Below are 144,179 nucleotides of genomic sequence, written 5' to 3' on the forward strand. Positions count from 1 at the left end.
AAATTATCAGAGTTGGAGTGCAGAGAATACTAGACTGCATTGCTGACTCACAAAGGGAGAAATTGGTTTATTTACTATTAAGAAATCAACTTATAGTGTTATGAGGTTCTATGTCTCTGTTTACCAGAAATAATATATAACTCTAATGTCTGTTGACTTATTGTGTACACTTTTCTCAGTTATTTGTTCCCCCAAAAAAGCAGTTGGTAGTACTGTTATTGTATGGGAAGGCTTTGTTGCACAACAGCTTTCGCTCACTTTGGTACTGTGAAATGAAATACCAAGCTAAACCACATTACAAGGAAAAAAGAGTAATAATTACTAATAAAACTAAACCATTAAAACAGTTTTCTAAAGCAAGAGAGTTTAATATTAAGAGGAAGTTCTACTTTTGGGTTCTACTTTTGTCAACTGATTTTCAAGCAAAAAAGCACTGCAGACGGCTTTAAACACACCTAACAGAGGTGCTGAACATCATCATCTTAACTAGGCAGTTGAGGCAGTTAACTGAGGCAGTTGAGCTCAAAAGAAATCAGGTGGTACCCTAACAAGGAGTTAACCTATGCTATTTTCCACAGTATGCAGATCCTGGCTCCATACACAGTGATGACAGAAAAGAGCCTCTGAGGCAAAGCACCCAATGCAAGACTTAACTTGCAACATATTGCTTAGGAAAGCAGGAAAGAGGCAAAGTACAGCCCAAAGACACCTTTCTGATATTTGGCAATAAAAAATTGTTGTAATCACCACTGAAAATCTCTGTGAAAGGTGAAGTGTGTGGTAAACAAGGGCCCTGGCTCTTGCTATTGACACCAAGTTGTAAGAGGTGCATAATCAGTGATTTGAATGAAAGAGCATTATTGGACTTAGACTGCTTCCTTCTTATATCCTCTAATGCCTTTCTGTAAGTTACTCATTTGTGTTAGTTCATATATATAAATACCTTTTCTTCAAGTGACTACCATCTTGAGCTTTCAGAAGTCTTGACAATAACTTTGAATCATACCTCATCTGTAAGCAGAGGATGTCTGCTCATTAACATTATGGAATAGCTATCTTCAAGCACTCAAAAAAAATTTTTAAAAACCTCTTAATGGATGTAATAATAGGCTACAATAAATATGCAGAGCTGAATGTTGCAAACAGGTGAATTTGGAAACTTTGAGTCCTGGGAGGTAAGTTTACAAGTCTCTGTGCTAGCATGAGATGAGTAACACCCTAGCTACACAAAGAGCTTGCGATGATTCATTCAGATTTGGTCTTCATAGCTGCTTGAGTTAGGACAAGGGAATTACCCCATTTCCACCCCTACCATTCAATTACTTCCACAGATTCGGGGGTGTTGGAGAATTTTGCTCAGAAATGGCTTACAGAGTTTTGTTCAGACATGCCATAATCATATACAGCTGATGGAAAAGTAAAAGGCAGCTGTGAGGAGCAAATTCTCACAGCCTGTTTCTGTAAACAACAAAAGTTCTCAGGCACGTTTATGTAAACAGCAGAGGTTCTCAGGTTGTTTTTAATAACAAGTAAATATCTTGTCCTTGGCTGCTTTGGGAAAGCAAAAGTTGACAAACATGGAGGCCTTGAGAACTTTCATAACAGGGTGAGAAAATAAATCTTGGATTCAATAACAAACCACAGGTATTGAAAACAAAAGGAGGGGTTAATGTGTAATCTGTGACCTCTGATGAGCTCGGATTTTGCAATATGCATGAGCTTAATTAACACCACTATAAAAGTGTGTAAGTGAGATCAATAAATTGGAGTTCGATGCTGATCAATTAGGATGGGTCGACTTCCTTTGCTTTTTACACAGGGGTTTGTGAAAAACTGCAGTGTAAGAACTCCACTGCCATCTTTTAAATGCCTATTCATACTTTAAAACACTCACTTTAACAATGCTGGTAAAATTTGTTACTTTATGAAGACAGATAGGAGATGACCTTCAGTTATTTAAGTCATGGTGGTAGCTTATATTGGCTATTTGCAGAAAGAAGAATTTCCCCTCCTCAACTCCTGCATATTTTCCCAGCATTTCTGACATGAAACCTGCAGCACAACAGCAACTAATTTTCTTTCTACATATTTCACCATGCAAAACTAAAAAATAATGAAGGCAGAGATCCAGAAAGGTCCTAGGAAAGAACTACCATGTGGACATGCATTCCATTCTCTATCAATATTCACTGTAATCCAGTCAAGAACGATAGGTTTTTGGAAGGGATATTATCATACAACTTCTACAAAATAAATCTTGAAGTCAAGGAAGGTTTGTCTTTGGTAGCAATGACATGTTCTGCTTAAAAATACTGAATAAGTTCTTCCTCCTTCATTCTGGGACAGTATCCATCACATATAAAATTACTTCTTAAAGTATTGCACTATCCCAAATGTGCACTTCAGAGTTTTGGTTATAGATGGAAGGTATTTTAAGAATAATAATGTTGATTTCATAGACTACAGATTTGGCAAAGGTTATTTCAAAATTCAGGGCTTGATCTTTCAGCCAGCTGCTATTGACCCATTGGCTCTAATGAACTGTGTACATAAGGAGAGCAAGGCCAGATCATCTGTGTGCAAAGTTTCAGCATAGACTACAGGAGGGGGATAACTATAATAAGCAATATGAAAGCACAGCGCTAATGACATGAGAGTATTGACATAATGTAACAGAGCCTGCAATCAGCACTCTCCAGTGCAGTTAAAGCTGTAGTTTTCAACTTTGTAATCACGCTGAACAGAGGCCTAAATCAGCACAAAAAAAAAAGTCCAGCAATTTTAGTTCAAATTAGAAGAAGAGACTCAACATGATGAGAAGCATTATTGAGAATATTACTTCAAGGACCTCCTTCTTCCCCATTCTTGTATCTCATTTTTTTGTCAAGGCTTTCACTCAGCAAATACAGCAATTTTTTTTGCTGTAAAGAGAGATGAGTGAAGAGTGCCACTAGGCCTTCCTGACAAGAAAGTTAAACCATGTTTTTTCATCTACACACAGAGATGTGTTACTCATTTGTAATGCTGGGTCATAAGAGGAGCAGAGCCATAGCATATTCTCATCCTTTTACAAAAAGGCTGCAAGCCATCATCAAACCTCTGTGAGGCAGTGGCATTAGTAGCTCTTCCTACAAACAGCTTTCCCCAGTAACTGAGTAGTCCTTGCTGGGCTTCCCTTTCAAATACACTGTTCACACTGCCACCAACTCAGGGCATTGCCCTTGAACATCTGTTCTGTTGTCATTGTCACTTCATAGGGGTGGATTCTGCAGCAGAGTTCTGTGACTGAGCCTGCTTCCAGAAGCTTTGTCTTAGGGATAATCTTAACTCTTCTTACATCTTTTCTCCCCATTTCCAATAGCAAAATCCATTTCCATGGTACAGTCACTCCTTTTGTGGTCAACTCTTATTTTAAAGGAGCACTTGTTTCTGAACCTGTCTCTTATTTATCTGCTTTGACAGGACCTGATAGAACAGAGGAAAGGCTCAAGGACTTATTGTAGTTCTGTGAAATACTCTGATTTTCATGTTGCTGTGCGACTGATTATTATTTAGCTTAGACTGTTATTATTTTACTATTATCTACAGTTGTAAGCCAGTAAATATAGCAATGTTCTTGATCCTCCATGCTATTTCAAAGAACCCAAGTCTTCCCTGTATGAAAGCTCTTTGAACATCACAAGCGCATGACTTCCTAAGGTCTTTTGTACAAAGAAATTAACATTAAAAATATAAGAAATCAAAAAAAAGAAAGAATCAGTCTTGGTTTGCTAATGTGGGCTGCAGTCAGAAACTGAAAAATGCTTCAGCACTTGCAATGCAGTGTTGGACACTTCACATTTGTGACCATCTTCCATTATGGAAATGTTTCCACTAGCTTTTAATAGCAGTTTGTTATTTCTTAACATCTGGATCAGATTTAATAGCAATTACACATGTTGAAAAGAGCTTGGGGTTTGGGGCTTTGAGAGGGCAGGAAAGGTGGCTTTCAGTAGACGAACGAGCCTTGAGTCATTCAAAGGGAATCCCATTCAGGACAAATTATTTACTTTTTCCTTTACCTTACTAAAATGCGTCTCAAAAAACCCCCTGTCCAGCATTTTAGCCGAAGAATTTCAAAACCAGATGGAGCAGGGTTCAAATGCCTAAACCTAAGCATATAGCACTATTTTGGATCCACTGGGATATTCAAACATCAGTGTGGAGCTGTCAGCCATGTCATCAGGAAGACCCATGCCACTCTGGCTGGATTCAAGTATTCCTGAGGGAGTGCTGAAAATTAGTAGCCACATTTGTAACCCTTGACTATAATGGTAGAACAGCAGTTGCACTGACATTGCAACTTACCAGAAGTGATAACAGAGAGTCATCGGACATGTGGACAAGTTGAAACCTGAGGCTTTAAACTAGCAAGAGCAGCAGTAGGTCAAAACCACTGAAAACCAAAATATTAAAGATACAGCAGCCTGAAGGCAGTTGCCTCAGATGGTTGTGTTGGGTGCTGATCTTTACCTACCAGAGAAGCTAAATAGATTATCAAGTCAATTATCAGTAAGAAGAAAATGGAATCCAAAATGCTGTCATGCGCAGGAGACATTTGATTGACTTTTATCATGTGCCAGGTGAAAAACTGTGATTCTGGATCAGATTCTCCCCTTGTATAAAAATATATTTTGTCCCCACTCAATAAATGAAAATACATTCAATTGCATCACAAAAGAAGTCAATCCCTCCATTCTGTACACACGGAAAAGATATTTTAATTCAAATTCTTTATATTCTAAAGTATTTCCATCACTGATTTGATTCTTTGGGGGGCAGCAGGCAAATTTTATTTTGTCCACATATGGTCACAATAATAGTTATGGGGCCATTATTACAGAAAGTAGACATCTGGGGTGGTATTTACTAACTAAATGCAGATTTCTATATTTGAGCTACCCTCTATAGGCTTCCTTCAAAATTGGGAAGAGAGGGGAAAATAAGCATATGTAGCTGTTATTTTTGTTATGCTAAACTAGGTATCTAAAATAGATTAAAAAACCTGCATCTTAGTTAGAAGTGTACATTTCTCTTCACCAGTAACCCAGAACTTAGGGTATCTCAGAAGTAAATGCCAGCACTGCAGATAGCTAGATGAGATTAATTCAGTTCCAAGAATAAAATATGCAGATTATGTTAACAACTCTTAACAGCAATTACCTGTATTATGAGGTATTCTCAGCTGTGGATTAAATGAAAAACAAGCTTAATGTTCCTTTGCTTTCAAGCCCACAATACTCCTGCTACTGCAACCTTCCTTCTAGTGGGAAGTAATGCACCAGTGATGATATACTGCTATTTAATATGACAAGAGTTCACTATCAGTTCTGTAATGCACCTATTAACATATTTTTCAGCATCACACTTCATAATGAATTTCTACATTAAATATTAGGAGAACAGCATCTGTCTTGCATAGAGAATTGGAGCAGAGGTGTTTAAACTGGAATAGACAAAAATGTGCAAGTGTGGAAGCACCACAAAGGATCACGTGGCAGGAGGAGGGCTAGAAGAATGATGGCACTTAGATCAGGAGGTCATCAAGATCCCAGCACATCTCCATGTTTCTTCTCAGGATACCCAAAGACAGTGAAAGAAAAGACAGTGTAAAAATCGTGAGGGGCCACAGGTGGAACAGGATGCAGAGTAATCCCCAGTTTACATGTGGAACAAAAAAGCCATATCCAAAATCATCAACCTAAGCCGAATCCAAAAGACTTGAAGAGAACCTGGCCTATTTCTCTCATCCTCTGTGTAATAGAATTATAGACTGATTACAGTTGGAAAAGACCTCTAAGATCAATGAGTCTAACCAGTAACCCAGCACTGCTGAGTCCACCAATAAACCATGTCTATAAGAACCACATCTACATCTTTTTTTGAATACTTTTAGAGACTGTGACTCCAGCACTTCCCTGGGCAGCCTGTTGCAATGCCTGACCACACTTTCAGTGAAAGAATTTTTCCTAATGTTGAATCTAAACCTCCCCTAGCACAACTTGAGCCCGTTTCTGTTTGTCCTTTTGTCTGTTACCTGAGGGAGTGATATACAACTCTGTCCCTGTGGCACCACTGGGAATCTCAGTCTGCCTGCCTGCACATGGTGCTGCAAGGGAAGACAGAATAATTGAACATACATGATTTGGTGCTCTGTGTGCTTGTGAAAATGTGTGAATTAATGAATGAAATCAGCTCTGTTTCAAAATTTAATCGCTCTTGCCTCTCTAAAATCTCCTGCTGAGATCTCCTACGCTGTTGCTACAATGCTGCAGCATTGTCTCTGACAAAGTACCTCTGCATCTCTGTCAAAAACTAGCTCCTCATCAGCCCAGACCCATTGTTTTCTTTCCTGTCAGTAAATATCCAAGGGCAGGAAATATTTGACATTACTGTAACACTGACGACTTCATGAGTATTACACCAGATTTTTGGAGGCACAGTTAAGAAGAAGTTACAGTCCTGTTCAACTATTAATTTCAGACTAGAAGCATGACTAAACTCACATTATTTCACCTGGCTGACACTAAAGAGAAAAATGTACAGTGACAAACCCTGTCCTCAAAAGCACTGAATTATGGGAGACAGGGTAGTTTACAACTGATTATGCTCCACAGCTTTGTGAATGAACAGGTTGATATCTGGCACTTAACTATAAGAAAGAAAAATTATTGCTTGGGTATATTATTCATTCAAAAGAAAAAGAGCCAAGCCCTTTGCTGGCATAAACTGCCACAGCTCAATATTGATTTCAAACAAGAACTTATTTGCATCAGATGAACATCCAAGCCATATTTTATAATGTGCTCAATTTTGATTAATTATTACAGTCCTAAAAAGAATTTTTCACTCCTCAATTATTTTAACACTATACATAAGAAGAAAACAAAAAGGCCTGCCACTGAATATGCCAATAAATTTTCTTTAGCCATAAGACAATTAATAATTCTTTTCATAATTTGAAGAACATTAGACTTGATGTTCACAGTTGACTTGTCTTGAAAAGTGAGTAGCTACATGTCCTACACTCATTTTGGTGGACTCAACAATGTTGCTTGTGTTCAGTTTTCTGTTTTTCCTTCTACCAAGGAGTTAGGTCATCAGGAACACCTCCTGAACAGAAATCCCCAAATGGACACTTTAAATGTCTGGACAAAACTGGATGTGGTTTTCTATGTAACCAGTGTAAAGGTGCCTGTATGAGCCACCTGAAAAACTCTTCTCCCCATTGTTCAGAACTACAGAAGTATTATTCATGCAGCAGTCTGGGCCTCCATTCTTCTGCCTTTAATTTACATATCATTACAATTCTTCCTTAGAAATAAAAATCCCCACATTATTCTGAGTCCTGTGCTCCCATGTGATACAGACCAGGTTTTTCCCTGATCTGCCAATGATTTTATGGTTCATTCCCTTTCCTTCTGTATTATTAGAGCAGTAACATACTGGATATTTAGGAAAATGGCTATAGGCTGTAAGATGTGTGAGAGACATGGGGAAAGGAAGGGGAACAGAGAGAGAAAAAGCAGGAGTGAAGTAGAAGAAAATTGAGAGGCAGAAGCAGGCAAGAGAGGGAGGAAGTGAGGGAAATGGGCAGCTACCCCATGGCTACAGGAATCAACATGTGATTACATTGAGATATGCTGAGTGAATTCTTGAGGTCAAAGAACAAGTCATGAGGTGATTTCTTCAGTCAGATCTCTGTGGAAGCACTTATGCAAAACAAGCATGTTTATATCTACATTTTTTTCTCTGATAAACATGCCTTATTTGTGTTTATTTAACATGCTTATTTTTTCCAGTGGCTTCATACTAAATACACCAATATCCTTCATCTCATTCAGCCATGATGTAATACCCAATGTGGGTAAATACTTGACCTCTCCTTAATTTAAAGCCCATTTAGAATTATGTCACAAACCTGCCCTGTGCTGTCTAGTGTCATGATCTCCTCTGACTTCATATGCCAAGCAACCTTGGACTAAATTTATACTTATATGTAAAATCTTCTGAAGAATATATCTACAAAAATAATAATTTAAAAAATCCCCATTTTGGTAGTTCAGAACACAAGATTCTGTGAGTAGGCATTCTGAACATTTACAGAAACATGCTATAAAAGGTTATAGCTTATATAAGATATAATCTATATATATAGATTATAAAAGGTTATAAGACTTTAAAGCAGATTGGAAGATTCTTTAATAGGGAGTCTATACACTGTTAAATTTTAAGGTCCTGACCCTTTCACAGTGACAAATCATGATTGATTAAAATGGCCACATAAAAGGCTATTTGCTTCAGCAAACTGCTTATAAAATATACTGTGGTTCCAAAATCAGGCTCTATTGTCAAACATAAACATCTACAGATGTTTATGAACTTGATTCTGCCACCTTGAAGATATGACCAGAAAATATTCTATAGTGTGTATTTTGGGAGCAATTGGCTGATCCCAACTGTTAAAGAAATGAAAATATGTTCTTTCTTGAGGTTGTTCAAATCTAATATAGTAAGAACTATGGAAGGAAGATCAGTAAACACTGATTTACTCCTGTGGGTTGTTAATATTTTCTCATACATCATCATTCTTTTCCATAGGATCAGAGGATCAGAGGGAAATTCAGGTTGGAAGGAACTTTGGGAGGTCTCTAGTTCAATCTTCTGCCCAAAGAAGGGCCACATCTGAGATCACCCTGCATTGTGTCCAGCTTTATCCAGTCTGCTCCTGGAAACCTCCAGACACAGAAGCTGCACAATGCCTCTGTGCAGGTTGTGAATCTGCTGTATCCATGTATTCCCACTGTCCCTTATCCTCCAACCATGCATCACTTCCTTAGCTAAGGCTTTTCTTTTGGTTTGTGTGTTGTCATAGCTATGTTTTAATCCCTAAACTGGATTTATATTGGTGTACTTTACTGCCTGTAGAAAGTCCTGGTGATACTAATAAGATAATGCCCAAGTGCAAAGGCATCCATTCCTGGGGCAGGACTGCAGACTCTCCTATGCAAGCAAAGGAGAACAAATAGCATGTTAAAAAAATATTTCATAGAATTTCAAGTTGTCTTTTAAACAAACACATTTACTGAAGATATCATTTGCTAAGCAAAACTAAATCCAAACACCAAAATCATCAACAACAAAACAATAAAACAAACAAACAAGAAAAACCACAACAAAAACCCCCAACGACAACAAAGTGTAATCAACTCCCTAAAATCCCTTCTGTTAGATATAGTTTAACATCCCTCATTTATGTATATAAAAGAAGCTCAAACAGTAGATATATTTAAAAGTCTAAGTTCAAATCCTGAGAAGCTTTGTATAATGCAGTAATGATCTAACTACAATTATAAGAAATTTTCTATTCAGTATGCTAGCTTATCCACCATATTAAGGACAGAAACAGGCAAATAAATGAAGACAAGATTTGAGACTGTGATGTAAAAATTAGAGAAAACAGGAGTCTAATATATATTGTCAGATAAAAAGAGCCTGAAGAGAGATGATAACACAGTTTAAATACCCTGAAGGAAGCAATATCAAGGAATGTAAAGAGTTATTCACACTGTGTAGTACAGCTAAACCAATTTGTGTTTAACAGGACCTGCAAATTAAAAAAAAAAAAAAAAAACCCTATAAAAAACTATTTCATCAAGACAATATGAACATTTTAGGAGAACAGTACTGCATAATGAGGACTCCAGCAGGGAGACTGCCACATTTTTCAAGTTTCTTAAAACCTTTGCTCCCTTGCTGGGCAGCCAGGTAGGCCCTCTGGCCCAGACAGCGGTCCCCTCTCTCCGTGGGGTGCCCACTCTCCACTCACAAAAATCACCTTGGCCAGCCAGAGAAGGCTGCTTTGAAAGCATGAAGACTGTGAAGCATCTCCATGTGAAGCCTGGCCCACAGGCTCACCATGGTCACTGGTGGAGCCCCACTGCACACCAACCACCAAGCTGCACTGTCCTTAGCATCAGCAGAACAAAAGCCCTGTCATTAAGGGCTTTCATATGAGCCTTATCATATGATGCCTGCACTACACAGTTTCAGGAGTTTCTTATCAGACTACATCTAATCTATTCCTGTCTCCTGCACGCTCATTGCCAACAACTAAAATGGAGAAGGTGTGCTCCTGGAATCCCTCTTCCATCCTGATTTCACCTGGGATGTTTCTAGTTTAGGTGCTCTGAGACCACTCTGAGTGAAAGCAGAGAAAATGTGGATGGTGGGATTTCAATTCAAAAGTCCACTCTTGATCCAAATTTAAATGCTAATGGAGATTAATCCAACCACTCAGAGTTTCCAGGCAATTGCCTTCTTAGCCCTCTTCACCTGGCTGTAGAAAAATCTGGGCTTTATTCTCAGCATAAATCTCTTTTGTTTCTGCATTTTTACTTTTGCATTCCTCACCCTCATGTGCCAGTTTCTGCATCATTTATATTGATGACTATTTTGTCTTTTTCCTACTTTGTCCATGATATATTTATTTTTCTCATTGGAAATGGCAGTCCCTGTAGATCACATTTAAGAAATATGCTTTGTTTTTCCCACACCTTCTCTAAGACCAAGGACCCAAAGGAAGTGGCCCAAAGATTTCCAGAGATTCAAAGGCCAAAAGAGGGAAAACATTGTTTTACAGAGGAAAGGACAGAGGCAATAATCAGCCTACAACAGTAGCACAGAACTTATCTAGGATGACCTACTTCTGGAGAGGCAACAATGCCTCTTCAAATGCTCTACTGCTCTGTTCCACTGCATATCTCCCTTACAGTTCATGATTAAATCAGAGTAATCATACAAGGGAAAGAAAATTCCACATATGTTACAATTAGATTTAAAAAATGCCCTTTCAAAGCTCAGCGTCACAGATCATCTTTGATTTTAAAGACATTTTATTAGTCATGATGACTCCATATAGGCCTGAATCCATTGCAATAATATTGAAGATGACAACATAACCAAAAAATAAGAGAAAATGAAGGCAGGCATTGTATTCATTATTCCTTTATATTGCAATATCTTCTGCAGGATAAATCAAGTGGATTTTACAAGCTGGGTGTTAAAGCACAAATTCATTTTTCATAGCTTTCAAACACATTTTTCTGCATTAAGCAAACAACTGACAAATAAAGGCTAAACTGTGCTTTTGGAGTCAAGCCATCCCTCAAGCAGTTCTACATGAATCACACTGTGTTTATTGGTAGCCTCAGACAAACATGCAGTAGCCCTGACTAATGACAACAAACGTAATAAAATAGCTATGCCTCATTGCTTCTAGAAAAGAGATGTAGCATAACCACATTCCTGCTTGTTCTGATGTTACAGTGACTTTTCTGTCAGTGCCAGACAAGACAGACATCCTTTCTCAAATTATTTGCTAAGGAAGGAGCAGCTGACCAACAGCAAGTAAATTAGGTATGACACAAGTTACCTGAATTTTATTCCTTTTCATGATAAAGACTTCCCACAGGACTCAGACAGGTCATTCTTAATATCTTTCTCTATGTTCCCAAGCATTATGTATGAAAATAATTACTTCAGTGTGTATTAAGAAAATGTTCATTGCATATTACTTGACACTATGGCAAGCAGAGTCAGACGGCCCAAGATCTTGCACATGTGGGATGAGTCTAATTGTTTTGAGAGATGTTATATACAAGCACAATAACACGGTTGTAATAAAAGAGCCTGATTGATTATTGTAATTATCTTCCCAGGAATACATAGAAAAGATTATACCTGAGTAATATTTCATAGTATTTTTCTTCAGAGCCTGAGAAATCACTGGAATGTTGAAACACAAGTGCCAGCATTCCTTTCTCAAGACTGAACAGAGAGGATTTAGAGCGGCAGCACCACCTATCGGTAAATTTGTCACCAAATTACCTAAAAAGCAAATAGAAAATTACCAAAGCAGATCATGAAATGAATTGCAAGTTATAACCTGCAAACTTTATCTTCAACTGTATCATACTTACTGCCAAGATCCATGTAAAACTAGGATCCACATCAACGGGTACCTGCATTATTAGTGCCACAGAACTCTTCTTCCACATGAACCTGTTCTTTTATTATAGGCACTGTTTCCTTGTGCCACAACTCAATTTTTTACCCTGCCTAATTTGTGCAGAGGCTTCAGATAAAAATCGAGGTGGTTCTTCAAAGTGAGTATACACAGGAAAGAATGTTCCTGGAAGAGGCAAAGCCATTGTAAGTGGCAAACAGTTTATCAAGCTGTCGGCAGAGTCAGCTCCGGCTGTGAAATCTGAAAGAGCAACAAATGCAAGGTTAGTGAGTGATTATTACTTGAGGAAGGGTGGTATTCACGTAACTGTGAAAACAGGGAAATCTCACAGTTCTTACTGATGAGATGATTGTTTTTTCCAATGTGGAACAGCAATGCAAATACCTAGAAGATCATAATGAAAATACCCATCTCATCACTCTAGCGTGCAGATAAATATTTTGCTTGCTAATACAGTTTTCTATGGAGATGTTAAACAAGGATTATGGCACCCTGTAATAAAGGCAAAATTACATAGAAAGGAAACTGCTATCAACTGTAGAGATGTGAGCAACAACCTGGGGGGAGAACCCAACAAAAAAACCAAAGCAGACAATTTCGCCAAATAAGCTCAAAATTAGTAAAATCTGTGGTCAGTCTAGTATCACATAATGTCACGCTATTTTCATTGAGAGTGTCGGCCTTTCTAGACCAAGAACCCATCCTCTGGCAGGTGCTGTTGAGCTGAAACCACATTGTGTAGTTTACATATCCCCATCGCCCATACACTTATCTGCCACTAGGTACTACTGCAAGGCACTGTTCCTGTGGAGGTTCTGACCTAAGGCAGACCTGGCCATCACATCACTTGTTCTGCAGCTGAGCATCCTCTCAGAAGAGCTGCTCCAAAGACTCTGTGCTCTTCTACTGCCAGCACAAGTTCAGCATGAAAAGGACGTGCATCCACTGGGATCTAGTCTACAACCACAGAAGTCTGGATACAAAGACCTCCAGCTTCCCTTGCACAACTAATATGGATTTTTTTGTTAAGACCACTAGTAACTAAGTGCCTGCTCGCATATATTTTGAAATAACTTAGTTTTATCATGGATTTAGGCTAAAATAGCTGGTCACATGACTATTTACAGGCTACTTTGGAGAGTTCTGAGACCAGCCCAGCAGCTGAAATGACAAATGCATACCCTGGTTATGCTGGTCCTACTTCTAATTACTCATTCCTGAGAACATGATCAGCCTCAGCAGTTTCAGCACTTAAGTTTCTCCTGGTGGTTATATATGATGCACAGTTTTCCTATTTTTAAAATTTCTTACTGACTGACAGGTCCATTTATTTACAGCTTAATAGACAGGCTGCAGGCTTCACTTACATCATTACAATAGGATAAAGGGAAATACAAGCTGTGTGAAGAACATGTGGCAGTTGGGTGTCCTTATTCCTCACTTGGTCTCAATGGAAAATTTCAAAGGGGTCAACATAGGACACCCTACAGAATGTGAGCTTTTCCTCTTTTTACTGCTATAGGGTTTTAATTTCAGTTCTAGGAAAGTGTCTCTCCAGAAGTTTTGTAGAATTCAGGCTCTTTGCAAGAACTGTGGAGGCAATCGCTCTCCAGATGGAAGCATTACCCACAAATAACTGCACTGACATTTTCTCCTTTGCTCTTTTCCTCTCATGTCACAGACACATTAATAAGTCACTAGGAGCAGGAAATGGAGACCAAGTTGTTTCAGATGACTAATAGAGTTCAGATAACCCAATTAATTTAGTGTCCAACCTAAGGCACCTTAAAAGAACCTCAATTTTTCAGCAGATAGTCATTCAGCATTATATGAAGATAAAATAACATTCAATAATCTCAAAGGAGATGCCAAATACCAATTTAAAGTAAATGGGAACATCTTTGGGTTTCATTAAAGCTTCTCAGACTTTGAGATTAAAAAATCATATATTATTTCTAAAAGATTCACTTGTGCCTATCTAGAAATTACTTTTTTTACCCTGCACATTTGAAATTGCAGTCACTGTGCACTTCAGAACTGTGCTGAACTGAACTCCATATCTGCAAATAATTTCTGAATAATGTGGTCCTTTTTCCCCCATTTTTCAACAAAACAGAAGGATAATGCTTTTTTTAAACAGTACTGACAAAATATCAAAGGTCTCCACTAAAGGCATCTTCTTCTTCATCAGCTCCCTTTGATTTCATGTCACTATTTTTGTTCCACAAAATAAACATTTTGTCTCCTTTTTTCTTGAGATGAAACAGTTAAATACAGACAAAGAACTGGTAAGCATTACAGCAATGATCTCTAAATACAATCTTAGGAAAATTATTACATAAACATTTGAATTTTCATTGGATAAGTTCATTTTGAGTTAACCCTTTCCTAGCTTCTGCCTAAAGAGAAAACAGGGCTGTTGGCAAAACTTGGGTCTTTCAAATGCCCAGCTGTTGAAATGTATTCTACAATCTTACCACAGGCATCTTTATTACATGTTTGCCTAAAAGAGACCTTTCCTACGAATATGCTTTCCCAGCATATGTGCAAAATGGATGTTTGAATTTTGTGACTATCTCAGTATCTTGGCATTTTCTTCACACAGTATATACCCCCTGGTTTTTGCCATGTTTTGTATATCTGTATTCTAATATTTATATATCTATTGATATCCATGCCTACTTATAATTTGTATTTCCTGATATTTTCTCCTGTGTTTTAAACCAGTTCATTTCATATCTTCATCACTGTCATTGTTGAGGCTCCACTACAAATTCTGCACACAGTGTCCCAAACAACTTCATATTTACACTGTAAAAACAGCAAAAGGGGAGAGAAGCACATATGATAAAACAGTCTGTAGTAATCTTCTAGGTGAATGTTTTTCTAAATCAAAACTTCAGTAAGAGGAGACTGCTGCAGTCACTATAAAAAGCCAATTTTTAAAAGACCATCAGGTGCAAAATTGTAAGAGTGGCAGAGCTTGCTCTGGGCTTCCTCCTTTTCTTTTTTTTTTTCCTGCACAGCTCCAGCAGCTCCAGCCTGCTTGCTTATAAACCAGGCAGCTTATAAGTAAGAGACTGATGCTCTTTTGAACTGCTGTTTCAGGTTACAGGTAGCTAGATCAAGCACAGAATGTTTTATTTTTCTGGGTTATTTTATTGCGCTGACTCTTCCCAATGTCACACTAAAGCCTTGCTTCCTCTATTTCCAAACTATCCAGTAAGTTTAAAAAAAAAATTAAAAAAAACCAAAAACCCCAAGAAACCACAAAAATCATAGTTACCATAGAAACTATCTCTTAGGTACAGAACAATTTCTTAAAGAAGTCTGCAGAGGAGTACTGTGTATCATCAGAGCTGTGACACAATGGTTAAGAAAAAATGAGGGACAAGCTGTGCTCCAGAGCCTGAATTTCCCACAAGTTTCTTGCAGTGATGAAGAGCGTCTCTGTTGAAATAGGAATGGCTATGTGCACAGAGCCATTGTGATGGACAAAAGTCCATCACAGAACAATAAAACAGAGTAATAAAAACCTATCCCTTTGCATCTTCAAGTTGTTACACTTGGTAAGAGTATGACTGGGGTGTTGCATCAGTCCCAGCTGATGGATATCACTCTTTGCATTTGTGTTTACATCTGTGAAAGAATGACAGAGTTCCTCTGGATGGAAATAATGTGTTATCTGGGCTTTTCATGGTACTGACATCTTCTAGTCTTGTGATACTATGAGGAAAATAAATCTCTTGTCATTCCAGCCCATAAATGGCTCCCTTTGGCATTAAAAAGTCTGTAAAAGCCATAATTACAATTGCAAAAAAAAACCAGAGACAAAACTCAAGTAACAGATCCTACATGCATTCCCAATGCATGACATCTCAGGCATAAGTGCAGACACTTTTCTACTCAAAGATGCTGCCAAATGAAAAAAAAATGTCAGTGCTATTTGTTCCTGCTACTAAAAAAAATATGTTTTCTGAACTGCATTTCAAAATCATTTTGTATTGAGAATGCCTTCTGGAACACAATCCAGAGCTGTTACAGGAGAATTCTGCTACCACCTTCTGGCTGACAGAAATTCTTAGCACTTATTTAACCAGCACACACTGAGTTCATAATGCGTTTGCTGTTTTTCAGTCTGCACTCTTCACATGTTACTGCCCCATCTTCTTTAATACATAAATAGGAGTTACACACAAAAACTCAAACTGTCATTTTGCAAACCCTTCTGTTTTGTATTTTTCATAACCAAAATTAAACTTCTTGGCATAAAACTAAGTGGGCTTTTTCCACGTCTGATCCCTCTCAAAAAAGTGTTGTGATTCAATCCAATTTATTTCATTATCAATGAACAGAGAAATCCATTGTTAACAATACTATGAAAAATACTTCACACAAAGTGGTCTTGTAAATTGTTTTGCACACTTCTCCCACTGCATGTTCAATTAGTCCCACTAACTTCACAGCATCAGAAACAAATGTAATCAGTATGCCAGATAGCTGTTTTTACTTGAATATACTTGTTTGCAGTAAAATGAATGAAAAAAAAAGAGCATAATCAGATCACAGCCTCCTTAGCTGTTAGACCTTTTCTTCTGTTGCTACAATTTAATCTTAAAACTTCTGTAGCTCCCAAACAAAATCAGCCCTTTTTTTCTTTTGCTCTTCAGTAAGTAGCCAGACATTAGCTCCAGAAAAGCCTGAAGCTGTTAGACTCAAGTTTCAGAATCCTTATGACAAACAAATTTACACTGTGTATTTAGGCATTTAAAATACCCTTCTTTTGAAAACAACATCAGATGTGGGGAACTGTCCAAGAGAGCACCTTGAATGAGTTTGGTAATACTGACCAAGTGAGAGTACTCATGAGGAAAGTGTAGAAGAGCAAAATAAAGATCATTTACCAGAACTAAGGCCAGGTCACTTGTAATGTAAGCCATTTCTGTTGCTGAAACTGGTGCTCAGAACTTCAACCAGATTTCAACCACCTCCAAGGGAAAAGAAGAAAAAAGGACAAAAAGCTGGAGATAGAAACTCAAACACTCCATGAAAATATCCACCAAGTTAAAGTGAACATGTTACTATACTGTAACTTCTAAATATCTGATCAAGAGACTCATAGAACCATTAAGTTGGATGAGGAACCCCAAACATCACCTAGTCCCCTGCCATGGGAAGTGATGCTACCCACTACATAAAGCTGCTCAAAGCCCCATCCAACCTGGCCTCTCTCACACTTCCATTCTCCAAGCAACCTGTTCCAGTGCCTCACCAACCTTACAGAAAAGAGCTCCCTAATACCTAATCTAAACCTGACCTCTTTGCCTTTAAAGCCATTATCCCTTGTCCCATCACTATGTGTCTGTGTATAAAATCCCTCTCCAGCTCTCTTGCAGCCCTGCTTGTGTACTGGAAAGATGCTCTAAGGTCTCCCTGCAGCTTTCTCTTCTCCAGGCTGAACAACCCCAGCTCTTTCAGCCTTTCTTCAAAAGAGAGGTGTTCCAGCCCTCTGGCATCTTCAGGGCTCTCCTCTGGACTTGCTCCAACAGGCAACATCTTTTTTGTGCTGAGGGCCCCAGAGCTGAATACAGCAGGTGAGATCTCATCAGAGTAGAACAGCGGGACAGAATCCTCTTCTTCGCCCTGCTGGCCATGCTGATTTGATTCAGCCCAGGACATGGCTGGCTTTCTGAGCTGTGAGTGCCAGGCTGTGTTGAGCTTCTTAGCCACCAACACACCCCAGTCCTCAGGGCTGCTCTTATTCCACTCTTGGCCCAGCCTAGACCTGTGCTTGGGATTGCCTTGATCCATGTGCAGGACTTTGCACTTGGCCTTGTTGAACTTCATAAGGTTTATGCAGGCTCACCTCTCAAGTCTGCTAAAGTCTCTCTGGATAGCATATTTAGTTTCAGTTCTTCTCCCACCAGTATTCCTGTAATCCATCAACTTTTTGTTTGAACTGCTTTGGGTCACAGCATTAGTGTGCTGTATGTAGCTACACGAATTATCTCACTATTTTCTGTCTTCTAAGGAGTTGAATTCTTTAAATTTCAACATAGCATTTATGTTTAATAATTCACAGATTGTGTAGCATTTCAATCTTGTTTCAGCTGCAGGAAGGATGAAAAAGGTCATTATAATACATGCATTGCTACAAGTTATGACAAAGCAGCACTATGGAGAATGGCTGTACATATTGCATCAAACGGGTTTTACTTTCTGCAGCGAGGTCAAAGGCTTAGAAAAATTTAAATGGGGAAGCATCGACATATTATCCCATATCCTACTGAACTCAGTAATGAAATTTTCAGTCTCCTTAGCAGCACCTGACAGCAGACTTCTGAAAACTGCCTAAAACATTATAGTGTTTTCTAGATATTGCAAGCTCCTAGGTTACTTAGAAAATTACCTTTGAAAATTCTGCCTTAAATGAATTCCAACAATTGCACAGCAAGCCTGTGCTAAAGTCTGATATCAAAGGAGGTGGTGAGCCTTAATGAAGCATCTACTTAAATTCAGGTCGTGCTTTAGCAGCAAGCACTCTGGCGGATTATTAGAAGCGGATGCTGTTTAATCTCTCTTGCCTCCTGGGAAAACCTGGCATTTAAAAAATTACAGAAGGGGGAGAAAAGTGTTCTCTCCCAAAAAGTCAGTTGTTCTGCCTCGCCATGAAACGTGACATTTTAAGATGTTCTGCCCATCAAATCTGAACATATTCGGATGAACAGGACAGTTTCTTGCAAACTCTGCAGGCTTTTGGCTTTTAGCTTTACAAGGATTTACATTTGTATTTTAAATGTCTGCTAAGCTTCCTAAAGAAAGGATTTGTTTAATTATTTCACATTTTTATATTTTCAGATCTGAAACAGAGCTACCTGCCTTGATTTTAAATGAGTCCTTAGAATCCATTTAAATTTCAAGGACTCACCCTCTGTTCCAAGGAAATTGAAGGAGCCCAAAATGCCCTCTGCCTCTGGTTAGAAAAAAAATATTCTGGTGTGATGCAACAGAGCTCTCACCTGAAGCTTAAGTATTGAAAATCTTCTCTCCCTTCTTCAGATTTACTGAAAACTGGTTTAGTTTGGGGCATTTTTGCAATCCCATATTCAGCAGTTCTGCACAAAATCAGGACATTTCCTGATTTGAAGACTCCAGGATGAAACACTCCTCAGTCAACAAACTGGAAAGGAAATCCAATTTACAAAGATTCTGCATTTTGAGAAGTGAGCTGAAACATTCTGTTTCTTTACAGATTCCAGTTCTACAGGAAGCTATGCCATTTCCAATGCATTGGAAATACACCTAAGTCCCATTAAGCGTGGATGAGATGGAATGAATTTTAACTGGCAGAAATTCAAGGTGGCTTTTTTTAGGGAAATCTTTGCACAGAATCTAGCTCAATGAAAAATAAAATTAAAAAAAAAAGGGGGAAGAAAAGGGGGTTGGGGGGATATTAATACCTCTGCTATCACACAAACCTAAAATCTAGAGTGTATATTCCCGTGTTCTGTCTGTTATATATATGTCTGTTCAAGGTAGAACACTGCTCTCAAAATTTTTTAACTGTAACATTTCTGACATGAGAAAAATAGAGCAGATGTATTTAAAATAAAAAGCATGCACCCACAAATCTTTCACTATTTCTCAGATAACACCTAATACAAGATCCAATCACTAAAGGCACCATAAAAGCTTGTCTAACACTCTGGAATCCAACATTTTGGAAGACTTTGAAACTGAAAATAAAGGGTAAAACACAAAAATTATCTACGTATTTTTCATATTTTAAGTTCTACGGAACCAAAATCCAGTGATCATCCATTACACTATTATTCCTTATCACTCTGAATCTCAAATGAAAAGATTCTACACAAAATAAATAGGAATAAATTAAATTTAAGTCTGTCATGCCCACAAGATGATAATCTAAATCTTATTTGAACAAGTTACTTTCCACCTTTCTACCTTTCCAAAACTGTGTTGAAAGCCTCTCATGCCTTCCTATCAAGCACAAAAAAATGCCTTTTTGAAGCTGTGCAGACTTCTGTGAGATGAGGATTACGTACTGTCAATTAGTATTGTTTTGTGCCAAATAGACACGATTTCAAGAGCTTATTACAAACCATTATTTGCTTCTATAATGTTCTGGGAAACAAAACACCTCATTCTATTCAGTGTCACATACAAAGACAATGGATACAGCTTGGTCACTTTCAGAGATCTGACTGTGTGTGTTAAAATTAACAACAAACTGAGTCTTCAGGTGAATTTTCTTTAATGCCATACACTGTAGAATTTTGAATTATGAAGCAAATGCATTCTTTTTTTATTTCTGCCTGGAAGACATAAAGGCAGGTCTCCATATCAGTGAGACAGCAATTAGGTGGGGAATCTATACATGATACTTTTTGGGAACACATGGATTGTATTTTTATTTTCACAAGTCTCCTCTGAGTGTTAGAAGCAAACTCCATTACTAATGTCATAGGAATGCTACTGTTTAATCCAGTAAATACCACACTGCTAAAATAACTCCTCCTGAATTTTTAAAAAATATTCTTTGAACAGAAATCGAAGCTGCCTCTGCAGAAGCATAACTTTTTTGCATTTTTGCAAAATGTTGGCTCCTTCTAAAATGGATGTATGCTTGCACGCTATGGCTGAAATGCAACCATGGTCACAGAAATGTCACAAAACTTATTTTATGGATATAAATCCCATTTTATTTTCATGTGGCACTTTCACTGACAAGGAAACATGAATTGTATGTTTTAAGATCAATTTTTCACCTTATGAAGAATTGATAACGTAATGATGTAATGATGCACGTCCACCCATATGCAACATTTTTGTCCACCTTCTACTTATTTTACAAGGCATCTAACAAAAAAGAAATAATGCTTTTATATAGAAAGAGAAGCATTCTTATGTATCCCCTTTCTTTCCAAACTCTTATTACCACCTGCATTTATACACTAAAAGGCTTCTGGTAAATAGCAAGAGAATGGAGTTTTTTTTTTCTTTAAACTACAAGATGCCTCAGTAGGAAATGCAGATCAGAAAGAAGCACTCGGTATTCAATGGCTCAAACAAATGTGTATCTTTATGTGACACACACATAAAAAGATGTCAGCAGACATCAGGCATCAACTCACAAGTTTGCAGAAGATCAGAGCTACATCAGAAGCAGTCTCCTGATGATCCTTTTGCATCCTGAAACTCCTTTGTAAGAGGCACTTTTTTTGTTCATTCTGTGCAGGCGTGCAGAATTTCTCATAGTCTGTACAAACACCTGGGCAATTCTATTTTAAAAGCTGTGCTGTAGGTGTTTAACTAGGAGGAATCAGTTTGTAATTGCTCACAGTAATGTAGATGTCTGTAGTTATGTATTTAGAACAGCATGTAGTGACAAGAGAAGGAATGGCTTCAAACTGAAAATTTTAGACTCAGTAGTAGGAAAACATTTATTTTGAGGGTGCTGAGGCAGTGGGACAGTGGATGCCTGATCCCTGGCGTTCCAGGCCAGGTTGGATGGAGCTCGGAGCACAGTGGTCTAGTGAAGTGTCCTTCCCTATCGTGGTGGGGTTGGAATTAGATAATCCCTTCCACTGCAAACTATTCTATGATTCTAAATGCAACCTCTATAATGCACACTACACAGAGCATGTGTAAGTTGGCCAGCTGTCAGGAGCCGCCGGGTAAACTTTCAGGGAACTAACAGAACATAAATTAGTGTTTTTCATAATACGCTTCTGACGCTGGCATCTGTGCTTCTGTGCAGATGAGACAGCCTTTTAATACGTACACACAAACATTTATTTCAAATCAAACTCAAAAGCGGCAGTAGTTCTCCGGAGGCCGAGCATTCGCCCACAGCCGCGGCCCCACTCACTGCGGGCCCCAGCGCCCGGCGGTTCCGCAGCCCCGCAGCAGCGCCTGCGCGGCCGCGCGCCCGCTCTCGCCGGCCCCCGAAGCTTCGTGAAGATTCCGGAAGGCTCCGGCCGGCTCTTTCCGCCGCCGGAGCTGCCCCGCCCCCGGGGCTGCTGCCCGGCTTCCTTCCTTCCTCCCCTCTTCCTTCCGCCGTGTTCCAGCGGGCTCTCCCGGGCGGCGGGGCAGGAGGTGCCGTGGTCATGTCGCTGCTCTGCTACAACCGGGGCTGCGGGCAGCGCTTCGACCCCGAGAACAACACGGAGGGTGAGGGCGGCGGAGGGGCCGGGGCGCGGTGCCTCCCTGGCTGCCAACGCGGGGAGCGGGGGCGGCCCCGGGGCTCTGCGGGGCGGTGTGAGCCCGTCCCGGCCGGGCCCGGGCCCCGCGGCGCTGCGGGGCTCTCAGCCGGCCCCGGGTGCGGCTGCCCGGGGACACGCGTGTGGGGCCGGGGCGGGCCCGGCGCTGCACGGCGCTGTCATGTGTGCCAAAGGCGCTCAATGCCAGCGTGGGCTTCTCTGCTGAGGGCCTCTGTGGGTGTTGCATTCATCGCAGTTACCAGCGGGTTTTTGGTTTTTAGTTTGGTTGGCTGGTTGGTTTGGTTTTTGTGGTGGTTTTTTTTTTTTTTTTTTTTTTTTTTTTGGTTTTTTTTTTAGTTTAAGTGTGTGGATTTGCAGCAGGTAATTAAATGTGCCTGAATTGCACACATGTGCCTGTTCTTCCAAGTGCCTTGAGCGCTTGCAGTGCTTCTGTGTTTCCTGAGAATGCTAGTGAAGCATGTTTAAACGTATTTAAACCCCTCTGTCGTTTGGGGTTCCATAATTCCGCAGAGGTGCAGAAGGGTGAGTTGAGTTTTCTTTCAGAAGGCTCGCCCTCACCTGCGTTATAAAGTAACTGTGTTGGTTGAATTTCTAGAATGTTCTCTTTGAAGTAATTTAAGTTTTAGTGACCCCCAGGGCTAGAAGTAGGCTAACATGTTCTAGCTTGTACATTTTTCGTGGTTTAGAACCGTGGCAATAAAGAGTGTTTATTTTTCTGAGCTACGTGGTTTTGCATAGACAGGAGCAACATATTGGGTAGGATTTGCTAATGTTAGTAACAGCAGAAGTGGGCACAGTTATGGAATGCTTACATTTAGGGATCTATTCCACCACCGTCCCCTACACCCCTTTGCCCCAAAAGGCAAACCAGATATTTATTGTTTAAAAAAGAAATCCTATTAGGACTTTGTGACTTGTGCTCCTTATAAAAGTAGCACTTCTTTACAGTTTGTGATCAAGCTGTAGTAAACTAGGTCAGGTTGGCATGGCCATATGCTAGCTCTGTGGTGCTTGGGTTGGGGAAACAATTTCATGGCATGCAGTTTGTTTCAGTAAGTGGCTGGAACGTGTAGTGGAATCACTGTGCCCTAGACTAAGCGTTTCTGAAGGCAAATGCAATTATTTACAGATCTCTGCAGACAACCAAGTTTTGCATATGGGTGACCCCTGCAAATATCTACTTTGATATTTTAATGAAAGGACTAATAAAGTGCTTTAAGGATGCAGCAGTAAGGTGATAGTGTGTGCATGGTAGGATCAGTTTGACTATGAAATTGACATAAAAAAAGCTCCAAACAAACAAAAACCTGATAAATTATAGTACTTGTGTCTCCAGAAATTATCTGAGGGTTAGAGAAAATGGCTTGGAAATACTTTGGTCTTCCTGGTAAAGGGAAGATGTTAACAGCAGTGGAGAGGTAACTTGTTTGTTTGTTTGGTTTTTTTTTCAGTGAAAATGTAGAATAGCAACCAAAAGCTGCAGCAATCTGATCTCCTACAAATCAGAACTAGGATAAGCTTTTATCTGCTTGTATCCTAATTTTCTGTTGGGCTCGGTGTGAGCACAGACAGGCTGATGCTTTACTGTGCTCTGGCAGGCTCAGTGGTCAGAGTGCTCAGTGGTCAGAACCCGCTGGCTCTGCTGAGGCTCTGCAGCGCTCCTTGTCCTGGCACCTTCTCTCCTGGAGCACGCAGGGCCCTCGGGAGGCAGCAGCCGAGCAGGCTGTCATTGGCTCCACCTGGTACCTGCTGCAGGGCAGCTCCAGGGAGTGAGGAGAATGGATTGCGCTTGGCCAGATGGACCACCAGCACTTGTCTGTGTCTGCCTTGAGCTGGAGCATAGCCGCCCGTGAGTTAGTTGATTTTGTGATGGTTCTGGTCTCTAAAACGGTAGCTGTTATTAGCAGCATCTCTCTAGTGAATAATTAGAAATATTCATTTAAGTCTTCTGACTCAGAAATAATCTTTACTACAAAACAGAGTTTATTTTTACTCTCACGGTACTTACAATGACATACTTTTGGAAAAGAATAACCTCTGCTTTTATTTGATTTAACAATGAAGTCCTGGTCATTATGCAAAATAACCACCTTTTTCCTTTTTGATTTTCCTGTGAAGTTTGCCAGTGTTAGCTTTTCATGCTGAAACTGAAGGAATTGGTAGAGGTTTATGGATATATTTGTAAGTCTTGCTGGAGGACTAATGTCCTAAAATGTGTGCATTTTGAGTTTAGATGGGAACTGATATCCCTCAGACTGTATAAGTGTTTTAAACACAGGCACTGAATATAAAATCAAAGGAAATTGTACAAAATTAGGTTTCTTTAAAAATCTACATATTTATAAAAAAGATAAAACCATTTGGATTGGGTTTTTTCCTATTAAATATCTGTAGGCAGATTGCTAATGGAGTTATTTATCACTTTTTTCTTTTGCTTCCTATTATGTGCTTTGTAACTGTTTGTGTCACTTTTAAGTGTTTCTAATTTTGCTTTAAGGCTAAAAGATAGTGCTTAGTCAAGTCAGTAAAATACTGTCCATGCAGTAACTGTCAGTGAGAAGTTATATAATCACAGCAGTTTTATTACATGTTAAAGGAATACAAGTAAAAGAGAACAGCTGTGTAATGTTGATAAACATTTGTGAATACAAACACTTTCATTAATGGAGATTGTACATTATACCCATAAAAACAGTGTAGTGTTTGTACAGAATCTATTAGTAATAAATAGTATTGATACATCAAAATTGCCTGCATGTGGAAGACTAACCCTTGGGTTCAAATCCTTAGGTGGCTTAGGATTCTACAAACATTGAAAGAAAACAAAGTAGTTACTGTTCAAATCATGAACTCATGATTTGTATCAAGAGACTTTTTTAACAGAATACTTCTCGACAAAGCTGTGATCAGGTTCAAAAAGATGTATTTGAAGCCATAAATCAGTGTTTTCTGTCTGTCAGGTAGCCATAGGGTCACCTTCTTACTTCTGCAAAATTACCAGTAAGGCCTGATTACTGATGGAGGCAGGGATGATCCATAGAGAGTTTCCTTGTTCCTCATGGAAGTAGTAGTTTGTCTTAGATACCTGCTTTCTAGTTTGTGTTGTGTAATCCTTAAGAAGAAAGAAGACCTCATTATTTATGTTTATTATATGCACTCAGATTGCTTTTTTGGGGGAATCTGGATTTTTCTGAGTAATGATGTGCCCTCAGGGAAGTGGGACAGCTCATGGCATACATTAATTGTGAATGTGGCATTTTTGCTGGGTTTGTAATCATATGAATAAATATTCTTGGTGTGCCTCAATGATTAATAATAATCATTGTCTTCTAGGTTCATGCACATACCATCCAGGTGTGCCTGTTTTTCATGATGCTCTCAAAGTAAGTATGCATCTGTCCTTTTAAGTATTTTCTGTTATCTGCTTGGTTTTTTATCTTTTTAATTTCATATCTTTCAGTGTTGAGAAACTGATGTTCAGCCTATCATGAACAACCCCATGAAATTAGAAAAGCCCAGTTACTAATTCCTGAAAAAGAAATTTAAAACTCCACTCATATGGTCTAAATGCCATGCAAGTCTAGATGACTGTTTCCTGTTGATTAACTGACTTTAGGTCTCTCAGCAGTGTAATTAGGTCCTCTAAATAGGACTGTGGAGCCATTGAGAGGTTTCATACTCTTTAAATTAATTAACCTGCTTGGAATTCAGAGCAGCTGCTTGTGGTGTAATGTGGCCAGAGCACTAATGTGTATGTGACATTTGTCTGCTGTAAAACACAGTCATGTTCATTAATCAGCCAAATGAGAATGTTGGTTGAATTGGGACTGGTCACCCCTGCCTCTTATGCAACTGTCCAGGATTCTTGGGCTCCATCTTCAGTGAAGAATTAAATGTACCTGTGATGGGTCTCCAGTGCTTAGCCCAACTGCACAGCCCATCCTTGGTTTTGTGCTAAACTGTTTTCCCTCTTCAAGGATCTACTCGATGCATACAAAGTGCTTACAGGGGATCATTTCAGACATAACTGCTGAAACAGTGCTGGAAATCATTCTAATAATTTGTGTGTAGTCAAAATTCTGGTGTCCAAAAATGGAGCCTGCCTCTTTATTAATACTGATGTAGCCTAAGTGGCTTTTCTTAGAGCACTAAACTGCTGTTTAGATGAGCTTTGAGGGAGTGAGTGGGTTGTTTTTTTTCTTAGTACTTAGGAACTACTTCTGCTGGAAGTGCATCTCCTCTCAACAGTGTGGTGTCTTTTGGCCTTGTGAAGGCTTCTGCGTTTGTGCTGGGCAGTGTGTTTGCTCTGAGCTGTTGCTTATACTGCACTACCTGACTCTGGAATCAACCATCATGTTTCACTGGCAAATTGGGGCAAACACTCTTAGATCAAATAATGTACAGTTGCTTAGACAATGATAAATTTTTTGTACAAAATTACAGCTGTACTCAGAGCACAGTACAAAAATCTTCTACATAATTATGAAGAAAGAAATTATTCAGTTAGCTAAAAAATTTATGTTTACTCCCTTTTTCTCTTACATACTCACTGTTTACAAACAAGTACCACTTTCCTCCTTCTCCTTATCCTGCCTCTTGCCTCTTAATTAAAAATTTATCATTATTGCAAGTGTGCAGTTTTCTTCATGCTATGAGTTCTAGATAATCTAGGTGGGCAGGATGAACCTTTTGTCTCCTCAATTGTGGAAATAGTTTATATTTTGAGGGTATTTTAGAACCACCTACCTAAAACCCATTGTGTTGCACCACTTAAGCTTTCAAAGCAGTGGTGCATTAGTCAATCTGTTGCCTCTAATAAGCTTCTTTGAGTTCTAAGATATATTATTCACAGTGGCAAGGCAATTTGCTCTAAAGTTGAATTTCTGGTTTATATAATAAAAAGTGATCTTGATTGATGTAGTTGGATAGCTGTGCAATGCACATATCCAACTCTGTTGGTGGAAGATAAGAAATTGAAATATCTGAGTGGTGCTCAAGGAAAAAAACAAATCCCTCTCATTTTTGGAAGAGGGCCTTGAGCATTGAGCCACAGGTGAGCCTGGTCTCAGGTGTAGTCTTTGTTTGTTTTGCTTACATGTTACTTAATCAGATGAAGTAACATTTCTGTTCTCAGTTGCACAGAGTTGGCACCTAACTTGTCATGGAAGTATTGCCTCACATTTACTGAACTTTTTGATTAAGGCAGCACCAGCAAACTATAAGACTTCTCTGACTTTTAAAAATGCAGATGATACTATTGTCCACAGTAGGGAAGAAAACAGTTGCTAATTTTGATATGCCACATCTTTTAAAGAAAAATAATAAATATTTTGCATTTTTAAAGCTGTTGTTAAGTTCTGTGGTCATGCCTATGTTGTTTCTCTTCCAAAATGTTTGTAGGGCTGGTCATGTTGTAAGAGGAGAACAACAGACTTTTCTGACTTCTTAAGCATTGTGGTATGTACTCATGATTCTTTACAATTTCTATACTTGTCAAGTGAGAGTGATTAATATTAAATGGTGCATGTGCTTACATGTTTTAAATTAGCCTAATTCTGTTGAAACTGTCTAAATTCTTATATGCTCTATTTTTTTTCATATAATGCTGAAGTCAAAGCTCATTTTCAAGCTTTGTTAAAATGATCAAAATAGGTTTGGATAGAACTGCTTGCTAATTAAGAAGAATGGTCAGCATCTATTGCCTCTTTCTTGACTACAGAAAGTATGTGTTTTTCTTTTAACTTATATGGAAAATGAGAATATTTTCCACTTTAGTGGTAGGGTTTCCTTTGCAGCCAGTGTTAAGAGTGGGCTACAGGAAAAGATGGAGCTGAAGAAATGAGTCAAGAAGACTTGTTGCAGTTTTTGTTGATTTGTAATGTATGTGCACTAAACTGCATTTGTATATAAATTAAAACATATGCTTTCCACAATAGGGCTGTACAAAGGGTTTCCATAACAGTGAGAAACCTCCTGAGCCTGTTAAACCAGAAGTCAAAACTACCTCTGAGCGAAAGGAGCTAGCTGAACTGAAACCCAAATTTCAAGAACACATAATTCAGGCACCAAAACCATTGGAAACAATTAAGAGACCAAGGTACGGTATATGCAACTTAAGGTTTTCCGAATTTGTAGTCAGTTGGTCAAGTTAAAGCTTGCTTGGTTATTCAGTGTTGTACATTTCATGAATTCTAGAAATTCTAAAATTAACCTTAGAAGACCTTGGTTTTGGTAGAAGTGATTTTGTTATCCTGAGCTTCAAAATATGAGAAAAGAATTCTGGTTATGAAAAAGAAGTGCTTGATCTTTCAACACAATAAGTGAAAATTGAAGTCTATAACCTCATAGCTTAAAATGCCACTAGAAACTGTGTTAAGTGTTTTAAACAGTAATGAAAATAATTTTGGGATGCTTCTATTTAGATTCCTTAGTATCTCTGATTTATTTTTATTTTTGTAGAATATTTAGGATTTACAGTTGACTGCCTTCTAAGTTTCTAGTCTGTTTTTTCATGAACAGTACAGATTGGCATTTACAACTGTAGTTTGTTTGTTGAAGGGAGGTTTGAAAGGAATAGCCTTGTAGGAAGATTAAAAGTTACTACTTTGTCTTCTATAAATTCTTTCTCATGAAGTTGACACTAATACATGGATTTTTTTAGCCCAGATGAGCCAATGACAAATTTGCAGCTGAAAGTGTCAGCTTCCTTGAAACAAGCTCTCGATAAACTGAAACTGTCATCAGAAAATGAAGGGAGAAAAGGTAAGGAGACAGGGAGATTAAGTAGGTGTGTGATGCTAAGTGTCACAAAAATAAATGAAATGCTGATCTTGTCATTTCTGAAGTGATAGTTTCCTTAATAATCTGAAATACCTTCCAGTCCAGGAAATGATGGTTGAAGTTCAGATGTGGGTAACATGGAGACTTGGTTGTCAGGAGCAGTTCATTGTCATTAGCATTATTTGAACTGTGTCTTTTCTAAGATTTTGTTTAGAATGTCTGTAATGGGAACATCCATTTCTGAATATGTGACTGACAGAGTTACCAAGAAATGAGCTTTACTTCCTATTATTGCAGAGACAGTATCATATAAAGCCTTCATAAATTGGTGGAATTCCTTGGAAGACTAGTCGGTTCTCCCTTGTCTGTTTTTCCTCTTTCTTCTTCCCACATTTTATTTGGGATTTGGTTCCAGAACCACACTGCTCCTTAAGTAACTTTATAATTTCAGCCTACGCTTGTGGCTATTTTATGCTCTTTTGTTCTTGTGCCAAGCTAATTTAGCTCTTCTTTCTCCATGGCATCCAAATTATTTCCTTGTGTGCATTTATAGACAGCAGTTGAAGCCTTTTACATTCTTGGTTTTACAAAACTGAACTAGGTGAATGATTGTTCACTTCCCCTGTGATTGTAATGATCCTCTTCATCTTTTTTTATTTACCCCACTTAAAATGTGTAAAGATACAGAGCCTAGAATTTGATGCATAGGTAACACAGCTTTTGGAATGTTTCTCTCTACCTCTCTAGCAGATTTCACTGTCAGGCAAAAAAATAGAATCTTGAAGAGGAAGGTTTTTCTATTCTCCTCCTCAGCTCATTTTAGTTGTTAATAAAGCAAAGTGTTCAGTCGATTACATAATTCATTTGCTATTTTCTGTAATAATCTGTTTACAGAGGAAGATAGTGATGAAATCAAGATTGGGACGGCATGTAAAAATGCTGGCTGTTCAAAAGTAAGTGGTTTAGTTGTACTCTAAATGCAGCTGCTCAGCTATTAAGTGAGCAGTTTTGGGTTTTTATGTGCTACAAGTTAATTTGGAAAAGGCACAAAGTCCATTGGGTTTAACTTATGCATATTTGATAACATGCTTTAGTATGAACAAATGTGAGTTGTTCGCAGAAAGTTGAAGATTTTTTTTCCTAAGCCTGTCATGAACTTCTAATTAGTAAGCTTCTCAAATCCATGGTACTGAGGTGTTTCAACTTAACATATTAAATATAGTGTTGGTGAGAGGTGGCTTACTGATAACACTTGAGTTGCTCTTGATAATGTGTATAGATCAGAAGTATCTACAGATCTTAACAGTTAATGCTTCCTTCAAGAAGAATTAAAAAGTCAGTGTTTTAACACATCTAGTACCAAAATTAGTCATTATATTATGTAGTCATTTTAAGTGAAAATTACACTGACAGGCTTGTTTTGTACAAAACGGGACAGTAAAATTTAAATAGCTATTTTACCTGGCAGATTTTGCATTATCTAATGAAGCTCTGGCGGGAGGAGAACTTTGGCAGTCTTTGTGTTGGGAAGAACTGACCTGATATTCAGTGGCTAAGTTGTATATTGTTTATTTTTACTTTCTGTAGAGAATCCATGTGTTTTGTGAATGACAGATTTAATTTATTTTCAAGTTAAGTTCTTGTTTTCTCTGAATACTCAGAGTATTCTAAAGACAAAAATCTCTATGAGGATCTGCAGTAACCTTTATGAGCATAGGTGGTGTCACCATTGATGTATGCCATTGAACTAACATAAAGTACAGCTTCTTAGCAGTGCCAGAGAACCTTCTGTGAAGGAAGGTTGAACACTCACTTTGAAAAGCTAGAACAAGCCATTAAATCTAGAGTATTTACCCAAAAGCTTTGTCGTACTTTGGTCATTATTTCTGGGTTTTGTTGTGTTTTAATTTATTCCTTGCTCCAAATCCGTAGCAGTAATACTCTTTAAATGCTTTGTCCCACCAGACATACGAAGGACCGCACAGCACAGAAGAAGTATGTATATACCATTCTGGTGTACCTATTTTCCATGAAGGGTTAGTATTCAGCTAACTTCCATTTTTGTACCTCTGTTCTGTGAAGGGTTAGTATTCAGTTAACTTCAGGTCTTTATAACTAGTTTATTGTGTATTCTTACTTTCTTTGTAAATGTTGCCTTGATTTATTCTCTATTCCCTCTTCTATCAAAAATGACAATGCTTGAAAAGAGTATATGGAAGTAACAGTAATCCTGCATAAAAGAGCTTAAATGTTCACTGTAAACAGTGTCCTAAATATTGTTTGTTAATTACTTTGCAAACTTTCAAGGATGAAGTATTGGAGCTGTTGTAAAAGAAAAACTTCTGACTTCAATACATTTCTAGCTCAAGAAGGCTGCACAAGAGGAACACACATGTGGACTAAAAAGGATGCAGTAAGTAGCATTAAGATTGCATTCTGTAACTGGCTATTCTGAATTTTGAATACTGAAATGTAGTTTGTAGCTTGATTGAGTTATTATTGTAGCTGACCTATTACAGATCACCACCTTTGACATAATGTGGAAGCTACATAATGTACATAGCAGGAAAACTGAGAAATGGAGTGTGAAGTAGTGTGGGGTACAGGAGTAACTGATTCTTTAAGAATATTGTATTTGGTCACACGATGGATACAGGTGAACAAAAAGTTCTTGTTATGAATGTGTTGTCTGTTGCTGAGGCAAAAAGGGTTTGACACTGCAAACATCATGAATATTTAACAAAAGAAAAGAAAAATAAGTTATAAAAAGTGTAGTTTCATGACTTCATTCCAGAGCGATTACTTCATAAATCCTTTACTTCTTTTAAATCTTATAATTGCTGCTTGCTTTGAATATTTATATTTTTGTTCAAGAACTATTTGCAAGTGCAAAAAGTAGGGATTAAAAAACAGTTGAAGTGGTGAGTCTAAAGCAGGAGAGTGTAGAAAAAGACTAAAGAGTTTATCCACATTTAAAGAAACCATGAGAATATTAATTGTATGTATATTGAGATAATCGGCTTCTATCCAGCAAGGGGTTTTTTTACCTTAGCTTTTTGCTTTTATTTTGAGGGTTTTTTTCACAGTTTACTTGCTTCTTCTGCATTGGAGAACAGAGAGTAATACTTTTTTTTTGCAGGACTATGAAGCATTGTTGGAGTCACAGCATTCTTTCTCTGTGTTCAGTTCCTTTTTATAACCTGCTGGCTAACTGTAGTCTTGGAAAGGAAGTTGATCCACCAAGTACAACATTTTTTTTTGTTGTAGTTTGTTTGAGAGGGAAATACTGAAATTCTTAGTAAAAAGAATTGGAAGTGGAGTCTTGAGTCTTCTGTGAAGATGAAATACAGTCCTTTATTAGCTGTGCTAATTAGCTATTAAAAAAAGTCCTGGGCATTTCTGCTGTTAAGCTTGTAAAAACATATTCAAATGTAATTCTAAGTCTTTTTTTCTTCCTGTACTTTTTTCCTTATATAGGGTACTAAAGTAGTTCCATGCAGGCATGATTGGCACCAAACTGGAGGAGAAGTGACTGTTTCTGTATATGCTAAAAACTCTGTCCCTGATCTGAGCTACGTGGAAGCTAATAGCACAATGGTGAGCCTCTACCTTAAGTTCAGCAACTTGAACCTAGGAAAATCTGCTCAGTTTTATTTACAAGGCAGAGATAGCATAAGACTCTTTTTTGAGTAACTGCTTTTTCTTGGCATTTGTGTTTGTTCAAGTATGTATAGCTTTTTTCTCCCTTCTGTTTGGACATCTGCACTTTAATGTGTGGGGCTTTTTTAAAGCTGCAATAAAGTATGCAAAAAAAAAATCTTTGATTTGACTTCCATAATTAAAACTCAAGCATGATGGGTTTGCATCACCATATGTATAAATAATTATAGAGTCATCATTTACTTGTATTTGACTTAATGTAATTTGATACCATTCTTCATTGTATGCTGTTTCACAGCTACTAATATTAAACAGCTGTTTAAATGCCTCTCTTATTTCTTAATCTAAAATTATAAGATACCAGTGGTCACTGTTGATTGCAACTGTATCATAATCTATTAAAATAGATACTCATCTCTATTTCAGAGGGATAATTTTATCACTTTGGGCATTGTAGGATCCAAGTCCTAAAGTCCTATTCTGTTTAAACATGCTCGGGGTGTCAGATGTTTTATTAACATGATAAACTTCTCTATTTTTTTTTTTTGTTTTTTTCCTGTTAAGGTAAATATCCATATTGTATTTGAAGGAGAAAAGGAGTTTCACCGTACTGTGAAGTTATGGGGAGTAAGTATAAAAATATGTTTTCTATTAAAAAGAAACAAACAAAAAATCTAACAAAAAACCCCAAAAGGAAACCGAAGCATAAGTCATTAGCTTTTTCTCTTTCAAAATGGTGTGGTTTTCCTCATTACTCTGTTTTTTGAAATAATTTCTGTTGCATGACATTGAGTAATTACATTTAAATCTGAATAAAATGACCCTGGAGATAAAGTGTGACATCATAATGGGCATTGCTTTGTACAGAAGGTGGCCTTCCAAGGTCCTTTCTGATCCAGCACCATGGTAGTGGTATTGCAGAAAACCCTTGGTTATGTATGTTAGCCAATGTATGTTAGATATGCATCGGCATATGTTTATGCCATAAGCATTCCATAGCTTGGGAATGGGAAACAGTCTTGATTTTTCAAGATACTAGAGGGTTCTTCATTTACCTAACCATCTACTGAAATTTAGTGATGAGGTACTCCCTAACTTAAATCCCCAGTATCTGTTAAATTAAAGCATGAAACACCTTTACTGTTCTAGGTGATCGATGTAAAGAGGAGTTACGTGAACATGACCGCTACAAAGATTGAGCTCACCATGAGAAAAGCAGAGCCCCTGCTATGGGCAAGTCTGGAGTTACCAGTCTCCAACACACAACCAAAACAGGAGAGTTCGGATCAATAACAATTCCAAGAGACAAGTTATTTTCCATAATGAAGTGGTGACTTGCTACTGTAATCAAATATTTAACTTTTATATAGATTTTTTTTTTAATGCTAGTTCATCTGTTCCCTTCTAGAAAGAAATTTGACGCACAGCAAATGGGGGTGTAAACTTGAAAGGGTAACAGTTATTTCTGCTCTTGCTCCCATGGGTATGTTTATGCTAGATGTGATGTCTCCATGGGAATTTGGAGTAAAACAGCTATTGCCCTTTGCTTGCAGCCTTCCCTTCCATGCACTGACTATCCCAGTAGATGTGCTCTCTGTTCGCAGTGAGTGTCTTTGTTTTTCAGCTGTTCTGTTTAGTCTGAATGCATTTGGTAGCCTGTGTTAAATTCAACACTGTTATGAAGCTTACAGTAATGCAGACACAAAAATCTGAGACTGAACTGATTGGCATGTAATTCTACATCTAGAGTAAAAGGTTACATAAACAGAAATAGGAAGTTGTACACTTGTAGACTTTCGTGTTCTGAAACGAAGTTTTCTTTCAGTACCTGTTGGCTTATGTAGGAATGAAATGAATGGTGTTATTCCAAGGATTTCAGTACTGCTGACTCCTGCTGTCTTTCATGTATCAAAGCAGATCAGGTTTAAATTTTAAAAAAGGTGGCAAGAAGGGATTATTTTTACTCTTTTACATTTGCTATTTCAATAGTTAAATATAAAAGCAAATGGACAGTGAAATGGCTGTATAACTTAGCATTTCAGCTGTGAAGAGTATGCAAACAGCAAACTATTGTAAAATTACCAAAGTGCTGTATATATTCGGCAGCCTTTAGAATGTATAGTCTGTCCTATTTTACAGCATTGAAAATCTCAAGATTCTTCTCAAAGTAGATGGATATGTGTAGTAGGAGAAGCCAGGACACGCTGTAGGTGTCTTGGTAAAACAATTTCCAAATAGATATGTGTATCTCGTGACTCTGAGGATGGTCATCTAAGAACTGCAGTTCTATACAGGGCAAAACTTAGGAAAACAACATGCTTTACAATCTGTCTCATATTGTAATTGTACCTTTGACTCAACACTTCAGAAGAATACTGTATCTTTTGAGCAGACTGTAATTAGAAATCAAGACCTTAGTTTTGTTTTCAGTTCATCAGTAAAGGTGTGTGGCTGAAAACAGGATAGCTGTAAAGATGTGATTTTTTTTTGATTTTTTTTTTTAATTCAGGCAGCAACATACTCAGTAACATTACTTTCTATTTCTGGTTGGAATAGTTTCTTAAATTTGGCTTGCAGCTGAAATAAAGATGTTTTCCTATTAAAGTAATAAATAATGCACACCGTTTATTGTGCCTAATCCTGTATACGTAAACAAGAGGGTTTGTGGATTGTTAAATGCGTGGATGCTCATCTATCAGCCTTGGCAGACCTGGAATAGTGTCAGGAGAAACACAAGGTGTAGTAAAGGCATTCTGAAGTGAAATGCAGATTTCTGAGAATCTTGCTGTTTTCCAGTAGGTATGATTTGACTCAGATTTCTGTCTCTAACAGTACTTGAAATCCTACTTCATGCTTAAAGTAGTAGGAAATACATTACCAAAGAAACCATCCCTGAACACCAAGAAGGTAACACTGGTGATACAAATATATATGTACACATGCGTAAAATTGTTTTGGTGCTTTTCTCTACCTTAATCTCAAGATCCTTTGTCTTCAACTACTTAGTTTGAGCATGGCTGTATGCTCCTTTGGGCCCTTTTAAAAAATTTCAGCTCTAAGTTCTGCTGTATAGATTCTGTTAACCTCTAATAATGCCTTTTTTTCCTCTTTTTTTTTAAAATCTGAAAATGTCAGGTACTGCAAAGTGATGGGGTACAAGCTTATAAAATACGTGCCTGCCAGGTGGTCCTCTGAAAATTGAACAGATGTTCCTTGATGTGTTCTGAACCAACAAGTAGAGTACTTATTAGTTAGTGTGACACTGAGAACATCAGTGGATGAAAAATTCTAGATAGCTGTAGCTACTAGCATGCCATCTGTGTTGGTGGGTGCAGAAATCTGAACTTGGACAGCAAAATTAGTAGTGCTTAAATGCCAGGATAAAGTTCTTGTTTAACAAGCAAGTTCAAATGTGTCTATGCATATGGATATATAAATATCCTAAATATGTTAAAAAATATGGAAAACATATTTTCTCTTAATTTGCATCCTCATGTGCATTAGGTTTATGTAATGTAAAACCTATTTTAAAGAACTACATGGAAAATGGAGTTCCTTGGGAAAACAATTTCTGTTTTTCAGTAAGTTGTATTCTGCCTTAGTGCACTAACAAATAGAGAGAAATGTGGATGAATGGGCCGTCTCATGTGAATGCTGCAGACTTTGGGATCCTTTAACTACTTGTTACACTCTTCCAAACTATGTTCTGCTGGTAGCTTAGTCACCTTGGCCATAAGTGGGAGAAAGCTCCTGTGAACACAGTCCCCAGTTTTGCTTTTGCTTTTTTTTCCTCCTGTTCTTCTCTTATTGTTCATACTTTCAGAACAAAGCTAAAGATACTTCAGGTGTTCTAAAATGACTCCCCCCCCCAATCAGTGGCAAAACAACCACTTTTAAAGCTTACCTGTTAAAAAAGCAAGCAAACAAATTAAAGAACCCATGAAAACCCCACCAGCTTTGGTCAGGCAAGAAAGTATAGATAGTACAATAACAGCATAGTTTCTGTGCCGTGGGATGCTTTTCAAAATAAAAGTATAAAACCCTTCAGATGGCCTTGACTGCCATAAGCTGTCTGTTTAACTGCAGCAATTCTTAGCAGATTTTATAACCGTATGTCTGCATCTATCCTGAAACTCCAAGAGCTGTATCACTCACTGTATTTGAGCAGTTGCTCACAACAGGCTTCAACACACCAAGGGTTGTTCCTGGTGTTTCATGCAATGACATCCTGACATGCATAGTGGTAGCAAACACTTTGATGGAATATTGGCTTGGCTGTAACTTTTATTAGTAAGTATGGAGAGAAGGGAGGCCAACTGTGGTGTACTAAACCAATCATGATGGCTACTTTCCCAAAAGCAAGATCTGTCAAGGAAGCAAAGTGATATGTGATCACAGGCATTCACCTGTCTAATAATATGACACTATATTGCAAACCAGTATGAGCAGGAGTATTCAGTGTTGAATTCATCCTTTTTTCATGCTCTCAGATCTTGTGCTGTACTTATCAAAATAAGTTGATACAGTCTGACTATATTTTTATAAATGAGTGTTTAAGAGCTGTAGTGTGTTTCAGTATGGGTTTATGTGTTACACATGTAGACAAGCATGTCACGTGAGTTAGAGCTGGCTGTCCAGGTGCATATAAAACTTCACCTTCATGATCCCTTTATAATACAAAAAATTGCATGGGTATACAAGTTTATGACAGAAATCTTAATATTTTCCCTCATGTATAAGCCCATTTTCCTATCTAACAGATTTCACACCTAACATTACATCTCAGGTAAAAAGTGATAGAGGATGAGAGGAAAGGGCCTCAAGTTGCACCAGGGGAGGTTTAGATTGTTAGGAAAAACAGTTTTTATGGAAGGGGTTGTCAGGGATTAGAACAAGCTGCCCAGGGGAGAGTGCAGTCACCGTGCCTGGAGGTGTTTAAAAAAAATACGGCACTTGAGGACATGGGTTAATGGTGAACATGGTGGTGGTGCTGCCTTGGTGGCTGGTGACCTTAGAGGCTTTTCCAGTCTTAACAATTCTGTGTTCTTGTATCTGTAAGAACATTTCTTGGAGGAATTGGAATTTATGTGAAATATTAATACATTGCTAAGCACAGGGCTGATCAGCTATATTGACTCTAAGGTGCTGATACAACTTGACAGAATAATCTTCCATTGGATGGTATATTCTGGATTGTGTACATTATCAAGTCACCATTTCAGTAGTTTAGGAATTAGTTTTACTAGGAATTTTGCCTTCAGAAAAAAATATACCTATTCTACATAATGATGCATTTTTGGCTTGCATTCTTTAAACATGGCATGAGTATTGATTAAATACTATATCTGTTAATGATTGGTCTTTCCCAATTTGCTTCTAAATTTTTTTTACTTCTGTTCAGGAAGGAGATCCTTTTTTAAGTAATGAGTTACGTGTCTGGAACACTGTTTAAGGGTGGTAATCATTTTGGCATTATAAGAGTCTTGAATTACAGTTGAAGAGGAGATGACTTTTCGCATGGCTGTTTGATTCTGCACATTCACAAAACGTACACACAGAAATTAATCTCGTGTCTTCATGCTCTAGTTTTTTTCTAAATGTATCCAATAAAATTCTTATTACGTGCTGGTTGCATTTGAGGTTTGTGTTTGACTCCTTTTGTTATGGGTGTGAACTTCCCTGTTAGTTTGCAGCATGGTTGTTGAAGTAAAATGTCGGTGGACATTTTCCACATGTAGGTCTATATAGGAGTGAAACTGCATCGCCAAGGGGTTTTTCCCACCTGTTGTTCATTTCTTTGCTTGTTGCTTTCTAAAGCTACAGCCCAGTCAGGATATGAGTTTTGCAGAAATCTGAGTGTAGTTGCTGAGATGGAGGCCTATCACATTCACAGAAATAGTTCAGTCCAAGACTTTTGAGCTGTCACAAACTTAACGGAACAGAAGTGGAATAATTCCAGATACAGTGGCTGTTTCTAAAGTTGCTGATGGTACTGTTGCTTTAATTTTTTTTCTGGTTTCTTAGAAGAAGAAGATAACTTTCCAAGACCTCTGGCATTCACTCAGTGTAGAAAAAGGTTCACCTCTTGAAGCCTGATATCTTCTATGGTAATAAATACTTGGGCTTCTCCCAAAGTTTGTGTAGATGTTTTGACCAGAGGGTAACCAATGTATTGTCACAGACATTACAAACTAATCCACAGTCAAATGAGTGTTAATCAGAAAATGAAGCATCCTTTTGAATAAAATATTTTTGTTACCTGCTAGAAACAAGTATTTGAAGAATTAGTTAATTGTTAAATTTTAAAGCTGCATTGCAACAAAATTCATTTAAAGCTACCTAGAGGCAGATCTTTTACATTACAATGATCTGTGAAATATTTTTAGTCCAGAAACCTTGTTCTCAGAAATGTGATTTAAACCTATGATAAATACTGATACTGCAATATTATTGCTGAATTCCATGATTGGGAAAAAAACTAACCTAATATACTTCTAGGCTAATGTGCTTAAAGTAATTTGTTCCTCCTTAATTGGAAATCAGGCTTGTGTATAACAAGGCAGAGTTGATGCAGTGTGCTTCTATACCCCAAGGGACTTAATTTAGGGTTTTTTTTAAGGGAATGCCTTGTAATCAGGTTATATCATTATGTATATAAACAACCCAAATTTTAAACGTTCTGCTCATAGTGAAAGCAGTTAACATTTGGAGTGTCAACTCACGTTCAAAACCTACAGTAAAGAGGTAGTTTAAGTTCTTTAACTGCAGCTTTGTGAACTGGAAGCTTGTTGGCTCTTCTGTTACCAGAGTTTTACTTTACTGGATAACTTAAGTGGGATGCTTGTGCTTTCCATGAGCAATTAACAGCTGTAAAGAGAAGGTTGGTAAGATGAATGGAGGACAGTGAAATGTAGTTGAAAATAAGCTTTTAAGAAAAAGATTGTCACATGTTTGTTGTTGAAAATAATTCAGAGAAGATGTGCTAAGGGTGATGCAAATGAAAACTCCCAACAGCTGAACTTAACAGTGTTTTATACTTTTCTCACATACCTTTGTAAGGGTTTACCTCCTTGCTGTGTGAGCACACAGTCAGTGCTTGTTTTGCTCAATAACAAGCTCAACATGTGCATTTATAATTAAACAGCTGTATTGACTCACATTGCCTGAGTACAGTTGGGAGTTGTACAGTGAAAAGTGGCCAAAAGTTCAGTGTGGTTTAGTGATAATACCCAAATGCTGAGCACATAATTCTTAAGCTAAACCATGTGTAATTTTAATGAGTTTTTGCTTTTCACAATTGCATTATATAATGCACATATGTTTTACCTTAAACTGCCCCATAAGGGTATTTCAGTAAGCATAACTATTCAGGAGTGTATTGCAACCTGTGGCATTGTACGTCCTCCCTTTTACTCCATGCATTGCAGGTGTTCTTCACTGAAGTTTGAAGTATAGTTTTGTGCAGACTGAGCAGTAACTGTTAGAGAGCTGACAGATTTTGCTAGAGGTTCTCCATATTCTGGTAATTGTGTTTTAGTACAAAACAGTGTAATGCTGCCTGAGAGGCAAGTGCCAAGTCCTGCAGTCGCATTCTGAATCCTATACAAGTATCTGGTCCTCAGGCAGGTTGTCTTTCATCAGAATGCAGATGACAAGAATGGTGTTTGCAAAACCAAAATCCTGTCTGGCTGAATTGGGTGAGCAGAGGTGGTTTGAAAATACAGAAAGAAAAGCTGGGTTAATTTCATCCATTTCTCAGGTTACCAGGACTGGACACTTAAGTGTGCATATGACTATGGATAAATAGCTGTGCTTAATGATTTTTCTTCAGAAAACTTGGGACCCTGCCCCACGTAGTACCCAGATGCCCATCTCTGCTGACAGTCCAATGAACACAGGATTCCTGTGGCTGGTAGTGTGGCAGAAGCTTCGTTCCAGCTCTGCAGGGTCCCAGAACCTGCCAGGCTTGCTTTGTCTAATCTTTTAACCTGCCTGCAGCTTTGTTCTGGCTTGTTTGGCTGTTAAAACTTTTCCCATGTCCGGGTGGCTCTTGCCTTACTTGGTTTAGCTTGTTTCTCATTCTGTAGTTGCTTGTTATAGACATTATTTTTTACATAACTACTAAAACTAAAGCAGGTTTACTATGTAGAGCAACCTACTGCTGACTCTAGTGCCCTGTTGCAGAGGGATGCATGCAGGGACCTTGAAAACTGAGGCATGGGATGTGGTGTAGAGGACTACTGATATGGGATGATTGGAGAAGGGGCATTGCTGGATAACAGAGATCCCAGGAAGAGAAACAGCTCATAAATATTATAACTTCTTTTCCATTGAAAGGTTTGTACTATAATTTCTTCTTTTTTTTTCTTTAATAGTAGAGACTAATCATTCTTCAATCACACAGTTAAGATTTTGAGCATTCCAACAATGAACCTGTCTTTAGTTACAAAGTGTATTTCTTTTCTGCCTGTAATAAGACTGGCAGGGTGCTTATATGTGACTCCTCTGCCGTGGCAGTGGACAGCACTATCACTGCTGTCAGTACCCACACTCCTGTAAGGGTAGTGCCAGGATAATATGGTGTGTGCTGCAGACTGAAGAGAGTTTTAGTGCAGGCAGGTGGTGTCTAGGCATGCAGGTTCTGGTGGAGAGTATGGAAATATGGCTTAGGAGACAGAGCTGAGAAAACAAAAGCAATGCTTCAGTAGGGGGGTGGTGGTTGCAGAAATATCTGAAGGGATGAGCAACCTCAGATCTAAATCTTTCAGTGCTCAGTGTTCACAGCTGGCCATGTTTCCTCTGTCTGGACTCCTGCTTCTTAGGGTTACATAAGGGTGCATTGTCACAACCGTCACTGTGTCCAGCAACTGTGACTTGGGTTTCCTTCTAAAAGTACAGCCAAGTTTGGAAGTAGTGTGGATGGCAGCATCAGGAACATGTCAGCTGCACTGTCAGCAGGCTAGCAAAGCACATCTGGGGAAGGTGCCATGTAAACTTAGCAAGTCTATTCTTATCCGATCCCTGCTGTGAAATGCTTTTCTATTATTGCCTCTCCTGTTCTTTCCCTTAATGAAAGGTTGGAACATGTTTGGAGTTTAATTGAACCAGGTCCAGCCCCTCCTGCATGAGGTGCCTAACAAAGCACTCTTATCCTCCTCCTAGATTCCCCGAGCTGAAGATGTTTAAGGGTGCAGCATCCATCAGGAGAAGCACTGTTGATGCTGACAGAAGCATCCTTGACCTTATAGATTCTAACTGGCACAAGTCTCAGTGGTGTAATGGGAACAATCATTTACCTTAACAAAGACTGCTTGCTAAATTCAGCTCCTGCTGGTTTCTCTAAGGACACTTTATATGAGCAGGTGGTAGTCTTTGAGGAACAGAACACTTTGGTTCTGCTCTGAAGAGCAGAAGCAAGATTTCTGTATTTCATTTAATTAGTGTTGTCTTCTCTGCTCTGCCACAGGGAAGTTCCTGATGTTCATCATCAGTCAGCTTTTTCAGTAGCACTATTAACTGTACACTGAAATCCTATGAATAAAACTAGGGGAATTTAGAGAGGAAAAAACAGGTCATGCATGTCCAATTTCTACCAGCTGCCGAGAGGGGTCCCCAGGTGAGTCTGAAGCACCTAGGGTTACAGATTTCTTTCCAAAGTCAAGGCAAAGGTATTTCAACCGTAAGAGAATCTCAATCATCGCATCAAAGGTTTGGGTTGAAAGGGATCTTTAAAGGCTATCCAGTCCAATCCCATTGCCATTTTCAGCTAGATCAGGTTAGTCAGAGCTCTGATCCTGGATGTTTCCAGGGATGGGGTGTCTACCATCAATCTGGGCAACTTGTTCTGGTGTTTCCTCACCTGCATTGTAAAAATCCTACTTGTATCCAATCTAAATTGACCCTTCTCTAGTTCAAAACTATTACCTTATGTACTAACACAACAGGTCCTACTAAAAAGTTTATTTCCAAGCTGAAATAAACTTCCAGGCACTGTCCCTTTGGAACTGATTTTCTAAAGAGGCAATTGATAACCCAGATATCCAAGTGGTACTTGATCCATCCAAGATTAATTTTGCCAGATTGTTTCGCAGCTCCATTCTACTAGGATGAAGGGTCAGTTTCTCCCCTTTGTAGGATTCACTGATTGTTTCAGCCAGGCTGAGTGAAGTAACTGGGCAACTGGAATTGGGGAAGGACAGTGTTACTCATCTGTAAAGATTATTATGAAAAATTCTCTTCCCATACTTTAAAATTATGGGAAGGCAGAGCTACACTTTGCACTGGGGAAGAGCAACAAGATAAGAGTCTTGTTTGCTTATCTATAAAACTTAAGATTCTACTCATTGAGGAAGGAAAGACAATTGGAGGTCTGAGTAACTGATCCTTAAAATACCAACAATAAGGGATTTTGTGGAATTTAGTTAGTATAAGCAATTTATAAGTGGTTTGGTTTCCTTATTTACAAGGGTTTGGATATCACTGCCTCAGTAGAACTTTATAGACAGGAATGGAAATAGATTTAATATATTTTGTGTACTTCTCAGGATGTAGCTGGTCATGATGAATCTCACATTCACAGAGTTATCAATTAAGTTGACAAGAGGAACAAAGCAATCAATGCCAGCTGTGCATTCAGCCTGCTGTGAGCTGTAATTTATTCTTACAGCTTCAAACTGCACAGGGAAGCAAGGAGAGATTGTATGCTCTTTTGCAGCAGCAAGGTAATAGTACAGAACCTCTAAGGCTATCTGCCACTGAAAAAGTTGTGTTTACTGGTGAAACATTTGTTCACTGGTTTATACATTTCTGTAAATGAAGGAAGAAGAAAATCTCAACAAATATTTCTTACAATGTGGAAGCTCCTTGTTTGCCTTATACTCTGATGATCCTTCAGCAGCAACCACTGACAGATCCCAAGTTGGCTGCTGCTCATGAGGAAGAGGTACTAAAGGCTTTTTTCCACCATCCAGATATCCTGACCCTCCCTTAGTGGCACATTCAGAAATGCCCGCTGCAGTTAATGTAAAGTTATGATGGAGCAGGAAGGGCACACGATTCAGAGAAAGGGAAGAAAAACCCAGTGCAGTTATGTACCAGTCACATCTTTGCAAGATATTCCTAAGCAGTAAGTTCAGCTACAGATGAGATGAAAAGTGTGAGTGTCCCCAGTTAGGTAAAAGTAAAGAAAACAACAAAAATGTATCCACTGTTCATAGGATCATAGAATGCTTGAGGTTGGAAGGGACCCTAAAGATCCTCTAGTTCCAGCCATGAGCAGGGATGCCTTCCACTAGACCTCAGGTTGCTCAGAGCTCCTTCCAGCCTGGTCTTGAACACCTCCAGGGATGGGGCATCAACTTCTTTGAGCAACCTGAAGAATTTCTTCTACTCTAAACCCACCTTCTTCCAGTTTGAAGCCATCCCCTCCTTGTCCTATCACTACACACATGTAAATAATCCCTCTTCAGCCTTCTTTAGCTACTCAAAGGCTGTGAATAATGTCTTTCCAGAGCCTGCTCTTTCCAGATGGCTGAACAACCGTAGCCATCTCAGTCTTGTGCTCATGAGAGATTCTCCAGCCCTTTGATCATCTTCACAGCCTCCTCTGGACTTGCTCCAATAGTCCCACATGGCTGTTATGTTGGGGCCTGAGGGCTGGAAGCAGCACTCCAGGTGGAGCCTTGCCAGAGCAGAGGAAAAGAATCACCTGTTCTGTGCCCCAGCATCAGCTACTCCTGTCTCTTATGTGCGTGCTAGCAAAGTCAGTTTTGCACTCCATTTCCCAACAGAATGGACTGTAGAAGTGTAATTTCCTCCTCATGTGCCTAAGGTTTGATCTGCAAAAAGCAACTGAGCTACTAGTAAGGTATGAGAACAACATCCACAAGCACACAATCCTTCATCCTTCGTGGAGGTGTACTGGAGGCAATGCCAGTGACACCCTCTCTTCTTGCTGGCATATATCCCCCAAAACAGCTTCCCACAAATTATTTCTGGTTCCCGTGTTTGAATTCAAGGCATCTGAGATGAGAACATTAACCCTGTCCTGCTTTTCTAACTCTCTCCTTTTTAAGGCCACATCTGTTCTATTCCCCATAAAACTAAGATTTTATTCCTACAACGTGGTGCAATTTATGGTAGTGAGAAAAAGTGTAGTATATTTTACATAAGAGATGAAACTGGCTAATGTCAGTTTCTACAAGCTGGAATATGATTCAGTAAAATTCTAGCAATTTTATTAGTTTTAAAGCAAGTAGATGAGAATTATGCCTAAAGGGCAAATGAAGCAAGAAATTTAAGTTTTTTCTCTTTTTATACAAACTAAACAGTTTTGTACAACTGGCCTTCTCAAGCATTTCAGTTCCTCTTTGAATGTCAAATCAGCTCCTACTGGGAAATGTCGTTCAGGTCTTACTTGAAGACAGAATTATCTCAAGCTCCATGCTGATAGTAAGTGTCCTCCAGCTCCTTCAGATGAAAAAATATGAAAGAGATTGCCTGGGAGAAAATAGGAACAAAAGCTGCCATGGGTTCAGAACTAGAGAAGGTGCCAAGAAGAGCAGGGAGAGAGATTTGCACTTTTTCAAAGGAGGGAGATGCATGGAGACTATCAGAGGGATGAATGTGCACTCCACTGAAAGTGTGCTTTTGGGTTTCTGCGCACAAGCAGCTGTTTTCCTTGATTATCAAGAATGGCCAGTACTGCTTTGGCAACCAGTAGGAGAGTCACTTATTTTTTTCAAGGAAAAGAAAGCAAATCAGTGTAAAGAGCATTCACCAGTCCTGCAAAATAGATTCTGAAAGGCAGAGATGCCTTTGGTGTCTTCTGTTATAAAAGTAGTTATCAGAACAAGAAAAATGTACAGGGTGAGTATTGCATTTTTTCCATCAAAATGTGTGATGTTGATCACTGCTGTGGACAAAATTTGCATGTAGGTTGGCAAATAATTGTTTTCATAACTATACATCCAAAACATTGGGTCCTCAAAGCTGGAAGATCCTGCTTCCCCCCCTTCCCACATCCAAATTTGCTTCCACCCAGGGTTGTTCACGAAGCTGCCGTTCTGTCAGTAGTAGAGATGCAGCAATTCCTTGCTCAGGAGCTCTCTGGCACACAGAGCTGTGCTCGCCTGCCATGTGGTTTGGGAGGCTGGAGACTCAGGCAGTCAGGGACACTGGGACACTGCAGCAGCCCGACAACTCTGTGTGCCCCACTCTGCTGTGGGAGTTTTCAAAGCCCTCATCCTATGCTACTTCCTTCACTGTGTCTGCTGCTGCCTGCACAGTGAATGCTGCAATGGAAATCTGCCTCTTCACTTCTTCCCAGGCTTCACGTTGATCAGCTTTGCTTTCGATATCAAACATGGCATCATAGATTCCTGGGAAGGATTCTCCTGCATATTTGTTGTGGCTGCTTGGAGCAAAGATAACGTGTCTGTGGGAAAAGAAGAAAAAGGCAATTATCCTGCATAAAAGAAACTATTAATAGGGTGTGGGTTCATTGTATGTGTACTATATAAACAGCTATGAATCCCAGGAAGATCAGAATTCACTAAACACATAGGAAATTGATCTTTCAAAGGACAGGAACAATCCCAAGTTTAAAATCTGTTGGAAAGGGCACAGATTTAGGTTAGGTGACCTTCTCCTTGGGAAGAGATGACGCATTTGTCTAATTAGGAACAAAATCATGTTACGCTTTTTGAAAATGGGAGCTCAACAAACCTGTCTAAGTAATTTGCCAGTCGAGAACAGGGAGTAAAACTAGTTACAGGTGTATTGTGAGAAATGGAGTAGAAACCTCAAAAACAGCTAAGTAGCTGCATGATGGTCAGCAGATTACTTACCTGGGAAAGGAATTTAAAAGGAGGGAGAAAAAAAATCTGTGGGCAAATTCTTGAGAAAAGCATGAATTTTTGAGAAGAGATGTGATCATAATGAATCAGAATTGCACAAAATATCAATCTTATTTTTTCATATAGTTTTTTTTTTCCTAAATAATGAATAGCTGTAGATCTGCATTTAAATTTATTATAACTATGAAGTATCGAAGCACATTTACACCATGCGAAAAAGTCCTCCCAAATGAAAAGAAACATTAAAATTTCATTAATAAATGCAAGCAAGTAAGAACTAATAATAAAAACAAAACTCATACAGCTCCAAATGATACCCAACACCCAACAGAAAATTTCTAGAAAGAAATTACTTCATTCTTCTCGAAGTGTTAATGACAGTTTATCCTAGGAGGATGGAAGTGTGATTCCAGTTCTACCTGCCTGAAAGACTTCTGGCATGGCATGAAAGCCATCCATCAGTGAGTCAGACATATCCAGTTGTTAGGAAAAGGGGGATACTGAAAGCAAAGTGAGGTACTTAACCCCCTGACACTGAAAGCTGGCATCTTGACAGTTATTCCTAACAAAAGCCCTGGGTTTCTAGAAAGGATATAGTAGTTAGTGGTGTAACCTTTTGGAGCACCTACAGAAGCAGCCAAAACTGGGACAGATGGGGCTGTGCAGCACAGCTCACATGCCTTTATCCTGTGCTGAAGGGTCCCTCTCTCTCCAAACCCTCCAAGCTCTCCTTTCTTGGCTTCTCTCTTCAACTGACCCTCATTACACATCTGTTCTCATTTACTCTACCCTCTTTTCACTTTATTTTTCAATACAGTTCATTCATTCTTCACTCAATCCTCACTTTGCGGACAATCACATGAGCAAGTTGTAACAGCAGTAGTACTGCACACCTACAAGTAAAAGTCAGAGTACAATGCTGTTGTGGTTTAACCACAGCTAATAAAAAGAACCAAATGAGGAATTTGGCTCCACAAGACTGGTGTAGCCAAGGAGTTCTCCTTAAGGATTATAAAAAAAGCCCACTACTTGCTGAATTGTACTTAAAGCAATGTGTTGAACTGTAATTGCTGTGAGACCCATACAGCAATTCAACTGACCGGTCAGCTGCAAAAATAGGGTGCCTTAGACAGCAGGTCAAGAAACTTTCAGCCTCACCTGTAAAACTTCCTTCCTGGCAAGCCCAGAGGATCAGTGAAAGCTCTTTCTACCAACATCAGCTGATCATTCATGATGCGCACTGCAATCGAACTGCAGGAGAGGGAGACAGAGAAACATCACACATCAGGGAAACATGATCTCCCATTTTCATTTAAAACACTTTCCTTCTCTTTCTTTTTTTTTTTGACAGAAAAAGAAAAAAAGACAAGCGTGGTTTACAGTTTACAAAAAAATATGAGGTTTTGCAAATGGAGATTCTAAATCCATGTTATATTAATGAATTGATATTTCTGTGTTAGAAAACAGCATTTTACACTATGCAAAAATAAAATGGGAATCTTTCTGAGAGTGTCAGATACTTGTTTATTATTAAATGGCACTGGAAAGATGGGACTTAAAAGAATGGAGAAGACTAAGATTTACACAGATGAAGATAGCTAAAGTTTAGTGTCTACCCATAAACCAAATGTCCATAGTCCTGTTCCAGTCTATACAGTAACATAGTAGGGATGGGATTCAGCTGCCTAAACACAACTGGTATCATATGTGGCTTGCAGTGACTGCACTCAGAGGGCATAGGAGTCCTGCAAGGGGCCTTAGGCTGTCAAACATCATATGGATATCTCAGATATTCTGAGTCATCATCCTCTGTCTTTGAAGTGTGCTGAAAGGAAAAATTTTGGCATTGTTTCATCATATTGCAAAAGTCCCACACCTTCTTAGTGATTTCTCAAGGACAGCTCCTTGCAGCACTGACTCCTTCTTCTCAACACAGACAACGAAATACAGCTCTCTTCACAGCACAACCAAAAAACTCCAACTCTCTCCTCACCCAGCTAACCCACTCTTTTGTAGCACTCTTCTTCTTATCAGACACAGCCGTGGCCTATTAAGGGCAGGCCTGTTCCTAATCTTTGGTGATTAGCACAGCTGCAACTCCTCAGGGGTGAGACTATCTTCTGCACTATTCTCTTACATTCTATCCCTGCAAATGGCATCACCTACAACACTCATGTATAGTCTAAACAGATCTCAGTCCAACTCTAACTTTCATTGCTACCTGCCTTTCCACGTATTACAGTAATTTTAATGACAACCTGATACTAGTAATAAGCTCTACAGCTCATACTATCAATCACAGCAAACATTCCTGTATCTGCTAATTCATCTTAAAAGATACTTCCTGTCTCAGGGCTCAGAGCTCTGTTCTACACTCATCAGAGAGAATCTTTCTGTAGCAGAAGAAATAAAGAACTGCCACTCTGGCTCCCTAAGGCAAACCAGGACATAAATATATTCATATATACATATATGTAAATAATTTTTTTTTCTGACTTACTCCTTCTTGTCAACTTGTTCAAGTCTCCTGTGAAATTCAGAAGCAGCCTTTGAGAAGTTCACCACAGCAGAAATAAGAGGATCTAGAAATGGAAGGACTACGTGAACAACTTCATAGTATTCACTAAGCCAAATATAACTTTCAGTTGCCCAGTGGGAGAAGAACTATATTTGTCTTGCTGATATAATAGCACTAATTTTGTAATTTCTACATAATTGATTACTTTCCCTAGTGCAGACTTTAAAGAGCTGCACTACTAGCAAATACCTTTTGCAATGAGAGCAGCAGTAAAGCAGAGTGCTTGGGAAAGCTTTCACAACCATACATCTTCCCTTTGCCCTGCAAGCAAAAAACTGGCTGTCGTTGCAAACTGAGAGCTCTGCAGTTTCCTGTTAAACAAATGCACTGCTGTGTTCAGGTATAAAAAGCCTGACTTCCATCAGAAACCCCAGCTGTTCCAGAAGGCTGTGGAAGAACAGCAGGATGTTGCTGAGGAGAACGATGTGCCATTCACAGCACAACAGGAGAGTGTGATTCGTGCTCTGGGCAGTGTGAGGTGAGGCACAGCTGCCGTGGCACACAGGGACAGGCACAGCAGGTTACAAGTGCTGTGCTGGCTGCACGCTGGAATTGCAGCACAGGAGGTGCCTGTGCCAGGTTCCCCCGTGCTGTCCCCAGCAGTGCCACTCAGCCCCCAGGGGGTTGCCTGACTGTGTGCGGGCAGGTGGGCAGGAATGGCTGCTGCTTTTCCCTGCCCAGTACATCCAACACATGCGGAACAACTTAGAGAAGCAGCAGGCCTTCCTTTTAATGGCAGTAGCAGCTGTGATGTGGATGGCTCTATTTAATACAGACCTGGAAAAAGTATTGATTTATGCAAGTTATCAGAATAAATCACAGGTGGAGGTTATGACACCAAATTCTGGCCCCATCAACAATCAACTCAACTAGAAAGGAAGACAGTTTAAAACTTGTAAATTTTGCCCACAAGTTTCAGAAGACTTTGGCTAAACCAGAGTATCCTCTCTTCAACTGTGCAGGAAGATGGGACATAGGATTAGATCATCCCCTAAATCCAGTCCTCTGCTGGCCAACTATTATCCCTTCACTGTTTATAGCTTTATCATCCAATTTCACGTGACAGGCTTTCTGTTCCCAGGGCTGCTATTGAAAGCTGTTCCTCAGACTCATTTGCTCTATTTCTAGCAAACTTATTTGTTCACCACAAGCCTACACTCGCTTCATTTTTGTCTTACTGCTGTTGTTTAGTTGGTGCAATTGGAGGCACAGATTTTATGTATGCGAGCTGTTTACAGACTGCAGCCCAGAGGGACGTGTCACCTTGTGAGGGTGAGAATTCACACTTGTCCACAACCCTGTGGCAAGAGCTCTCAGTTTGCCAGGGGCAGAGTCCTGCCCTGCTGACATCATGGCCATATCACAACAACAGATTATATTTCAGAAGCAGTAGGAGGGGATTTAAGAGAGAGAGAAAAAAAAAAAGACCATCTGAAAAATAATGTAAGAAACTTGGTGTTCATGTTCACTAGCTCTTCAGTGTTGTCAATGTTGGTTATTTTAGAAAACATCACATTTCTTTATTCCCCGCTTGAAAACATTATTTTCTGATAGCATATGACTACATGCACAAATTTTATGAAAAAAACATTCCAGCCTTCATTGTTGCAGATGAACAGCTAAAATGTGAATCCAAATGCAAATAAGAACCTTAATCTATTATTTTAAAGGGCAATTATATGATTTAGCTAGGCTTAATCAACAATTTTCTGACATTCAGTGCTGACAATAAGCAATTTTATGAAAATGCTGAGTGAAACAAACTTTAATTTTCACAGTATTGTAAAACCTACCTATGTTATTTAATGTACTCTGGTGCAATACAATAAATAAAAAATTAGAAAATTTAGCTTCATTCAAGAAATAATTTAAAATTCATCAGGCATCAGAGAAGAACCATGAAAATAATGATGAGACTGAAAAACATGCCTTGTAAAAAATAGTCAAAATAACAGATTTATAAAGTTATTAAGGAGAGGTCTCAGTGTTATTTGGGTGAAAAAAAAGCTAAAAGTAGAAGATTGCTTCTAAATTCTGGGAACGAGAATAGATGTATTGGTCAGGAGGTAGTTTGTGTAACTTTTAATCTGAAAATAGATAAAAAACAATGAAAATAAATTATTTTGCAGATATTTTGATAGATGTACTACTACCACAAAAAAAAGGAAAATATTTGATCTTACAAGACATGCTGCAGTGAACATTAGAATATATTGAAGTAACTCTTGGTGTTTTACAGAATCTCAGACCAGATGATCCATCGAACAAGATGCTTCCTCTGTCTCAAGAGGCCTTTTTACAAAAAATGGTGTCTTCTCAAAACAGTCAACAATTTTTCACCTAAACCATTAATGACATTTCAAGCATAATTTTTAATTTCCCCCAAATGTGGGTTCAATTTGAGTTTCTTACAATGTTTCACATGCCTCAAATGAGGACTGCATCTTCAAAAGGTGATTTGTGTCTCTAAATCATGGGTTCATCAGATAGCAAGTGAATTAGGACTGACTGAAATATCTCCTTGGTGCAGAACCACAAGGAGAGATCAAGGCAAGAAGGAAAAAAGAAGGAAAAAAAGAGGAGACTGAAAATGACTGTGGAAGCTATCCCAGCCTGGGATCCTGAGCAGTGTGCTGCTTTAGACCTGTTTTATGGGCTCCAGAACCATGTGCTCAGGTGCTCAGCAAACAGATGTATTCATGCAGGAGAGCTGGAAAGGTGCTCCTGTGGCTTAAAAATGGCAGCCAGGCACTGAGGGAGATGGTGGAGCTCCCCGGGGTCAGATGAAGTTTTGGATGAAGAGGAATGGACACCTATGTCCCTCAATTTCAAGCAGTTGCCATAAACACTTGACTTCTTTTTTAAGCAAGGAATTGAGGACCAGGCTGAGATACCTCTTTGTCCTACATTTGAGGTCCTTGACTGCCTGTCAGCTCTGTAATAAGGCCTGTAATTAATAATATGCATGAAAATTCTTATAACCCTTAGTAATTGACCAGCAGTGAACCCACCACACCCTCTTATCAAGACAATAATGAGCTAAACCTGTGTTGTGTTTAGGAAAAAAAAAAAAAAAAATTGAGGCTCTTTACCGTGAGGACAAATTTCAAACAGGAAAGAAAGGAATAAATTTGCAGAGCTATGACAGATGTAACATGTCCCTGCACGATTCTAATTAATGCCCAGACCTGTGGCTGTTACTCACCAAATGATACTTTGTAAAGTTTCAGCTGTTCCTCATGCTTCTTGGCTAATTTATAAATTCTGTTGCTGTATCCTTTTAACGCTTCTCCATAGTCTCTAGAGTCAAATGGAATGGCCTGGGAATCTGCCAGTTCATAAACCAGTTTTCCTCGTAACTGGGCAATTGTTAGCTGTTTCTTGAAGGTGGGGTCATAAAATTTTTCCACTAGCTCAAATGTCTCATACACAGTGTGATAAACAGGATAATTGCTGAATTTGTCTGCTTTCTGGAAAAGAGCAAGCAAATTTGTCAATGCCCTGTATTCTGACTGGAGTTAAAAGATGTATTGATCCCTTTATGACTCTGATGCTTTGTTTGGTTTCCAAATAAAAAAAAGCTATCTGTTACAAAACAGAATTTAATATCCTTCATTTGTGTGTGTTTGTATTAAAAAATTAAACCAATCTGATTTCACGGATTGTTGCACAGGATTAAGTGAGCAGGCTTCCTTCTCTCTACCCACACAGACCTGCCTTCAGTTCCACTGCATGGAGGATGCCTTCTCCAAGAATGAAAACAGTTTGGAGTTTGGATAGCAAAAGTCTTCAATCACAGCCCCTTTTTACCTTCTGTAGCTGTTTCTGAACACAGCTATGGCAGATTTGTATATTAAGGGGACTATTAATAGCATGGTGGAACAAACTGTCCACCTTCAATCAGACTCTATAAATACCTCTCTGTGAACTTGACATCCTATAGAATATACACGCCGCTGTAACATGTTTTATTCTCCAAACATTTAGGTCTCTTGCTCAATTAAGAATCATCACTGTATACAAACCAGTCAAAGATGCTTTGAAGCTTTTTTATTAATTATGAATAAATGCTTTTAACAGGATGACTGCTCAGCACTATCAAACTTGTTCACACAGTCTGTCGGACTTACCCTGTTCTTGGTGTAACGAGCTCTGCCTGATGCAATTCCCAGTCGCTGGAAGTAAGCTTCAAAATCACTGCCTGACCCCAGTTTATTTATTCTGCAAGCAGAAAAGACAACATCTTAGTAAGGGCACTTGCTGAACAGTGTGGTAGTAATTTATGCAAAATGCAGATTTTTCAGAGAAATTGAGGTCAGTTCTTCTGAAGGGCACATCAGGGACACTAGCAAAATCAAAGGCTAGATGAATGGCAAGCTTAATCACTTAACTGATTTTATTCCAGCACTCTGATTCAGTATCCAATATTGCTAGGAAGATCTTTTAATTGCAGCAATCCTAACTATGGCAGCGCTGACATTAAAAATACAAACAATTTATGCGCAGGAGCCATAAAACTGTATCAGCCACGTCCCTGCCGTCTTAAAACATCAATCATCTATTTCCAAACTAATACGAATCGGGCAGCAGTATGTGTAAAGACAGATGTGTTTGTGTGCTTGGCACATTCCGCAGCAGAACCCGAGGCCGATAAATAATTCCCGCTGGAATTTCGGCATTCCCGCACTCGGCACCCGCGGGCCGCCGCTGCCATCTGATGGGGAGCTGCGGCGTGGCAGGGGCGAGCAGGCGGCACAAGGCAGACACAGCACCCCAAGCATTTTCAGATATTTACATTTGAAGTTAAGTTTCAGGTCTATGTGTCTGGCCGGATGAATAATTAGTATTCATCAGCCAAAAAAAAAAAAAAAAAGAAAAAAAAAAGTTTCCTCTGTTTCCAGCTGAAGTTAGTGTACATAAGGAATGATGTGCATCAACTAAGAAAGATCAAATGTGGCTGCTTTTTCAAAAGGAAGAAATCTCAGTGGGTCTAATGAATCCAGAAACTCATCTTAGCAGAGCCAGAAACACGCAGAAGATTTTTGTCACATCACAAAAGGGGGCAGATCTGTCTGCCTTATGTCAGTAACGCCACACTGGGAATAAGATTGAGCCTTTCTCAGTCACAGGTGGAAAGAGTGTTTTGGAGTTGCAACACCTTGAAATATGAAATGCTACCACACTCATATATAGATTTGTAATGTAATACATTTACATTCATTGAATAAACAAGAAATAATTATCTCAAGATTCTTAATTACTGCTTTTTAATTACTGCTCTAGTCAGCTTCTTTCAACTGTTAGCTTATCCTAACAATTTTGATTTTATCTTATCTAGTAGGTGACTAAACTATGTTTTGAACCCTTTCCCCACCCTGCTTTTTTTTGAATGCTTTTTAAATTGCTTTTCTACTAATATAAAGGACTTTAGTAAGTGTGAGGCTTCATTTCATCACAGGAATAATGTCACTATCATTAAATAAAAATAATACTATTTTATTTTACTATTAAAAATATTATTGCTAGAGGGTCACCTTGCACTAAAAGGTTTTTTATTGCTGCCATAAATAGCACATCTCAAAAAATTCTAGTGAGTAGCCATGCCATGATATGATTAAAATATTGGGGTATTAAACCCCGAAACATATTAACTTACCTGGGAAAGTTATTATTTTCAGATGAGGGATCTTTCTCCAGCCAGCTCTCATAAAGAGATTTATTTTCATAACCCTCATCAGGGCTTAAAATCTGGAGAGGGAAATATGATAATCTCATTGGAAATACCTCTAACTCGATTCATTATCAAAGGAGATCTTTGCAGCTCCCAGCTTCATTCTTAACCAGCAGGGCTGCTGCTTGCAGGGAAGTGAATATTGACATTTGTTACTGACATTTATGCATTCCCAAACAAGGAAAGCATCTCACAGGCACTTGGAACCAACCACAGACAGTAGGAAAGAACAGGTTAAAAGGATGTGACCTGGAGCTCATCTACTACAGGGGAAATGTGCATGGACACACACAACAGCAAATGTAATCCTGTGGGACTCCTCAGTATACTGGAACCTGTTTTCCTTTCAGCAGGCATGGGGAGATGAAAATCACAACCTGTTGGTGCTGAGGTTTCCCCTGCACAGCAGCAATATTCTCTCAACAAGGCTAAACCTAAAATTCGACTGCTTGTTCTGCAGGAAAGGTACAAAATAATTATAGCAGTTCCAAGGGAACTCAACCAAGCCTGGAGAATCATTGTGCAAGACACTGTATGTACAAATGTAGGTCTCACACCTGCACCTCAAAGAAACGCCCAAAAACTCTGTAACCAGGATGGAAAAGGTAAGTATTAGTGTTGTCATCATGCTGCCAGCAGAACTATGAAAGGGTATAAAATAAGTTGACAAAAGCTCTTAGAAAATCTGTGGCACAGTAGAAATAAGTCAAGACTCCAACCCTGGTCTCCACCTACACTTAAACAACCTTTAATAGACATGGTCCTTTAAGTGTAAGATTGGCTATTATGTGCAGAGGATTGGAATTTTTTTTTCCAAAATACAAAGCATAAATGTTCATGGACACTTACATGGTCCCACCATGTTGTTGAGACTTAAATTCGACCTTGAAAAACATTCAGACTCCAAACTGAAATTTCATAGAGTTCTGACCTCTGAGATTCTGTCAGCAGCTAGCAGGAAAATAACAACTTTGTGAAATAACTGCTTGGCTGCTGTCATTTTCTGGGTACTCTGGTCAAGTCCTAGGGCTAAAGTGAAAACTGCACATTAATAAGAGCAAGCTGAACTCTGACATGTGGGAGGAAAAACACTCTATGCTCTGGCAAAGATATTATTCTAACAGCTTTGGTCATGTAAAAACATCAGTCAGCTTTTTCATAAAACACTGAGAGCACAGTAAAACATATTTGCCCTGACTTAGATCCCAATCTAGGATCAGCATAAGCTTCCTGCTAACTCAAGAGAAGATGAAGAGTTCTCGAAGTGTAAATGCAAAAGAAGCAGCGATAATCACAGGAGGACTGGAGTTGAACTATTGCAGACACTATTTGGTGGTGACCAAATGTCTAAACCCTGGCAGTAAAGCAGGGCCCAGAAGACAGTCAACAGCTCAATGTCCCATCTGTAGCTGGATCACAATTAAATGCAGAACTCCCTGAAAGAAAACACTTCATGTGTACACTAGACTTATTTCTGGTGAGGACTGGCCCACTAAAAACCAAGAAGAGCAAAGAGATCTTTGGATGTTGGATAACTGGATGTTGGACCTTAATATGAACAGAAATAACTTTCCTTTGGACAGGCACAATCAGGCTTAAAGGTTTTCTATTGTTAACATCATACTTCTACTGTTAAAAGCTAAAATAACAGTGAATGTGGCATTTATTTTTACAAGTCAGTCTGAAGTACTTTGCATGGTACTTTAATGGAAGTTTTCTACTCAAACCGGCAATAGCTGAATAGTTGACTTAAGATCAGATCTAGGTGCTAATTTTAGCATTGAGCACTTTTTTGTAACTTTGTTTATCTTTTACGGTGAAATGTCTTCCTGAGTTAGTGGCTTAGTGCAGACAGAAAGTAAATTATTTTATCAAGGGCCCTGCAGCACTAAGGACACGACAATTTTTTTAGACAAAAGAGAATGCTCTTCAGTGTGCCAAGTGTCAGAGCTAATATTTGAACAGCACAGCTTCTTCCCTCTGCAAGGATGAAAGATTAAGACAGAATTGACAGGAAAATAAAACATAGAAAAGAAAAGAAAATCATGGGAATAGCACAGATAAACTTTCCCAGATCTAAACCATGGCATTTCAGGTGGTAGAAGTGTGCAGTGTTTGAAAATAACTTGGGATGAATGCATCTAGCACAATGGGAGATTGGTAGCTGAAGTCCCCCTACTAAGTGCCATTGCAGGGCAGATTTTAACACTGGACCAAGTGACCTGAGCCCCCATAAGATTAGGGGGGGAATAGTTTGAGTTCAGTACATACAAAGGTAGGCAACCACATTTGGTCAAACAAATCTCATCCTAAAGGCACCAATTTCTACCCAATGCCTTTACAGGGAGCCTGTGTTGCTGTTGTTCTGTCTTTTGTTAGCTGAGATGAATCCACATCTGAGGGTCATGGCAATAGCTCAGAAGTCTAATCTGGTTAACTCATATGGAAAATAAAGTTCCATGCTTTAATGAATCACAACCTTTCAGCATTATGATAACATATCCTGGAGGTGAAAGTAAAGGAGTCATGGTTAGACCACTTGAAACAAAGCAAATCCACACATCAGACCTGCTAAAACACCTTCTTAATCCTTCAATATTTATCACATATTTCAGAGGCTGAGTGAGATATGGAGGAGATTCAGGGGAACAGACAGAGAGAAAATGGTCGCCAGTCAATGTCAAAATATTTCCCTTCAATGTTTATAAATTTAGAGAATTGATCTTGCTCAAGCATTTTGCTTTTATTATTTTTTTTTACTGTATATTGCAAATAAGATTCCACTTATGTCAGTGACACATTTCCATCCTTCTAAGAATACTGAGGAACTGTGTGTACTGCTGATGGGATATTTTGCTATTGATTTTGGTGGAATCTTCTAGCACAGCAATAAAAAGAGTCTGGTATTATTCAATAGCCCAATTTTATCAAATAAACTTAGAGTCTTACTTATTGTTAAAAAGGCAGAAAAGTAGATTGATTCTATACCTCTTTTGTCAGATTATACACCAGTTTGTAGAGAAGAGGGGTACAGTCAACTCTTAATGTGTAGTTACCTGAAAATAAAACAAAAACATGGAAATTTTCCCTTCATGTACTAGTGGCTTTATCTTCTTAATGGATTAAACCCTGCAGTCCTTTCTTAGAAAAACTTTTTGACTACGGCAAAAATTTCGATCTTGCCTCAGATATATACAGCAATAAATTTAATGGTCTCACTTTGTAAGCTACTGCCACTACAAGGCAATAAAGTATTGGTTATAGTACATCCACAGTAATGTAATTAAACCTTCCCACAGCTCTGAAGTAGGCCTAATTATCCCTCATTAGCTACAATCCCTTGTCACTCATACACTTCTTAAAGCTTTTGTTGAACAGAAGGCAGACAGTGAGATGATGGAAAAAATACCAGATAATGTTAATGATGTTTCCAAGGAGAGTCTGTATGTGAAAACTGGAAATTCAAGCCACAAAAGTGCTTAAAGCAATGACTTGCTTTGCTTCTTTTCATTGCTACAGGACAATAAATAGAAATAATTCACTGTCCAAAAAGTGGTATAAGAAGTGTTGAGGAGAATACATGATGATAAACAAAATAATTTTCAGAGCAGATGAATGCTGAGTCCCCAGGGGATTTCACTGCTCAGGTGAGAGATGTCCAAGGTATTTAAGCCAGTGCACTGAACATGGTGTTCTTTTCCTTATTACACACTTCTTTTCCAGTTGTTTTGCTTTCGCATTTCCTTTAATGCATAAAGCAAGAGACATGTTTGAATAATCAAGATTCAGAAGAAAATTGTTAAGGCAGCAGCATGTTGGCTGCAAACCAACTAAAAAATATGCGTTACAATCCATGGTGAGAATATGAAGAAGTTGTAAACTATTATTTCATTTGTGAGATTTCCTAGGTGTGAAATTCTGCTCTACTTTTAACACAGCATCTAGGCAGCATAAATGAAGGAACAGCTCTAACCCTCCTTATTTCCCAGCTCCAACTGAGCATTTAGAAACTGGGTTTGGCTTTTCTTTCTTTCCAATCCTCTTGTGATAGACAAAATTTTTAGATGACAGGAATAAAAAAATAAAAAGAGTTCCCAAATATGCCTGTAGGTATCAATTTTATTCACACACAGGAAGCCCAAATAAGTTGGATTTGACATGGGAAGAGTAATGCCCTAAGTAACAGAGGTTACGATTCAGAGCAGCTTCACAGGACCCTTCTGACTATTATTTCAGCACAGAAAACAGTAAAAAAGGTCTTTCTGCAATAAAGTCCAGCACAATTTCAGAAGGACTTCATAATATAGATCATAGTGTTGGACCCTCTCAAAAAAACAAAGGCCAGTTTCTAAGAGCATTCCTAAATGGCATATTCTTCTCATAATCTGAAGGACACAGTAAATTGGATAATGGTGGATAAGGTTTTTTTGTGAAACACTTTTCAGGGTCTATTTTTTAAAAAAGTCCTGCTGTAATAAATACATACTCCCTGCTCCTGGCAATCAACAAAGGTGAGTGCACTGGCTCAAAGCACCAAAGCATCTCCCACCCCCACAAAGTGTAAGCCTGAGGTCTTACCATCATGATAATTTATTGTCTCAAAATATTATAATTCCAGAGGGAAAGGAGCTGGAGCTGTGACCAGAACAAGGAGCAGACTGTCATATATTCAAACTGCAATTGTAAATTAAAGTTAATGCAGCTAAGAGACAGTTTACTATACAGAATGCTCAGTTCATTAGCACAGAATAATAAACTCCTCCAGAGGAGATATTCTGGACTCAGACACGTGGACTGCAGCTCATGGATGGCACTACTTGCAAAAGAAAGCAATGTGAAAACTTAAATTGTCCTCTCTCTCCTCTTAACTCCATATTTGCTACACTTACTCTGTACACCACAATAGTTATCTCATGCAGTAAATAATTGACAGAGAACTAATAAAAATTACAGCTGTAAAGGCAGGTAAAGTTTAAAAGAAAAGACCCACCTTCTATAGAAGAATCTGCGTTGATGTAAGCGACTGCCCGTTCCTGAAGGACTTTGGCATTTTCCTAGGGTTGTAAATGTACAATTCTTACTTCCAATTAGTGGCACTTAGTCAAGAGCAGGTCAAGTGCATTGTTTTTTAGAGCATTACCATTAAGATCTCAGTCAGGATAATTACTACTGTGTACCTTACTAATTATATTGTTTGAGGATGGGTAAATGTTCTGGGCATATGAAATTCATTACTCCTTTCTGGGACTAAATTTGTTGTGGAAAACATCCATAAAGTGTAGGTGCTGCCTGCTGCATCACACAAGAGCAAAATGGAGCAGAAAAAATTACTGGAGAGAATTGTAGCACAGTAAAATTAGGTTATTACATGCATTTCAGCTCTGCACTTCCGGACTTTCTGAACATGCAACATGTGACTGTGAGCTCAGCCAGAATTCCTCCATGCTTTTCATCCCATCATTTTCCATATGTGCTCCAGCACTGAACTCAATTTTAACACTGATAAACCAAGAACTCCTGACACATCTACAATCTTCCTTTTCAAAAGGGAAAGTCAAAGCACTGAAATTTTCTTCTTAAATGCAGTTGACTGACTATTTTGAGTTCACTAAGCATTGCTTTCATACTAAATATATGCTGACATCTTGTTTATTTTTTTTCAAACTGGTAATTATATTTGAAATTGATATTCTAATTAGCAAGTGGTATTTCATGAGATTTTGGCTTTGTGACAAGATATTTTAATTAGGTTAGCAATTGTTACTTGAGTAATTCAATTTATAACCCAACTAATAATTCGTAAGTCACATGAACTAAAAATTTAATTGGTAATTACTAAATACATAATGTAAAAAAAAAACCAAAAAAGAAAAACAAGGAGAGGAGATCCTGAAAAGAACGTGATGGGAGGGAGCAAGACCGTGCTTGCCTACATGGGGCCTTGCATATACTCAAAATCATATTTGCAGTATAAATAAATATCTTTCTTTATGAGCTATGGAGATCATCTGTGTATGAAAAGAGTGTTGCCACAGCTGAATTCTTTCTGTTACACAGAAGATGGTGAACATCATGGGTTAATTTTCCTCGAGATTTAATACGTGACAGATCTGGCAGCTGCAGAGAAGAGGAATGTAAGCTGTGAGGAATGTCTCTAGAGAAACTGAATCTAATTTAGGTCTAAAAAAGTAGTAATGCACACCACCAAGATGAAGTAAGGAAAAATAAAATTAAAAGACACGTTCAAATACAAACTGTGCCTACAGTTTTCTAACCTTTTACAGCTGCCATTTCATGAAATAATTAATGATAGACTACTAGATGCCAAATTATTACACAAAACCCATTACAGAACAGGAGTAGCAATATTTAACAAATAGAACATAAGAAAACTCCCTAATTTATTAATGACTTGTTCAAGAGAAATTGGTTTCTTAAACATCATTGTTTCATATTCCTCATAATGAAAATAATTGTGTGGCTTTTTTTCTTGACAGCACCTATATGTATGCAAAGGTACACAGAAAAAGAAATCACAAATAAAGTTTTACATACAGATATTTTTGCCACCAGTGGAGTTCAGGTGGGATGAAAATTTAATGCAAACTATTTAACTATTTAAAATATCTCAGTAAATTATTTAAAATAATTTAAATTACTTTTTCCTCATGTTTCATAAATCAGCAGTAAGATGAAGACATTGTTAAAGCTGGAAGCCAAACAGTTTATGAGTGAAAAAAATAGTGCAAATCTGAAGGAACAGAAATCTCAGCTTTGTTAACAGAAGAGTGATGGAATCCCCTTGGTGTTTGGAAGCATATTTCTGGGTTTGTTATCTCCTCTGACATGTGCCATTTTGCTATGTAATTTTGTGATTTGCTGAAATACATGCCAATAATCTAAACTAAAAGATTTTTTATTTTATAGATTCTGAAAGCTCTATCCACACAGCTAAATATTAACTTGTAAATAAAATTCTAATAGAAGAATAAGACAACACATTTCTGTTAAACTATTCAGTACTAATAAATTGACATAGTTCAGCAGAAATGTGTTTTATTAGGCAGTTTTCTTCCTGCTCTATTTCTAATTTGGATTTTACAGACAAAGCAATGAAAACTCTTGTAAGACCTATATTTCTTATTGGGGTTGAACAAATCTAATAAGAACTGAATATGCCCAATAGGAAAAGGAATATATAAGTATTCAGAACCTCACTTCTGAATTTCCCAACATTCCTCCCTCAGGCAGGAAAAGGAAGATAAAAATAGCATGTCCAATAGGAAAAGGAAGATAGAAATACCCATAACCTCATTTCTGAATTTGCCAACATTCTTGTTTCAGGCAGGTATATAGTCAGAGATCCTCCTGCAGAATTAATTGGCTGTCCTGCCCCTGAGAATCTACAATGCTGGAATTCACATGAATTTTGACTCTATTCACTCATAAATTATCTATTCTTTCATTTGCACAGTAGGACTGATTTTTGTACCAAAGGCTTGGCATGCTTACACATCAGAAGTTCAGGATCTGGACTTGAATTTATAGAAACTAAGGAATTTCTCAAATAGAAAGTTAGACCAATCTGGATTAAATAAAATGCTATAATTCTGTTAAATTATGAGACAGATTTCCACATAGAGACCACTGTAGGATATTAGCTTTGAATCAAAGTAGATTTTTGAATCTTAGAAGAGTTAGTGCACTTATGTTGTAAGAAGCTAGGTAGGTAGGTAATTTATATAAATACATGAGTGCCTCACAACACCTGAAGGAGCCTGTTGTACTCCAATTTTAGCACAGAGTTTTGATTGCAGTTCAGGAATAGATCCTGGGCACTGCAGTCACCTGCAACACACTTTCAAGTTCTGCTTTACTTTACACAGGTTTTTTTATTTACCTCAGCCCACTCTGTGGAACCCAATAATCCAAATTCTTCTGCATCCCAGCTAGCAAAAATAATAGTTCGCCTAGGTCTCCAACCTGCAATTACATTATTAAAGTTGAAAGTTCAACTTATACTTTAAAAGTCTACTGACCACAGTTAATTGCAATTACTTTAAAAACAGCACTTAACTGATATAACAGTAAAAAAATCCTCTCTAAAATCCTTAGAGGAACATATTACTGCAGAGGCATTTCTTCTTAATGCAATATTTTCAATCTGCACAGCTAAGAAGGTACCATTACACTCATGAGGGGATAAATTCAGCCAACTACCACGCAATGCCACATATGTATCTCCTCAATGAATCTACAACTTTCATAACGAGAGATAAAACTTTCTGTAGAGGTGAAAAGTTAAATCAATACAACAGCTTATGGAAGCACTGATCCTCAAAGCTGCTGTTTTCCATATCCATCATTTTACATCTGCAGTAAGTTACCTTCCATCTTCATTTTACCAAAACTCCGTACAATTTCTTGCAGAACTGCAGCACCAGTGGTTGGATCAATACCACCAAACACCCAAGAGTCTCTATGACCACCTAAAATAATATATCTGTCTGGAAACAAACACACAGTATCAATTAATAATTAAAAATGCACTAGGATTATCTGTGATTTCCTTTGATTGCATCTTTACTTGTATGAAATCAAATATGAAGTTCAATACCAGTGCTACAAGTTTATTTCTTAAGGGAATCTGCAATCATTCACTTATTCTACTAAGGTCTGCAACTAAAGACAATAAATATTTAATAAATATTTTTCCATCTAAAAGTCTTTGTTCTGTATGACCTGCTACAATAGTATAATGTATCAATATATATTATATAAATAGTATCAATAGTATAATGTTAATGTTCCAAATCATCACTAGGTTTCTGTAATTTGAATTATGTTAATTTTTGCAAAGGCAAAATGTATGACTGATGTAAGGTGAAGCCTACTGTAAAGTGACAGGCATTATAAAAAAACATTCTCTGATGTCTATCACTGTATTTTATAGGGAATGCTATTCTTGGGAATGCCAATGACAAATAGTATGATGGGAAAGACAGAAAAACTACCAAGAATTTCTCAAGACTCTGTATTGTATGGTTATCTAAAACACTTTAATTTTCCTACAACACAAGTACAATAGAAATACAAAACAAGTACAACACAAATACAAAAGAAAGAAGGAAAAAAAATTATCAAGAAACTGATGCTCACCTGGTTCCAGAGCTCCTCTGAGGATGCCAATGACATTGTAAATTCGTGTGATTTTGTTGCTTGTATGAACATGCATTCTGACTTTTCTGAAATGAAAGGGAGTGTGTAGTAACCATTTCTGATTAATAAGACAATAAAAAGCCAATGCCAATAACACATAAACCAGAGAGTTTGTGCTTCTGTCCTGCTTTGAGTTTTCAGCACTGATCCAATGTGTGTTCAGCACTGTCATGCTGTCTCAGAGACCCATTTTTTATTTCAGTTAAGCCTACTGCTGATGCCTTAGAAAAAAGCCTATGTGCTGGGCTAGTCTATACATTTGCAAAGATTTATAGAATTTATAGAACTTTTTTTAATGGGAACCAATCAGATAATTGTGTACTAAATGAATAAACTGAAAAACATGCACAGTAATAAAAAAAAAATCTACATTTTGACCAAAATTATAATTGCGGATGTGCAGATGTTTATAGAGAATAAACCTTGGTTTCCTAGCTTAGGCCTTACAATAATCCAGAACTTGGAAGAAAAAAAGATTAGGAATATTCATCCAGGAATAAACTGAAATCTGTGTTTAGGACAGTGGATCTAAGTGATTAAGATTTGTCAGTCACAGAATCACAGAATGGTTTGGGTTGGCAGGAACCTTAAAGGTCATCCAGTTCCGACCTCCCTGTCATGGGCAGGGAATCCTCCATTAGAGGCAGAAAACCTTCTGCTAGAAGCACAGATTTTTCTTCCCTGTCCCTCACCAGTAAAATCCACTTATGAAATCTTATAACAAGCAAGGGAATCCAGGTATTCAGAGAGATAAAACTAACACGTGTTCGGCCCCCTTAAGCTGTGGAAGAAACAAAGCACCAAACAATGGGGGGTTGTGTGCCTGGCAAAAACCTCAGGAGATCCACATTTGAAGTTATCTTTTCAGCAGCAAATCTGCATAGCTGTCAAAATCAAAACCCACTTCAGGACAGCCACTGGATCTTTGCCCAGAAAGTAACAGACACCAGGGCCTTGAACGTGCATGTATGTGCACACTTCCCATGTGCAAGTGACTTTCTACCTAGAATCAAAAGGTTCATTTTGATATGGAACTGCTCTGAGAAAGATGTGTAGAATTAATTCATATTTACAACAAAAATGTTACTCTATCAAGTAGGAAGATATTAAAAATTCTACTCAAAAATGCAAGTTTTGTGGATGAATCATACTGTTTTCTCACTGTTGCTCTTCTAGATACTCCAAACAGCACTGTAATTATGTCAAATATGCTTTCTTATATATAAAGTAGTTATTGATAAAGTAGTTATTCCTACTTTATTCATTTTCAGCTAGTTAGTGTTAAAGCAGAGCAGAAAAGAATAATGATAAATGAAGTCTTTATAAAATTATATATATATATTCAGACATACTCTTGTTATCCAGGAGACAGAGTAGTGATAATGATATACCATTTTTACACACTGTTCATTGGGGTCCACTAACAGTCCTACTGAATAATACCTTCTGTAAACTGAAACTATATTTATGTGGGAAAGTCAGAGAAAAGTGAGCTTTAGCTTTATTGCAATTTATTGACAAATGTCATTGTCATGTGGCTTGATCTGCTAATTTATTATCTTTTTGTAATGGAATTTATTTTCAAATTCTAATAATTATCTCCAAATATTCCCTAGCAGAAGGAAGTATCTCCTGAGTATCCCTAGATGTGTTGATTCAGAGCCTTTTCCTCAGAAAGATTTTTTTTTTTTTTTGCAAAATTGTATGAAAAGGAAAGTATTAAAACAGACCTTGCAGAAGAGTTGCCTGTGAATCCTGGCCCTATATTATAAGGCACATTGAGACTTCCCTTCCAGCTGCTGTCTGGAGCTGCAGGTCCTCCCATTGCACTATGAAGTGAAAACCAAGACAAATGCAGTTGACCATTAGGATGAAACCCTAAATTCTCTTAATAATTATTGCAGCAAAACCTAGGTGGTTTTACAAAATTCTTAAAAGCATTATTGCAAAAACAGAATGCTTCGAATTTTCCACATTTTCTGGAATAACTACATTACTACTACATTAATTACTACATTATTACTTCTGAACTACTTCAATTACTACAAAAGAGTAGCAAATGCAAGTAACAACATAGACTTTGCCATCTTAATAAGAAAAATTTGTCTGCACATTTGTCAACCCTGACTTCTGGAGAGGAGGGCTGATCTGTACTCACCGCAGTAACACTTCTGCATCATGATATCCAATAGGATGAACTGGGATTTTAGGAATCCCTACACCTTCATTAACCTTGTACCTGAAAGTGTACTCTGAGAAAACAGAACAAAATGTAAAGTTTATGGCATTCTTAGCAACTTTAACCAAACTGGAAACACTTTTGAGCAGAGCAGCCACCAGCGTGCATGATTCTTTTTAATTCTTACATCATTTCTCACATACTGCTTCTAGAAAACCAAACTGTAATGAGAGAACCATCTGCACAGCCGTGCAAAAGACGTCCCCATGCTTGATGCAAGGCTAGATTTGCCGTCCAACCATGTTATAACACTTCCTCCAAGCTGGCATGTGAGGTGAAAATGGCACCTGTGCAGCTGCTTGACAAGCTGCAGAGGACACACACAGATGCATTTACCTGGGTCGAAGACCGCCAGTGTCTCTCTGAGTCTGCTGGGCCTGGCACACACAACCTCTCCTGGTTTAGACTGTCCTGTGTCCCCAGCAGGGGCCACACAAGCCCATGAGCTTTCCAGAAGCATCCCTGTACAGCCATCCCACCACCTGTACAGCACCCAGCACTGGCAGGCATCTTAGTCCAGATCAAGTTTAGGATGCCAACTAGGACAAGAGAAGCACATGGTGCCAACTTTTGAAAGACTCCAGACTGCTCTTATTTTTGCTACAGGAAATTTTATTCCCCTTAAAAAGGATTTTAAACTGTTTTTTCCTGGAACTTATCATTAGCAAGGAAACATACCTCCAAGTAAAGCTATTAGTCCTCTTTGATGGCAAAGTATAACCTAAAGTGGTCCTCTTGAGAAATACAGGTATTTTAAAATGGCTATAAATTCTCAGTCATTTTCTGCTGCTTCACAGTCTGTAAACTTACACATCCTGCTTTTCTAAGTGTCACAAGGGTGGGACCATATAAAGAGTTTCCTAGAAACTTTATTCCGCTGCCTAACTGAAAGCAGTCAGAATGACAGAGACAGAACTTAGTGTGCAATAGAAAATTAACTATTGTCAATAAGAATTTCAAGCAGCTCTCTTCTGTGCATCTGTACTGAAAATTAATTAACTTATAGTGCCACACTTTCAGCAGCAGTTTATGAAGTACTCGATGGTCCAGGCTACAGAACCTGCACTCACCTTTTGCAGGATAACCTGGAGTCAGAGGATCCCCTGCTCCATTCAGGTTTAATACATTCCCACGCTGGACTCCTCCACCTGGCAGGTTCCATCCATTTGGATAAGGATCTACTCCAGGTGCACAGTAGTCAGCAGGGTCAGAGTAAAGTATGATCCCTTGGGCTCCTGCTAATATGGCATTTTTAACCTGTGAAATTATCTGGCTTTAAGATGCAGCTTTTTTTTTTAATGCAGTAGTAAGTCTGAACATTGAGATTTGCTTCCATGCAGGCATGTTTTAAGAAGACAAATATGTGAAAGAGTTGAAAATTACCCCAGATTTAGCAGAAGAATCAAGCATAGTGAAACACAGTATGTTCATTATTTGTGTCAAACCTTTTTTCATTGCTCAAGGCTATGAAATGAAGAACAGAACATAAAAATGAGGCACAAAACCTGACTACCATCCCCACTGCCCCACTATCACCAGTTTTGCCAGATTTCTTGTCTAAAATCAGGAGAGATAGTTACTCAGTTTCTGTGCATCAGACTCCTTGTCAAATTGCTATTATTTCAAAGTACTGCAGTTCTATGGATGGCATTTATCAACAGACTTGGCTCTACAAACTACTCAGTTCCCTGAATTATTCTCTTGCAAGAACTGCCTGGGGAGTTTGCAGTCATCTCTGTCTCAGGACTTTAATACATTCATCTGGTTTTATTGTTTTGGAAGTCTTTCGTAGACTGCAGTCACAATGGATACATTGCAGGCTTCCTTCTGCTTGTATGTTCCAATGAACAGCCCTTATTAATTCCCTCAAGCTCTACCATCAACAGTGTCTGACCCACAGAAGAAAAATTAAAACTCAACCCTTACTTTGTTTCCTCTGAAGATCTTCCCATATCTGGCAATGACAATCTTTCCTGTACAGTTAATTCCCATTTCACGTTCCAGCTTAAAAAAATCTTCTGTACGGCCATAATTCACATACACCAGATCTGCCTGGGCAGAAAAGAAAAGCAGTGTCGTGGCCACTGGTCAGTCAACAAACAAAATACTCATTATCAGAAATAAAGTTTCATTCACTATCTATGACAGAGAATTTTTAACTATTTTTACATTTCTAAAACTGAGACCCAGTGCCCATAAAAACAATAGCCAAAGATCCACAATATTCCATAGGAAGCTTTGGCTCAAAATTCTGATTGGCTATTATCCTGCACTTAACAGGCCTAAAAACAGGCTGGAAAATAAACCAGAGTACTTTGGTAAACTGACAAACTTCTCTGACTGTGACTAAGCAGTGATATGACTTACATACTCAAACACTCACTATTATAAAATTTCATTCATTCATGCAATGCAATGTTGTCCCTGGCCTGTTCCATAATGAATTAGCAGATTAAGTGAGGACCTTTTGTGGCCTTTGAAGGCATTAATTTAATCTAACATGTCTTTCAACTTGATATAAATATTCTAGTGTTATTCTACTAAAGGCTACTTCTACCTGTGCCTTAAGCAAGTCCTCTACATATGACTGAATAATATGGAACAATCTAAGATGTATCCAAAATTTTCCATCAAGATAAAAATTTTTCACTTATTATGTGATTCAGAGTTTGAACAATTTGAGAAAGCTCAACCTTTGTATAATATGATGTCTATCTGTGCCTAAGTGTTCTTTAATTAAGACAAATGGTAATTAAAACTACTGCAACAAATTTTTGAGAAGTTGGAGCAATCTGTCCCAGAAAGTGTTTCAAAAAATAGGTAATAGTACCATTACATAATTTCTTTCCTTACCTCTGGCACTCCCTGTGCTGAAAAAGCATTATATGGTGGTAGTATATCAGTAACGTTCTCATACCCCTGTGGAGGTGGTTCAAACAATGATGTATTGAAAACCTATAAAATAAAATAACAGTAGTTTTTGGTCAAACATTCTAGGCACAAATTCACACATTAAAAAAACATTAATCATAGTTATAACTAAAGTCAGAAGACAGTTATTCAGTTTCTGTGCATCAGGCTCCTTGTCAAATAATTACTATTTCAAAATATTGCAGTCCTACGGATGAAAAGTATAAAAAGCCTTGGCTTTTGCCAAGTTAGTTAGCTTTGTCAGCAGTTTAAATTATAGTTTCCATGAATTGATAGCAAAAAATACAGTTCTAACTAGTACACATAAGTTCAAACAAAGACACAGGTAGGGATCCAGAGGTGAAACTTTGTAACAGAATGCAGATATGAATACAAAGAGACAGATCACGTGTCAGAAGATGCTCATCTGTCACTCCCTGAACTTAAGGAAAGAAGTAGCTTAAAATTGCCAAGTGGTGGTGACAGAAAAAGACATCTGGTTCATCCATGCCATCCCAGGCGTCTCGTTGTGGTTTCTCCTACCTGCATTATTATTATCTTTATCTCTTATCTAGTGATGCTCCAGTTAAACTCCAGTGCTGCCTTTCATCACTATGCATTGTAACACTCATGTTGCTTTAAGGTGCACATCCACCTTCTGTCACCTTGTGAGACTACAGCTGAGACACTGTCACAGGGTTTCTGGAAGAACTTCTTCATTCTTTCACCTCTAAGCTTGCGTCGTCCCTGAGCACGCATTCCTTACTTTCTCCCCTGGCTCTTCATCCTTATTTATGTGCTATGATGCTTCTCTAGCAATCCCACCTCCTCTCCTTGCTCAGGATCCTTGTCAGAATTTACATCTACTTCTTCATTTCCCCAGGTTTTCCAAAGAGAGAAGATGTCTCTAGGCTGACTAGTTCATTAGTACTTCCAACACTAACTTAGGAGACACCATAGGAAGCCAGTGAGATCAGGTTCAGAGCAAGGGAAACAAGGCAATATTGCATAAAATTGATAGTATCTCCACAATTCCTTACCTCAGCATGTAGTGGGAGCAAATATTGTACAGATGTTCAAGCGGGGTTTGGATAGGTACTTGGAAGAGAGATGTAATGAGGGTCACTGACTGGATAAATACTTGGAAAAGGTCTAATGAGGATTTTTCAAGAGACTAATTTCAGCACATTCAGAGAAGCCCTGAGCTGAAAACAGCTAGACACTGGAAGAACTGCATGCCTGAAATACATTTCTTTGTTCTTAAACATCCCTGTGCATCCACTTAAAGCTGTTTATGGAAACAGGATATTAGCCTAGATGTATCCTCAAGCTAGACCCTTCTAACACCTTATGGTCTACAGGTGTTAGCTGCAGCTTCTCCACACATCCTCACTCTTCCATGTGAGGCACTGAGATCTCAGGCCCTTTGCTGTGTTTTCTGCATAGCCTGGAAAACCATTTCTAAATATGCACTCCCTTTGCACTGGATTATTTTTTAATAATATAAAGCACATGCTGAGCTGAGTATGTGAGAATGAAGAGGATGACACTTTTTTAACACGAAATCACTGGAGGATTTTTAGGTTTTACATTAACAAAGTTTTGTCATTGAAAAGATCACCTCATTCCCTTGCTCATCAATTAGTGAAATGTAGTTTGGCTGCTCTTCATTTGGGTATGAAAGAAGCACATCATAATTAACAAGTTCTGCCGAATCCAATCCAAATTCCTTCCACTGGCCTTGAATTTTTTTGGCAAGAAGAAGATTCTGTTCAGTTCCTGCGAGGTGAGGCAACTTGGTAAATGAACTAGAACAAAAGAGAAAACCACTGGTAAGCAGCAAAGGCAGAGATACATAAAAGTGAAATAGGATCAGTGTTTATAAAGCTAATCTTCAAGACACATTGCATGGACACTAAGGTCTTAAAGTGTGAGCTGTAAAACATGACTGCTTATCAGAATCTGCATCAGAACATGTAAAAAATATACTCAGAGCAGAGGATCTTTCCTGAGGGCTTAAGGTAAGTCAACTGAATTTCTTCTTTGCATAACAGGAATAGCCACATCTATACAAAAGCAATGAAAATCAATGCCAAAGATTCAGCAAAAGAATATTAGCAGTATGCAAAAAGCAGGAATAAATATAGGAAAGCTATGTATTCAGAAAGAAGCCTTCCAGATAATTCTGGTATCTGATCCTGGATTTGTACCATTGTCACAGTGTGTCCTAATGTTCTAAGAAGTTTAACCTGAAAATCATTACATTAAATTATCTGCACAGATTTGATATTTTTTCTTAATCAAAAGCCTGAATAACAAAACCCTCTTAACAATATTTACTTCCATACCAGATACAACACACAAGGTTGATAAACAGTCACAAACAAACAGAATCCATCCCTCTGGGCTGCCCTACAGCAATCTGTGTACAATTTGTTTGGCCCAGTGAACAAGTAAGGAATGGTGAAAGCTCATCAGTCAGCCAGGTACTCTGCATCAGCTTCCAATTCCCAACAGGCTACTTATCAATGGCTGCCCCACAGATGGCAGATACCAGCAATTACCATTAATTAGTGATAGCAAATACCATGATTAATATCCCTTCAGCCTGTCACTTCAGACTGTTTTCAACCCTTGTTCTGCAGTGTGCACTCCCTCAGCTTCAAAAGAATAATGTCCAAAGCCTTGTTAAAGTCAAGGTTGTTACAGCCACTATAATGTCTCCCCTCATGCACGTAGCCTGTCATTTCCTTACAGGAGGCAACATGCTGACCATACAAACAAATAGTAAATAAATGCTGACTCCTCCAAACTATATTTCTGTCCTTCGTGTGTTTGAAAACAGATTCCAGAAGGATGTTTTGTCACCCCTCCAGACCTGAAGCTGACCAGCTGAGAGTCCTCCAGGTTGTCCTTATTAAAAGAGGGGCACAACACCAGCCTTTTTCAGCCACCTGGGGCCTCTTGCAATCATCAGAATTTCTCATCTACAGCAACATTGCAATCATAACATGAAGGTCTTTCACATGAGTCCCCCCTGGCCCCAGGATTGGAATGCATCCAGATTCTCTAAGTAGACAACAACCTTTTGCTCTCTGCTGTTGTCAGTCCCTCTCTTTAAACTGTGAAGGTATGCACCAAAGTCTGGCAGCAACCTTTGCCAAACCCCGTTGCTTGTTTGCCTCTTGCACTTTAATTCCCACTAGTATTCTAAGTACTTTTAATTCTTTAAATATACTAAATATATGCCGTCAGGAAAAACACGTGCGATTTTTTTCCAAATTTTCCCTTCTAAACAGTTTAATCCTTTCCAGAGCTCTGATAAAATACTAAGACCAAAACGTCTGCATTTTCTGAGTCTCATAGTTTTTTTTCCCCAGGTGATAAAAGCAGATGTAGTAGTCTGAAAAAAGAAGAATATAGATCAAAATTCTCAAGTTCACATTTTCTTATGTCTTTGACAAAGTTTTTGGGTAGTATATTAATACAATTTCTCTGCATTTCCTGATTTTTATTTGAATTCAAGCAAAAAAAAAAAAAATCCCCAACCAGCATGAAGCATTTGGCCCATCACCAAAGCAAGCAGACAAATGAGAAACCATTAATATCCAAGAGACATTGGCCTAATTACAGAGCTATGCCATGCTATGTTGCCTAAATTCTTACTCAAACATAATTTTCAGGAACTCTCCAATCTACAGAAGGTAATGAATACAAAATAAGATTAAGCCTGTAGATTAAAAAGTTTATTGATGTTAGGTAAGAAACCTTTTGGGTTTAGAATAAATATATAGACATCAAATTTGTCAGTAATCCTCTGATGTTCTTGATGCAGCTGCTGACTTACATGCTGAACACAAACATTTTACTAGCCAGAGTATTTATTTATTTTTTCATGTGAATATATTAGTTCCTCTATAGAAAATATAAACATATCAAATAATGTGGGATTTTTAAATTTTTGTGGAATGAAGAAAAAAAAAGGGTATTTTTATATCCCCAGTACTTTAGATGTTTTTAAAGAACTGCATGGATGCACTACAATGCAAAAAAGTATATTTTCTAACATCATGCAAGCTTTAACCAACCATACATGCAACTGACCATGGACATAGCGCTTTATCTGAGAAAGAGAAGACATGGTATAATGGGATGTCAGAGCTCCCAATTAACAGCACATTATCCAGTATGGCCACACTAAAGGAATTATAAATTGTAAGTATACATGCAACTCAGTGCCATGCAAATTTGTAGCATTGGTTTTTAATAGATTAATTTTCTACTTAGACTAGCTACTCAAACTGAAAGTTTAAAGAGACACTGAGCAGATGATCAGTCAGATGAAATTCATGTCAGTCACTGTATCCCAAACAGAGTAAAATCATCTCAGTCTGAAAGAAAGCAGTTATCTGAGGTTAGGGATTCAGATATTTGTGAAGAAAAAAAAAATTCATTCATTAAATCATGATGAAGGGAAATCATGAAGACTGGTAAGCACTGGCAGTAATGCAGCTGAGGGAAGCACACTTGACTGCACAACCACTTCAAAAACAGAACTTCAAAAATGGGGAGGGGGGAAACAGGAGAGTTGTAAGACATTTTGTATAAACTAAACAATTCTAAAGCATCTTAAAAGATCTGCTTTCAGAGGCCCTTCCTCGGAGCTGATGTTATCACTTTTTTGGTGGTTTTGACTGATAAAATTGTTCAAAAAACAATGCACAAGGCTTACCGAAGAAATTTCTTGATGTTCTCTGCTTTCATTTCAGCCACAAGTTTCTGTCTCACGTTTTGATGCACATCTGAGGAGTTGGGGTTTTTCTCCGTCAGTTTTGTAAACCATCCTGAAACACATTTGAAAAGTTTCCCACTTAGCAAGAATTTCCTCACATGTTTGAGCACAGGTGCAACCTGTGGTATTAATCAGTTAAAACAACAAGGACGAACAGGGCTTAGAGCACCCTCTGCCAGTGTCTGAGGGATTAAGCAGAAAAGTAAAATATATTTCATTGACTGAAATGCCTAAAAGTGACATAATGAAAAGAGCAAAGCCTAAATCCCTGGTAAATCCCCTTTTCAAGGTAGACTCATCTCTCATTAATTTTAAAATATAGTTGAAATTCTCAATTAACTGTTTGTAGTGTGAGGTTCGAACTCCTGATACTCATGATGAAATTACTTTATTTAGTTTATGCATGTATTTTGAAATAGATGTGTAAGTACATTTAAAGTGAAGGTCTAGGACACAACAGCCACCCTGCCAGCATTGTAATAGTTACAGACTTGGGTTATTCTATTTAATAATTGAAAGAATAAAGTTAACTGTCACCCAAGCCAGTTTTAAAATGTTTATTCAGTAGCCATAAACAGTAGTAGGAGAGGTATATAAATGTATGAGTTTTTCTTAAGAAAAAAAACAACAACAACAAAAAAATCGTTTTATTATTGTAGCTAGACAACCCCAAAGTGGAAACATTTTCATAAGGAAGATAAATACATGTGCTGTCACATGCACAGTATATGTGAACTGTTACACTTAAATACAATTGTAGTAATGCTCTGAGCTGAACAGGGATGCTTGATCAGACTAACAGTCCATGTTTCCCAGTATCCTGTTTTGGAGCTGGGCCAAAAGATGATGTTCAGGGAAATGTATAAACATTGCAGAAGTGGCAGAAATTAGCAGCTCAGGGATCTCCAAAATTAAAATAATATTTTATATATTTAAGAGCCCTCATGGATTTTTCTTTCATGCTTTAGAGTTAGGTTTGTGTTACAACACAAATTTAAAAAGGACATTCAATTTTAATTTGAAATCAAATGCTGCAAGTGACTTCAGAGAATAATCTCTAGTAAAGTTCATTGTGCATAATGAAAACTTCAGTAACCTGGCTGTCAGTCAAACTCCTCCTCTACATTCTACCCTTAATTTCTAAAATAGCAACAGAATAGGAGCATTTAAAATATCTTCAGTAAAAAACAGGAAACTAAAACAAAATAAATCTGGGAGATTTTGCAATCGCTGAAGTCTCAAACTCTTGTACTAATTTTTTCTCTTTGAATGCCTGGCTGCCTCTTTTGGGAAGCTGTCAGCTCACCAGGGCTTGTCCTGAGCTGAAGCACAGAGTTGTTCTGTTCCTCACTCCCTGAAAACTGAAACTGCTGGACAGAAAAGCTTAGAAAAGCAATGGGACAAATACTTTATCACGCCTCTGAAGAGCAGCATAAGCTCCCTGCCGGTGCGTTAATCGCACCAGGGGTTGCACACACAAGTGTGCGCAGGGGAGGGGAGCTGGGGCTCAGCCCTGGCTCTCTGCACTCACCTGTAAGAAAGCCCAGCAGCAAACAGCCCAGCAGCGCAGGGCACAGGAGCCACACACGGAGGGAAGCCTTGCTCCGGCTCCCGGCCATGCGACACACTGCCCGGCACTTGGCAGGCTCTGGGGGTGGCAGGCAGCTGCCTTCCTCCTCCTCTTCCTCCTCCTCCTCCTCTTCCTCCTCCTCCTCCTCTTCCTCCTCCTCCCACCCGCAGCCCCAGGGCTGTCCCTGCCTTCTTTGCTTCTCTGTTCTCGTGCTGCCTAAGGAGCCTTAATCCCTGGGTGATGGCGATGAAATGGTTTTCCAAGTGCAATTAAACTCTTCCATTTCTTAGTCTCACCCCACCAGACAGCCCCTGTGCAGCTGGGTGTGTATCTCTGTGACAAATATGTATCCCGGCTGTGCGCCAAGCAATGTAGTATTTAAGATCCTAATTTCTACTATTTATCAGGACTTTATGGTTTTGAAAGTTCCTGATTTAGGCTTGTTCATAACCTGTTCCAGTGGAAGTGGCCAAGAGATGAAATTAGGGGAAAATTTATTTCCTCTTTACCAACAAAACGCTGAGTTGCTTCCCTTTTTAATCCATGGTAACATTAATCCTTAGCAAGGAGTGTATACTTAGAGCAGCTGAGGATATAATTTAGATTGGCCCGACATAATTCAATTTGCAACTAGGAAAAGTTGCAAAATTATTTCCTATATTCTTTAGCTACTTGCACTTAAGATTACAAGGTTCCTAAAATCAAGTTTTCCTCATCTAATTTAGTCAAATCCATCCGTATCTCATGGGGAAGAAAACAACTGCAGCCCAGGGAATAGTCAAAAGATATGTTCACAGAATCATCACATTTTGCATAAACTTACTCTGGCCTTGCATCACTCCCTGCTGCCGAGTTCCTTCATGGCTACGTGGAAGCTAAGACTGATCTTTCTGGAGCTGAGGACCTGCCCATTTGAGACCAGTTGTATGGCTGAAGGCAGGAAAGCTTTTTTGGGAGCCTGGGCATGCTCCAGATTCCTACCACACACTCCCAAAGCCCAAAGTACTGTTTGTGAAGGAAATGTCAGTACTCTGAGTACCAAAACTTTCCTAAATACATTATGATGAGCTGAAAATATTCAGAAAAAGCAGGAAAGACCGGTTAATGTCCCAATTACTTAAACTAGGGCTTTTCAGAGGAAAATTACTCCACACCAGTCACAGCCACTGTCTTAAGCACAGGGCTGGATGTCTTCAAATCATAAGCAGGTCCAGTCCTGTGATTTTTTTTCCTGTCATTTCCCAACTGCTCATAAACCATCACAAATTCTGAACAGCAATGACATTTCACACCAGCATCTGAATTGACATATACAAACCAGATGGAACTCCACCTACAGAACTCACAAAGAACGAGCATATTGATGTATTATTAGCATTTATATAGCACCACAGGTGTAGGACTGGCACATAATAGACAGTAAAGTGACAAGGGCTTTTGGAGATTGCTATCAAAATTAGACCTCACATGATAATAACATCAGTGGAGGAAGAAGGCAAGAATAGCAACAGTGAGAATGTATGAAATGCATTTATTTCTATGTGAACGTCTTTTTAAAGTGACAAGGGCATTAGCAATGCTGAGGTTGAACAACAAGCAGCAGCTAAATGGCTTCTACCACTTAAAATACAGCCCTATTGCTATTAGTTATTAGTTGTGACATGTTCTTACATGCCATGGATTAGCCACAGGTGGAGTATATTATGTTACAACTAAATGCAAGCATAACATCCAGTGTAAATCTGCCTTCAATCACATGCCCTCCTCAATAAGACTGAGGCAGGAAATAAGATTAAAAAGCTCATGGGTTGAAATGAACACAAATCACTTGCTGATTAACATCATTAGCAAAACACATTCCACTCAGGGAAAAGAAATTTATTACAAATTAAAAGAGACTTGGCTAGTGAAAAACAAAGCCAAAAATTAAGACACCTCCCACATTGCAACCATCTCACTCTTACTTGTTACTGATCATCTCATTTCATACCCAAGGAGAGACCCTAGAGCTCTTGAGATGATCAGCAGCCCAAAATACTCATCTTCCTTTGAGTCCTTTCCTGGCAATATCAAAGCCACATTCATCGCCCTGTTATTTCACATGGGGCTTCTCCAGCTAGAACTAAGATATTACCAGTGTGAGATACCTCTACAAGTGCATTGCTGATAATAGCTGATTTGAAAACACCCACTTCAGTGTAAGTTTAATCAAAAGTTTGAGGCTAAAAGGAGATAAGACCAACCCAAAGAAGTCAGAGAAATTATGCAAAACAAACTGTGAAAAGATTACAAGGTAAAAGAACTCATTTTCTTAGTGCAGGTGAGGAAAAGGGTCCAAACCATAAACTGAACACACAGTACTTCTTTTAATTAGTATCACTTTTAGAATTATCATGAAAATTATTAGTTACTGCATATGCCTCATGCTGAGTTCAGGAGTAATGAGAATTGCTCATTCTGACAGTGAAAACAAGAGTGAGGTTCAGCTGAAGCTAGGACCACTTGCAGGTAGCTACACAGACTCTACTCACTAAAAACACATAAATCCCTGGTAAACACAAAAGCTCAAAAATATTTGGCAAGTACACATATGCCAAATGCAAAACTAGCATGCATTTGTGTATTGAATGCATAATTCTGCTATTCAGCCAATTAGTAAAGCCAGTCATGGTACATGAAACACAGAACGAATGCCAGGGCTTGTAAACTGTAGGTTGTAGCTGCTCAGTAACTGGGCTCTAAAGGTTAATATCTGCAGCAACAAAGATACACTGCTGTTGTTTTGTTTGACCTACTGCCTGGCTAAAGGTTGAACTTGTGGCTTGAGAGATCGAGGGACCCTGATCTGTGGGAAAGACAGCTCTAGCAGGAAAAATGGCAACAGGGGAATGCTCACTGAAACTTCACATCAGTAGTTTCCTTCTGACTCTGCCAGTTGCACAGTCCCCTGAACTCTCTCACGGCCTCTGCAGTCTTTCTATCAGATTACAACGGTAGTAGATGTTGATTCTTTGAGTCTGAGTCTTTCTTATCTGGAGCTTCAGGGGACCATTATCAGATTCTAAATAAAAGCTTACATTTCTGGCAGCTGACAAGTGCAGCTTGCAAACTTTGACCCTTTCTTCCACAAGAGAATGTACCCAGTGAGGCTGAGAGTGTAAAGGATTGTGCACTGAACACAAGGACTGTGCACTTCACCTTAAGGCCATTCCTCCTTGTCCTGTTGCACATGTCCTTATAAAAAGTCCCCCTCCAGCCTTCTTTAGGTGCTTTAGGTACTGGAAAGTGCTGTGAAGTCTCCACGGAGCTTTCTTTTCTCCAGGCTGAACAGCCCCAGCTCTCTCAGCCTGTCTCCACAGCAGAGGTGCTCCAGGCCTGGATTTAATGGTCCTTCTCTAGATTCCTTGCAGAGGCCTGCCTTCCTTACACTGGGGCCCTGAGCTGGACACAGCACTGCAGGTGGGGCAGACCAGAATCCCCTCCCTCAAGCTGATGGCCACACTTCTCTTGGCGAAGCCCAGGATGCAGCTGGCTTTCTGGACCACAAGTGCACTTTGCCAGGTCACGATGAGCTTCTCATGCACAAACACCTCCAAGTCTTTCTCCTTAGGGCTAGTTTCCATCTATTCTCTGCCCAGCCTGGATTTGTGCTTGCAATTTCCCTGACCCAGGGGCAGCACCTGGCACTCAGCCCTGTTGAACTTCATGAGGTTCACAGAAGCCTGTGTCTCCAGCTTCTAGTCATTAGGAGAGAGAAAATTTCTTTTCCTGTATCCTGTTCCCTGCAGTGATTAGGGAACAGGCAACAGGTTTTTTTTTAATGGACGTTGCTGTAGTTAAAGAGTGTAACTACTTCTGTCCTTTGTGTGATCCGGGGCCAGGACATTGTGTATTATTTGCTAACTATTTCTAAAAAGGGCTGTAATTAAACTTAAATGAAATAATGCTATGGCCAGAGATTAAAAAATTATGTGTTCTGGACTGAAAGAAAAAGTTGCTGAAGCAGCATACAGGTCACATAGGGAAAGATCTCCACAATTTTGGAGTTTGGCATTTCAGTTCATCCTCCTCTGCAATAGAAAAATACTGTTACTGCATCCACCTGCTCAACAGGAGCTGTTTATTCCTGCTCCTCTCTGCATGGTGGATTTGGCTTATCAGTGTCCTGACTGTTGCAGACAAAATCGTCTAGGGTAAGATAACTAAACTAACCTGGCTAATTTTTTTCAGAGGTGGATTATAGACAGTCATAACGAATTCTCCACTGGTAAAAGTGGGGGAGTGGAGCAGCCAGAAGTGAAAAAACAGAGTCAGCAATGTTTCCCATCAGTGCTGATTTGTGGGAAGACATCTCCATCATTTTATTCCAATCAGTTTCATAAAAAATGTGAAAATAACTGGGCAATAACTATGGATATAAGTGCATTTCCCATTATCTGATAAACTAGATTATTTTATCAGAAAGACCAACAGTTAAGCAAAATAATGACTTAATTACAGCAATTTGTCTAAAAGGTTTTAATGTGAAGTGCAGAAATATTTAGGATTAAATGAAGCCTCATGGAAAAGAAATCAATATGCCATAGTACTGAAAACCATCAGATCACAGGCCAGTAGTTTTAGACATGGTAGAGGTCTCAGCTAATATGACACATGAAATCACACAAAGTATTAGCTGTATAAGAGGTTAGTAAAAGTCCAGTGGCAAAGGGATCTGATTTTCTGAGTCTTCTCTGTCTGATCTTGGTCGTCTCGTGGTCCGTCATAAGAGTAAGCAGCACATCACCATCAGATATACAGATGCTACAAAAATGGAAATGATTTGGTATCCTTTTAAACTAAGGACATGATGAGTTTTCTTTGATTCTGTCTTCATATTAAAAACACCTCTATAGAGACAAGGCATAGCAAGGGTAGATTTTGGTTAAAAGAATAACAATAGGGTCTTCATCTTAAAAGACATTTTGTGAGATGACTACATGTCTGACAAGATGTACTGCCTTGTTTTTATTCAAGTAACTAAAATCTTCTTGCTTAAATTTATTTGCAAACAGCTGCAAGGTTCAGCATGTGAGGAAAAGAATGTCATGGATGAGTATTCTGGGCTGGCTGCCCAAAACTTCTTATGATTATTATAGATCCTGCACATGGTATGTGACAGCTTTCCCATCTCCATGTCCATCTCAATCTTTGTGGAAAAGGAGAGCTGAGAGGTCTGTCTTGAGGTATAATTATGCAATCCCAGAGTAAGTAACAAAAAGGCAACAACAACATTAGTAACTGATAGAAACATGAAATGAATTCTGTTTTCCTGAAGAACTATGGAGATCACTATAATAATCAAGCTAGAAAAATTCAAAACTCCGAAAATAAATTGAGTGGTTAGCAATTCTTACAATACAAAGCCGGGAGAAAACCTGAAACATTATCAGTCTCAATTCAGAAGACATCTAAATCCTGACCTCTCAGAATGGAGGACATTATCTTGTTAACATTACTAAATGTATTCAACTTGGTTATATTATTTGCAAAGACCCAGTTTTTTTGATTTTTTGTTCTTTATCATAATCGTCCTAGTGTTTTCAAGTGCTCAATTTTTCAGACTTCTGCAAACTGTCATGTTTAGTCTTCGCTGATGACTGTATTGTTCATATTTATGCTACTTCCTTCAGTGTGTCTGCTGCTGCCTGCACAGTGAATGCTGCAATGGAAATCTGCCTCTTCACTTCTTCCCAGGCTTCACGTTGATCAGCTTTGCTTTCAATATCAAACATGGCATCATAGATTCCTGGGAAGGATTCTCCTGCATATTTGTTGTGGCTGCTTGGAGCAAAGATAACATGTCTGTAGGGAAGTTGAGGGAAAAAATAACTATTATGCATTAGGAAAATAAAATATACTTTTAATGTTTTATAAATCAGCTGTAATCACTTGACACTGAAATGTAAATAAATAGGAATATTGCAGCAATAGTAGCTAAAGTCCATGAAGCAAGAAAATAACATAAGCTACAATATAAAACTAGACCAGACTTGATTCACTGCCTCTTAAGTAAGATTTACTTCTTTACCTGGATGAGAGGACCACTGAATTCCTTCCCTGCTGTTTCAGTACTGCCCTCCACACTACATTTGCCTGCATGGCTGTGCTCTTAAAATCGATCAAATTGTAGGTTCTTCACACTATTTCACTTTCCACTAACAGGAACAGCTTCCTGAATTTCCTACAATTAAAATTATTTAAAATTACTCCAGGGCTAAACTTTTACATCTGTTTAGAAGCCAAATCAAACCAAGAGAAATTATCTGAATAGGCCTCCAACAAGAATCTTAGGCTTCCAACAAGAATCTTCCTCATTCTGTATAGTGTATCACACTGAAGTTTTCCCCAATGTCGTTTCTCCTTTTAATCTTATTCTTCCTGTCCCAAGTACTTTTGCTGCGTTGAATAAAATCATTATAACTCCATTTAGAGACTTGTAAATCTTAAAGGAATTTTCATAGGTACTCCATGAGGAAAGTGAAAAGTAAGCCTTTCTCACCTATAGAATGGCCTGCCAGGTAATCCAAGAGGGTCGATGAAAGCCCTTTCTAGAAACATGAGCTGATCATTTAGTGATCTGACAGCAAGCAGACTAAAGAAAAAGCAAAAAAGGGAATATGTTAAATATGTTAGCAGTGTATTTGACCTACTTTTAAACCAGCATACACATCTGGATTTATAAAGGACAGTAAATCTGGGATGTTGAAGTTTAAGTGTAGGCCACAAAAGATAGCCCACGCTATCAGCTAACCTGCATAACAGAATTATGCTGATCTGTGCTGTGACAGAGTCTGGTTCATAACTGGAAAGTCTCTTAAAGCTGTTTTTAAAGTCCAAATGATAACATCAAAATACAGTGTTTCAGGTGCTTTCTCTCACATTTTCTCTCATTCCTGTATTTCCTTTTCATGAGGATGCTTAGACCATTTTCTTCTTTTGTACAAAGGTTTTCTAAGGACCCTCTTTTCCAGAAAGCCAACAAATTATTTCGATAAAATTGCATTTGTTTTTATGTAAAATCACAACATATCAGAAAAAAGAACCCTGTGATGTTAAAATCCTCTTTTAAGCCTTCTGAGAATTTCTGATGGTAGATTTTAAATTCCCTAGAGCAGAGACCATCTGTGTCTGTGTGCTTTTAATAGCCCTGCACATACTATTGATGCTTAATAAATAAAAGAACTGTGATGAGGTTATATAGAATATATGAGGGGTTGGTGGTTTACATCCAAAGTAACTTGTAGACCTTCAAAGGCAATTCACCAATAAAAATGTTAAAATTTATATCACAGTAAAACTGGAGTAACTCTACTACCATTAAGGAATTTTTTTCAATTTTACAGTTTTGTAAACAGAAACTGAAACTGGTTAGTTGAGATAAAGCATAGATTTGGGCCATCCATCAATAAAGCCATTTTGAAAATGTCAGATACATGTCATATGTCATAAATGTCATCTTTTGCATAAGAGATTACTGTTAGCTCCTTTATCTGAAAGTTGCTGCCATTAAAAAGATGGCTTTTATTCTCAGTTAGTGTTCCATAAGGGTAAGCATATGGCTAAATTAGATTCTTCCCAAGAAATGGAACATACATATATGTATATACAAAAGGAAGTCTGGCTTGTCATTCTGGGCATGGCCTAAAAAGAATAAATTAAGAATTAAGTCAAGTGCAACCAAGGCCTTTTGGCATAGGTGGTGCATAGAATTTCTTGAAAGTTCATCATAAAGCACGCCACAATACATCTTGTTTATTCATTTTTTTCCATTAAGTGGCAGCAAATGAAGACTAAGTCCTCTTGAGCTCAGAGCACTACATGGAGAACATGACAGGAAGAAAAAAAGAGCTGAACTTACTTATTGAAATCTATTTGTTGCAGTCTATCATGAAAGCTAGCAGCAACTTCTGTAAAATTCTTCACAGCTGAAAACAGAGCATCTGGATGGAGCAGGAACAAATTATTTAACTTCATATTCTGCAGATGTCATTTACCAAATCAAATTCTTCAATTAAAGCTTTATCTTCCACTGTGATCATGATCCTGAATTATTATAAGTCTCACTGAAGGAAGATGACCCCATATTCCTACATTAAAAAGTAAGTAATTCTGTGTGCAAACCTCTCTTAGACACAATAGCTGTAAGTATTGTTGTGAATATTGTTTAGTATTTTCTGCTTGAAGAATGTACAGAAATATCAAAAACTGGATCATGGAACCAGAATCAGACTGTTCAGGTAGGTCTGAGATTTTATAAATCCCAGCAACCTGCATTTTACTGTTATGTCCCTCCACACAGAGTTTTGAGAAAGACTGACAATGTCTCTGTGTGTATCATGTGTACCTGATACTGGCCATTAGAAGCCAAATCCTAAACTGAATATTCTATAATGTTGCTAATTAAAAAAAGTTTCTGAGGCACAGCATTATCCAACACAATAACCTGCAAAACCATGTGATTTTTTTTTTAAGGAAACAAGACAATGGTACATTGTTGTCAATACTGGCGAATCATACATAGGTCAAAGCAATGCAACTGTAAGTCTTAGCTCTATTTGGAAGTGGCATAGTCCCCACACAGGCATGCTAGGGACAAAATAGTCCCATTTCAAATAAAGGAGGGTATTGCTCTTGTTTTATTTACTGTTCATACAGCACAAGGTAGATACCAGCTCATGACTAAGACATCCATTAATCTAAGGCACTGTTAGCATTAACAGAGGAGGAATGTGAAGAAAGACTGTACGTACCAAAGGATACACTGTATGTTGCCAGCTCCTCTTCATGATTCCTTGACAAATTATAGATGATGCGAGCATAGTTGCTCACAGCTGATGCATAATCTCTACAGTCAAAGGGAAGCACAACAGAGTTGGCCAATTCGAACACCAGCCCTCCCCGTACCTGAGCTACTGTCAGATGATTCTTGAAAGTGGGATCATAAAACTGTTCCACAATTTCATAGGTTTCATAGACACTGTGGTAAACTGGATAGCTGCTGTATTTTTCCACATTCTGAAACAAAGGAAATCAATCCAAAACAAAAGCATTATTCAGCAATGTCTATTTCAGTGTGGCTTGGTAAAGTTAAAGTGTTCAGGTCATGCTAATCCTATGCAGCCACTATAAACAGTCTAAGGAGAAGAACTGGTCAGCAGCAGCTCTCTTAGAGAGAGCCATTAACCTATGCTGAGATGAATGGTCATTTGGAGAAATCTCTCTCCACTGACCATGTACACAGCCCAAAGAAGGTACCTAAGCACAGACACATGACTTTCAGTTGGTGAAATCCAGGTGAGACTGGACTTCTACTCTTGCTTGGATACAATAATCATTTGTTTGTGTCCATGGATATTCCTTCCTTTTCAGAGGAAATGACCACATTGAATAGTTTGCTCCTTGAACATTTCTCAGTTCATCTTCTCTCACAGTATACTCCAGAGCCCAATCCATATTTTCAATAAAACACAAACCATTTTGAATTCAAAGCTTCATAAAGTGTTAAAAATAATTGGAAAGTCACCATAAGCTACTCAGAAGCCCTCATCAGCCATAGGTAATTTTGAGCACATCCATTTACCCTGAGCAAAAGTCCTTTTGTCTAAGTGACAAGTTGATCATTCTTATTTATTATGTATTTGTTTTGAGGGAGCACATAGAGCTGTAGGAATTAGACACCACTCTGACAGATTGAACTGTCCTATTCTAAAAAGCTGGAAGTCTAAATGGCTCCTTTATACATGATGTTATTCAGGCACTTACAAGGAAGACCAAACTACAAAGACACAGACTTACCCAATTTTTACTGTAACGTGCTCTGCCTGAAGCAATGCCAAGACGTTGAAAAAATGCTTCAAAGTCATTGCCAGAACCCAGTTTATTTATTCTTTAAACAAGAAAGAGGGAAATGCCTTGAGTGACAATACTTAAGGTATAATTTTAGTTTGCTTCCAAGTATATCATGGCAGGTATTTATTTATTCAGCAGTCAGTCACTACACACCACATAGCCTTTCCCCAGTGTGCTCTTTGTCAACATACCATGAACTGCCTCTGACGCCTGAATTACCTGCACCTCATAAATTCCATTCTCTGAGGATCAAAGTCACCCTTTTTAGGGTGAGAGATATCCAGTTCTCAAGAGGAGAATGTACCTCACTGTCTTTTCATCACTGACTAGAACCAGGGACCTTCCTCCTTCCAATGAACTTCCACTACCTCAAGCTCTCAACTCAGAGAAGAAATCACAGCAGTACATGAAGCATGGCTTCATGAAATAAAATCAGTTTTTGAGATCCTGTAGAAATCTCCTGGTAGGACAATGTTGTAAAATCCTGCCTGGTGTGCTCTGCAGCCACCCAAACTCAGAGGCTTCAGAAGACTGAAAAAAATCCAAGGGAAAGCTGTTGAGTTAACATCTTGTGTAATTGCCACTGGCTTGTGCATACTATCCTTATTTGCCTAAACCTCTATAAGCTAAAAGAACATGTTTTATATATTGCTTATCTACAAAGACAGTTTCACAAACCTCTTGTACAGTAGTGTATCAGCTGCAATCATTAAAATTCTGAAATTTATATCAGCTGAGAATCACACCATTTCTCTTCAGGACTCAGCTTTTCATGAGTATTTCTTTAAAACCCACTCTCTACAAGTTTGTGTTTGTGATGTAATGTTTGGTATGTAATTAATTTTCTTTTGTCACTGACCTGGGGACCTCTTTATATTCACTTGATGGATTTTTTTTATACCAGCTCTCATAAAGAGATTTTCCTTCAAATCCCTTATCAGGACTTGGTATCTAGAAAAAAGACAAAGGGTTCAATTTTAAATGTTTAAATGTTACCAAACAAAAAGTCAATAACCTGTCATCACACCAAGCCTATGGCTTAGGGTTATGAGTGAGTCATCTTAAGTCCCTTAACCTTTTTGCATTTCCATTTTAACACTTCAAATGCATAGCATTTTCCAGAATAATAGTTTATTTGCAAGAAAGTAGGTAAATTTAGACGGGAGAAAAAACAAAGAAAGCAAAACACTTCAAGCCAATATTTAAATTATGATATTTCTTTATGAAATTTTCAGCCATTTAATTTAAATATTCAAAAGATAAATCCCTCACAAAACCAAAATATTTCGCTTTACTCTGGCAGAAAATTTAAATTTCTTCTTAGTTTAATTTAAAACTGTTTCTACCTTCTTTCAGTTCACAAAAAATATGTTTATGGATGCAAAAGAAACCTTAGAAGGCAAAAGTGAACAGTACCTGGTGCTTATGAGATCATAGCTGCTAGAGAGTAATACAAATTGCAATAATTCTAAAGTTCATTTCTACTACTGACTTATTTGCAGGTAACTGAGGAGCTTAAATACTCTGGATGTTTCTTCATCTTTCCTTTATATTGGTGGACTGCTGAGGTTTTATTATTTTGAATCCATTAAAGATTATCAATATATATTCTATTATTAATCTAACTATCTTCTATCTAAGAATTACTCCACAATAGGAATCAAATTAAAACTAATTCCTGTGAAGGAAATTGCCCATAGAACAGAACCATCAGCATGAAAACTTTTTACCACAGATTAACTACAGATGGGATCACATGGGACATGCTTCCTCATCAGCATTCTCTTCAGACATCAGCTACCAACAAGCTGTGGTTACATGCATTCATCAGCCTTTGCTTCTCAACTTGAGGAATAGTTACACAAGCATTTTTACTGGTATTAAGGTCAAGATTTTAATGATGGCTCTTGGTGTGCAAACTGAGACTCTGCTGACCTGGTTTTATGACATTTATGAACACCTTCATTTAGCAAAAGTTACCATGGGAACTGCAGGTGATCAACCCTTTCTGAATTTGGGACAGAAGTCTCTTTATCTGGGTAGCCACTTTTAACAGAGCTACATTTTATTTGCTGTCTTTTAATTGCCAGAAAATTATTATACTGATTTACTACTTTTCCTTTACTTTTGCACCAGTCTAATGCCAGCTTCCAAGAGATAATAAATTATCAAATGACTGAATACGTAAAGTAGATAAAGGCAGATAAAGTAAATTCACAGAATATACACAGTAGTTGAATATACATCACATCAGCATCTAAAATACATACAAAAACTAATTAAATGTTCACTGATTGATACAGTTAACAGAAAAAAAATGCAGAAATAAAATGCCAGGCTCTAAAACCACCTCCCAAAGCAAGGAACATCTTACATTCAAGATGGTGTGGCTATTTCCTGAGAAAGGTCCCTATCTCTCAGTTTTGTGTGCCACACAAATGTGTGACAGCATCATGGTCAGAGACAAAGAATAACTAACAGGGTACACAGAAGCTGAGCACATTGACCAAACCTGTCACATCACACAAAAACAACATGGTAGCCACCCTAATTTCTACCCCTGCCTAGAGGGATCAGTCTCCTACTACCATGGGCATTCTAGAAGTTGATCTGTGAGCATATGCTCAAGCATATGCTTGTTTCTGTCCTCTGGTTCACAGCATGATTTTATGCTTTTGTTCTTAGAAGGAATACTTTCACAGGAGGAGTGGAAAAAAAACCCCTAATTCCAAATAGTTAGTAATTTAATGGTATGAGCTTGGAAACTCCTTATCTATCCTAGGAAAAACTCCAGTTCCTTAGCTATTGACCTACAAGGGGTACTGCAATCAGAAAAGATCTGACACCATGTTTTTACAGACAGAGCCCCATCAAGTAAGTGAGCACTGAACATACCAGCTAAAAATTTCAAGTGATATTACCTTTTTAGTCAGACTATAAACCAGGCTGTACATCAGTGGTGTGCAATCCACTCGCAGTGTGTAGTTTCCTGAAAAAACATGACAAACTATTTGAAGAAGGAAGTTCCCTCAGCTGAAATTTCATGCTGTTATTTATTAGGAAGGAGACTAGGGAGCTACACTCTTTATGAGGAGCAAGCTGAGAAGAGTTTTCTTATGATCCTCCAGGTGCACTGTATTGGTTAGGTTGAATTAGAGCCCAGCTCTTGAAGCAAGTCTTAAAAGCTTCTCTTATGTCCCCATGATTAATATGCACATTATAAGAGAAGAAGCTGACTCTAAAGAGTTGCCATGGAATGCAGAGCACAACACTTCTTGTCTCTCTTATGACCTCCCAAACAGTGGGTCACTACTGTAAAGGACTTTTTCCCTGAAAAAACATTAATATCTGAAGGATACTTTATGATTCTAAGCCACAGTTTCTCCCCATATTTGTTTTTGAATTAATACAACAAAAATTATCACATTGAAGGTCTCATGGATCATCAAGACAAAATCCCTCCCAGTCATACCACCACTATTCCTGCAAAACACAAGTCATATCCATATACCTTCAACAGAAGAATCTGCATTGATATAAGCCACTCCCCGTGCTTGCAATACTTTGGCATTTTCCTACAAGAAAGAAAATTAAAAAAGGAAGAAAATGCTGATAAACTTTTTGTCCCTCAGAACTATCTTCCCATTCACAAAAGAAGCAGCTGTTTCATAGAAGGGTATCATAAAGTGCAAGGAGCTAGAGATTCTTGGTAGTTCAAAAGGAAATTCAAGGGAGAGAGAGATTGTGTGTGTAAGGAAGAGAGCGGGGGCGGGGGAAGAAGTTCTTTCTAGTGCAGATTTCTCAAAGAGCAGCCACCATGCAAATCTCTTTTTGAACACTCTTGGTTTACCTCAGCCCACTCTGTTGATCCTAACAAGCCAAATTCCTCTGCATCCCAGCTTGCAAATATCACTGTTCTCCTTGGTCTCCATCCTAAAATGAAAGACAATGAAAATTTATTACAAAAATAAAAGCTGCTTGTTACATGACTAATGTGAAAACATATGGCATTTTTGGAGGGGGCTGATCTTTTACCATGATCTGTGGGGAAAGAGATATCCATAAGGAACTTTAACACCAATTTCAGTAACCTTATCTAATAATGATTTGCTATTGTAGCAATCTGTCCTCTACTTCAATATCGGGCCAAATAATGTATTTCGTCTCTCACCTTTAAATGCAAGAAAATTTTCTAGAATCTAAAACTCTGATTAAGGAAATAAATTTGCTGTGCACAAAGTCTTGAAAGAAAGCTTTTCTAATCCTCTTGCTCTGTTCAGTCTAGTATACATTGTATATCAGTGTCTACTCTGAGAGAAAAGAGACATATTTTCATATCTATTACAGAACTTCTTTGACCTGTCTTTCCAATGATTTCAAAACTTAAGCAATTCCCCGTAACTTTGACAAATCACCTTCAAAAGAAAAATCTTTCACTTGAAGTGCTCCATTCAATTTAAATGCATGCTAAATAGAACAGGATCTATTGCCCTGATGCTGTACCTCAGCTCAAAGTTTTCTGTGAAGCTACTGGAACCTTTTCATGTTTTGCTCCTTTTTTTTTTTAACTTAATTTTTCCCCATTTGCATTCCAGAGACAGCTTCCCCTGATATTTCCCTGATATTACTGGGAAGAAATGGAAATAAAACTAAATGTCAATAGGTTTTATGTGTAATAGCAGGCAAAGAACACTTCTCTAGCACGGTATTTATGTCACAGCTTCTCTCCATGGGATGTCAGACAGGGAGACAGCATTTGCTCTGACAGCAACAGAAACCTGGTGCAGCTGACATTTGTTCCTATTCTAATGCAAGCAGGCATGAGGTATTTTTAACCATTACCTCCTACTATGCTTGCACAGCTCATTCTCAGCATTACACGGACATCCTTCACTTATTCTTGAATATGCCTCCAGGCCACAGTCAAGTGCTGAGAGGGCTCTCAGTGTGGCCCTGAAGAAGCCTTTATGAGTTCACCACTGTGTCAGTATTATAACACCACTGACATATCCAGTCTGACCAACCCCAAATACAGAATAGTCAATTGTACCTAAATGTAGTGTTTATTTCACCATCCCCCATTTGTTTTGTTTCCCTCTAGGTGTACTTTCTCTTGAGCAGAAGTACTTCACATACACCAAGGTGTTTATTCAACAACAGCGTGTTTATTCAGAACATCAGTCTTGAATAAACTTCTTGAATCAACACCTCTTGCATCAGAGATACAGGTTTTTCATTTCAAGCATATGTTTAAATCTCACTGAAATCAATGGGCACTGCTGAGAGCAGCTACTTTGATGTGCCTTATTCTTTTATTACATTACCTTCATTTTTCAGTTTTCCAAAGCTCCTCACAATCTCGTGAACCACAGCTGCCCCACTCTGAGGATCAATGCCACCAAATACCCATGAGTCACGGTGGCCTCCCAGGATGACATATCTGTCTAGAGAAATTAATTTTGGAGGTTTACTTAGGAATATTTTTTTCCTGACATAGAGACATTAACTTGAAGTAATTTCTAATTTTCCATGTACATATCAAGCAACAGAGATTAATAGTTTATAATACAAATGATAGAAAGGAAAAAAGTGTTTTAAATTTCTGAAGACATTTTTCTGTATTTTCAGTCAGTGTGGAAGAATTTGTCAAACCCAGTAACTGGATCCACAAGACTTAAAACTTCAAACTCCATGTTATTAGTTTTATTACTGAATATACTACAGGTTTCCTCTAAAGATAGAAGCGTTTTTCCATACTTCACAATAGTGTGCTTCATGGTGAAGATGCTATAGTTTTATCTGTAGAGCACAGAAATTCACAACATTGTGAATTCATGTGCTGAATGCAGTATTTCTCTGGATATATATAACCAATCACAAAAAGGTCTGTCTAAATCATGACAGAGATATGATTGCTGAGATAAAATTCAGACTAGGTCTCTGTGCTACTATAACATGGCTAACAGTTGTGTTTTAGGCATAAGGAAAGTGCTGCAGTCAGAAGATAAATGATGTTATCATCATTCTAGGAAGAGACTGTAAGATAGACAAAAAGTCAATAATGGCGGATATAGTGTCTTCCAACGGAACGCAAAATCCATTCCCATGTTTCTTAGGGGAGAATATCCGCTTCAAAATATTCTTTCAATTGCAAAGTTATTTGCCTGAAGACAAATATTTCCATCCTGGTTATGACTCCCCCTTGAAAATCAGCATTTACAGTGAAAGTGCTGACATACCCTGAACCATATGAAAGCTAGTGCAAACACCATTTCAAAGATAATGCAATACACTATTTCAGAGAAAAGTATATTCCTCATCTCCCCCTTGTAACCATCAAGTACATGCAGAGGTCACTGCTCTCTCAGATTGTGCTGAAGACAATGATTTTACCTGGTTCCACTGTGCCTCTGATGGTACCAATCACATTGTAAATCCTTCTTACTTCATTGTTGCTATGAATGTGCATTTTCACCTTTCTAGTGTATTAGGAAGAAAACACAAAGAGAAAATCCACCAGATTAGATAAACAAACATCTTGACATCTTTCAAAAGTGTACAATATAAATGACAAAGAAAGCATTTTGATCAAATTTATCTCCTATTAAACCAAAGTAAATCTGAAAATATTACCTTGTATTTTTTTCTGGATTTATACTTGCACAAATGAGACCAGCATTTAGCCCTTGACAGCTATATAATATTGATGATGTCAATAATATTTATACAGATAATGGGATCAGAACGCCAAAGACCAAATTTAAAAACTAGCTAGCAGTGAGGTTTTTTTTAATTTGAAATATTGAAAAAAAATGGAAAGCATCTAATGTTCAAAAGGTAAATAGTTCAAATGTTCCGCAGTTTGTTACAAATCAGAACTGACTCCATGTCACAGTTTAATCCCAGCCAGCAGCCACACCCCACACAGCCACTCACCCACTCCCCCACTAGCACTGAGAGCATCTATAGGGTAAAAGGTAGAAAACTCATGGGCTGAGATAAAGAAAATTTTATACACAAAGCAAAATCCATGGAAACAAGCAAAGCAAAATTGTTCAACCATCTCCAAAAGAGCACAGCCCTATCACAAGTAATGGTGACTTAGGAAAACAAACACCATCACTCCAGATGTCTCCCCTTTCCTTCTTCATCCCTCCCTTTATGTACTGAGCATGATGCCAGATGGTCTGGAGTATCCCTTTGCTCAGCTGGGATCACCTGTCCTGGCTGTGCCTCCTCCCAGCCTCCCATGTACCCCCCACTCTCTCACCAGTGTGGCAGCATGAAAAGCAGAAAAGGCCTTGGCTCTGTGTGAGCCCTGGTCGGCAATAACAAAAACATCTCTATATTAACAACCCTGTGTTCATGAGAAATGAAAAACAGCCTCATACCAGCCGCTGTGAAGAAAATGAACTCTACCCTAGCCAAAACAAGAACATTCCAGCACAGTCCATATTACTGCAGCATCTCAGGCAGCAGAAAACAAGACAACCTGAGTTGCATCAAGAGATTTTTTGTCTACAACATCAAGAGTTGTTTATCTGTACCACAGCTGAAGGTGCAACAACTCAGCCCCACGTTAAACAGTTCATATGAAGTCAATACATTGTACTCTGACAACATTAAAACACATAGACTTAAGTCCTAAACTGTAATTACTAATTCAGCTATAAACAATCTGAAGCAATAAAATTTACTGATATGAGAGATTAGGCTCCTCTTTTTCTGGAAAAGCTGAGTAGAAAAACTGCTTATAAGAAGCAGTTAATTACTGCTTTATATAAGTAAAAAGCTAAGACCAGAAGCTGGACTCACATGAACTTAAAAGGAAACAAAAGTACTCAGCGAAAAGAAAAAAAAAAAAAAAAAAAAAAAAAAAAAAAAAAAAAAAAAACCTCCAAAAAAAACCCCAAAACCTCTCATCAAAGACTAGATGCTTTTCAAATGAAACTGGTTCAGGACTAGCTAGAAACTAAAGCAAGGTAGTCATATCCATCCAATCAAGACATAATGTACTAATGCTTTGCACTGAGCACATTTCAGCCATGGAAACAGCCAAAATCAAAGGAATGATATAAATAAACCCAGCTACTCTATCTTTGGTCAAACTTTATTGCTCTACCTGCTTTTTCCCCTGATCCCAAGAACACTCTCCTTAGGAAACAAAACTGACCTTGAAGAATGATCTTCTGTAAATCCAGGACCAACGTTGTAAGATACATTCAAATTTCCTTTCCAGCTACTGTGAGGTGGTGCAGGTCCTCCCATATTACTGTTATGGAAAAAAAAAATCGTTATCAGTTACAGAGCTCTTACAACAGCACCAAACAAATGAGGACCCAGAAACCACACTATGCTAGGTGCCATATGCATGTAAGCCAGTGTTGGTCATTGTTTTAGACAATCTATACTACAAGCTTTGGCAGGAGAATAATCTGGAGTTTTAGCTACAGCTACACGAATACTAGTAAATTAATACAGAACAATAATCCTCCGCATAGACATCAGCTTGGAATGGTCTACAGCTATCCTGGAAGGAAGTGTTGGCCAAAAGGCTTTGCATATAAACTGCCTCTTGTAAACAGTCCCTGGAACATTCTCATACCTTGAACTGCATTTGCATTTGAATTAGCAAAAGGCAACTTGGGCCGTTCCTTAATTTAACAGCACAGGCACTAGTTTTATGGTGCGTGTCCCTGCACACTACTTAATCTTATAGCATAGGCAGTTGATGCATGTCAAAGATGGCTAAAGTAGAGAAATATGATCAGTCCAAGTCACCCATTCTTGTTCCATTGTCAGAAGTGTCATGCTTCTCCTCTTAACACAACTGGAAATGCAGTAATTCAGTGGATTACAATCACCCAGACTGATTCCCTTGAAGGACTTTTATTTTTGACATGAACTTCTGAGATACAAAGCAAGTATGCTGAATGTTCTGGTTCTTGGGAAGCAAAATATATTTCTTGTAAATGAAAGCATGTCTTTTACTGTAAATACATACTTCAGTCCACAGAACAACTTCAACATGTGTTCGGGCACTGAGTAAATTGTAAATCATATAAAAATATGATAGCAGGAATAACAAGATGCTATGACTTCTCAAGACAAAAGTGAAAACAAGGACCCAGTATTTTTAAAGGATTTAGGTTTTATTCATAATTATTAAAACCAAGTTCTAGTATTATTTAATACTTAATGAACAGAAATATCTGGCTACATCAAATTTATACATAGTCATCTGCTCTATCACTACTAGTTGGCAGTGGATAAAAGAGTTTTTTTATCTATATTTTTATCATTATGAACAGTAATTCTGATAATAGAGATAACTATAAAGTTTAAAAGAAAAGAAAACTTGGAGACATATTAGTCCATATTACAAATGACCATTTCCAGACAACTCTGCACATACCTCATATGTAAAAACAGATACCGCACTTACCTCCTACCGAGGTCCTAATAAGAAACAAACATATTAATTCAACAGCTACAGGAGAAGCAGAGTGCAAAAGTCATTTTACTCTCTTTTCAAATGCTCTCATAACTTCCAAAAAACAGTCTGCTAAAAATACCTCATGTCTCCCATGCACTTACCGCAGTAATGATTCTGCATCATGATAGCCAATAGGATGAACTGGAATTTTTGGGAGACCTACACCACTGCTTTTGTCTAATCGGTGCATGTATTCTGAAAGCAAAAGACAAATACAGATATTTTCATATTTACAAGTCTCAGAAGGAAGCTGTACAATTCTTAGCACAGTCTTAACACTGGAGTCAGGAATAATCATTTCACTTTCCCAGAAGCTGAGCTGACATATTCCCAGTAATTTCATTCTTTGTGCTTTACCAACATACTTTCAGAGACACTAATCAAGGTTCCCCCCATAGTGTCTGCAGGCATGCATATGAAGATGGCTGGAAATTTTAAAATTATTTGTTCTTTTTTTAACTTTTTTTTGAGTTGAAATACTTTTACATAGAAATATTTCTCTTCATGGGAAAGAAGTTCAGACTAAGCTATACATGAAGAACAACAGCAAAGAAGGAGCCCACAGTGTCATGCTTGGAACATTCAGCTGGGAACTAAAAAACTTTGCCAGTTGATAAAGAGATGCAGATAAAAGCTTATACACTGGGCTACTAAATATTCTGGATTGCTGTTTATGTGTACAAATCAAAATCTAGGTTTTGTTCTGACAAAGCTCAAATACAAATAATTTTTTTTTTTTTGCAAATCTTAATCTTCATGGACAAAAGCATATACACAATAGTTTCCTCCTTAATACAATATTCACGGGAACCCTTTGTGATTGAGGGAGCCAAGGATTCATCTGTGTGATCACTGACTCTAGGCATGAGGAACCACAAATTTTCTTCCTGGTCTGCTCTGCCATGCTGCTGTTTTGAACATGTATCGCCTTCCAGCTCAAGTTCTGCTGCCTAGAGACAACACTGCCTATCACTTAAGGACTACCTTTCTTGAGGTGATTGCCTCTCTCAGATATGCTGGCCCAAGTGCTGGCATAAATAGTTCTTAATGAGTTTCCATCAAAATGATCTGGTTTAGTGCTAAATGAAACAGGCACAACTCAAGCAGCTGAAGAAGCATAAGGTGAAGGTGATTAATACACATCAGTACTCTAGGGCTCCCCTAATATCCTCTCACTTTCTCTCATGCGCCATTTACAGAAGTGGCCTACTGCAGTGAAACCCAAAGCTGCCTTTTAGCAACAAAGACTAAGAAAGGAAGTGTGCTGTTATAAGGGAGAAAACATCCTCTGCCCTTTCTTGGTACCAGACCCTCAGAGAATGCCTTTTCTAGAGTCACTCACCTTTTGCAGGATAACCTGGAGTCAGAGGATCCCCTGCTCCATTCAGGTTTAATACATTCCCACGCTGGGCTCCTCCACCTGGAAGGTCCCAGCCGTTTGGATAAGGATCTACTCCAGGTGCACAGTAGTCAGCAGGGTCAGAGTACAGAATAATTCCCTTGGCACCTGCCAATTCAGCATTCTTCACCTGCAAAGCACATCTCCAGTCCCTATCCAGTCCTTTATAGCTTGACTCCAGAGTTCAAGGGGCAAAACAAAGTATAAATTACAGCGATTTTTCCTCAGGATCTTTTACAGTGCTTGGGATAAGTCAAGGGCCCATAACTGTCTCCTAATTTTCTGAAACATATATACACAGATATCAGGTTTCATATGAAAGTAAAAAGTTTGCTCTTGCTTGGACTTTTTGTTAGCAGATACCACCAGTAACATGGAAAACATTCTCCACATTACTGCTACATAACCTGAGTTTGCATTCTGTCATCCAGATCAGAACAATCAGCTGACCATTGAAATATACACAGCATGAACAGAAAAAACTGTATCACATTAATGCAACAGTATCTTTCAGGTAGTCCTGTATTTACCTTATTTACCTAAATGATCTCTGAATGGATATCAGGGTCTGGTCCATACAGAAAAATTATAATTGGAGAGCTTGAAACTGCCTTTGGCTGTGAACAACACTAACTCCAGGGAGCCTACATTTTAGGCTCATTACGGCAGAAGGACTGACCCGCATGCTGTTTTAAAAGTGTTCTTGTGTGACTTTATTATTGCATAATATATATCATTCTGACATCCCAATCTGGTTTGCTACTAGATATGACAGTGATGGATAGTGACAGAGTGACAACTAATCCTCAACAGTTTCAAATTTGGGCATTTTAACTCAGAAATATCATAGCTTTTTTTTTTTTTTTTTTTTTTTTTTTTTTTTTTTTTTTTTTTTTTTTTTTTTAGGAAATACAGTACTTCCCTTCATCTTCTACCCTATTTTTGCACACCATTAGGAAGTTTAAAAAGTTTCAGTACATTTCTCCAGATTTTATATAGGCTACCAAATTCTTCACAATATAAGCAGTCATTAGAAATAATATTGCAAGACTGAGCATATCCTTTTGTGTAAATGAGGGGAGGGCATATAATTTCCAAACCACAGGAAAACTGCCTCTCTAGATATTAGTAACTCTAAGATATTTGTGTTTCATTCTAAGGAAAGATTCACAGACAGTAATATTTTCTTCAATTTTTAAGTTTTTTCCATTCAGATAGTATCTTGAGGAGTGGTAAACAATTTAGTGAAAATATTATCTGACCCAGAATATGAGTTTTATACCACTTCTCACTGGTGAAAATTATATGTATGTAAACCAGTGAGTTATCTATTTAAAAGCTTCACACAAGAAGCTTTTAAATTTTAACTTTTAAACAAGCTTTAAAACTTTAAAGTTTTAAAGCTTTTAATTTTAATTTTACTTTTAATTTTAACTTTTAAACAAGCTTTTAAACAAGATTAATCAACAGCATATAATAAAAACTGGCATCCAGTGAATTCAGTACTTGACACCCTTAGGTAACTGACAAATACAAATTATAGTCCTGCTCAAATTAGGGTCAAAATAGTTGTTGAAAAAGAACCAAACGGTCTTACATCTTTTCTAAGAAAATAACTTGAGTGTATGCCTGAAGTATGTACAGGATTATGTCCTTTCCTGTTATGTTGTGGAAGCCTGTGAAAACTAGTTTAAAAATAAATTTATATGATAGATATGGCAGAGACATTGAATAACCAAATACAGAATTTAAAATAACTTACATATAGAGATATACTCTTTCTGGTATACAGAAACCATTAAAAAGAAACACAATATATACATAGTAAAGAACAACTGATCCAACAGGGAAGAACAATCTAGTTCAGAACGGGAGTGCATGACATTCTATTAGTGATATTTTGGAAAAAATTTTAAAATATGGAACATTTTCCAACTGATTTACTTTTATCCTAGAAATATTAAAGAATCATCTTTGAACACAGGTCTATGGAAACTCTGTTACTCTAAAATCTCCAGAACACCTCGGGGAAGTGTTTCAGTCTCTTGAAAACACTGAAGGGCAGAAGAGTTGGAGTAACACTGAGAAGGGCAGCAATGCTTTTATTCACAGGGATTACCTTGTTTCCTCTGAAGATCTTCCCATATCTGGCAATAACAATCTTTCCTGTGCAGTTAATTCCCATGTCACGTTGTAACGTAAAGAAGTCCTCGGTGCGGCCATAATTCACATACACCAACTCACCCTGAGAGAGAGGCAGGATTTGAAACAATAATGTCCAAGAGCATGCTGAAAGGAGTGCGTGATCTTCTAAGATAATAATGGCTTTCAACATAGAATTCTTGACCATCAAGAACCCAGAAGAGCTTTGGCCCTACTGAGTATGCCCACTGAGGAGCTTTATACATGCTTCCTTCCTGTGCTGTTCGCAGTACAGATGCAAACAGTTCACTGGAGAATGTTATTGCTAAAAGCACTAGATAAGTACCTGGAGGTCTTGTCAAACTCTTATGTTATAAGGTGAAAATAAGCATCAGATTTTGAAATTACAGTCTTGTCTTTAGGTATTGTTTTCATTGGAAACCAAGTTTTATATTTAATTGAAATAAAACAATTTCCTAAAGAAGGAAGAAGCTTTTTAAACTTTTCATCATTTCTCACATCTCATCAAACCAAACAAAGCAGTGATGTTGTTCTACCTTTCTGGGGTGATATGCTATGATAAAAGGTCAAAATCCATTAATTTTATCTTATACTATGTTCCAAAATTCCCACTGCAATTCTTGGAACACTCAAAGCTCTTATGTCCTAGGGTGCAGATTATCTGCCTGGTTCTCCAGCTTTCTTTGAGTGTCTGAGGCAAATACACACAGTATTCCTTTTGTTTTCTGGATTTGAACAGCTTATTAACAAACATCATGAAGTACATGACTGATATAATACTGAGCTGTGTGAGTAGAAGCATTAGTATCTTTCTAGATGGAACTTTAAAGCAGAGCCTGGACCAGGGTTCTGTCAACCTAAATTATTCTACATATAGAAAGGAAAGATATTGAGAACAACACCAAGAAATTCTAATCTTACAAACTATTAATTGAAACCCTAATGATCACAGAACAGAAAACTCCTGCTACACAGGCCAGCTTTATCAAAGAAAGCCCATCAGCTGATACCATCTGTATAACAAGACAGGAAGGGTTAGTGTTAAATTCAGATCACAGCAACACCTTTATCACCAGCTAGAAATGTCAGTAAAAGCTTTTCAAGCATAGTCAACACTGAGCAGCTATACCTGTCAGTGTGAGCCTTGGACAAGCAGCATTTTGAAAAGTGATTTTGTTCATTTGGCCGGGTAAATGTAACAGTCTATTTGTTCACCAAGATGGGAAACAACGGCGCATTGCTACAGAAATGTCTGGGGGGTTTACAGCAGCAACTGATATTAAAGATTTATTACTACAGTTTTTAAGGTAAAGAAAAAAAAGATCCAGCTCAGACTCAAACTAGAGGAAAATATTAAACATATATATGACTGCTCAATTTGAACGCTGCTCCGTCACAATAATCCCAAGAACACTGGAGCTAGGTCACCTTTCCTACTAGTGATAACGTGAGTTTTGAACTAAAGCCTAAGGAAGTTCAAATTATTCTGTATTGCTCTCTGATATTCTCTGCTATGGTACAGTACACTGTGGTATTCCATCTTATCCATTTCTATTATTTCTATCTCTGTCTCTGCTTCTTTTCCTACCTCTATTTCTTTTACTATGTAGCATTCTACTATCTTACCTCAGGCACTCCTTGGGCTGAAAAGGCATTGTAGGGTGGCACCACATCTGCAACAGCCTCATATCCTGGAGGAGGAGGCTCAGACAATGATGTGTTGAAAACCTAATAGGAAAAGAAAAAAGGAATAAGGTAAACAAGGCAATGTGAAAAAGGAATACTTTCTATTCACAAGAACATTTCACAAGCATTTGCAATCTAGAAGACTCTGGTTTTAGAATTCTACCTAAGAAGTGGCCAAAATTTTAGCAGGCATTGGGCATCCTTTTCAGTAGGCATGCTCAAGGTGTGAATTTAAAAATCCCATCTCCACTCTTCACAGAGAATCCTGCATAAATGAATACAGGGTTCCCTGAAGTGGTCTGGGTACAGCAGATAAGAACAGGTTAGATCACAGTGGTAAAAATGCTTGCATTCTGTTCATCCCTGAGGCTTCTATGTGCTATCACAAAGAGAATGAACACATTCCCTTTGTGATAGCACATCTTGAGACCTAAATTCTAATCTTCTAGAAACTGAATTTAGCTGAATCATTGGTACTGTATAATGAATCAATGCAAAGAATGGTGCTGACCAGGATTTCTTTCCTCTTTTTAAATAATACAGTAATTTTCAAACAATTGACTAACATCAAGTAATTTTCTTACCTAATTGTTTTTTAATCCATATGTCAGGATGCTGTATGAATCAGGGGAAATATTAGTATTCCTAACACATGAAATTCACTTATTATGAAACAAAGATGCAAAATATAAAAGCAAACTGGAATCCCTGATTTTCATGGGCTTTGTACCAGGCCCAGTACCATTAAGTGAACAGAGGACAGTTTTCCCTCACAGCCTTCCCAGGTGTATGAAAGTGATTTTGTTCCCTGGTTGGAAAAACTGGTTGTTCATGTACCTCATTGCCATGCTCATCGATTATTGAGATGTAGTTGGGCTTAGTGTCGTTGGGGTAAGAGAGTAAGACATCATAATGAACCAACTGAACTGAATCCAAACCAAATTTCTTCCACTCAGCTTGGATTTGCTGTGCCAGATGCATATTTTCCTTTGTTCCTGCTAGGTGAGGAAGCCGTGTAAAATTGCTAGAGAAAAGGGAGAAATAAGCAGGGTCAGGCACTGAAGGTCATAATCAGAACTCCTCTTAGCCTAGCTGGAAATCAACCTCATAGGGATAATCAGATATACTCAGGCTAAATTAGGACCAAGACTTCTCTGCATCTATGTATTGTTATGTTGTACACATAACTGAGATTAAGGGTTTCAGGCTGTCCTGATTTAGCACAGCTTGCAGCATGGTTTAGCAAGAATGGTGTGATGACACCAGCTATGGGGTCTTGTCCTTTCTTTACTCCTTGTCTTCTAAGCTATAGTAGGTCATGCACTCCTATGCACAGTAAGACCTTATCATTGTGAAGGTAAAAGAACTGAGTACAATTATTTTTCTGTATTCAATTTAGAAACATGCATAATTTCTCTGGTCCTTACTTGTAATTAACTAGATGTTCTCCTTGAATCACACAATTTTAATTAATTTCGGCATGAATACTGGTTTATCTGAAAGTTCACTCCTAGAGTGTCTTGCTGGCAAGTAAAAGAGAGTGAGTTTTGAGTACTGTTTAAACAAGGAACAGAAAAACTCAACAATTTGTGACTTAAAAGTCATGCCAGCATGAATAACAAACAGTGAAAGAGAGCATAAATGATGAACAGCCCATTGTCTGGAAAAAAAAAAAAATTGTCCAGTCCTGACCATTGTGAAAGCCCAGTTGTGAAGCCAGCTGAAAAAACCCTCAATTGAATGAGGCTGTTATCATGATGTCCTCATTCTATCATATGACCATGCCATTAACATGCCAAAGAAACATGTGTGGCACCAGCTAATGTTAATGAAGGAAACTGTATTTTTGATTATGAAGGTGTGTGAGATTAGGAAAAACTTAAATTCTGGAGTTCAAGTAAGACTGAATCCATCAAAGAAATCTACTCTGAAAGAACTATACATATAGAATAAAAATAGAAATAGATAGAAATAGGTTTGCTTGTAAGGGATCTACAACAATCATCTAGCCCCACTGCCTGACCAGTTCAGGGCTGAAAGTCAAAGCATGTTATTAAGGGCACTGTCCAAATGTCTCTTGAACACTGACAAGCTTGGGTCACTGACCACCTCTCTAGAATGTCTGTTTCAAGTCTGAACATCCTCTTGGTAAAGAAATTCTTCCTCATGTCCAGTCTGAACTTTCTCTGGTGCAGCTTTGAACTATTCCTCTGCATCCTATCACTGGATACTAGGGAGAAAATACGCTCACCTCTTTTGCCATGTCCCCCCGCTTAGGAAGCTGTAGGAAGCAATGAGGCTGCCCCTCAACCTCCTTTTCTCCAAACTAGACAAAATCCTTAGCAGCCAAGTGCTGCTGGATAAAACCATGTTCCTCTGATCATGCTTAAATCTAATACTGTACTAAAAGTCACTGTTGCAGTGACAGTATCATCTTCTGGATGACATATACTGAACCAAGAGCACACTTACATGCTATTTGTGAGAATAGTTGTTTTCTAAAGGAGTTACAAATGTTTAGGTATCACATTTTCATTAGAAGTTATTTATGCAATAACACTTTCCTGTATTACACTCCCATTTAACTGAACATTGTGGTTTTCTTCATTTTCTCTTCTCAGCTGACTGCCTGTACTGGTAGTTCTGAGCAGTGACTAAGCATCTGCTGTATTTCACTGCAGGACTGGCCACATGACAGTAAATGAGGTACAATGCTTTCTGCTTACATGGAGACAGGGAGCTCAAAGGGCAGGAAGGTCCTTTCACAGAGCTGTTTAACAACAGGTGACTTTGCAAAAGCCAAAACACAGGTTAAGACTCTAAAAACTCCTAAATCTTTGGTTTTGAATGTGTATATTATATCCTAGTACATGACCAGAAGAGACCATACTTTTGAGCTAATTTATGTACAATTATTTATTCATGGCAAATACACCTAAAATGGAAGCAGTGGGATTGCTACAAACTTCCTATAAACTGAAAATAGCATTTTAGTAATTTAGTTTTGCACAACTCCATGCTATGTAATCAGACTGGGAGTATGAGACAAATCCAAATATGTTGATTATTCCTACAATAGCTGATGCTCTTTCTTTACACTGAAAGTAAATCCCCATCAATAAACTATGACTTGTGGCCTATTATTGACTGGAATAAATATAAGATTTTAACAAATACTACACTCTCCAAAGAGAAAAATAATCTATTTACAAAATCCCTAAAACAAATCAGGTAACAAGTACTTGTAGTTAAAGCTTCTAAGTTACTAAAACAGAAATATTTATAACATAGATTAAATTTTAGTAACTTTAAAATATTGATATTGCAATGTTCCATTGTTTTGAATTGTTTTAAGCATGACCAACAAGTCGGAGAGGTGATTCTGTCCCTCTACTCTGCTTCATGAGACCCCAGCTGCAGTGCTGTGCTCAGCTCTGAGACTCAACACACAAAGGACAAGAACTTGATGGAACAAGTCCCAGAGGAGGCCATGAAAATGATCAGAGGTCTGGAGCATCTCTCCTGAGAAAAAAGGCTGAGAGATTTGGGGCCATTCAGCCTGGAGCAGGCTCTGAGACCCTATAGCATTTTCCAGTATCTGAAGGGGGCTAACAAGAAGGCCCGAGAAGGACCTTTTTCAAGGGCATCTAGTGACATAAGAAAGGACAATGGCTTTAAACTGAAAGAGGTCAGCTTTAGACTGGATATTAGAAAGTAATTCTTTACTTTGAGAGTGATGAGGCACTGACACAAGTTGTCCAGAGAAGCTGTGGATGCCCCATCCCTGGAAGTGCTCAACGCCAGGTTGGACAGAGCTCTGAGCAACCTGGTCTAGTGAAAGGTGTTTAGAACCAGAGGAGCTTTAATGTCCCTTCCAACCAATTCTATGATTCTGTGGTCACTGGGCTGGCTCCCACTTAATTTTTTTTTCTTGTCTGAACTGATTAGTCTACACACTGCTTACTAAAGAAACTGCTTGATGTTTTCCGCTTTCATTTCCGCCATAAATGCTGTCCTCATGTCCTCATGAGTACTCAGAGATGTCTTCTTATCTGTAGGTTTTGCAAACCAGCCTGTACAACACATGAAAATACCAAAGTGAAAACATCAGAGCAATATTCTCATGACACACACTGCTTCTCTTTGGTGTCACCAAAAGATTTTCACTGTTTTACATTTCAGAACTGTTTTCCTTTCAGCACATACAAGTAGCTACAACCTAATGCAGGCTGCAAAGTGATGGTGGTGTTAGTCCCATAAATGGTAAGAGAACATTTGTCTGGGTAGATGTTGAGTGATATTAAATACTATCTTACATTTATTCATCAGTTATTCTCCTGTAGATGCTAAGGAGATTTATCTATCATCCTTGAGCGCCAGAACGTCATGCTGTCAGTCATACAGTTACCTCAATAATAAGGCAGCAACTTTACACAAAAACACAGGCACACTTTGTAAGGAACAGATGTCTTGTAACTCCTTTCTCACTCTCTGGTCTGTCTGGCTTCTTTCTGGAATCCTTCCTTTTCTGAGCAAGCACTACCAGAGTAAGTGATGAGAGGAACAGCTGGCTAGAGAGAGAAGTGTTCCTGACATCTGTTTTAAAGTCAGACTGGACACATTCAGTGTATGTGCAGCAGCAGCCACACGGGTACTGTGTGACAGACCTGTGGGTTCAAGAGGGTAACAAGTTGGCACCAGTGAGGCACTGGTTACTGGCACAATGAAAGGCTCCACATGAGAGAGGAATTCAAAGGAATTCAGTCGGGGCTTCCCAATGGCAGCAATCCCAAGTACATACCAAATGGCATTGCAAAATACAAGTGGCTCCTTTGTTTTCTTTCCTTTTGTAAGCTCATCATGATTTAGATGTGAACCAAAAGGAAGGTAGGGATGGGGAATCTCTTGCAGCAGCAACCCTCAGTCCTGCCAGCTTGGGACCAGGAGCAGGTGAGACACTGAGACTATTTTCCCTTCGTGTCCGTGCCCCTCCAGCCCCCTGTTTACCTTCCTGCCTCTCTGCCTGCAGCTGGTGCTGTTTCAAAGCAGAAAGGTCGAGGGGTACTTCTTTTGTCCCCCCCTCACAAACCCAGCGCCCCTTTTTCTTGCCCACTATTTTACTCCTATTTACTTGAACAAAAAGTAAATAGAAAAACAAGCCAAAGACACAAAACCCCTTCTGCGGAGGAGCTGGACATCCCAGAGAGGCTCAGTGACAGCACCGGCCCGCTGTGAAGGGCAGGTGGCATCGCCCGGCTGAGCACGGACTCACCTCGGCCACCCTTGTCACACACTCCCGGGCGCTGCAAACCCGCCCGCTCCCCCCCTACCCCAGCTCCGAGCCGCGTTCGCCGGCTGGACGAGCCCCCGATGCGAAGGAGGGTTAGTCCGCACTGTACCGATGAGGAACCCGAGGAGGAAGAAACCCGCCGCGGCTCCCAGGACGACAGCCCAGAGGCGGCCGCTGGCTGCCCTGGGGCCGGCCGACTCCGAGCGGGCACCGAGCGACGTCCACATGGCTGCCGGCCCGGCTGCCTCGCCGCCCGCAGTGCCCAGGCCGGGGCCCGGCCGCCCGGCCCGGCTCTCCCCGCCCCGTCCCGCCCCGTCCCGCCCGGGGTGAGGCCCTCCCGCCGGCAGGCCCGGGGTGAGCTGTTCCTGAGCGCAGGCGGCCGCTCCGGGCTGCCCACCTCCCCTCAGCCGGGCATCCTGTCGCCCCGTGTTTCATAGAACCACAGAATCAAATAGGCTGGAAAAGACCTCTGAGGTCATCGAGTCCAACCTACGGTCAAACACCAACACATGAACAAGACCATGGCACCAAGTGCCGCATCCAGTCCTTCCTTTAACACCTCCAAGGATGGTGACTGCACCACCTCCTTGGGCCCATTCCAGTGTCTAATCACCCTTTCTGTAAAGAAACTTATTTTAATGTCCTCACTGAACCTCCTCAGACACAGCTTGAGGTTATGTCCTCTTGTTCTGTTCTTGGTAGCCTGGGAGAAGAGGCTGATCCCCACCTAGCTTCAGCCTCCTTTCAGGGAGTTGTAGAGAGTGATAAGGTCACCCCTGAGCCTCCTTTTCTCCAGGCTGAACCCCAGCTCCCTCAGCTGTTCCTCATAGGACATGCACTCCAGAGTCTTCACTAACTTCATTGCCCTGCTCTGGATACTGGAATGTCCTTCTTGAATTGAGTGGCACAGAAGTGAACAAAGGATTCAAGGTTTGATCTTCCAGGTTTGAGTACAGGGAGATGATCACTTCCCTCTCCTGCTGGCCACACTATTACTGATACAGGCCAGGGTGCCATTGGCTTTTTTAGCCACCTGGACACACAGTTCTTTTAATTTACTACAAAGGGCAGTAAGAACGCAGAGCGATGGCTTCCACGCTCAGTTTGCCATGGATTTCTCACACTGTGCCGTGCCATGCCATCCTCCACAACCCACACATTAGAGCTGGGAACACCAGCAGGGCAAAGCTGAGGGGCAAGAAATGTAAAAGCCAATGTTTTTAAAGATACATTTTAAGAAACATTTTTCTCCAATACCTAACACACTCTGACAGGCTATAAAGACTCTTCAGAGAGATGTGTGCCCCTGTGAAGGTGGGTTGATTACCATGTATCTCCATGCCCTGTGTTTCCTTCCATTTTAGGGAGGCACAGCCCCAAAGAGAGTGGGTGCACCCAGCTGCCACTTTGAGGACAGGGCTGAAACTTTGTCTACTTTTGATTTTGCTGGTGTCTTTTTTTCCACCTCTTAAAATTACCACTGTATGATGTTGGAAAAACCTCTTTCATAAACCTCTTTCATTCAGTTCAATCATTGCATTTGGGATCAGACTGTACCTTTAGGGATGTGAACAGAGTGGAACTTTGCCTGCAGGGGTGACTTCACCAGCTCTGCATGGATTTTCATCCTCAGCACCCTTACTCGTGTGCCTGCTAGGGACACAGCTGGTGTTTAACACAAGAAGTCTGAAGTTGTGTTGCACCCATGTCCACATACAGTACAGGCAGTCTGTACTCAGCTGCAGCACAAGACTGTGCACTCGACAGGACTGCTCCTATTGAGCTGTGCTACTTGCTGATGCAGATAAAACCTGAACCTAGGATGAATTCCAGACTTTGGACTTTCTCTTGCCTCATCTGTAGAACCTATCCTGCCAGGAAATCTTGATACAAGAACACTAGAGGGCTACTGTGGAAAGGAGAAGTGTTGCCTTCAAAAAGCAATATACCAACAATACAACTTTGACACTTTCTAAGAGACAAAAAACCCCCTGCAAATTACCAGCCAGAAGAAAAAAAAAAAAAAAAAAAAAGCCTATATTTGTGATACTCGTCCTGTCTCCTACTTTTTATTACTGTATGCAGCCTGACCCTGCTGTGCAGAAGCCCTGCTTATGATACTCTGAGCAATGTGACTCCATCACATTGTCAAGTCAAACTCAGATTTATAACAAGTTGCCATCAGCTTATTGACAGTTGTACAAACCAGTCTTGAAACCCCAGATTTCCTCTATAGTACATAGGGAACATGAATTTGGAAATGCTCAGGGTGGAAGGTTTTACTTCTGCCCTGCAGTTTACTTCCCTTCCTCATCCTGTCCCTGTGCATTGTGCCTGTATTTGTTACTCCTCCACTGGTCACCTGTGGATGATGAAACCAAGGCAGTGTTAATTAAGCTGACGGATGAACATGTCTTCTGGTATTCTTAGAAAGATTAATTTGGCCAAGGCACCTTTGGGCATAAGGCATCTTTGGGAGAGCCCTTGGATTGGTTAATTGGTTTTTGAAGCACTTGAAAATTAGGTTAATGAAGCACCATGGGACTAGGCACTGAACAAAAACATACCTTAACTCTTGATTAATATTCTAGAGGGATTTAATCAATCCCAGTGGTTTATGGCCACACTTTTTCAAGTGAAACAAGATGGAAAGAAGCAGTGAGGAAATTTGACATGAGAATATTGTTGAAAGTTTGGTGTTGTTTAGTACTCTAAAAATAACTGACCTACCCACACCACTTAGAAGTTCTGAATTACTGCTTTGACATGTTTTATATATTTTTTTTTCAGTGTGCCTGCAGCTTGGGCAGCACATTATGGACTTTGAATAGACAATAGCAGCAGCCAAAGGTCATAGAAAAAAATTATTCAAGAGTAAATGGCAATTGTGATAAATGTTATACTTGTTCTGTAAGATCATATAGGTCACTTTTTAGGCAAAGAGATTTCACTTAACCAAATTTAGGAAAAGTTAATGTTTCTCCTGTTTCTGTGAAAAATCTTCTACTAATGAAAGTACTAGAAATAATTTTTCTTATCTCTGAGATTCAAGGAATGTATGAAAATTTTTGTGTTTCAATATATCTGCCTGAAGAAACAAACTGGGTTTTGTGATGCAAATTTTAGGCAATGTTTTGGTTAGGATTATCCACTTTTTTATATTGACACAGTTTTCGTTAGGACCAGTTGCAACCAATGGTAGAACCTTTACTTGAAAGTGTTAAGGAGCCTGCTTGAATGAGAGGTGTTGTTCAAACACAGATACAGGAAGTTCAACTTCTGTGTTACTTTCCTTTTATATTCCTACCAAATAACTATCCTTTGCTAGCCCTTCAGCACGTGAAAATGTTGTCACAGTAATTTACTGCACATAACACTTGGAAATATTTGTGGGGAGGGTTCTTCATATACCTACTAAATGTACGCTCTGAGTACACTCAGATTTGGGACATAGGAAAGGATGGGTACAAGATGTCCCTGTGATGGTTTTTGCAGTAGCCTTTCATTACTTTGAGTTACAAAGATATTTTGACAGATGATTGAGTTAGGAGGTTCCAAATTCTTTTGTTTAGGGCAGAAAACAAAAAAGGTGGAAGTGGCAGTGTCATTTACAACCCACTGGAAAAAGAGCCAGTTTAGTGTGGTGGTAACACTACCATGGTGTCTGAGGCCAGCCTTTATAACTTGCCAAATAAAGGTGTGTTTGCTTGTAGCTGCCAGTCTTTGTTACAGTTTTAACTGTGAGAGAGTGAATGAAAAGAAGAAGCTTAAATGCATGGAGTTCTTCTGTGGAATTATGTTGGAGCTCAAGAGGAGGCCAGCAAGGAGACATTGTGGGGATCACCTGCTACTGACTGCTCTATAAAGCTGAGAAATGGGTCAAGACTTTTTTAAACAGCTAGAAGAAGTTTCATGATTGCAGAGCCTTCAGCATGGGAGCTCTCAAACAGGCTGCCCAAAAATGTGACATAAAAAAATCTTGGAACTTCTCCAAACACCTGAACAAAGCCCTGTGCCACCTGATCTAACTTAGATCATAGCTCTCTTTTGACCAGGAGTTGGTCTGAATCGACTTTCTGGGGCCCTTCTAATATTTTCCTATGACTCTGTAATTCTAATACAGAGTTGCTTGTAAATTAATATGTGGTCTGCTTTGTAAATGTTAAATTCTGTGTTCCTCTGTTTGTTTCTCTGTTAAAAATTTGAGGAACAGATAGTAAAACACTTGCCTCTTTCCCAGGGGCTCTATAGGATTAAATAATTTCCTTAAAAAAAAAAAAGAAAGAAAAGCAAAAAACCTGAATTTATGAGTTTCAAGTCTCTATAGGAACAATCACTAATTAAATTTCAAGTGGTTTGGATAGAAGTTATCGTTATATACTTCATGAGTGAAATAAATTGCATATATTGTTGTAAAATGTCAATAGAAGAGCATGAAATGAAACCTAGAAGACTTTTCACATAGAAACCTTTTCTTAAACTTTATTCTAGCTTCATATTTTCAAACAATTCAAAATATTAGTTTCACACTTTTTATTCACATAGGGCATGCAAATAATAAGTAGGTTTATAACTCATGTTTTCCTTTCCCATACTATATACTCTTCTCATTGTACTTGCATTAGAAAGTACATAGATAAAACTTTGAAGGTGCCTAGAAACCATGCTGCTTTTGATTTTCACAAGTCACTACAGTGCTTCTGAAACATCCCATTCTGCAAGATGCCACATATGGCTGTGTTCTAGAAGGAAAATGTAAGCTTGTGTGGTATTTTTCTCCTGACAGGTCCTTTTATGAAGAAGTCAGAATGCTGCTTCTGTGCCTACTTAAAGCATGAAGTAATCCTAGAATCATAGGTTCACAGAGTGGTTTGGACTGGAGGAGACCTTTGAAGTGCACCTTATCCAACCCCCCTTGCCATGGGCAGTGACATCTTCAACTAGACCAGGTTGCTCAGAGCACTTTCCAACCTGTCTTTAATCTATTCAGGCATGGGAGATCCACAATGTTTCTTAAGCAACCTCTTCCACTGTTTTACCATCCTCATCATAAGGAAATTCTTCCTTATATCTAGTCTGAATCTACCCTCATTTAGTTTAAAATAATTTCCTTTTGTCCTATCAAAACAGACCCTACTAAAAAGCCTGTCCTTATTTCTCTTACCTCCTTGATTTGAATTCAAGTAGTAGTAGTCACCTTTATTACCTGATGTGTTGGATTTGTACCTTGACCCTATACCATGAACTTGGAGATCTGTGAAGTATTTGCTGTGATAAGATTCCTTCTGCGGTGACTCTGGTGACTGTCAAAAAAAGCAGCAGAGCAGGGCTGCTTTTCTACTGTAATGGCTCACTGATTTTGTCCTCCTTTCCTCTTCTGGGTTCCTTTGTATCCTGTTTTTCTCCTCTCCCAGCTCTTAAAGGTCTCCAAGGGAATCAGTTTTTACAACCTAAGGGAAAGGGTAATTAATTTGCAATAGTAACTACCTGTCCAGGTGCACTCTTTTGTTGGCTTCTTTCTGTCTTGAATGGTGATACTTGTTACTGTGTCTGAAATAATTGTGCTCCATCTTCTGGGGCTTCCTAATGAAATGCTGGAACACTAACTTCTACAGAGGTCATGGAAGTAAATATCCATCTATTTGCAGAAGGGAATGTGGTTTTTCAAATAGTACAACATTTTGAGGTAGTACACTGTGAAAGGAAGATGATGAAGGTATTGTGAGTTAGAGTAAAGGTCCATAAGGATCTGTGCCACGCATGGAAAGAGGCGACGAAATTCACAATTGTAACCTGTTGTAAGAGGAACCCCAGTGCTGCAAGATGCAGGAATATAAAGCCAAGGGAAGGTGCTGTGCTGATTTAAAAGCTTTTCATATTGAATGGAGAGCTTTTGCTGTTACTACTGCTCTTGGCTTCACAACTCAGCTCTCTTCCGATTGTTGTACTCACTAGACTGCTTTTGAATGAATTCTTTAGGTTTCATCACTATGGCACAGAAGAGTATTTATTGCTATCAAATTCACTTTACTGCTGGATTTTGGTGTTGTCAGACAAGTTTCATATGTGACCAAATGTGAAGCAGGGAGTATCTGCCCCTTTTCTGGCATCAGAATGTTAAATCAGCTCAAGGAGCCCTGTGTTAATGGCATAATGAGAAGAGAAATGGCCTGTTGTTACTGCAGAGTTAACTCCACCATGGCTGAATTGCCTTGAATCATTTGAAAGCTTCAGAACAAGTTTTTGCAGAAACATACAGAAATTCTTCTGTGTCTGTGTTCAGTTTTTGTCTTCCCAAGACACTGATCTTTCCCATATTGGAAGAATGGCAAATACATTTTCTTGTTGTTCTTGTGCTGAAGACTAGGGTGCTAATGTGGAAAACAAGGAAGATGAAGCAGAATAATGGATGTATGGAAATTCTCTCAGATGTTAGAGCATTGCTAATATCAAAATAAGTGTCTCTCTGAGAAATCAATAAACTGCAGTTTAGTCATGTTGCAGCTGCCTTAAGATGAGCATCCTGACCATTTTTGGTTTCGTCAAAACTGCACCGGAATGCTCTGAAGCCTACAAATACTCCAGCTTTTTCATGATACAGGAGCAAAAGAAAAGAGGGCTTTCTCCTGTTTTGTTTTTTGTTGGTTTTTTTTTTTTTGTTTTTTTTTTTTTTTTTCCTGTTTCTGCTTATTTGCACAGACTTAAATTGTAGTGCCTATTAAATAACCCTCCTTACTTATGGTGAGCCATGGTTAGCCAGCATGAATTCTTGGAATTTTACAGAAGAGTTTTGTTGCTGTGGTTATCACTGTTGTATGCATTTTAGCTATTTGTCTGCTTCTAGCTGCTTATTCTTTAAGATTTTCTATTGCAGCTGGAAGAGATTTACTATATGTAGACAGAAGCAGGAAACCATTTCAGTTCTGTTGATGAACAAGACATAGTGACTTTAACTTTTAAAAACAAGTTAAAAATAAGCACTGCTGTTATGGACATTTGTGTTTGTTGTGTGATTACATCGTAATGCAAAATATGAAGCTTATTTTTTTAACAGTTTCCTGTTGTGAATTTTATTTTCTCAGAAATGAGAAGCTAATAATTCTCAGTGGGATTTTTGTGGCCAGATGTAAGAAATAAGTACTTGCTCAAGAAGTTTACAGAGTCTATTTCAATTTTTGTCCTATTTGGGATAATTCTGTGGTTTAAGGTTTCATGCTCCTTTATTTATTTTTATTCCTTTTATTATACAGAGAAATTAGAATTCTTGGCCTTAGTACCATTTTTCCTGCATTGTTTGAAAAACTTTATGCACGATACTTCTTTTAATCCTTACAGAGCCCGAAGTGCACAGTCTTTCTGACATATCTGAGGTCATTGTAGTAGATACAAAGTTCTCTGATTTCTCAGCCCTGTGTCCTGGCCACAAGACTGCAATATTCCAAACCCAGACTGAAGTATTCCTAATGTCTACATTCTTCTTTCAGATGATGAGTTACTAATTCTTTGTATGGGCAACTGCTGCTATTGCAAAGGCAAATTGTTTTGACAAAGATAGTCATTCACTGTGTGCATATAGAAAAATAAAATGCTACCAGAGAAAGTTCCACTTACTGTATCATAATTTCCACTGTCAGTAAAAATTGGGGAGGACTTTCCTCCCCTCCATTTGTCTGCATATTTCAAGCAATGTCTTTCCTTGAGGAATATCCCAGTGGCCTGGGAACTGTACCCCAAACAGACACCTAGGTATTTGAATGATTTTCAGTACTGCATACAAATCTGTAGTGTTGGCCTGAACCACAGCAGTTTTACTCGCTGGTATTTTTAAAAAGAAACTGCACTGGCATGAAATTGGAATGATACTCAAGTAAGTCAGACTCCTGAACTTTTTGTGATCACCATGCTAAGGACAAATTGAAGTGCACTCAACCTCCTGATAAAAAAGCAATTGGGAGAGCAATAAAAGGATATGCAGCTGTAGAAAAAAATGTGAGCAAAGGACAGAGTTCAGATTAAAGACAGAAGCTGAAGAAAGGCAAGGCAAGAAATAAACAACGTTTTAAAAAACCTCTTGTGAAAGTCCTGCAGTGTAAGGGGAAAAATGCATTCTCCTGCCCTGACCTCTAAAGAGAAGTCATCAGTTCTCTGAAACTCTATGTGAAAAGGAAGTGCTAACATCTGTTTTTCCATGTTCAGTCAGTGAATTTGATATTGTTTGAAGAAAAAAATTCACTTTAAGAATTCAGTCACATTGGCTGTCCTACACACCAGTGTAAGGAAAGCCCTCTTCTGCACAGCCTTTTTATGTTGAAAATGCATCCAGTAGAGCTTGAAACAAGCATTAAACTAAATTGACTGAAATGAGATTCTGGCAGCATTCAGGGTGAATGAAATTGGTTCTATGGGGTCCAGTCCATCCCTCACTCACTACAAGATTACTTACTTCAGTTGTAAATACATTTTCTTCTTGTCTTGTTAAGAGATAACATAATAATTCCTACACCTTTGTGTTCAGTTAAAATTAGATCTACCTCTAAACCTGCAAGTATGAGGTAAATGAAAACAGTGACTGCAGAGACCTGCCATGTCTATCTTTCTGTTTCTTTCTCTGTGAATGGCAGGCACTAGAGATCAGGTCCCATTCATGTCTTAGTCTGTTTTAGGTGCTGAATATCATTATCATGAAAAAAGATCTCTTCACAAATGTGAGAAATGCAAACCAAGAACATTTCCTGCACCTCCATGGAAGACTGAAGTGAAAAGATGTATGGCAGTAGGTACATATGGTGATCAGTTCAGTATGTCCCATCAGAAGCTGATTGTGGTCAGTGAAATTGATGGAGACTTTAGGTTTTGCTGCTAAAAAACTACTAAAATATGCAAGTTGATGAGAACTTACTGGGTATTTTTGGATGCTGAGAAGGAGCTGTGAAGGTTCGCTACATTTAGCATCCCATTCTATAAATGTGATCATTGGAATAAAATTGCATTAGTTTTCCTATGTGGAACATGTGAAACATATGAAATGTGCTGTATTATTCATTTGTGTTATAGAGGCACACCTGCATCCTCAGGTGGGACCAGTGCTATGCGTATGTAGGGATCCCTGTGAAATATGGCACTGCAACCATACATATTTCACTGAAGGCTTTACGTAAGTATTTTATCAAAATGTGTAAGCATTTCTCCCTCACCTGAAGAGTTTTAATAAAGACAATCAGACTTACGATATTTCACTGATTTTTTGGAGAAATTGTGTTCTACATTCTGAACCCCAGGGTGAATCCTTCAGACAGTCCTACAGAAGGGGGTTAAGAAGAAATGTTTCCAATAGCAACTTATTCTTCTGTTGGAACAAGCCAAAGTTATTGAAAAGACAGCATAGAAATAGGGAAGCTGGGGAGAATGAATGCTATTTTGAAAACATAAATGGAACAGCCCTAAATTGAAAGGGTTTTGATGGGGAAGTGAAAGCCAGCAATCTATCCTACATAAATTTATAGAATTGCATACTGAGTTTTACAGAATTGCATCCTATATCAAACCTCAGTCATTCCTCACAATGTGCATGTCTTCCCCTCTTCTGGTGCTCTTGGTCTCTTCAGTATGAGCCTCCTGGACATCACAACCAATCAACACCATCTGTTATTGTCTGGCAATACTGTTTAGATTCTATAGTATCTAGGGGTGTGAGCTGGTGTTCTGCTAGACAAAGGATGAGGACCATAGGAGAATCTCTTGCTCTTCTATATGCAACTACTTTTTAGAGCTTTTTTATAGCAAGCCTTTTTAGAGCTAGACTTCAGAGTATAAGTTACATGAGGGATAGGGAGGGAGAACTCAATAATTGATGATTTATGGAAGCAAAATGTATAATAGGATAATAATCCTGGGTATAATAGGTATAATAATACTGACAACTTGCATATGTAAATAATGACTCTTGGAGCACCTCGTACAAACCACTAAATGTTACTAACCCCTAATGTTACTAACCCCTAAAAAAAGAAACTGATAATACACACATATTCTTTAAAAATTCTTAAAAAGCGTGATTGAGAGATGGAAGTATTCCATTTTCCTTATGTCATTTTTACATTTACCCACCAGATGGCAGCCACAGACTGCCCACTGATTGGCACATACCTCCTGTTCATGTAACATCACTGATCCGAGACCATAGTCTGACAAGAGCTGCTTTGCTTTCAAGGAAGTCAGCAAAAAAAAAAAAAAAAAAAAAAAAAAAAAAAAAAAAAAAAAAAAAAAAAAACTCTAAATTGAGCAGTTGAATTCTTCTGATTTTCAGTTATGCTTGCTTTATATAATTGCAGCTACAGCATTTACCATTTGGGAAAGTGAGGAATCTGGCCTTACATGTATGCAAAGGTGTGCCTATGTAATGCATTTAAATCAATGGAATAAATTCATTTTTTGAGGGTTACATTCTCCTTACCACTCTTTTTCTGGTTTGGTCAGGTCAGATCAGGTCCTCAGCTTGTGGAGACAGACAATGATACACATTCAATCTATTTACACTGGCCTAAGCTCATGAAACAATAGCCCCAGTTTGACAGCATCTGGTGACATGCAGCCTACTGACTGCACTGACACTTGATAAAACTCATGCATTCAATGTGAGAGGCTCTGATCAGACTTTTTGATACTCATGCATTCTTTCCTGCTTTTTATGCCTTCTTTCATTCCCTGCCATGCCTGCTGTGTGGGAGATATGGCAGTACACTGGAGCTTGCTTGGAGTATTCCTCCTGTGAGGAACCTGCTAGGATCTCATCTCCTTGTTTCAGCCCAGTCTTCTACTCTTTTATACCACTATTAAAAAATACCTTAGTTCTCCCACTCCCACATCATCAGGAGCAAAAAAGTTGAAGTCTGACTTAGGTGCTTTGAAAGCAGATGTCTAATTTTTTCAGAGATTATTGCCAACATTTTGCAGAGATGCAACTCTGCTGGACTGGACCCTGTGCAAACTTGTCATGGGATGGGACTTTGTTAGAAGGATTGCTGACTAAATAGTGTGGAAGAGCTATCACCAGAATGAGTAGGGACATGTAGACAAGCTCACAGAGCTGATCTAGACAGAGAGATCCCAGGTATTCTGGGTCCCTGGCACTAGAGCATTCACTCTATAAGCAATATCTCTTAAGCCTATTGTTTTCCATAGCTCTTAGAATTGTTTTTAATTTTATGTAGTGGCTACTTAATTAGAAACTACTGTCCAAGGAGGACACAAGAATAGCAACAGGGGAAATTCTGATTTTTCCTGAGAGCTGACAGATGTGTGCTTTGTACTTGGTTTTTATTTTGCCTGTGTGCAGAGAGGTTTTCTAAGCTGGCAGGGCTTGGGGGACATAGAAAACCCCAGAATTTTAATACTCTTCCTGGTCCACTGGATAAGCTGCTCCACTGGATAATTTAAGTGAGCAGCCAGGAAGGGATCATACAGAACAGAGATGAGCACTAAACAAAATGAGGCCTGGTGACTAAATGACGTGTGTGTCTTTCCAGAGAAAATCTCTCCATATTAGTATAGTTTCTCTGGATTCAAGGAAGGGCAGTAAATGGCTCTCTATCTAATTGGACTTTGGCCAGCCTTGACAGTTGTTTTCTAAGAGGATTTTTGTATTTTTATGTATCTTTCAACGCGTTTTATCCTTAAAATTAAAAAAAGAAGCCAACCCTCAAACGAAGCTTAAATCCAAAAGGAAAAATTGCATAGCTGAGTGGATGACAATAAATAATGTTCTTCTAAAGAACTTCCCCAAAACTTCCTTTTAATCTAGAATGGTGCAGGGTAGGAGGAGTATATCTTTTAACTATGGAAAAGAAAAAAATGAAACTTTTTGCATGGTTGGGATGTGATAATAACTGGGGAATCTTGCACTTGTGTAGGCTGATGAAGCAAGAAGCCAAGTAAAATAATTTTTGTTTTTTCAGTCCCCAAGTAATGTGGATGAATAAAGGGAAGGTTTCCTCCCTTCTGCGAAACTACTTTTTCACAGAAAAACCTAATCACTCTCCAGCATCACATCCTGGTCCCCAGCAAGCTCCTGGCTCAGCAGGCTCTAGTGCAACTCCAGGCTGATGGAAATCAAGGCATGTACAAGCTCAAACAGAAAAGTGTATTAGAATATTGGGATCAAAATGTCTCATAGTACCAGTGTGCTTTTTAACAGGATCCTGTTGGACTGTAAATCTGTGGGTGAAGTGCAATGCCACAGGCTCTTCTCTTGCTCTGTTGACCTGATAGAGAGGAGCAGCACGGTGGTGGGATGTGGCTCAGGCCATCCAGCTGCAGCCAACACACTCAGTCCATGAGCAGGAAGGAAGCTGTAATGCCACACCTTGATGTACCTGGGAGGGAGCACAAAGTGAGGGCCACTGGCATGGGTCCCTTGTGCCCTCTCTTTTTCATGGTGACCGAAAGACAAAAGGCTGAGGCAAGGTGTGTCTTGGTTCTGTGAGCAGCTATTCCAGTTTTCTCATCCTTGGTTTTGATTTGAGTGCTGGTCTTCAGAAGGAACATAGCTATGACATTGATCTCTAACTTGCTGTTGATCTCAGTTCTACCTTAAACGGCAGCCTACACATTTGAAAGGCTGAACGGATGAGAAATCACAAGCCCCCTTCTTTCCTTCCCACACATTTAATTTCAGCTTTTCTGAAAGGCTTTGCCATTGACTTCTTCCTGACCTACTTTATTTCACATGTGTAGACCGGGAAGGTTTTCAGCAGCTACTGATCATCCACTTCTTGAAAGTAAAGCTGGTAATACTATTTTTATTTTCATCTTAGGAAAAAAGAATGTTACTCATGCCCTAAGGCAAGGTCATCATTTGCCTTCAGTTTAGGTTATGTGAAAGAACATGCCTTTTGGAGCTTTTGCTTTGGATATTAACTGCCGGTTCTTCACAAAACAAAAGATGACACATCCGTCTTCAGGGTGTTTTGAGACCAGCAGGGACACCCCAACCTGTTGGTGCCTTTTTGTTTCCAGACCTGGAGGTCAGGTAATGGGTCTTGCATAGCTACGCTACTGCACATCTCTCTTAGAGCTTTTGAGACTTCCTTTAAAAAAAAAATAAATCAGCAAACAAACACAAAATCAATTTTATTCAGCTAAAAGTATAAAACTTATACTTGTTGCTGTAAAACAATATAATTATTCTTGATTAAAAATTGGGTTTATTTAACTTAGTATTGGGCTAGAGTAATGGTAAAATCTGCCATCCTAGAATATATATATTGTATAATTTATGGATCTTTAATAGCTGCTATATTACAGATTTCTTCACTTTCAGAACACAGATACACAGAAAAAAAACCCAAACACATTACATTCCTATTACTTAAGAACAACACAGACTGTAGAGCACTGCAGAAACTTTAAATTATTTGCCAGTAAGTCCTCTTGCTGCAAAATCAGAGTAATGTTATTTTTTAAAATGCATTTGAAATTATGGAATACTGTGGAATACTTATATTATAAAAATCCTTGAAGTTGCCAACTGCTTTGGCTGGGGGGTGGAAGATTTTGTTTTGTTTTGTTTTGTTTTGTTTTGTTTTGTTAGATAAAGTACCCTTACAAACCTCTTTATCTGTATTTTACTGGGATGTTGAGATACTTCTTCCATTTGTAAATGGAGTCATCAGTAAAGAATTATGCTATGGTGCTTTTCCAGCCAGTCACTTTTAACAGCAAACATGTTTGTGGAGCCCAGTTTGACTGTTGGCCCTTGACCCTGCTGCTTCAGGAACTGGTTGTGCAGGAGACTCAGCTCTTGGACCTTTTGGAGAAGTTCATGCTGCATGGCTACAGAAGAGCTGGGTGATCATTTCTAACAGATGTTACACATGAGGAAATTGCATCTTGCATATTTGTTTTTTTTTAGAGTAGAAACATCTTGAAATTTTTTTATTATTACCGAAGTTATCTGTTTATATGGCAGCAAGCAATGCTGGTACTGCTCCTGAGATGGGATGAAAATACCTGTGCCTTTTCAGCCCCATCCACTGTATCCATTACAATATATGCCCTTGTCCTTGCCTGTTTCTCATATGCCACACTGGAATTCATGTTGGGGAAGAGTGTTATTTAACAACTGCAATAGAAATCTATGTTAAGACTTTTAAAAATGCCCAGTTATTGCAATATTTTAATTTGAGGGAAATCAAATCACTTTACCTTGCTGTTGTTCATTTGATTTTGCAGACAGGCATTGGAGTCTGCTTTTGAAAAATCATTCTTTCTGAGGTGTGTGAAGGTTCACATCTGAGAGCCTGAGATGTCTGGCTCTGACTTGCTATGTCAACTGGAAAATGATCCCTTCTGTTATTTTTATTTTCTATAAAATAAACAGAACACATTCATTCAGATTTCAATTTCATTCACATAAAGAGCAGTCCTTAAATGAAAAATATTACACTGAAACAGGTCTTGTTTTTCCTTCATTTGTACTCCTATTATTATGTAGGAGACTGTAAAGCAAAGAGAGAAAGTGATCAAGCTGGCAAAAACTGATTGGAACAAAGGGAGGAGGCAGAAAATGAGATGGGCATAGCTAAAAGAATTGAAACTGTTGAACAGCCTAGATCAACATGGGGTTAGGTAGTCAGATTCACTGCCTTGAATTTCTCCCCAAAATAATTTGGAAGGTATTTTTGTTAAAAGACTGCAGTATTTTCTCTGTGTGATTACTCAAAGCATTGCAATGTTTCAGACCAATGGACTCTGTGCCATTCTGTATGTCCCTGCTGAGTACCTGGCATGGACCTAAATACTCATGATGCTCAGAAACCCTAAACAGACCAGTGCTCTGAAGGGTGTGAATGGGGCTATGAAGATAAAGATCAGTGCTTCAGGGATGTCCTGCTCTTGTGTATGTCTGTCTTCACACTTACTCATGATAAGGTTTTTGGACATACCCTATGGTACTATGACCCGGACATTCCTCTGTGTATGAAATAAAAGAGAATTAAGTGGAAGGCAAAGAGTTCTCAAACCAGAATATCATCTGTTATGCTGTGGCATTGCATCTTTTCCTTCTAGTGCACCATGGGCCACCATATCCCATCTCCATCCCTGCCTCAGGCAACAAAGCTCCCCCTACCTATACCCTATTTATTCTTCTTCTAGCCATCATTCAGCAATACACAGCAGTGTGACTTAGTTGTCTCTGCACATTGCTGACAGCTACTCAGACAGCACTTTATTTTATAAATGACATCCCTTTCTATTTTAGGTCAGCAGATCTGCCTAGGTTGTGACAATTGCTTTTGATTGCTCTGTGCTCCTGCAAAAGTCACTGCCATAAAACTGTATCAGGAGATGAGAAATTACTTCCTTCCTGGCCAAAATATGTGTCATAAAACTTATGAAAGCTTTGAAAATTCTTATTATTTTTTCAAATTATTCAGGAAAAAATCTCGACAACATTTGGTTTTTAATTCTCTGTATATTCACGTGCCTTCCTTGTCCTGATAGTGTGAACTCCTTTGTGAGTCAACAAAACTCCATTTTCTCTCCATGCAGGAATTTCCAGTTTTGTATCCTACCCACTGAACCATCAGGGCTGCAATGCTATTGCTGAATTTAATGATGAATTTAATCTTTCTTTGCACACTGCCTTGTTAATGTGTAGTAATATTGTAGTATTGTTGCAATAATTTTTTTTTAATTTTTGGGATTTTTGCTAGCATTCTGGTCTGTATTCCTTTATGTTTAATAGTCAGCTATTAAATGTTAAGCCTGTCCTTAAATCTGCTTGCTCAGTATATTTTCCAGAGAAAATTTCTATGGACTTTCAGACATGTATTCTGATGTCATGCTTTCAGAATATTTCATTATGATATCTAGAGTAGTGATATTTGGATAAAACTTCAAACTGCATTATTTTCAAGAAAGGGTGTGAAGACGGATGATGATTACTTTCTAAATCATATACCATTTATTTGAGATGAGTCAGCTGCATGGTTAGATGTCTGCCTTCTCTCATTGTGTTTGAATACTGTTTATAGATTTGAGTCCTGCTTTTATTAAAGTCATTGACAAATCTCAAACTGTTTTGAAAGTAAAGCTACTTCTCTTTGTTTAGGACTTATTTTAAGGTAACTGCAAGATCCCTTAGATGATATGAAGAAATTTTAAGATGGTTTTTTCAGATTTTAAATTTTGTTATGTATATGACATGCATACATTTTCTTAGGCAAGTTTTAAGTAATAGTGGCTTATTTCATTTAGAATTTAAACTTCCCACAGCATTTTATGTAACTTGGAAATTGCAATTCTGTGTTAGGATGAGGACCAAAAGGTGAAACCACTAAGGAAGAAATAACCAATTCATTTGTAACAGCAATATTGCTTCAAATGTAGAATTGCATAATAGGAGTGAAATCACTGCTCTTGACAGAGAAACTGGAAATTTTTTGTGGGATTAGAACTCTACGTTACGAAATTCACATTTTCTTGTAAATCATGGTCTGAGTTATCCTTCCCATTGTTAGGGTTCACTAGGATGCTTTTTTCTAAGATAGATAAGAGTTTGGTCAAATTTGAAAGCTTTTTTGAAAAGCAGAACTAATAGCCTTTATTCTCCAGGATTAATGTGTGTGTCTCATGAGCAGTTAAAGTTTGAAGACTCTGTCACAAAGCCTCCATTATGATTAAAGCTGTCACTAACTGAAAGCCAGGTCAATTTCAAAAAGATTTTCAAATATAATATTTCGGGCTGCCATCCTTTTCTCACAGGACATTTGTACTTGTCATTATAGTAGCTGTCTGAAATTAATAGCAGTAGGGATACCAGTTCTTTGGGAAATTTGCAAAATGTGGTATATCTCTTTACAAAGGGTAGCAGAAGCAGAAAGAAGTTGTTATTGCCCTGACTTAGTTTTTTAATTAACATGTTTTCTTCTCTGGGCAGTCAGGCACACTAACTGGTAAGAAGTTAGGGACAGTGGAGTGCCAGTGTTGCCCTGCATAATGAGAGAAACGTTTTCTTGCCAAAAGAAGGGTGAAAAATATCCATGAGATTCCCTAAGAGGGCCAGACTTTGGATTTACCTGTTGTCTGTATTTCTGCTTTCTTCTGTAATTTTCCTTTCTTTATATGCCTCTTTGAAGTAATTTCACCATTCAGCAAAATTTCCATAAAAATTAAATAGAAATGAAGTGTTGACTCAGTGTTTTAATCTTAGGAATTTCCACCAGTATCTTCCCTCTGTAGGTTTTCATTCTGAGTGGTCTAATTAAATGTATTGTTTTCTGGTTACAACTTTTTTAAGCCCGCCTTGGTATTAGATGGTTGGGTAACATTTCTCTAACCCTGATGAAGTGCCATAATCTGTCCTTGTGCATCTCTAGCACTCAGCTATGCACATCGATTCAGCTTTGCCAGGGGACTATAAATGATGATGATTTTGTTCATGAGAGACCAAGCATCTGAAATCTGTTTTCACTCACAGTTTGAAATGGGCGCAGTCCTTTCTGCAGCAATGTCTGTCGCTGAAGGGCATGTTCAGAACTTTACTGCCAGCATATTTGAAGTAAACTGTATAATTTGAAGCAGAATCCTGAGGCCTGGCCGTCCCTTGCTGGGTTTAAAATGAGTGTAAAGGAAAGACTTGTCTCTGTTGTCCGTTTGATGGATGGCTTCAGACAGAGTGGATAGAAAAACAGCGCCAGTATGAAGTGATGAGCTTATAGAAGTGCAGAGAGCAGAACTGGTGGTGAACTTAGATAAACCCAAGATATGCTTATTGGACTTGAGTGATACACTGTGTGCTCTTTCTGTTGCTGGAATGCCAAGGATGCTGTCTCAGTCTCTGTTCTTGGGGGAGAGGTAAGCCCCTTTTTTCTCTCAATGTGGCAAATGTAGCAGATATCATATCCTGAGTGCATATATATGTGGATGAATCTGCCTCTGCAATGACAAATTGATGATGGGGCCAACAGTGTCAGGGAGGATCATGGTGCTTTTGGAGCCTGGTGCAGAAATCTTGCATGCACAGAAAGTCATCACTCTTGCTGCACATCCACTGTCCCCTCAGAAGTATTTTCACAACTGCTGTTAGGGCTATTTCATACTGGACCCCATCTGCATGATTGGTCTAGGACTGACATGATCCATAACTGAAAACAGCACTGACAAATTTCCTACCTCTTGTACCCCAAAGCCTTCAAACAGCTCCACAGTCTCTGGGGCTTGCAGGTTCTCATCCCAGGTCTGCTGCAAAATGGCAAACTTGTAAAAAATGCATGAAGTAGATGTTTTTCTATTTACATTTCTCTAAGAAACTCTTAGAAACCTTTCATACTCTTCCAAGCTTTCCTTGGAGGAGGATCCCAGTTTTCCCTTCAGTGTACCCATAAAATGAGCACACCACTGTCATTAGACTGTCTTTTTCTCCTCTAAGGTTTATATGGTGTTTTCACAGGGTTTTAGGCATCTTGTGAATGCACAACTTAAAATGCTTGTTGGTTTAGCTGACAGCGCTTCCACAAACTGTGTGTGTGCAAACTGTGTATTTCCTTATCTGGTTTTCAAAATAAATCTTGGATTTGTCAGCATATCCTTCTGCATTTTTACAGAAAGCCAATTAACCCCTCTGCACCCCTTTAAAAGCAGCCAGAAACCATGTGCCAAAGCTCACTGAGGTGCAACTGCTTTATTTCTGTATTTAAAATAGAATTTTAAACTCCTGTAGTTAATAGCTTCCTTAGAAAGAAACCTTCCTCTAATCAAAGCAGCTGAAGCTTTGCAAAGACATGTGACTTTTATTTCCTCTCTGGTGCCCTAAAAATGTACATTTTTTTTCCTCTTGACATACCACCTTGAAGTTAAATAAGTTCTTGGGTATTCCAGGACTGCAAAACGAAGAAGATTTGCATTCTAAAGCTGCTCCTTATAGCTCTAGGTAAACATAGTATCTCAGTCCTTTTTAAGCAACTAAAATTATAATTTCCTTATTCTTTGATATTTTATCTTTTTTTCCTGAAAGTCTAAAATCACAGCTTGTTAACTGAAGCCATCCAAGGGAAGCCATGCTAGGAGAGGAAGAAACAGGAGACTCAGAATAACTGCTGAAACTGCCTCATAACTTGGCTTGGTTACCAGCTCTCAGCCCAGAGCATTTCAAAATTTGCTCAGGTGCTTCATTCACTTGGATATTTTACAAAATGGGCAACTTTAGTATTTTTTTTTTTTAATTTGTCTTTTGGCAGTGTAAGTAAACTGGTAATTTATGCAATGACCTCTCTGAACATTGTCTCCATTCAGAGGTCTTCAGACATCCTAAATGCATATCTGAAAATGAATGAATATCTATGTTATCTCCACTGCATCTAAAATATTTTACATCAAGGAAATACGTCAAATACATTAAGAACAGGCCAATTGTACTAGATAGATTATTCCATGTTAATGTCCCCTAAGTTGCTTCAGCTGTCTATCCAGTAGCTAACAAGCAAAACTCTGTGATATCATTTTAACATCTTCAGAGTATGGTGTAGAGATGCTCCAAAATCTTTATATTGAAGGTACAGAAAGTATTAGTCTGCTGCATCATCTAATCCATTGGATACATTCCTACCTTCTTATTCATGGCAGAACTCAGCCATCTAATGTGGTTAATTTTTACACAAGGCAGAGACTAATCAGGCAAATCAAAATAAAGAAGGAAATGGAAAATATGCATCTGCAAAATGAAGTGTTTAAGTCAATGTTAATTAAAAGAATGATTTTTTTAGAAGCAGAAAAGCAGTAATTTTAAAAAGTATAATATGTTTTTTTCTTACTTTTAACACCTGTTATATTTGTGTATAATTATTTCATTAACATTCTTGTCATCTTACATATAGAAAACAATGTTGGCTTTTTATCTTTGCATATTGTTTGAATTAGAAAGCAATATATGAAAGAAATCTGGACAGAAAGAAGAAAATGTTTTAAAATGCTTTTCTTCCAAGAGATTGAAAAAGAACACATAATTTTTGCAAGAGTTTGTTTTTTGAAATAACGATTTTCCGATTTTAATTTTTTTTACAAAATAGTTTTTGTCCAATTGAAAATGAAAACGTACCTAAAGCAAAGTCACCAATTTTAGACAGGCATTTTGGAAAAGAGAAGAATGCATGCTTTTTTAAGTAGTGGAAGGAAGGAAATCCTACTCTAAAATACTCTTAATTAATCTTTGATTTACTCCTGGCAGCAATTCCCAAAAGTTACAACTTGAATGTTTTCCTGAGCCCAATTCAGAGTATACTGAAGTTTATTAAGAGCCACAGCAGCAAAGTGATGGTACTGGAGACAGATGCAATGGGATACAAAATCTGAACCTTAATTGAACACCTTTGAAGCATTTCAAGTGATAATCATTACAATATAAACTGCAACACTGAATCTTGAATTAGCTCTGAGGCTGTTTCGATAACTTCAGTAGACTTTTGGTTTTCTGCACAGAATCTACACTCATGCAACTGAATCTTAGGTCGTATATTACAAAAAAACCCCTCCAAATCATTAAGCAGCTCTGGCTCAGTGATTTCCTAAGCCAAAATTCTTTACAGTCAGGGAGTGTAGTCTAAAGTACTTCAGTATTACAATGTGTTTGTCTTGTTATTACACTCTGGACTAAAAGGACCTTTGAGTTGACCTAAAATAGTTGTTCTTAGCCTAATTAGTTCACTCTTGCATGAAAAACAGGAATAGACTCCTCACACTCTAAGCATCATCTCTTTCTTTGTGGGCTTTTAAGGGCAGCCAACCTAACTTTGTGGCTTCTGAGCGGAAAGAAAATTACTAGGTAGAGACATGAGCTTTTCCTCCAGTTCTGCTTCATGATTGCAATGTCAGAAGTCAGGGAAATGTGCAAGAAAAAGGGAAGAAGAGAGTGCTCTTAGTAAAGAGCATATCCTGAAGTATCTTTTCAGTCCCTTGTGACAGTGACATAGAGGAATATTCCAGCCACCAAGGAGAATATGATAATGGCATTGCCACTGTGGATTGTGTTTGGGTCACAAATATCCATTGCTCATGGCCCTTCTCTGTGTTAGGAAGCAGGGAAGATAATGCTCTATGAAGCAGCCAAGGTTCATCACTTACTGAATAAGCAATAATATATTGAACATTCAGGAAACGTGTCCTGTAGAGCTGCTTGCCCTGGAAAATCAATCCTTGGCTAATCTAAGCATTCTTTTAGCAGAAGAATATACAATAACTCTTATATTACTTGCATATAATGTTATGTACTTGGAGCTGGGTATCGTGTGGGGTTTTTTATAATGTGGGGCTCTTAGATGTCTATTCCAAGTTCACTGTTACGTGTTAAAAATTGTGCTAATGCCCTTTTCTTATATCTTCTAAGTTTCTCAAATATTCTGAAGAGGTGGGAAAAGAATTGAGGTTAAGTAGGTTAAAATTTCTCTGAGCTTCCACCATACCATGAAGAGCAGAGAATTGTACATGGCTTCCAGTGGTAAAAAAAGAGGCTAAGCATAAGAAAAAAATTTAAAAGGTATATAGACTGAAAGATTTTAAAAAGTTATGTAAAGTATTGCAGAAAACTTTCTCTTCTGAAATGGAGCATTCTTCTGCCCTTAGTGAAGAGAGAGCTGCTGGCTGTGCTGATTTTGGCTGGAATAGGGTTGATTTTCTTCATAGTAGTTGGTATGAAGCTTGTGTTTTGGATTTGTGCTGCAAACAGCATTGATGAAACCGGAGTGTTTTAGTTTTAGTTTGCTGAGCAGCACATTAAAGTCTTTTCTGCTCCTCAGCCCACCCCACATGATGTGGACAAGGAGCCAGCTGGGACAGGTAACTCCAACTAACCCAATGAATGCTCCATACCAGAAGGTGTCATGCTCACAGATAAAGCTGGGGAGAGAAGAAGGAAGAGGGGGATGCTTGGATTGATGGTGTTTGTCTTCCCAAGTCGCCGTTACTATGATGGAGCCCTGATGTCCTGGACATGGCTGAACACCTGCCTGCCCGTGGGGAGTGGAGAATGAATTCTTGTTTTGCTTTGGTTTTGTGTGATTTTATTTCACCTGTTAAACTGTTTTTATCTCAACCCATGAGTTTTCTCACTTTGTCTCTCTGGATTTTCTCCTCCATCTCACTTGGGGCAGGTGAAGGAGCAGAGTGGCACTTAGCTGCTGACTGGTATTAAACCATGACAGTGGCTGATTGTACTTTGCAATTATCATTCCAGGGTCTAGAACAAATTGTTTTGCTAATGAGATAAATCATCAAGTGAACTAGAAAAATATTATATTATTGCAGCCTTGCCCTTTTCCCAGAACTGATTCAAATGAATCTTGGCAGCTTGGGATTTTCATATCAGAAAAGTCCATGAACTGTTATTTAATTTTCTATCAGTATTCTCTCTCATAAGACTTTCAGTAGAGATATATTTGAATCTTGTGCAGCAAAAAATCTGGCAAGGAAGATAAGAAATAAAACAGGCATAATCAAAACTCTGTGGCCTGACACCAAGAAAGAGTGCTAAAATCCACTTATCACATAATCCCTCCTAGATTTTGTATCTATGTAGCAAAATAGAGTCATTAGCTGCAACTCCAAAGCTATCTTTTTCTACACAATCAATGGAAATGTCAAGAGAGAATAAATGGCATATATTGAAGAGGCTGCAACTGCATTTCAGAGCCATAGAAAAATCCATAACTTAAACATCAAACAATGAATCTTCAACTGAAATGCTTTTTTGCATTATCTGAAAATTTTAAAGTTGGAAGTGCATCAAAAGTCATAGACAGACATCTAAGCGCCTTCTGGAGTAGATTGGGCTGCCTGAAAAATATTCTCAGAACCTGACTTACAGGGAGTGTTTGATCATAGAAAATATGGTGCAACAGAACGCAGATCAAGGACAGTATACATGAATATGTACATGAAAACATAAAGTAGGTGTACATGAAATGGATTTCATTACTGAAAGGTACCTATCAATAAATGCTTAAAATCTTAGATGAAGGTTCTGACTTTGTTTGACAACACTTCTGTTCTTCCTTGTTCTTGTCACAAGAAAGCTTTTATTTTCCAATGCTGGACAATGTTCTTAGTAGAGGTAACAAAGCTCTACTGCTATAATTTAAAACACTAATATTGTTGTTACTCATGATAGGCATAGAAGGTGTTTATCTCCTTCATCATCACATGGCTACCTCTTAAATATTTGAAAAGAGCAATGAGCTTCTCACTAGTCGTCATTCTCTAAAGAAAACAATTCCATCCTTTTCTTTCTTCTAGTAAATGTTGATTGTCTTTTACTAGCCTTGTTCTCTGACCTTCTCCATCTAATCCCCATCCTTTCTAGACTGCCCTGTGAAAAATTCAGTGACTATACATACCAGATATATAAAGAGGTATATTCCAAGAGATACAGAGGATAGACGATAGTTTTTATTCCATGAATGGAATGTTCCCAGATTCATGCATATGAAAAGCTGAAATGCAGGCAGAGGTGAAGCTGAGCTTGCTCAGTCAAACCAACTGTCAATGAACTTCATCAAAATCTGAAGCTCCAGATAAAGCTGACAGACACTCTCAGATGATATATCAATCTCACTATGAATCCAATTTATTCAGAGTCAGGTTCTGCTGCACCACACCCTTGTGAAGCTGAGACTTCTGTGCTTTAGAAGGTATGAAGTGTGAAGTAGGTGTCATTTCTTTTGAACACACTGTTAGCATCAATCAACTGGATTATTGCACTTTGGGCTGCTTCATTGAAGTAGTAATTCTAACAGACAAATACCCTAGGAGGAATGACTGATAATGTGCCAATTTTATCACTGGGTTCCTTACAGTCATTGCTTCTCTCATATTTGATATTTTGTGTGAAGTACAACACCCATTTCCTTCAACAGCATAGGCTTCTGCTGAGAAGTGAAAGCTTCGTTTGATACCTCCTGGGAACACCTGGCATTTTGCTTGTAAATTTATGGGGTAAAAAAGATTTCAGATTATAATTTTGTGCTTGAGAAATATCATTCAATCAATAAACAATGCTTATTTGAAAGGACAAAGGAATTAGGACTGTGTCTGTTATATTTTCTGCATTAGTGTTTTGCTGTATGAACAATGAAGTGCATAAGATAATAAGACTAAGACACACATTACTAAATCATTGCTTTTCATGTAAAATTACTATGGAAGAAAGTTCACCACATACTTTGCCCAAAAGAGTAGAAGGTGTAATGGCATTCAGTAGTTAGCATAATCATTGTGAATGATATTTGGTGTGTGTGATACACACTGTGAAAAGGACAGATTGCAGCTGAGGCTGGAAGATACAATTAGTCTAAATTTAGAAATATGGAGAATGAGTTAGAAGACTGCTGGAAAGAGGCTTGCTGTAGGTCAGGAAGCCATCTTCTTCTCTAATGTTTAGTGTAATTTGGATGGTCATGAACAATCAGCAGCATCAAACATATACTGTCTCCTAGCTTCTTCAAAATTTGATTCTATGTGATTTTTAAAAGGCAATTTAGCTTTTCTTTCTGGTCAGAATAGTAACCTGAAAAATCAAGAAGATATACTATGAGCCAGTACCCATCTATTATAATGCAGAACAAATAGTGGAAGAGCTTCATACAATCCAAATATTCTTGTATTTTTTATTACCATAAAGAGAAGTAAAAAAAAATTGGCTTATAGTTGAATTATTTTGTTAGAACAATAAATGCAGAATGTCTGGGCAGGCTGAAACACAGTGTTACAAAAATATTTTCTGTAATATTAAGAAAGCTTAGATAGATTTTCATTTGGCCAGATGTCACAACATCCCAATTTACATAAAAATGCATAAGGACAGCTTATTTTCTTAGTAGCACAAATAAATGACAAGGTGTGAAGGCATATATTAATGACCAAAGAAAGTCATCCAAGCCTAATAAGCTGAAGACATTGCTCTTAGATTGGTCTAGAAATGGTCTGGAAATTATGCAAGTCCTGGGATGCAGTAGAAAATGGACTAGCTCAGGTCACCTAGACAGTGAACTAGGCAGGGTCACATAGACCTCGTTACCCAGGACCAAGACCAAAGAGTTTTTGAATGCCTCCAAGGAGACTCCATAACCTCAGTGGGCAGCCTGTTTCAGTGCTGAGTCCCCCTCACAGTAAAAATGTGGTTCCTGATGTTCAGAGGGAACCTCCTATATTTTAGTTTGTATCCAGATCTCTTGGACCAGATGATCTCCAGAGGTCCCTTCCAACTTCACCCAGTCTGTGATTCTATGGCACATCATTTACTATGGTGCCAAACATTAGAAGGACCGAAATTAAAAGCTGATCCATGTATGATGCATGAATAGCATTATGTTCAGGGAAGAGTAGATTTTATCCCAGATCATACCATTATTGAACTATTCAAACATGAAGGAAATTGACAATAATGTCAATAGTTCTGCTAAGAAAAAAGGACAGAAGCACCAGACTCTGCCGACAATTAAATGAAGTAATTTTAAACACCTCTTGACAGTAAAAATAGATTATACCCTGGGAGATGTAGCAGATTTTGGTGTCTGACCGTCACTGCTAAAATTGAACATGAGGAAATATGAGAAGTTGTCAAATTCGTTGGACAATTGTGTTAACAGCAGACAATCTCAGGATCAGTTTGGAGCTGTACTCCTGCCACAGCTGAGGTTTAGTAGGATCACCCTGCAGTGGGCTGTTGGCCTCTTCCAGATCTACCAACACTGGTCGGTCTGACTTAATCTCCTGTGCATTCACAGTTTTATGGCAAGCCCTTCAGAAGACAGAGGAAAACCCTTATGCCCTTTGACTCAACCCAGCAGAGATCACTGAAGCTGGTACTTCACTAGCAAAAGTGGAAAGGTTAATCCATGTGCCATGTTCTCCAAGACATTTATCCTAGAAGTGTCAGACTTTTGGGAACAGGGAACAACAGGAAAAAAAAAAAAAAAAAAAAAAAAGAAGAAAGAAAGAAGAACTGAGCTGGAACTAGAATCCAAAAAAAATACAATTGGGTCCGGAGCTAGGAGGAAGAAGGAAGACACTTTTGATAACAAAGAGCTTTAAGGGTGCATGGTGTACAGCTTTCCATAAGCTTACAATATTGGAATTCCACAACTCTCCTTTCAAGGACATTTAGATATTTTCGTGGTTGTTTTTGGGGTTGAGGGTTTTTTGGCAGCTTTATTGTTTTTCCTTCGGCACGTGGACTAGGCAAATCACAGCAGCAACTGACATGATGTTATGTAGCATTTTCAGGTTTGAGGTCTGTGCCCACTGTTTCTGTTCTGGGCACCTGTGTTTTAAAAACATTTTCTTGTTAGTCAGTGCAAGCGCTGTTAATTCAGGGGGCAAGTCTTGATGAAGGAATATAAATTACTTGCAGCATTGAAAGTCTAAATTCCTTTGAGAGGGAAAATTGAACCAGAGTGATGAATTCCTGGAGAGAATTTACAATTAGAAATTAACTCTTCAGTCCTCAGTTGTACGGGAAGAGCCTTGTGAGTGAGGTCCCCGTAGCAAAGCCTTAGAATTTTGCAGACTAATGTCCCAAATGATTGAAGTAACTGTAAAGCTTCTCTTTCAGTGAAAAGCAAGTGTAGGCACAAATGTGGTAACTATTCTGCCTTCTTAAAGGATTAAGTAGAAAGGAAAATGATTAATTGTTCAAACACATGATCATAGTCAACTTGAGATTTGTCTCCTGTTTTTTGCCCATACTTTGCAGAGGTGGAAGAGGGCTGGCCTAATTGCAAGGGTGTCAGAATAGACTGCAGGAATAAAGTACATGCATATCCCAAATCTGTGATAATGTAGATGATTCTATAATGCTGTTTGTGGAACTTTATTTGCTAAAATATATATAATATTATATATATAATAATTTTGCATATTTTCATATCTGTTCACAGTTGATGTTAAAATTCATTAAATGTATTTATGGTTTTACCTGCCTCTTCCTTATTTCCAACAATTGTTTTTCCATTTACTTGTTTATGTTCGTTTTATGTTGTTCATGTCCATGCCTTATTTCTCCTCCTTTAAATTCTGCTTACATATTGTGATTTCTCTGTAATCTAAGGAAATATGATAAGCATTCACAGTCACCCCTAGATCAGTCTGTTAGAAAGCATATTGGTGAGGAATAGCTGCTGAATTCCCAGCACCAGATGTTCTGTCAGACTGCTCACAGTTAAATGAGAGCTGTGCAAAAGTATATTGCTCAGTCATCTTCATGATCTAACAACATCTGGTTCATTTGCAGGTGACCTCTGTCCCAGCAGCATTATATTAAATTCTGTGTACTGCATTGTAAAGGGAACTGATTTATTTTGTATCAGGCTGTGAGGAAAAACAGCTACTTTTGTCAGTAAATCTACTACTAGCTGTTGAAGGAAAAGGACTATAAATAAATGAGTTTATTTGCTACTGTTGGAATTCCTAACTTTCAGATAATCCAGAAATTTCAATGGCTGTTTTCTGTCTAACCAAAGTATTTCCCCTGCACAAATGTTAAAAAAACAAACAAAGGCAAGCAAGTAAGGAAAAAAAAACCCACCTCCTACAAAAAGAAAAAAAAAAAGGCAAAAATTCCCCCAGAAATAAGATGCACGAGTTTGCTTTCCTTAATTTATTACTTCTGGAAATGCAGTTACAAGCTGTTAATCTCTTGATTGTAAAATTTCATAGTGCAGGAATTTAGAAGGTTATGTTTTTGGAAGATCAGATAGCGGAATGCCAAGCTGGGACGAAATTTATCTGCAGTGCAGTACTTTGAGTGATATGATACTGCCTTGTCCTACACAATATTGTTAAAGGCAAAGCAGCATTGCCTCTAAATCCATGCTTCACTGGAATATGCACAGATGATTTCCACTGCTGGCAATCTGAGGCACCTTAAAATTCCAAACTTTGTGGTGCAGAATGGAGAGTGGAGTGAAAATCCCCAGGTCAGTCCTGTTCTCAGCGTCATGTCTTCTCAAATATGAATTTTGTTGATCAGTTAATTGCTTCTTAACTCCCTAGGCCCCATAGCTGGTGTTCTCTCTCATGTATCATTAAAGAAGGGAGCTTTCTTGCCATGGCTCATGTGGCTGCCACCTCAGACCCAGGCAGTGCAATTTCTTCTTGGTCTGCGAATCGGTGGGTAGAGCAGGGGGAGCTGCAAGGCCCTGGAATTGTCATGAGGAAGCTGTCTGACTCCAGTGGGATGTGCATTCCTGCATGTGTGGAAAAAAATAGTGCTGTGAAGTCCGATAGAAGACATTATAACCTCAACATCTGCTGAGAATGGAGTAAACTATAACATCCTGTGGCAGGCAATCTATAATATCATCAAAATCCTATAACCTTGCATTGTCCTTTCTTTGACAACAGCTGAAAAAATCTAAAATTTGCATACAAAATTGGTTTTTTAATCAAGGATATGTGGCTCATCCATTTTTTTTTTCTTTCCTTGCCTTCTCTTGTGTTTATCATGATATAAAGGCTTTATCCAGAGATCTGGAGATACAGATCAAGAGATTTGATGGGAACACAATGAAATTCAATTTTTGCTTGTTCATCTGAAGACTGACTCTGATTTAATTTGATTTGCCTAATCAAAATGTACTAATCTTCTAGCTTAGTAGAACACAAAGTAGCTGTATGAAAGGACATGCTGCTGCTTGATGTTGAAACAGAATTTCAGCAGTCTGTTTATTACAGAGCTTACTGTGGTACCCTTCCTATTTCTTTTAATAGGTCTGTTCAAACACACAGAACTACCAGAGGTACCACAGTCTCATCAACTAAGCACTGCCAAAACAATCCAGTGAAATCTCGCATTGGAAATCAAATTCTATAATTGGTTACATTGGTGCAATTATACAGATGAGGTTTCCATTAACTGCAGTGAGAGCTGCATCCGTGAGACCAGTTCCAACTTGGATATATAAGCCCTATTGAAATAAAAGTCCTATGGAAATATAAGCAATAATATCCTCTTTTCCTGGCAGAAATCTGGTGTAAATATAAGCTGCACTTGGCCAGCAGGTTAGTCACTGTTGACACAGGTATCTGTCTCCTTGTTGGTCATCTGGGTTAACAGGGAAAGAAATCCTCAGCTTAGTCCTGCTCCTCATTGTGCATCTGTAAGAACATTTTGTTGATACTGTCTTTCTATTAGCCCAGTTTGTAATGGTGTGTTTGGAACAACTCTGATAGATGTTTTTTCTTCAGTTCAAACACAAAATACAATCAGCTTCTGTGTAATTAAGCCTTTCAACTCTGCAGTGAATACTGACTGCAGAGCAGTGCTTGACATTGTTGCTTCACATACAGAACCTAATATGAGATGCATCGTTTATGCCTCATTTAAAGCACTCTCAGATCAGTGTTGTTAAAGAAATTCCTCCCAAACAATCAATCTAAAATACTCTCAAAGTCTTTATGGACATCTTCACAGTAACATGATGCACCTACTGCAAATGAATTCACAAACAACACAATGAAAATATTTGTTTTTCTTCTCTGCTTCCTAGAATTGGTATCAATTATATCAAAAACCCTTTTTACATGAAAAGAGAGAGAAGAATTTGGATGTCTGTAGTGCTGAATGCCTGTGGTTAATAACTTTAGAAAAAGCTGAGGTATCTAGATACATATGCCAGCATAGACCTTGGCAAAAGAGTAGGCTTTAATTCTTAGTAATAGACAAAGGGCACACTGAAACAATGTGTTAGAAAAATCTCTGAGCTATTATTTGGCATATTTTAGACAAAGAACTTGGTTTAAGTCAAGACCAAGTCTAGAAATGGTCTCCAGTGGATATAATGTATGTATGTCCCCATTTAGGTACATTTTTTTCCTATCATCTCCAGTTGTTTTGGCGCGGTTAGGGCCAGAGATGGGATTTTTTTTTTTTTTTTTTTTTTTTTTTTTTTTTTTTTTTTGTTAGTGATAGTGTGTCTGAGTCCTGTAATCTGTTTCCAGGCTTAGTTTCACATTCTGCAATAAAGTCGTCTGTCAGTCCCTCAGCCAGGGCTATCACTTGTTCCCCATCAGCCACCAACCCCTTAAAATAGGATGGTATGTGCAGGATCCCTGCTATATCCTACTCCCCTGAGAAAGAAGCTTCACAGAAAGCATAGAGATGTATTTGTGTTCAGCACAGTTAAATTCCCATCTAGACACACGTCTTTGGTGAAATTGGGCGGTATTCTTTTCTGCATTCCACCCCATGCACCTCACCTTGTAGCAGAGAAGAGCTGGGCAGCTTGTATGTGAGAAGATAAATATGAGCACTATTGACTTTTGCAGCAGATGAATTGCACTGTTGTTGGTAGTGCTTTTTCAGTCTGGAGTAAGACCAGCTGTGGATAAGCATGCCTTTGTTTTGAGGCTGTTCATAACTCTGGTTCCTGTGTGCTTCGATTGCTCTGAAGAAATTTGCTCTACTGGGTTATATATCTAAGCTGGGATACTTGACTTGTGTTTATCTCTTCTCAATGGAATATTAGGAGGAGAGTTATCCTGTGAATTTTACTGAGAGCAATGCATGTGCATAAGTAAAGGCATCCTTGTAAGACTGTTTTCATCTCTTTCCTCTAGGTTCATTTTTATATTTTTAGTTCATTCCCAAGAAGTGTGTTTGTTCAATTTCTGCTTGATTTCTTTTTATCTTTATCCTTTCTGATGTTGCTATGTTCTTTGATAAGGATAGGCCGCTCATCTGCCTTTTGCATGAGAGCATTCCTTCTAAATTTTTTTCCCAACAAAATAGTTTTTATCCCCTAGAAGCTGCTAGTGACTGCAACTAGATTTCTTTTTGACAACATTTTTCTGATTTTTTTTTTCAGTTTTTTTTTAACATTGCCCTATTTTTTGTCTAATGTTAGACTTTATAGTTCATTGGAATATATTACTATCATTGAATTTCTTTGTTTTCCTGAGGATTTAATAATTCTAGGAACTCATGCTCTTTCACTAGCTCTTCTGGCTATATTCCTTTCTCTTTAAAAATTCTGCTGTTGTGTTCTTTAAGTGGCTCCTCAGTCAAGAATAATCTAGATATATTTCCTCATTACTGACCTATCTGTTTTGAAAAGCAAGAGATTTATTTTAATTACTCCTTTTTCCTAAGTAGTTATTCATAATTTCTTTACATTTCTTTGGGACAACCCAATCCTCTACTGTCCTGAAATACTTTTTCCTATGTATGTTTGCTATTACTGTCCTGAAATACTTTTTCCTATGTAGGTTTGTTATTTCAGTGGCAAGGAAGGTTGCAGAACAGAAAACAATACTTTAGAGTTCTCCAGTCCTCTGCTGAGATTTATGTTTCTTTTACACAAAATACTGCTGCAGTCATTAATTCATTTTTACTTTGCTGTTCTGCTTTTCTTTTCTATTTGATAATGTGCTTAGTGATTCAGAGTAGGGGAATGGATACTCAAGTTTGAAAACAAAACCTAAATACACACACGCAAGCACATTGTTTCTTCAGTCTTAACTCTCTTCTCCAGAGGGCAAAACATCTGATTTGAGATGCTACAGTCTTTCTGAGCTGAAGAAAACACATATTAATAGCTCAGCAAAGCCAATAGTTCCTAGCATTGTGTAGGTGTTTCTGAGGGGAAAGAACACAGACCATCGTGGAATGCTCTGGTTCAGCAGAAGCTGGGGACACATTCCCTGCACATCTCTTCTGAGCACATGTGTGCTTTGAAATCTGGGCAGCAGTCTGGGGCTATCTCTGCTTTGGTTCTTGTGTGTGTGTCTGAGTAATTGAAGTGGACATGAAAGGACTTCAAGGTGTGTAGGTGTGATTTGGAAGTTCTCTTACTGATAAATTTGATACCTTGCTCTTGAAAAGCAGTTGCTTTCATTGAAACTTTTTTTTTTTTGGCTTTTGCTTTTGAAGCACATCTCTAAATATCTACTTAAATACTCTCAGTAAAATGGTTGTTAAAAAACTGCTTCAGAATGGAATCAAACTCTTCCAGGTGTCTTTGACTGCTTTGAGTGCTTTTGTTAGTGTTTTACTGAAGGCAATAAGTACTTTACTTATTGGTATCTGCCTGAGTGGCCTTCTCAGAATACCCATTTTCCCTTGTCATTGTTAGAAATTGCTCTCTTGCTCTTGCTATAGAATGGGATAAGTTTTGTTGGGATTTCTTTACTTGTTTTGAGTGTAAAAGTAATGAAAGAGTGAAAAAGGCATAGAGTGAAAAATACTTGTTTTCTGAAACCAGTATCTTTCCTAAAATAATAGTTTCAATGAAACTCGCTTTACCAAGTTCTAGAATTAAATTTAAATAATAATAATATGAGAAAAGCTGTTCATCTGGAGATTAGACAAGTTGTCTGAGCTGTGTGGAAATCCAGGACTGTATAAGTGCATTGTCTGACTTAAAATATGTATTTCCCATCTAAAAAGAGAGTGCATTTATTTCTTGGAAATGCTTCCTAACTGAAAACATTGGTCTTATTTGTATGACATTTTTTACTTTCAGCTTCCAAAGAGCTTCAATGCCAGACAAGTTTCACAATTCCTGTTGTTTTGGGAGAGACAATTGAAATACCAAGCAGACAGCATGCCTTGCTACACAGTACAGGATATAGGACTGAAGCCAATATCTCTTAGATATCCACTCATCTCCCTAAATATCCTCAGTTCTCTCAGTTCTTTCTATAGGTACTAATATTAAAAGGTTATTCAGCTAGAAATCAACTCATTATTCAGTGATATTATTCATGAGCAGTCATGTTAGTAGGGCATGTCTTGCTTTGGATGATTTCTGTTACATCTCATGGAAAGCAGGATGCTTGAGTTGAAAATAAAATGTATGTATGGAAGGCAAGATTCCTGGGATGTGGTTCTGACTGTTGTATTGCTTCAGTTTTGTGTGTACCTTGGTATCTTGGTTTCAACAGTTCTGATGAATAAACTGTAAACAAGGTCTGGCTCAATCGGTGCTGTGGGGCTGAAAACAAAAAGCTGTCTAATGTGAAAAACTGTTCTTGCAAAAAAATTACTATGACAGAGCAAACAAAGCCAGAGTTCTGTTCCTAGACTTGTTGTGAGACATTGGGAAACTCAGATGTAATCACTGCCCTGCCTCAAAGGGATAACTATGTGAGGATAAATATATTAAGGCTTAAACGGTCTGTGATGGTAGAAATGGTTGGCCATGGAAAGTCCACATGGAATTTGATACTAACCCTTTTGTCAGCTGTTGAATTTGATTAAACAAATATAATTTTGCTCAGGGTAAAAAAATCCCAATTCTGATATGTCTTTCCATAAAAAAAAGAGTGACTGTACCTCATGTTTATAGGTTAAATCTCAAAAACATGCTCAAAGTAGCTTAGATGTTTAAATGTAAATATATGAGGGTTTTAATCACTTTCCCCGCCCCTGCTGCATTCTTTGGAGCTAACTCACAGATATACTTTACTGCTTGAGTTTGGCAATCTTCTACTAGCTGTGTTGTCATCCAAAGGTAAAATCAAAATATTTTTCTAACCCTTAAACCAGGAAAAGAACATTTTATACAACAAAGCAAGGTTAAAACTGATCTGTTGCTAAATAAGATAGAAATAATGAATGTCAGTAATTTCTGAAATTTCTTGGCAGAGTTTGACAACACTTTTGGCATGGTTGTAGGTTAACTACTGTGGAATTAGTCCCTGGTGCAAACCTAGACTCTTCCAATATCTGACAAAAGAGAGAGAATTAGTTTTATTTACCTCATTTATCTCAACAGTTCTCCAGTCTGAAAAGCATCCCAAGGATAGCTCTTAGATTAAAATATTTTCTTATTAGAAAGCTTGAACTAACAAGAAAAACTGGAGAGCTACTGAATTTCTGGATGCTAGATTTAGCTCTGAAGTTCAGGTTATAGCATATGCTCTTGAAGGCCAGATTTTCTCTTTTGGGGGCTGATTTTACTATTTGGGATATTTACACTCTTATTTTCCTTGGTTGAGTGATATTCTTGGAAAAATGATACAAGAAGCCATCTGTGTGCAACAAAGGACAAGACATGGCAAAGTTCCCTGCTTCCTCCTCTAGCAGCCACACTTCCATTGCTAGATGTGCTACTGATGTCTGGGGTTTTGCATGAAGCACCTCCTCACCCTCAGGGCTGTCACCTCTTCAGAGAGTAACAGCTGCCAGGGGGGACTGTGCTTAGGACAGAGCCTAATGGAAGTAAAGTTAGGTTAAAGAGGAGCTAAAGGGAAGGGTGAAGTTTCTTTTCCTTCTAAGACAGCTAAACTGGAGACTGAGGAACTATTGGTTTGAAATGAATGCTCATTAAAAGAAATGGAGCCATAGCTTTCCTCCAACTTTCCAGTTTCTGAAGATACCTATGGATTACTCTTCTCATAAATTATTGGAATGTGAGGGCAATGAACTACAGGAAAACAAACTAACAACTTTGTACTTGAAAGTGGCTGAGATTGTGGAGCTTGGACTCCTGGAAGGCATTCACTGAATCTCCCTCCCTTGCAGTAAGGGAGTCCAGCAATAAGAATAAAACACGGAACATCATCTCTTGGTGTTTGCCTTCATTGTATTTATTTCAACTCTATGTTGTGGACATGCAAACAGTTCCAAGGTGAATTATTAAAATAAAAAGGTAATATTTACCAAATTATAATTTTAAGAAGCTAGGCATAATAGAGAAGCTGGATGACTATTCAATTTAAAGGCAATAGATGCAGCTACATGAACTTGGCAATGCTGACTGTAGGTGATGTCCCCTGATCTTACAGCTGGGTCTTATAATAGAAGACATCTGTTTTCTATTATGTTGAGTGTATTTTAGCTACCTAACTCTTTCTACTCTTTCCAGTGGTAAAAGTGTTGCTTTTACAAACAAACCAGTTTCGATAGGCATGTCTCTACTGAGCAATGAATGTTGATCTCCAGGGAACTGGAAATGAGCTTTACCAACACTGTAACAGTGCTTTATCTGTCTGCTGAGTGCTGAAGATAATTGCCTCCTTTCTCTGGACAAGGACGGCTTTCTTTAGTCCTAGATCACTTTTTTGCTGTCTTCTGCACCTGCTGTGTTTTCCTCTGATTTACTCCTTAAACTGTGCCCTTGATTTATGGCAGTGTAACACAGTGATCCTTCTGCAAAGGGCAGGGGAGTGTATAATAGTCTAGTCATTATTATATTTCATAACAAGAAAATTTTGTAAGGAAGTCAAATCAGGACCACATCATATTATTGGATAAATACATAGAGTTCTTGCACATTCAGCCCAATTATTACGCACTGCATTCTTTTCAGGTTATCCTGTCTCATGTCCTCAGGTGAGTTCTTGATCTGTAGGGAGCAGTGACAATTTTCTTATTTTTATAATTTTTTGACAGGATGTTTTTATGAAGAGATCTTATGGAGCACTTTGAAAATGCCTAACACATCCCATGTGTGGTATTAATTTTTGCACCATGTGTATAAAGCAAACAAGCATGCTTCCCAGTAATTCTAGATATTTCTAACCTGCCTGGGTATGGGTAAACATTGTAGAAATTTTCTGTCTGTATAAATGTATTTGTATATAGGGAGAGAAGAATAAGGCTCTTGAGTAAACTTAGATAAGGTAATAGAAATCCATTTAAATTAGAATGTACCCTCTGTTGCCAGTAGTCTGCTGAACATTCTGGTATCATTCCTCAGTCATTAAGTCATATTTAAGCAAGGTGCTGAATGACTTTGATGTCACTGCTTCTTTTTGGCACTTTAACTAACTGAGAAAACCAAATAAGTTAATTATAAGTTCCTCCACAGTAGAGATGGAACAAAATTAAACATCACAAACCTCATAACTCTTTCCAGTATCCATTGTGCCTCCACACTGTAATTGCTGAGCTAAGGCTCTGTGTCCCATACCAGAAAGAATATGCATGAGATCAGTCTAACACATTCCTACATATTTTTAAATTAAAAACCTTAAAGTATGTTTGTTTGGAATCTCTATTTGTACAGTGTGAAGAGGGCTGAACTCTGCACATCCCACACAGTGCTCAACATAAATTTTATCAATTTAAAACTCATAATAAAGGAAAGCTTACAACAGCTGACCAAAATGCTTATAGTTGCCTTGAAAATTCCTGGTTTTTTCCCACTCTACCATCTTGGGGTTACAGAGGAGGAAAGGCAGATGTGAACAGTTTATCTGCCACAGATTGCTTTAACTCTGCTGGGTTCTTTCCAGCAGAGAGATGTTTGCCATGCGAAGGGCACATACCACAGTGGGAAACCTGCTCTGCTTGAGGACTTTCAGAGCCTTCACAACTCACTCAAATTCTCACATCCCCTCCAGAGCCTTCTAGAGGGGCTGGCCTCCTCTGTTTGAATCAAGCTGGGCATCACCCTTTTTCCCATGGCATGGAGAGTGAGTTTCTCACTTGCAAGTGTGTGAGGAATTCAAGGATGAAAGAGATACCACTTATGCTGGGTTTGACCCCTGTCTGTTCTCAGTGCTGAGCATCTTCCTATTTTAAAGCAGCAGAGTGTCAGAGCAGAAACAAGAGAAGCTGGCTGAAAGGAGGTGAGGAGGTGATGTAGCTAAGTATGTGCGTCCTAATCTATGGGTTCTTTGGCTATAGAATTCACATCTGTGATGGAACATAGTGGAATGCAACTGCTGGACAGGCTTGTTTTCTTTATGTCTCGTAACACGTGGCCTGAGGCAGTATTGCTGTTACTTGCTATGCAAGAATCACTGCCATAAATCACTGTCAAAACAAAAATGAATAAGCAGACATGCTTAGAGAGGTTAGCTGTTAACACTTGGGCCCTTCTTAACTTATCTTCTCTGAGTTAATTAAACAGCTACTAGAGGCCTATTCTCTTTGGCCCTAACTTCATTTTCCATGACACTGATTGCTATGATATGCATTGACACTCCCAGAGACTGAACCAAGGATGTTCTATTCAAAAACATTAAATAATTGCAGCTAGAACTAAAGAACCAGTGTTATCAAGTTTCTGCTAGAAATAATGTCTGTGTTTGCTGATTCAGGTCCCACACATAGTGATCTGCAGTATGATCAAGAGGTGAAATTAGAATTCTCTGCAAATTTAAGGGAAAGCATGGATCTTTGCAGGCTAAATACTTCCATGAATTAAGCTGAACTACTTAGTTCCTATTTGGTTTTAGATCTTAGATATTTGGTTTGGATCCATCTTATTTAAACTGGAACTGTATCAGCAACTATCCTTTTTTTTTTGCACATTTGAGTAGTTAAAAGAGATTGTTTCACTAGGTTCTGTCCAGCAGAGTTTATAAAAGCCTCATGAATCAAAATTTTTGTTGTGAATCTGTCAAAACTCCATGGTGCTCTGAGTTGCATCAAAGAATGACTTTGATCAATTAAAAAAAAAGACAAATAAATAATTGATCATTATTTTTGTATATGATCTTTTTCATTAATTCAAGATTCAGTGGCAATACCATGTCTCCAAGGAAACTGAAATTACTTACATGATTATATGTTGGATTTATTCTTTCTGATATGCTTAGGAAGCTATCCATTAAAAGACATTTCCAAAATAAAAAGTTTAAAAGGCTAAGTGACTGGATATAATGACACCCTGTTATTATATTTAGAAATATTTTTAGTCCATATAAAAACATTTTTTGACTTATAAATATATATTTATATTTTATATCCCAATTTAAAAGTAATTTATATATTTGACATATATAAATTATATAATAATATATATTTTCTGATATATCATAGGTAATATATAATGTAATCTATATAGTTTATAGTATATATATATACACACATATATATGTGCATACATATTTATATTTATATTTATATTTGACATTTTTATATTTAATTTCTAACATTTACTTTATCCAAAGTTGATACCCTAACAAAAGCAGCAGGATAGTCTCTATGTCTTAAATTCTACTTCTTTGTAATCATTATATCTTTTTTATGAAACAGCCCAGAAAAGACTGGACAAATCTGAAGAGCTCATGCCATCAGTCACACAGATGGGCTAAGAATATTATGCAGACAAATTACATGCTGTCTGCTTAGGTCGGGCACCAGATTGCACATTAAGGATAGACAATCTGATAATGATTTAGGATGCATTTATGGGCAAACAGGAGCAGAAGTTCTGGCCAAAGTTGTTCACACTGAGTTGAAATAGTACCAGTGGATGGTAATTTATCACCTAAAACACAGAACTGAGCTGCAGCTGGACAGGCTACCCAGCCTACCACGCCAGAAGTGGGCAGCTGTATAAAAGCCATATAAAAATGCTGAAATATACTCTGAGGATGCTTTGTGTTGGCTCTTCTCCATAGTGAGAAAAGGCATGTATTTGTGAAGGACATGCAGTAAGTGTGCCACATCACCCTATAGTTTATATTTGTATTTCTTGTCACTTTTCACTTTTATCTCTATTTCTTTTTCTGTAAAGTAAACACTAGCACTGATGCTGATGCTTGCATTCTAAGCCAGGGGGACAATTTTTTTGTTGTTTGATTTTACATCAAAGGAAAATACTGCCTCTTAAACACAGATGGCAAAAAAATGGGGGAGCATACCACTATCAAGCCTTAAATACAG

The 144,179-nt window shown here is 38.3% G+C and overlaps 3 protein-coding genes across 4 annotated transcripts; 1 reads left to right on the plus strand and 2 right to left on the minus strand.

Annotated features, from left to right (window-relative positions):
- Nucleotides 1–22,066: 22,066 nt before the first annotated feature.
- On the plus strand, nucleotides 22,067–38,390 carry CHORDC1 (cysteine and histidine rich domain containing 1). The gene is made up of 11 exons (XM_058045726.1): nucleotides 22,067–22,261; nucleotides 25,645–25,694; nucleotides 27,712–27,768; nucleotides 28,248–28,408; nucleotides 28,973–29,073; nucleotides 29,986–30,044; nucleotides 31,057–31,127; nucleotides 31,399–31,504; nucleotides 32,569–32,688; nucleotides 33,316–33,378; nucleotides 33,901–38,390. Exons 1-11 carry the CDS (start codon nucleotides 22,198–22,200, stop codon nucleotides 34,042–34,044), a joined length of 996 nt encoding a protein of 331 aa, XP_057901709.1. The 5' UTR covers nucleotides 22,067–22,197; the 3' UTR covers nucleotides 34,045–38,390.
- A 5,804-nt stretch (nucleotides 38,391–44,194) lies between these two features.
- Nucleotides 44,195–75,695, minus strand: NAALAD2 (N-acetylated alpha-linked acidic dipeptidase 2). Its single transcript, XM_058045069.1, has 19 exons — nucleotides 75,608–75,695; nucleotides 74,017–74,128; nucleotides 70,906–71,092; nucleotides 69,228–69,329; nucleotides 68,301–68,426; nucleotides 67,445–67,631; nucleotides 66,294–66,387; nucleotides 65,866–65,964; nucleotides 64,076–64,161; nucleotides 63,304–63,423; nucleotides 62,817–62,899; nucleotides 59,907–59,970; nucleotides 57,905–57,972; nucleotides 54,842–54,933; nucleotides 53,316–53,406; nucleotides 52,391–52,655; nucleotides 49,108–49,189; nucleotides 47,766–47,858; nucleotides 44,195–46,186 (listed from the first exon to the last, which is right to left on the minus strand). The coding sequence occupies exons 1-19, from the start codon at nucleotides 75,693–75,695 to the stop codon at nucleotides 45,997–45,999; spliced, it is 2,229 nt and encodes a 742-aa protein (XP_057901052.1). The 3' UTR covers nucleotides 44,195–45,996.
- Nucleotides 75,696–77,160: 1,465 nt separating this feature from the next.
- LOC131080303 (putative N-acetylated-alpha-linked acidic dipeptidase) lies at nucleotides 77,161–105,831 on the minus strand. Of its 2 annotated transcripts, XM_058018493.1 has the most exons (19): nucleotides 105,681–105,831; nucleotides 104,246–104,354; nucleotides 101,119–101,305; nucleotides 100,222–100,323; nucleotides 98,552–98,677; nucleotides 96,376–96,562; nucleotides 95,135–95,228; nucleotides 93,711–93,809; nucleotides 91,931–92,016; nucleotides 90,862–90,981; nucleotides 89,388–89,470; nucleotides 89,049–89,112; nucleotides 88,459–88,526; nucleotides 86,397–86,488; nucleotides 85,484–85,574; nucleotides 84,439–84,703; nucleotides 83,547–83,628; nucleotides 82,188–82,280; nucleotides 77,161–81,490 (listed from the first exon to the last, which is right to left on the minus strand). In XM_058018493.1, exons 1-19 carry the CDS (start codon nucleotides 105,796–105,798, stop codon nucleotides 81,301–81,303), a joined length of 2,256 nt encoding a protein of 751 aa, XP_057874476.1. In that variant the 5' UTR covers nucleotides 105,799–105,831; the 3' UTR covers nucleotides 77,161–81,300. The 2 variants fall into 2 exon arrangements, 1 of the variants encoding a protein (XP_057874476.1); XR_009114153.1 differs by lacking the exon at nucleotides 77,161–81,490 and having other exon boundaries at nucleotides 82,192–82,280; nucleotides 84,593–84,703.
- Between the last annotated feature and the right edge of the window lie 38,348 nt (nucleotides 105,832–144,179).

Source organism: Melospiza georgiana, chromosome 2, assembly GCF_028018845.1.
Source record: "Melospiza georgiana isolate bMelGeo1 chromosome 2, bMelGeo1.pri, whole genome shotgun sequence".
Classification (NCBI taxonomy): domain Eukaryota; kingdom Metazoa; phylum Chordata; class Aves; order Passeriformes; family Passerellidae; genus Melospiza; species Melospiza georgiana.

Bases quoted from the DNA above. Each gene is read 5' to 3' on its own strand.
- CHORDC1 (XM_058045726.1), top strand. From the start codon at position 22,198: ATGTCGCTGCTCTGCTACAACCGGGGCTGCGGGCAGCGCTTCGACCCC. The intron at 29,074-29,985 runs GTAAGGAGACAG...ATCTGTTTACAG, and splicing joins AGAAAATGAAGGGAGAAAAG to AGGAAGATAGTGATGAAATC. The intron at 32,689-33,315 runs GTGAGCCTCTAC...TTTCCTGTTAAG, and splicing joins TGGAAGCTAATAGCACAATG to GTAAATATCCATATTGTATT.
- NAALAD2 (XM_058045069.1), bottom strand. From the start codon at position 75,695: ATGGCCGGGAGCCGGAGCAAGGCTTCCCTCCGTGTGTGGCTCCTGTGC. The intron at 63,424-64,075 runs GTGAGCATCAGT...GTTTGTTTCCAG, and splicing joins CAGAGGAGCTCTGGAACCAG to ACAGATATATTATTTTAGGT. The intron at 59,971-62,816 runs GTAAATAAAAAA...TTACAACCCTAG, and splicing joins GTTCCACAGAGTGGGCTGAG to GAAAATGCCAAAGTCCTTCA.
- LOC131080303 (XM_058018493.1), bottom strand. From the start codon at position 105,798: ATGTGGACGTCGCTCGGTGCCCGCTCGGAGTCGGCCGGCCCCAGGGCA. The intron at 92,017-93,710 runs GTCAGTTTTGTT...CTAATACACTAG, and splicing joins ACAGAAGATCATTCTTCAAG to AAAGGTGAAAATGCACATTC. The intron at 85,575-86,396 runs GTCAGTGACAAA...TCTTGTTTAAAG, and splicing joins GAATATAAAGAGGTCCCCAG to AATAAATAAACTGGGTTCTG.